Source organism: Sinohyriopsis cumingii, chromosome 3 (genome assembly GCF_028554795.1).
Source record: "Sinohyriopsis cumingii isolate HCF-2022 chromosome 3, ASM2855479v2, whole genome shotgun sequence".
NCBI lineage: Eukaryota > Metazoa > Mollusca > Bivalvia > Unionida > Unionidae > Sinohyriopsis > Sinohyriopsis cumingii.
This window is the reverse complement of record NC_142963.1, coordinates 57,329,384-57,473,562: the sequence shown is the minus strand read 5'-3', so window position 1 is coordinate 57,473,562 and position 144,179 is coordinate 57,329,384. Positions and strand designations below refer to the sequence as shown.

The 144,179-nt window shown below is 34.1% G+C and overlaps 2 protein-coding genes across 2 annotated transcripts; both read right to left on the bottom strand.

The window, feature by feature from the left end:
- Positions 1-33,172: 33,172 nt before the first annotated feature.
- LOC149802906 (cadherin-related family member 2-like) lies at positions 33,173-72,735 on the bottom strand. The gene is made up of 24 exons (XM_089953849.1): positions 72,614-72,735; positions 71,211-71,333; positions 70,033-70,111; positions 63,525-63,679; positions 62,101-62,310; positions 61,363-61,530; positions 60,775-60,936; positions 59,512-59,576; positions 56,197-56,449; positions 55,496-55,735; positions 54,098-54,170; positions 52,922-53,364; positions 50,111-50,253; positions 49,485-49,608; positions 48,662-48,919; positions 48,074-48,162; positions 46,874-46,960; positions 45,432-45,500; positions 45,003-45,069; positions 44,259-44,386; positions 43,259-43,293; positions 42,776-42,842; positions 40,548-40,610; positions 33,173-37,225 (listed from the first exon to the last, which is right to left on the bottom strand). Exons 2-24 carry the CDS (start codon positions 71,289-71,291, stop codon positions 36,925-36,927), a joined length of 3,360 nt encoding a protein of 1,119 aa, XP_089809975.1. The 5' UTR covers positions 71,292-71,333; positions 72,614-72,735; the 3' UTR covers positions 33,173-36,924.
- Positions 72,736-77,609: 4,874 nt separating this feature from the next.
- On the bottom strand, positions 77,610-108,148 carry LOC149802905 (cadherin-related family member 1-like). The gene is made up of 8 exons (XM_089953848.1): positions 107,747-108,148; positions 92,823-92,892; positions 91,662-91,751; positions 90,549-90,718; positions 89,515-89,568; positions 89,063-89,152; positions 78,014-78,106; positions 77,610-77,621 (listed from the first exon to the last, which is right to left on the bottom strand). Exons 2-8 carry the CDS (start codon positions 92,881-92,883, stop codon positions 77,610-77,612), a joined length of 570 nt encoding a protein of 189 aa, XP_089809974.1. The 5' UTR covers positions 92,884-92,892; positions 107,747-108,148.
- Between the last annotated feature and the right edge of the window lie 36,031 nt (positions 108,149-144,179).

Below are 144,179 nucleotides of genomic sequence, written 5' to 3'. Positions count from 1 at the left end.
TCACAGTGCAAACGCAAGCCCTTTCCCTGGATGAAAATTTTGAAAAACATTGTCTACTAAATAGTTTGATGCAATTCAGAATAGTTGTCATCCAAGCCGTTTTTGAGATACTCTAGTTGCCTTGAACCCACGTGTCTACTGCTATGGGAGGCTAGCTCTTCTTCCTAGCCAACTATTGGTATTTCACTATCAACATACTGCAGAGCAACTATGGAAGGCGTACATGCCTGACATCAATTTCAAGAACAATACAAGCCCAAAACACCTAGTTCACAAATATATCCATATCTATAAATACTAAACAATAATAACTGAAAAAGTCACACCATAGCCTTAAGTTAAGAAATTTGCCAGGGGCCAATGTACGAAACTGGACCCTGCCACCTCAGCGAAACGTTGTTACACACTGATACTAATATCTGGCTAAGCAGGGACTGGAGGATGACTGCATTTATATTTATCGCATGCACACCCACAAAAATTGCCAGATTGGCTCCACGTGCTGTCCGAACGAGAGTTAAAATCTTCTTTTGTCCTGCAGACAAGATACAAAAGATAACATGTCCCTGAGTTTAAGTGAGCAGCAGCTTTGACATAGACATGTTAAACGATGCGTCATATCCGCTTTGCACGTGTGTTTGTGCTAGGACCATGGCGAAGGTAAAGTTTGTTATCAAGGACAAGAGCACACCTTCGCAGCAGTGAACGAAAATGGCGGTAAAGTCTAAGGACTTGGCACCCACCTTAGGTCCACCTAGTCATACCAAGCATCCTAGTGTTCTTTGACCATCTGAATGGACATGAAAAGGAAATGTAACAAAACTACTCCATTGAAAACAAGTTTTACTCAGGCAGCGAAACGAGCCCCAATTAACAAGCTATGGACAAACAACTGTACTGAGTTTACTCGCTCCACATTTGAGCTCTAACGCAGGTCCTTGTGCTTTGTTGGATGGACCCCCTCCCCCAAATCACTGAGCCATATAACATCCATGGGCAAAAAAGGATAGGGAAGGCACTGGTGAAAATTGACCCCAAAGACATGGAATGGACGCTCGTGTGGTGACATATGTGCCTTAACATTTTCGGACCACAAGGTTGATAAGCTTGTGCTGATATGTCACAAGACAAACTGGACAGAGTTTAACAAAGGAATTTTATGCACACACAAAGCTATACATTGCGGCCAGTATATTTGATGGGGGATGATCCCGGGGAAAACCACCAAAAGATGTGGTCATTTGTGGTTGGTGGATATCTAATTCAGTTGACTTGTGCCGGCATATCTCTTGGACCACATGTGATATAGGAACAATCGGCAGGAGCAGCGAGGAAACAAACAACCCGGCGCCATGCTAAGTGAAAACTGCCCCTTTAAAGTTTGACGCATCCCGAAACCTTGCAATGACGTTTAGGTAACGTCGCATGACTTGCGGTCCGTCGTATGTATGAACATAAAGCCAATAATAGCTATTGTTGAATTCATGCAACGTTGACAGGGTTGATACAGAGACAATATAGCTCTTGGCGGTAAACCCCTTGATGAAAAATATAATGTCGTATTTTGGGTGCTCGAGGGAGCGTGTGCAAAAGTTAGAAAACGTAATCTCGTTGCAAGTTTGCTTGACGTCTGCTTTTCCACTATTTATGAAATAGTACACAGGCATCGCGACATATACATTCTCAAAAACAAGTTCGGTGTAATAGATGTTGTAGGTAAACAACGTTTGCTGCTGCCGCACGGGATGTGGTGAAAGCAAGGCGAGATCGCAGTGCTTGGTCGACCCTGAGAACATACGATGGCATCGTATCCTGTAGCTGCTTTTGAGCAAGTCTACATGCACGTCACACCCTGATATGTTTGTGCAGTCTGTTGTGCTGCCACGTCGTTGATGCTCTTGAGTAAGTGATCGTGCATCGATCATCGTATGTACTTACATTTTCTTGTTGTTCCTTCACAAAATTGTACATGTTTGTGTGTAGTTATGTGATTGTTGTTAATACAGCACCGTAGCTCCAATAAAGGAGCATGCCTATGTTTGAAAGAGAGACCTTAAGTCTGGATACTGTCCCAAGTGACTCGCAAGACCTACAAAACCTGTGACTCATGTAAATGAAGCTTATGGAAAAGACTTTAACTTCTTTTAACTTTTTTAATTCTGTTTGTAAGTATTATATTTTTTTTTAAAATAATACTCTAAAGGTTGTTTATAAACAATGAAAATATGTCATGACAGAAGAAGTCATCCTAGTCCCAAACTTACCTTCGTTTGGCATGGGTCTTTGCTGTCTATAAATAAAACGTAGGCCTGTGTATTCTTTTCCTGAACACAAGGGCAACCCAGGTTTTGATAGGAGATGCCTATACCGAGCGACAACAATACCGTGTCCTTTATTGACTCCACGGCCATTATATTTAGGGCATTTTACAACTGTTTCTACCTCAGAGGCACCTGGACAAATATCTGATTGGGATGAACTCGTTCTTCATCGATAGCTTGTTGATAAAGAGGATGTAGAAATACTCATTATCACTCGCGAACTTCATGGCATCCCCGAAAAGCATACTATCTCATGAATTTGTCTGTAGTGTTTGGCTTGATGTTCCACACGGGGTCATTCTTGTTCAGCATCATCCTGTGATATATCCACTAATCCCATCTATTGATGCCCGATTATGTTTGCAGGTTCCGAGTGTGTCACAACTAACCCAACTCTGAGGCTATACGGCTGAATGTGTAACTGTCTGCAACATTCGTTCTCTGGATTACTATGCAGTAGTCGTTATACGTTGGATCAAATGTGAGACTGTCGGACAAAACCGGACTGACGGTGTTTTATGTGATCGTTAGTACCTTGAAGGGAAGTATCACGTATAAGCGATTCCCAAATGCCTCAGCAACAGCTACACATAGTCGATATCAGCGGTTCGGTCTATGCAGATACGTACGATGGCAAAATGAATGTTTTCTACACTCAGATATCCTGCGTTAGTCCATTTTCTGTCCGTCAGCACGATACTTATGAAGACTCCTTACAAATCGGTTTGGTTAATATAGGCCAGTTCGTTCCCCTCCAACTTTGAGCTGCTTTACCTGGCGATGGCGCAGAGTTTGGTTGTTCACAATTGTGTAACGACTGTGTGTGTGATTTGGACTTTTAACGTAGCTTTTAACAATTTTTCAGTCATATCGCCACATACATAAGGCACAATGTCATATCCAGTCACATCATCCTGACACCAGGCCGTACAGTCCTAACACTAACCTCTTAATACTGAGCGCAAAGCAAGGCAGTTGTTTGTACCATTTTTGTAAGGCTTTGGTATGACTCCGCCGGGGATCAAACCCACGACCCGCCCCCGCATCCGAGGCGGACGCTTTAACCACTAGGCCACCAGAGCGGTACTGTTCACAATTGAACTGTTGTCGTCAATTGGTGCTGAGCTGATGTCCAAATTAATTATACATGCTAGTATAGCTTTGCAGGGTACTGTAATGTATTTGGTGCCGAATTTTGGAATTCTGACAATGAGCGTCAGGTTTCGGTCTTTAGTTGCTTGGATTACTGATCACAAGGTAGGCACTTCAGAACAATTTAAAGCGGAATATAGCAAAGAGTTAGAAATTAGTCCAGTTTATTTCCGTAGTAAAACAATCATAAGTTTGTTGCAATTGGAATTCATGTGTCGATAATGTTTCCGCCGGGGAATTTGAGTTCCTCAATGAAGCAATCAGTCGCTTAAGATTTATACATTAGGCGTGACTTTTAAATCATTTTTTTTCAGCATCAGCGCCTTACCCTTCATCCACGGCGATCTCTTAAAAGTACAAGTCCGTAGGAGAACCAGCCCAACTCCACCTCCCTCTATAGCAATTCTACTGCCATATAGAGCTGTTTATAGAAGAATTATAATGTCGATGTATATAAGCCGAGAGGGTTAACAAACCTTTTGCTGAAGCGTCATTTGCTTAAAATGAAAGCTTCTTACGAAATGGAAGAAATAAGGCAAATGATATAGAAATGATTATGTGGAGAGAGAGAGAGAGAGAGAGAGAGAGAGAGAGAGAGAGAGAGAGTGAGAGAGAGAGAGAGAGTCTGCACTAAACGAAAAGATATGAACTCTAATCGAAATCACATGACTAAGGAAACTTTTGTTATTGGAAGTAGAGCTTTTTCTTTCACAGAAAAATATTGAAAGGTAATGATTCTGCTGCATTTTAGAGGAAACCTATTTGAACTAATTACCTCTAATGTGAGAAGCAAATTAATATTTAACTTTGGTTTTATTTTAACAATATTGATTATGATGACCCTGAAGACCTATCCGAACAAGACGAAAAATTTTAATAGATAGATGCATAGATGCCAAATAAATTAAAGATCTGAAATCAGTGTGTTCCGATGTGTTGTTCAGGTGAGAGATAAATGTGAACGTAACCAAAACACAATCACTCCTTTTGGAGTTTCAGTCTGTCACCACAACATGAAAACAAAAAATGATAGATCCGAAACATGCAACAAATTATTTGTAAATTTGTGTCAATTATGTCTTTCCTTCTCAATTTATTTGCTTCTAAGGTTCATTGAATTATAATTTAGTTCATAATATTAATTGTACGAGAATCAAGAGGCAAATACTTCACAAATATTTTCTTATAATGGTGAGTTTAGTTATCTTTGAAATGTACGAATGTATGTATATTGTTACGAGTCTATGCTCTTAAAATAAGTATCAGAAAAAAGTGCAAAGCAGTAAGTTTTGTAAAAGTCAATACATAATTTATTTCCTTTGAATACAAAGTGAAAATGAAACAATGAACTTGGTATTGCGAATTAATCCTCAAAAACTCATAGAAGTACCGACACAAGTCCTAATAATTTAAAGTTCTGAATAAACGTTTGTGGAAATCAAAATTAAATCAAATGCTGAAGGCGTTGATGTGCCTTTGGAAGCCTGTATTGTGTTGCTGGACCAACATTGTTTTGTTGAAACACAATAATATAATTCCAGGTTTAAATTTAATATACATCCCAAGGAATGTCTCTGTTCAAGAATATGATATAGTAATGACCACTCTGTGTTTCTAGAGAAAATAATCACTGAATTAAATACTCTGAAGAAATAAATTCCAGTCAAAGTGAACTTCTGGACATAATATTAATACCAAACTGATTCTGCTAGATCTTAAAGCATGAATGAATAATCGTTCTAGCAACAAGATTAGATAGTCTTCCGTTTGAGCTCAGGTCAAAATTAACATTTTATAAAAAGAAATTACCTAACGTCAGCACGACGGGAACTTAACCAAGACTATTATACCTACCATAGAAAGTGATGCTGTAAGTGTCAAACCCTATGGATGCGAAAGAAATTTCACTCCTTATCGTGGAGTCTTTACTGGTTTTCATTCTCAACGTGATACTGTGCAGCTACCGCCCTACGTATGTCATCCATGCCTGAGCAAACTACTTTGGGTATCACCGTCACCTCACTGAATTTAACATGTGAAGGAAGAATATTTGTTTACCGTGCGTTTGTCGGAATACTGCGACTTTGAACGTCGGTTCCAAACGTTCAAAGGAAAGTGGCCAAATTATCTGGAGGACCCATCCCCAAAGAATTAGCCAGAGCCGAATTTATCTACTTTGGAGATACACCACTTCTTCAATATCTGTCCCATGTATCAGGAACAACGATAGGTATTTGGGTTGAAGCAGACCAAAATATGATTACCATCGAATTATCCTGATTCAGCACAAATATAGGAAAGACATACTTAAATATTATAAGTTTCCTTACCGACATTGGGAAAAGGGTAAAAAATTCAATAATCCATGACTCCCACCACTGAATCGTGTGTAAACTATCCTACCTTGTCCCTCATATCATAGACGTATCAAAGGCACACACCAGCTGAATAGGCCTTGATGAAAGGATATCAGGGATATCAACCGATGAAGGAAGCGAATTTTCAGGTCACATAGGGTCTGCTATGGCCGTTGCGCTGTCTCAGAACCAGCATCGGTAGATATAATGCTTCTACCTTTAATACGCTTGCGGACCGGGTGTTGATATCATAAAATCACTGCACATGGTAGAAACCTCATCAAATAACAATTAAGCAATGTAATAAATATCCAGCTATGCGTACCTAAATAACCTTGTAGTATCAATCAATCAAATGTGTGCACAGGTATAGTGACAGAAATGACACTCAAGCAATGCATATGATAACACAATCATAATTAACAACTACTAAATAAGGCAATGTTCTAGATTCCTCATAAAGACAATAAAAGCACATGTCGTTAGGACTACAATGATAATAAGTCCGGTTAGAATAGATTAATCACTAATATATCTTCTTGCAAGAAATATATATCCACAAGTGGTGATAGCTGATAAATTATAACAGTATTTATCTAACATAATTAGACAAAATGTGGCATATTGTAAGCCATCAGGTATCAATTATATAAAAATCCTAAATTAGCTTTATAAGGTGGTCAAATCCCAAGACCGACAGGCCCAGCTGCACAACCCACACACAAACAGTTCTTTTAAACCTTTTATAGGACCCAAAATGTAAAAAAATATAAGGTGGTCTATTGCCCAGGACCATCAGGCCCGGCTGCACAATGCGGCAATCAATTAACAAAGACATTGTAGTTAGGGTCTCAAATAAGAATATAAAAGGCGGAACCGTGGCCATTTGCTCCCTCGGCGCAAAGTGTATCATATACTTTATTATTATATAGCCCCAACTTTTAATGTTCTTAAATAATCACCCCTAACTAAAGCAGTCAAAACTGTGGTTCTAGACTCTGTCATAACAGAACAGAATCCATAATTGAAAATTTTGTCTAGACGACATTTTCGTTTCGGCAAATGGGAATAAATTGTATCTATCCGTCGTACCTTCCTATCCACGACCGGATACTGTAATGATACTGTGTTATGCACACAGAAATGCGTGAGAGAACGAAACTCAAATTCCAAAACTCACGACTAATTAAATATCCTACCGTGTGGGAATAAATCAGCCGCGCATGCCCGATGGGCGAACGCGACAAAAAGTTAAGTAAGTAAGTAAGTAAGTAAGTAAGTAAGTAAATATCGTTATCCATCCTGACTCGTCAACCAGTGAACATGGCTTCCAATACCAGATACCGATTCCAGAAACAAACGCAGAGATAATAGCATCAACAACACCAGCAGGAGAAAGAAAGAGGCCAAAACTGTTTTTGTTTGTATGTTAGTGTTTGTAGGTAAAGAGATAGGGGTGTGTTTATAAACACCTGGTACTCTTGCTTGTATGATGATGTGTGTTTAGTGTATATTTGTATGTTTTAGGGGTGGTAAAGTGTGTTTGTAGGTAAATAAGTTGAAGTGTGTGTTTCTCATAGGTCCGCGCCGTCCACATTTTATTGTGGTGTGGTGTGCATTGCTAGATTTGTGTGAGGGGTGTTTTCCTTCACGTCCGTGCTTTATCAATATAAAGCGGTGCAGTCGTCAGTCTGGCTACCTGTCATTGACTAATAAAGACAATGAAGATGAGAAGAATTGTTGCAAAATTAATAGAGCTCCAAATGTACCTAGATTATACTGGTCGAGCTGGCTATGGAAGCAATCAAGGAAGCAGAAACATAGGAGGAGGAGACAGCAAAAATAAAAACACAGAGGATAATAAATGATAATGCCTCACCTCATTCTAAGACAGAGCTGCGAGGTGAAGCCTCTGGTGAGAGCACCACCAACTCAACTCCAAACACCACAATCAACACCATCACCAAGAGCCACTGTCATCCAGATTAAAAACTAGGAAGAGGAGTTCGAGATACAGCGGCAAGAGTGGGAACCTCAGCGACTACAACAATCACAGAGGCCACAACATCCTCGGATGCGTACTAGAGAAAGGAGTGAACGAGTCTTCATGATTCATCAATATGAAAATTGAGATAGTGAGGCCATCCATTCCCCCGTCTGCGCTCCCATCTGTATCATTAGATTGGGATGATAATTGGAGCCGACGCTGTGTTGCGTTGGTGGTGCCAGATTTGGGAGGTGTTGTCATTGTCCAGGTACGCTGGAGCTAAAAAAAACCTTATTAGGGCTAATCATATCTCTAGAAAAGAGAAATTAATAAATTTGTAAAAAAGTATAGTATTGTTGATAGTATGGTAGTGTGTGTGAGCGTATTTGTCCCGAATAAAAATATATCTCTCTTCTGTGTTGAATATGTGTTTTGTGCGAAATTTAAGTAGTGTGGCTATATACACAAACTCACTTTGCTTGTGTGATAGTGTGTGTATGGTAGGATTGGTGATGGTTTGTGGGTGTTTTAAACAAATATGCTTTCCTTCTCCACTATGTGATGGTATGGAATATAATGTGTTTTGTTGTCATTAGTATGTTAGTGTGTAGAGTTTGTTAAAATATGTAAACACAGTTTCTTTTAGGTTTCTCGTTACTATATCTTTGGGTTATTTGGTATGTGACATGTGTAGGTCCCCAGATATAACATTCATCACAGATTGGGAAGTCTTCCGAAATGGTACTTTCGGTAGTAATCATTTTATAATTTTGTATAACAATTTTCCTAAGATATATTATAGACCACCAACAAAACATCCCCAGATGGAAATTAGAAATATTAGAATGAAGCGTATTTAAACTACTATTAAACCATGCTGAAATAGAAGAATTACGGAACAATCATACAAATCTATAATATGACAACATAATACGGATAATAAGCAATTATGCAGTTAACATTATATCCTAAATAAGCGGGAACGTAAATAAGATTACTAAACCATGGTGAACTGAGCAATACAAGCAGGTCATTAAGGAAAATAAGAAGAAAAAAATCCCCTTAACCAATTCAAACACACAAAACAATCTAGTGAATTTCTAAATTATAAACAGAAAGACAATTGGCAAGAAAAACTATGAAGGACGCCAGGGAAACTTCTTGGCGAAATTACTGCATAACGCTCAATAAAAAGCAATGCAAAACAGGCCTTGGAGAAACTTAAATCAAGCCCCAAGGACGCAACCAAAATTTACAAGAGCTTACATATGAAATGAACAGATACCGCTGGATCATCCTAGGACTCTGTGAGATATGATGGAAGAACATTGGAGAAACAACTACCTTGGAAGGACACAAAATGTACTCCAGTGGCAGAGAAGACAAACATGAGCAGGGAGTTGGGCTCCTTGTACACAAGGACAGTGTGAGTACTGTCATGAGATGTCGGCCAGTATCCAGCCGGCTCATCACCATCCGCCTCAGGGCAACTCCATTCAACATCACCATAATACAGGTATACGCCCCAAAATCAGAACATGATGACGCGGATGTGGAAGACTTCTAAGACCAGCTACACGAAATTGTGGATAAACAACGAGACAAGACATTCTGGCTGTGCAAGGTGATTGGAATGCCAAGATAGGCGAGGACGCTTGCATTAACTGGAAAGGAACACGGGGGGGGGGGGGGGGGGGCTGCTGCTATGCACAGACAAACGAGAGAGGACTAAGGCTTTTGGAATTCGCTACAACAACCTTATGCTGGCAAACACCTTCGGCCAACATAAAATATCCAGAAGATCGACTTGGCACAGCCCAAGTGGAGACCATCACAGTCAGGTCGACTACATCATGGTGATGAGGCGCCTTCAGCCAAGTCTAAACATCGCCAAAACTAGAAGCTTTCCCGGAACGGACATGGGAATTGACCATGATCTGGTGATGATGACCTTCAGGCTATATCTAAAGAAGGTCAAGAAAAAGAGCCACACAAGAATAAAATTTGATCTCGAGAAATTGAAAGATCACGAAGTAGCGAATGATTGGTGGGAAATTTGCACCGCTCACTATCCTCGATGCTGACGATACCGACATGGACACGTTGATCACCACCTTCAATACAGCAACGACCGAAAGAGCCAGCGATATCCTAGGTAGACATCGCCCAGTCAAGAAACACTTCGTCACAGCTGAGGTTCTGAACCTGTGTGACAAGAGGAGGTAACTGAAGAAGAATAAAGAACGATACAAAAGGGGCAGAGCAGTACAAGGCAGTAACAGGGAAGTCAAGAAAAGCTTAAAAAAAAGAAAAAGAGAACTGGATAGAAGAAATGTCCAAAGACATTGAGGGAAACTTGAAAAGGAACAACAACAGGTAAGCATGCCAACTGGTCCATGTTCTAACAAGCACAAAATAACGGCGGGTTACCTCCTTTCAGGACAAAACCGGAAACTGCCTCACAGAAGAAAAATATATTCTGAAAAGATTGACAGAGTATTGCTCAGAACATTACAAACACCGAGCTAAATTAGATCCAGAGTTACTAAACGTCCTTCCAGCAACTAACAACTACAACCACCCTATCATACGCGTAGAAGTAGAAGCCACAGTGAGATCACTGAAAAAGTGTAAGTCAGCAGGAGTGGACAACATCCCAGCAGATCTAATCCAAACTGGGAGAGAAGCCACGATTAGCGCCCTCACAAACATCAGCATCAAGATCTGGCAAACAAGAGTATGGCCATCGCCATGGACCCAATCACTGATCATTACCCTCCCCAAGAAAGGCAACTTGCAGCAGTGTCAAAACCACCGCACAATCAGTCTTATAAGCCATCCAAGCAAAGTCATGTTAAGGATACTGCTGAGCAGACTAAAATCACAGGCTGAAAAGATCACTGCCGAGGAGCAGGCGGGGTTCAGAGCTGGGCGCTGCACTACAGGACAGATCTTCAACCTAAGGATATTGTATAAGAAGTACCTCCAACACCAGCAAGAGCTTTACCACGTCTTCATTGATTGCAAGAAGGCACTTGACAGGGTATGGCATGCAGCCTTGTGGACGACCATGAGACTGTTCAACATCAAAGCCAACCTCATCGCAGTAATAGAGCACCTCTATGATAAGGCCACCAGTGCAGTATACTTGAACGGTAGTGTCACATAATTAGGCCAAAAAACCCAACTTGGCTTTGCCTTAGAACTATTTGACTATTTTTGTTGTACATGCGTACAACGTTATCTAGGGTGAATAAGTGTTTTTCCAGGTAAGAGACTGTACTAACATGTATCTCGCCGGAAATTACTTGCGACTAGGCACATTAAAAACATGATATGCACGGGTATTTTATCCTGACTAATACTCACTCTCCAATGAATTTAAGGAAGATAAATTTCCAATCGACACACTGGTCGGTTTGGATCTCGTCAAGGAGTGTACGCTCTCCATTGTGTTCTCCAGCCATAGGGGTAAGTGTTAAATTTATATTTCATTTGATATACGATGCTTATTCCGTTTGTAATGTCATATCGTGTAATGATGCATTTATTACAACGCAGATTTGTAACGTTGTGAACTTTGAATTACAAGTTGCTGTTAGAGTTTAATGTACTAGCATATATCTAGAGACTTTTCAGAACCCATTATTATGACCAGTTTGGTTTTATTGTAGCTGACTTGAGCTGACTAGAGCTGTTGAGTGCTGTCTGGAGTTTTTAGAGTATTTAGAGCTGCGTGCTGTCGATTATGTGAATCTCTCTTACAGTGCATAATAGTATTTGAAACGTATCTGCAGTCCATGAGGTTTCTAGAATCTGTATTTCATACTGAATTCATATTTTTTGTTTATTTTCAATGTGTGAATGTTTGTGTAGAGTGATTGGATCAATCGTATGTTGAGAGCGTGAGAGAATCATTCTATTTATGCACCATATATTTTTCTTTATTAATTCATTTCATACATTTCCATCTTTCACACATTGTGTTTGTGTTATTCATTTAATCAAAACCCCACTCGGTTTCTGTTCTGCAACAGGCAACATAGCTAACTGGTTCAGAACGACAGTCGGCGTCAGACAAGGCTGTCTGCTCTCTCCTACAATATTCAACATCTTTCTGGAGAGAATCATGGCAGACGCGCTTGGTTAGTATACCGGGACAGTCAGCATCAAGGGCAGAACAATCACCAACTTACGTTTTACTGATGACATTCATGGACTAGCAGGAATTAAGCAAGAATTAGCTAGCTTAGTTGAGAGCCTTGACAAAATCTCTGGAGCCTATGACATGGAAATTAGTGCAGAGAAGACCAACATGATGACTAAAACCATCAAGGCCATCAGCATTGACATCAGGGTCCAAGGTTCAAAGCTAGAAACAGTCCACATCTTCGAATATTTGGGGGCAACTGTAACAGATGAAGGATCGAATCATGAAATACTCTCCAGGATTGCACAGACAACAGCAGCGCTGACACAACTGAAGCCCATCTGGAAGGACAAGAACATCACACTCAGCTCAAAAGTCAGACTGATGCACTCACTGATGTTCTCTATATTTCTCTGTGCCTGCGAATATTGGACCATAACAGCGGGCTTGAAGAAAAGGATACAGGCTAAGGAGATGAGATGTTTCCGAAAGATCATCGGCGTCACATACAAAGACAATATTTCCAATGAAGAAATACTGCAAAGGATAAGACAAGCCATTGGGCCTCACGATGACCTCCTGATCATAGTAAACAAAAACGGAAACTGCAGTAGTATGGACATGTCTCACGATCATCAGGACTTGCCAAGACAATCCTACAAGGCACTGTACAAGGTAGACGAAAGAGAAGTAGGCAAAGAAAACGGTGGGAAGATAACATTCGAGTTTGGACAGGCTTGACACTGAGCGACTCAATGAGAAAGACGGAATATCGAGAGGAATGGAGGAAGCTGGTTGTTAGGTCTTGTGCGGTGCCCCAATTGCCATCCAGGTTACGGGACTGATGATGATGATGATGATGACACTAACAAAGAAAAGGCTAAATAATGTGCTAAGTACTTAGCGAAATTGAGCAGTGACTGTAACCACACTATTAAACTCCTTAACATAAAGAAGAAATTAATATAAAAAATTCTCCTACTTGTTGATTGACCAGGCAAGCAATGGTAACAAGTCAGAAATAAATGAATTTCTTTACCATTAATGAATGGAGAAATTCACTACGGAATAAGAAAACTACATCTCCGGGTGAAGACCAATTGGGCATTCAAGTATATAAAAATCTACCGGAAAGCATACAGAAAAGCATGCACGATCTAATAAGCAAACTAAGGCAAACCGGAAACATATCAAAACAATGGAAACGAGTCATAGTAATAGCCATACGTAAGCTGGAGAAGACCAAACCATCCCTAACTCCTAAAGAACAATCTCATTAACAAATAATATATGTAAAATAATGGAAACTATGGTTAACAATAGACTGAAACATCATCTTAAAAGAACTGAACTTCTAACAAAAAATGAGATTGGAATTAGAAGCCAAATATGTGCTTTTGACCAACCAGTAAGGCTTGAAGATAATGTTAAAATACCATTCAGTGCAATAAGAAAACGAGATATCCACTTAATAGCAATGCTTCTAGATTTGAGAAAAGCTTTAGATTTACCTTGGACCAAAGGCCTAATATCAAAACTAAACCAATATGGTATAGTAGGTAAAACGCATCACTGGATTTCAAATTTCCAGTAGCATATCAGTACTCTGATACTTACTCACTTTAAAATGGAACCCCTCAAGTGAGCGTAATTAGCCCTACACTTTTCAATATCATGGTCAGCCAACGTGGACAATCCATCAACAACCCATAGAATTGATCTATCACAGTTAACTGACGATAGCGGAATTTGGAAATCAAGAACCCTAGAAAGTATAATAAGATCAACGAGCTACAAACGAGCTTAAATGCGATTGGAAAATGGGCTGACAGCTTGGGCTTCAAAATATCAAACAATAAAACCTAGTTCTGTTCTCCATTCAACAAAATAAGAACAACTGTCCCCAAAGGTTTCTCCTACAAAATACTCTTATTATATTTGGTAAAGAAGCACGATTGTTTGGAATATTATTAGACGAGCAACTAATCTGGTGATCCCATATAAACGATATAATTAGAAGATGCAATCAAAACATCAGTTTATAAAAACATATCAGAGGAATAACTTGAGACGCAGACAAAGAAGCATTGTTACTATATAAATCCCTAATTAGATCTAAAATTAACTATGGATGTCAAGTCTATGCATCAGCCAAAGCTCCCTTACTGAGAAAAATTTACCAAATGTAATATCGAGGAATACGGATTTGTACAGGAACCCTGCATAATAACAGAAGAACTGCCTTTATCTCTAAGGAGAGAAGAACAAGTACTCACTTATGCAACCAGAATAATGGTACATAACAAGAAACATCCAACCAAACTTGCAATTAATCAATGCAAGAAACCCTTCAGCAAAACATTGGTTCCTAACCCACCAACGGGAAGTTAGATTTATAACTTCAGCAAAGAATTAGAAATTAAAACATTACAAGCGGAACCAATCAAACTGAAAGACCCCAGGACCATGGAAAAAAAAAATATCTAAGATCAGTCTAATTGCTCTGACCTTCGGATGCAAACAACAATCACCATTGGAAATATGATCTAAAGTGCAAACAGCAATCAAAAGAAATTATACAGGCCATACCGAAATATAAACTGATGCATCAAAATTAATAGAACAGAAAAGAACAGCAGCATCAATCACTATGCCAGAGAAAATCCATGAACATAGAACCAGGCTCCGGGATGGATGCTCTCTCTCTCTCTCTCTCTCTCTCTCTCTCTCTATATATATATATATATATATATATATATATATATATATATATATTCATTTTGTTTTTTAGGATCCTTATACTTATATTGGCCAATCCCCCTAAATTATCAGGATGCCTCAAAGAACAGAAAGTAAATCTAGACAACCAGAAATCAGAAAAATTAACAAACTGAAAAAGAACATGGAACAAATCCTTTTAACAATTTCAACATTAACATTAGTCAAACTCTAGAATTCATCTCCACAAGCCCCATTATCACCCCAAGCCAACTGCAAGAACTGGCTCAAAAATCAATTCAAACACTAGTCCCACAGTGACTGAAACCATAACTAGAACATTTTCAGTACAGGTCTTATGCCTACTTCAACCCCAAACATGGTTTCATCCAACAAATCAAAGGCAAGCAATGAAATCTCAGTCTACCCAAAAATGGACCTCCTTACCTTAGAAGACAGTATATTCTTGCCCCTGGAGAACAATATAAAAAACTGAGAGGAGGAACCGGGAGGAATTTAACTTAGTAGATAAACTCAAAACGATTATAACAACCCCCATAATAGCAAATATGACCAAACCCTGAGCACCAACCGAACAAGGAACAGAGATTTATCGCAGCAATAAGGAAGAGGACATAACCAAACTGGTACAATACAATATAAAGGGAGACGACAATAAAAAATGACTCAAAACAACTTGCAAAACAGGTAGGTATTGACTATTTTATGTATGAAATAATAAGAGACAGACCCAAAACAATCAACATCAATCTGTCTCATGAGATGACAGTACAAGACTGGATACCACGGCACAAAAGGGGCAAGAGCAGGGAGGGCAACACACAATATGGAAAGTGAAAAGTCTGAAAAAGTATCAATAGTAAACAAACCGGACGAATAAAACAATAACAAAAACATTGAAAACGACCAACGACCAAAAATGGAGAAAAAAAAGAAATGGCAAAAAACGAACGCATAAATGATAATAACAAATAAAGTAAACACGAATAAATCATCACACACATAACCGGAAGGAAATTAAGAAACTACTAATAGCAGTAGGATGCCCAGTCAAGTGATAGACAAAATAAAGGATGGAAAACAGGGGGAATATACATAATTCAAGAACAGTTACAGGAAAGACAACGAATACAAAATCCACGCTACCAGGAAAAGGAACGAAAAGACAGGTCCAACAAACAAATAATTGACAGAATAGAAAGCGAACAACAAGAAACAACCCATTATCCATTGTAGTCAAGAATCAGAACAATCTAAACCAAACATGGTAAATGAAACAAACGAGACTGAAGTTGAAGAACTAATTAAACAATTACAGTCTGCTTACTGGAAAAAAAATATCCAGTTGACAGTGAAGAGAGGGATAAAATCCCCAACCAGTCAAAGGAGGGCAGATGCAACAAAAACCACCACAAAAACCAAAGGATAGCAAATCATCGAGACCACAACGAATAATGGAAGCGATAAGAAAGGATCAAGGACAATAACAATACAAAAGAATTAGAAACACCATTTATTCTAACAAACTTCCCAAGCCAGGAAGACAACCAAACAGAATGAAGTCATGAAGAACAATGAAACTTCCGTGATAAACATAAGTAACTGACGATGGTAACACACACACGGGTAAGATTCGTTTTCTCTGTTTTAATAACGATAAAGTTAGTTTACCTTGACTAGTTCAGGCTCATTTATCGAGCACATAGGAACAGCCATTATGGTAAGTGTTTGCTTATATCATGTACAATTACCAGAAGAAATGCAAAGATATATCAGCCATGTAGCTGAAAGCAGCATAAAGGTATGGCAACGTTCTCGCCAATGTGGATGTTTGAAATGCATCAACTATCACCTGCCACATTGCTGGTCTAAAAACAATCCAGGCGATTGAAGGAACGAAAAAGAGATAGCCGTTATTGTTAATCAGTGCATTGTCAGGAAATGCACGTGCAACTTGCTGTCTCAACCTATATATGGCCCATGCACTGTCCTAATAGATTTGTCTGAAGGAGAAGGACAAATTCATCTTCAAATAGAAGTTAAAGGATCTATGAATTGGACAACCCGCCGCCAAGAAGACGGGCTGGATGTAGATTCTCAATTTTAGTCTTGACCCCCAATTCATTTACGTCATTGACTAATGTGTCATACGTAACTCAGTCTTTTTGTGCTCTCGTGAATAAGGTTGCGTTCACCTACGGAACCTCTCGTGCATGATCGAGTAGTTTTAAAATGTAGCCAGTGAAAAATGAAGCTATAAACTCCAGTCAGGGAATATAAGGATTTCGTTCATCAGTGCCAATTCAGAAGATAATGTTCACCACTCTCTGCATAATGGAACAAAACTAGATTGGTTGAAGGTGTCAGTTCAAGACACTCTGAAGAGAGAGCATGGAAAACATGCACTCCCGATTCGTTGGTTGTCTCTGGTTTTTGAGGGTATGTAAAAACGATTTTAATTGATCTGAAGTGTGCACCTAAGAAACAACTGTTAGTTTCGCTTCATCATTAATATCAAATGTAAATGATACATTGTAACAACAATCGAATCAATAACATATTTTAATAGTTATAGATATTGTAATTCATTGATTGCCTTTATTAAAATGAGTATTAATACGTTATTAATGACGATTTGTGATTTGAATAAGATTTCAAAAATTAAACATGATCATCTTTGATATTCATTATGAAATAGGTTTGTAGAATTTAGTGTCAGATCATCAGACTATGTAATAGATTTAATATCGTTCTACGGCTTTTTAGGAGAAGTGCAACATTAATCTGGATGACAATCGTATTTCCTACGGAAATTGCAAGAAAATCGTCCGAAAATGTCCAATGAAAAATGCAAGATAAGGTGTGTGGACATGCATACGAGTTTGAGGGATGGGTTCGTCTTGTATTAATTATGTATCTTTTCTTGTTTGTTTTTGACTAATGTGTCATACGTAACTCAGTCCTTTCGTCCAGTCGTGAATAAGGTTGCGTTCACTTGCGGTACCTCTCGTGCGTGCTCGAGTAGTTTTAAAAGGTAGCTAGTCAAACGAAGATATAAACTTGTCAGGAATATATGTATTGCGTTCAACAGTTCCAATTCAAAAGATAATGTTCACCATTCTCTAGAATTAACATTATATGTACGTAGTTGTCACAAAGAACTGAATAACACCAGCAGCAAACGTGTAGCTGATGAATTAGGGAAACTCAGCAAAGAGAATTCAAACCGAAATTATCTCATAATTTGGTGCAGTACAGCACAAAAATGGCCGAGTACCTACACATTAGGATGAATTGATGTTAACATCGCCATGCATAACTCCCTGACCACTAAAAATAGTTCCAGTACCCACAAGGACATAAAGAGCAACCAAGACATCACGATAAATGTTCAAAAAATGGAGGAAGATAGTAAACCATTGACATAATTCAAACAATATTGAAAATGAAAGGACCCTACATATAACCATTGAAGACATAAGAGAAGACCTTGTATACTTCAGAATCGACATTAAAAGTGCGATTAGACTAATAAATGGACAAGGGTAAGAATCATCCACTGTCCTACTAGGGTTTTTTCACATCACCACCACCATTGGTAAATGCAGGATCATGTAGGAAATCATACCCACTTGAGAGATATGAAAATAAACCCCGATTCTGCGCAAACCGCAAAAGATGCAGAAGTAAAAACAAGCGTAACCAATGCAGAGGCAGCCATAAAAATCAATGTAAAGAGACAGCTCCAGCATGCGATAGCTGCCTGCAAAGGTAGGCACAAACCCCAGGAGTGTAAACGTACAGAGAAGGAGGTATTATCCAACTAATGAATCAAAAGGGAATTACGTACAAAGAGGCTAAATTGTTATTCGGTCAAGCAAACGACTGGAAACGAAAGCATTCTGAACCAATCCAACAAAGAAAGGTCCCTCGTAACACAGTAACTGAACTAAAGCGGACGGACGCTGAAAAACAGGAAATAACCAATCAAAAACCTACAGAAACAATTTTTTCCTCATTTTCTTACACAGTAATCAACAATAATAGCGGTAAAAGTGCTACAAGTATGGTAAATATCAAAAAAGGCAGACCAATCACAAGCAGTGCAAAATGTAACCGCTGACATTTTTTACAACAGCAAGGAGAAAAAGGAAATGCAGTTAATCCCACCCATACAAGACCCTCTAATATAACTCAACACTGCCTAGTTAAATAGAAAACCCTAAATAAACACTGAGCAGCAATTAATTACATTAACTCGGTTAATTATGAGTGTATATCAAATAACTCAAAATGACTTGGTCCCCAGACAAGAATTATTTTTTTTCTCCTCTCCATTTACTTGATACGTATTTAAAAACTGAACAATCATACAATAAGTAATATTTTAAATAAATATTGCTTTACAAGGCGATAAGGATAACTTGATAATATGGCAACGTAACTGTCGATGCTTAAAGAACAATTACAACGACCTCATTATAGCCTTGAATGAAATTAGAAATAAGCCCGACATCAATTGCTTGCAAGAAATTCACTTAAATGAAGATAACTAATACGTACCAAATATACCAGGATATGACAAACAATACCTCAAAACCGTACCAACAATCAAAAATGGGGCGGTTTAGCCATCTATCTCCACAATACTTTTACCAATGTGGTTGAAATCAACACACCAGAGGTTACCACAAATACCAATCGAATTGAAATCCAACAAATGGAACTTAATTAAGCTAAAATTCAATCACTCTATACAACATATACGACTCCGAAGGATCAAACCATAACACCTTGGATAACTATAGAACTATAATAACCGAAAAGGTACAATTTGTAGCGACTTTAATACCCATAATGAAATCTGGGGTGGAGACTCTCAAGACAAAATGGAAAACGTATTGAACAATGGGTCCAAGAAAAGAATATAAGGCCAATTGGGAATCATTTCAAGCTGCATTAACTCGAATACAACTATATGAAGTCAGAAATAATAATCCAGATATATATATATATATATATATATATATATATATATATATATATATATATATATATATATATATATATATATATATATATATATATATATATTAAGATAATATAATTAAGGTATTAAACGATGCTGCCAATAAAAAGATCCCGAAAACTACGAGAAAAGATAAAAACCCAATGCCTTGGTGGACACAGGAATGTAAACTAGCAATTAAAGAAATAAAAAAGAAAGCACTCAACCTATTCAAACACACTAAATTGGGTTCAGATTTCATGCAGTATAAATGTTAAGAAACTAAACCCAAGAAAATAATTCAAGATTGTAACAAAATCTCTTTGCGTAACTTCTGCTCATCTCTAAATTGTAAAGCAAATGTAAAACATATCTGGGATAAGATTAATTAAATTAGGAGGTAGGGGCAAATCTACTAGAACATCCCCAGTAATCCCAGGGGCAGTCACGGACAAAGAAAAAACAAACTCGACTGCACAACATTTCGCAGAGATGAGCAGTAATAAAAACCATTCTCTCAAATTCTTTACACAGTGTGAGTTACTAGAAACTAAACAAACTGAAATATTTACCTGATTAGGCAATCAATAGTGACGGGTCTCCTATTAATGAAGATTTCACTAGATATGAATGGAGAAATGCAGTAAATAGTATAAAACTACATCACCTGGAGAGGACTATGTGGGCTATTAAAACTACCAAAACATACCTGAAAATATGGAATTAATAATGCTTAATTTTATTTAACTAGTATGGCATACACGTAACATCCCACAAAAATGGAAACAAGCAGTAGTGATAGCCATCCCTAAACCAGGAAAAGATCTATCAACTTTCATCTCCTACAGGCCAATCTCCCTCACAAATAACATTTACAAAATTAATGAAATTATGATTAACAAAAGGCTTAAATACCATCTTGAGAAAACTAAAGTAATGACTACTAACCAATGCTGATTCAGAAACAAAAGGTCAACTATTGCCCATTTAATTCGACTAGAAACTAGTGCTAAGTTAGCCTTTGATCCTAAACGCAAAGGTGACATACACCTAATAGCCATCTTTCTTGATTTAGAAAATCATTTTATCTAGCTTGGACTAAAGGATTAATAGATAAACCTAACCAATATGGAATTACAAGACGAGTGCATAGATGGATTAGTAACTTTTTAGCAGGGAGAACAATTAAAAGAAAAATAGGAAAAGAATATTCAGGTACTTACGATCTGAATAATAGAACCACACAAATCGACGTGTTAAGCCCAACGCTTTTTAATATTATGGTTAATGACCTACGAAAATCAATTAATGCTAACAAACTAGACTTGTCACAGTTAACTGACGATAGCGGAATATGGAGACGCGGAAACCCACAAAACTATAATATTGTTAGTGAGATACAAACTAATCTTCTATTACTCACCAATCTTGTAAATAATGTCTTTAGTCATGAACAGGGTTATCCATGTTAAACAAGACTTCATAAGGCGATAAAAATAATATGTTAATATGGCAATGGAATTGTTAAGGCCTGATTAACAACTATACGGACCTAATTATAGTCATTATGGCAGCTAACAAAAAGCCCAACATTATTTGCCTAGAAGAAACTCACTTAGGCGATCAAACTAAAAATACACCAAAATTGCCAGAATGTATCAGACCATACCCTAAGAATCGTACAAACAATAAAAAAGAGGGTGGGTTTGCCATTTATGTCGTACTAGAAGTTGCCTCAAAATCTATTCACATTGAAATACAACACATTCAGCTTAAAATTAATCAGACTCTAATCACCCTATACAATATATATGACCCGGGAGGGTCAAATCCTAACACCTTAAAATATTACAGATTTTAATATACAAGAAGGAGCAATATACCCTATTATGTGGCGATTTCAATGCTCATAACGAAATCTGGGGCAACGAATACCGAGACCAAAGAGATAAATCTATTGAAAAATGGATCAATAAAAGACAAACTAACAATACCCAATATTGGCGCACCTACTAGAATTGATCTAGGAAGTGGTATCTTAAAAGCCATTGAGTTAACTATAATCACCCCCAAATATCAACTGGGAAACGCTATATAATGATACTCTAGGTAGTGACCACGTCCCATAACGATCACTGTCCATATAATAAAAACCACCCAACTTATAGAGGCAAAGCCAACTCAGCTTGAGCAGGCCGAAATTTTGAATATTGTCTTAAGAAATGAGTTAAATGTACTGGTGTTAATGAAACATACTTTGACAGCATCAAGTATATTTTACTAAGCTAACATTGAAATAATGGTACAAATAACAAAATAATAGTAATATGCTGGTTAAACTGGGTTCAGAGTTATATATATATATATATATATATATATATATATATATATATATATATATATATATATATATATATATATATTACATTTTATCAGGGACTTCCCATTTAATTTTCAATGGTCGGAACTGAAATATTTTACCTGAAAATAACAAATTTGCAGCCCTCGAATAGCTAGGAAACGTTTTACTCTGATTCGTGGACAAAAGATTTATTACGTCCATTATATTAGTTTAAAGTAATTGAAATAATTAATTATTTTGAGGTAATATAACTTGGTTTTTCAAAGATAGTACCAAAAAGTGATACTAGATGCAGATAATCCAGGCTTAAAGTAACAAGAGCAGCACACAGCCCATTATATGCCCATCTCGTGCCTTTTCCCTAATAATCACCTTGACCTCAGAACCTGCGAACTGCATGATAAGGTACGGAGCTATCTGATATCTTTCAAACCCATATATTGCTATTGGGTGTGGATCTCAAGTTTTTCTGTTGTATCCTAGGGAAAGTTTACCCACAGACTAGAGAGTGTAACCCAAAAGTACATTGCATATGTTCTAGTACTGGCTTTAAAGAAAACACAAACCATCTTCAGATTTTTACCTCCAAGACCGGTCTTATCCCAAAGTTTTAAGTTGTTTGTTTAATAGTGTCGGAGATAAATTGCATGACTAGCAGAGGGAAAGGCGACTGCATAATCCCACCCCCTTTTCAATAGTTGCATGATGTCATCATTCATATTTCGTTTTGCTTATTTGAATATTATGACTGTCACTGATGATTACAAAAAGATTTCAAATACTATCAATACTTGGAGAAAAATCTTTGGTTTACAAGGTACACATTCATGAAACTGATTTTCATGAAATAAAACAAAAACCAGATATACTTATCTCTGAACGTATCACTTAACTAACTACACGCAATACCCATACTGACAAGATTTGTTAAAAAATAATTCAATATTAATTATACGTTTATTATAATTATAAACAAGAGAAACTCTTCATGAAGCATTTCTCCATCCCACCTTATAATATGATTTTCTAATTGTTCATAATATATAAATTTTATATTCAATTGTCATAACATTAGAAGGAATGGCTGCGAGGCACATACAAATAGTGAATGGAAAAAGGAAACTACAAATAACACTCCATACGTATTGTTATTGTTATTATTATTATTATTATTATTATTATTATTATTTCAAGTTTCATAATTAGAAAAATAAAGCTTTTTCAGTTTGTGGGTTTTGTTTGAAGCTGTCTAGGTATTGGTTATAGCAGAGTTCTTCAGGTGACTAAATACTTAAAGGTTACTAAAGATGGCAGCAAGCACATTTAATTTATACCCTCCGATGATAATTTAGAAATACACTGAAATTATTATTGATATTATTTATATTTATGATACTAGACATTGTATGAATGTGTGCATGTAAGACAATCATTTTCCTCTTTTCAGCAACACAAATGTAAGTTCATATGGTAATCATAAACTAAATCCATTGATTGGATGCACTGCAGGTAAAGTATTGATCTGTAAAATATAAATAGAATCTTCACCATCAGTTAAACGTCTTTCAGTGCAAGCAAAGTTCAAAACGAGTATAAACTGGTTTAGTTGTTGTAGGGTTTAACGCCATTTTTCAGCACACGATAGGCTATACATGGCGACCAGTATTAATAGTGGAGGAAAACCCCGGAAAGAACCACCGACCCATGAGATGTTACTGGCAAGCTTTCTCATATACCCACATTAGCCGAACCCGAGACTCGAACCCACGCAGATAGAGGTGAGATGGTAGTGATCCGCAACGTAGAGCGCTTTAGACCACTCGGCCACTCGGGGCCCCAGTCTAAACTTGCAAAATGCTGTGGATTCTAATACATGATTTACTGTCAGCCATTTCCGCTTGAATACTTCTGTTAAACAGTGCTTTGAAAGGTCCTTTGTGTGATGCGATACCCAAATAAAATGAATATATAGTATAGACTAAAACAAATTCATAAAGTATGATGCCTACTCAATGCATCTGCAGTACTAACAATTTGCACCGAAGAAATGTTGAGTATAACGACTGAATTGGAGTTTACCAGTAACAAGTTCTGAATTAAAAGATATTAATAACATTAGAAACAGTCTCGTATTTTGTAGATAGCATGCACCGCAATCATGAATTTAGTTCAAGGTTAAACTGATGAGTCCCCTTGCGCTTTCCATGTTAGTTTCCGGTAAATGATAGCTATATCCAATATCGATTGCATATCCATTCCTCCATCACTATTTTATATAAAACTATCGCTTTGATATAAATTTGCAGCAAACATCAATTTAAAAACATGTTATAACTAAGAGTTTGTCATTAGCTCTTTAGAGACGTCCTTCTTTCTCTCGTATCAAAATGCTTCATTCAAGTAATTTTCCATATATTCGAAGCATATTGCTCCGTTATACATGTTATACTGTCAGCTATTTATTCTTTCTCCAGCTCCTTCATGATATTAGTCCCTTCGGTAAAGACGGGCTTTCCACAAAATACATTTCTTCTCCTGTTAAGTGGATATTCGTCACGAATATGTCTACGTGGAAGAATCAAAGTTGTTGGAATATACATACCTTATTCAGGTTCGCTATTTATAAACTATTTTCAAAATGTGAATGTTTAACTTCGATTATCTATGTATACCGAACTCTTTGACAGCATTTTATGGGTCATAACGTTTCGTTTCACAAGGACTACACTTCCGAACATTTTTCTGGAAGTTTGAATTTTTTAATATTATGCAGAAGTGCTCCATTAAAAAGAAAATTATTATTTTCCAATAGATCATGTATATATATATATATATATATATATATATATATATATATATATATATATATATATATATCACGCAGTTAACACATGTCATAACCATAAGAAATACCTTTACAAACACTTTAATTTATAGCTAATATTGGGGCCAAAATCTGCCCTTATCGAACCTTCTTGCTTACTTGAAGTACACGTACAATCCAATATCTATTTTATTCTCTAAAATCTGATACAAAATAGAAGAAGAGTCTGTCAAATTATCTATACTAAGAGTATGTGTATGTGTGTCTTTGTATGTGTGTGTGTATGTGTGTGTTTATGATTTAGATTTTTAACGTAGCTTTCACTATTTGTGTTATATCGCTATGATGCATGTTGTGTGGCAGTTTTTGGTGATGTCCAACACTGGGACATCATGCTGCAGACATGTGATGTGTATCACCCAGACACCTTATCCTGACACCACGCCGACCAATCCGAACACTAACCTGTTATTAGTGAGCGCTTAGTGAGGCAGCTATTTGTACCCTTTTTTATACTAATATCATACACAATAGAGAATTTTCAATTCGTACGCTACAGAGATTCGAACACAGGTTTTCGGGTAAATTGCACCCATCTTCTTGCCTGCACACACCAGCCCATAGTCCATCACGACTAAGCACACATCACCTCCATCACTTCGAAGCACACATCACACACACACAAATATATATATATATATATATATATATATATATATATATATATATATATATATATATATATATATATATATATATATATATATATATATATATATACATAGTAATAACCTCTATTTCTGAGTAAATCTCTCTCTCTCTCTCTCTCTCTCTCTCTCTATATATATATATATATATATATATATATATATATATATATATATATATATATATATATATATATATATATATATATATACTATTCATACGAGCTGCACATTTCAGTCTCGATCATATTTTAATAATTGCATTGCTATTGAATTTGTCGCAGGAGTTACCAATATCATTTTCTTTAATTTTATATTTTGTTTTCTATTTCAAATCTGCGTTAGTCTGTTTCTCATTGAATTTTTACGTCAGTGTTTCGGAATGGAAATAACATTACCGATCAATTTCGTGTACGAACGATTTAAACATAATTCATATCGGCATAGGTCAACATACCGTACATTAAATACATGCAAAAAATGACTGGTCTACGTACATGTAATCCGCCATGTTCTGGAAGAGTACATATCTGAGAGAGAGAGAGAGAGAGAGAGAGAGAGAGAGAGAGCAAAGAAATAAACGGGAGGCAACTACATTATGACTTAATATAGTTGAAACGGAAAGGTAAGTACCCTTGAATAAAAAATTGACTGCCAAAGAGATTCGAACAATATGATGTAAACAGACCACCCCGTTCTAGCATATATTTAATGAGATGTACAGAATCACGAATTTTATTTTATACGTAACTCAATCAATTATCACGTCAGCATCAATAAATGTAGCAAAAAGTAAATTATATTACCTTATTAGTTTGTCACAAAGTATTTAAATCGAATTAGGTACTTGTACTTACCTTTAATGAGGCTGCTCTTAATATATATATATATATATATATATATATATATATATATATATATATATATATATATATATATATATATATATATATATATATACCTGGAGAGAGATGATGTAAGTAATATAGGCGGTTTCCAGTTTGTACAGGTTAGAACAAGTCTGTATTACAATTCGTTTCTTCCTTCTATCATTCAAGAATGGAATACATTATCTATTGACACTCATTAAATATACTTCATTATAAATTTTAAAGGCAATTAAAATACTCACGACACTTATGTTCCCTAACACTTTTAGTGGTGTACAAAGAAATGTGAAATTCTTCATAGCCGACTAAGAACAAATTGCAGTTCATTTAAACAACGTTTATTTTCAAATATAATCGGATCACCACTTTTGTAGACGAGGATCTGTATAAAATACACAAGATTACTTCTCATCTTGCGTAGATTACTTCTTATCTTGCGTTTATTACAAATAACAAAACATATAACTGTTTAAATCATTCACTACGTATAACAATTTTCCTTTAAATACGTTAATGTGTATTGCTACAAGGCTTCCATACGAGGTAAACGTTCGTGTTTTGATGCCGTTCATATACAAGTAAAATGTCAACACTATTTACTTAAGCTCGCATGTTACTGTTACGTATGCACTTCATATGGTCATAAAAAGCGGCAAACAGTAATTTCTCCTGAACACTGCACGAAATTTGTCATTTGGTTACCTTTATAATGCAGAATACTTTGCATAAGGCTGGGTTAGACTTTATGCCAGTTCATACAGCTGACAGACGTTATGCCATGGATATAGCTGAAATAGAAAGCATAATATTCGAAAATAATGGTTAGTAAATTCCTAAGCATGAAGGTATCATAAACATGAGACTTATGCCAGTGACGAGTTAAGGTTTTATTGGAAATCATTCCAGACAGGATAAATTAAAAATATCATAATTTCAGTGATGCATAAAGGATCTGAAGGGCAGGGAACACTGTACGTGTCCCCCCCCCCAATATGTGGGACACATATCTTTTTAAAGGGACAAGTAAAGGTAATAGTAAACGTACTGAATTGTCATTCTCCTGGAACACTTACATTATTACAATACAAAATGTATCATGTATCCAAGTAACTCATGAAAACATTAGCATATTAATAGGAAATAAGCTGCAACATGGAATTTTCCATCCTGGCTCTTGCTCTTATTTAGCTTTATCGAACACTCGTTATCTATCAACATTTAGTGTAATAAATACCTACACTGTTCTCTCCAAAGTTAAATATTATTAATTTTTTTTGATACAATTTAAAGTATCATGACTCACACAAAGTTTGATAATCTGCTTGGGACTTTCCTTTTGCAGTCCTTTATATAAATACTGTGACTCTTGAATGTTCAGATCCTCAGTAAACCTTGGTGAGATGCTTATCATCGGACAAAAAAGTGGGTTCAAAATGTATGTAAAAATGGAAGAAAAGTGATAATGTCTTGCGTGACGTTTGGTAAATGTCATGACGTTTTAATTATGCCTCATCCACCGGTTTTAGTTACGCCTCATACACCTAATCACTTCTTATATTTCAATAATTAAACGTTCGATTTTTCGATAAAAATTCGCCGTTGTCCACATTAATTCTGACTTGAAGGTGTCTTCACATTTCAACACAGCTTCATTTATCTATATTAAATTAAGCCCTTTTTTTGACTGTCTTAAGAAGCACCAAAATCTGACAATATAAACCAAATGTTTGAAGTGATTTAATGTCATTGTGCCATTAATGTCATTGTGCCATTGAATGGACCTTAGTTATCTCCAATCGAATAAAAGACTAATATTGGAAGGGGGCCGACCGTCATATATTTTATAATTTTATGGATCGATTTATACGTATTTTACATTTTATGTATAAATTATTTCAATTACTACATTATTAAATTATTATTTTATACATCGATTTTTACGTATGTTACATATAAATTAATATGTTATAAAATTATTAGTAAATATGATAATACATTATTTTATATTGTATACATCAATTTCAGTCCGTCCTTAGAGAACTTGATCCATACCAATAACAGGTACTGTCAATTTCAAAGAGGAAACATACCTTATTACAACATTCTTTTGCAACAAAACTTGCATGGAGTCGTAGTAAACATTCTTCACACCAACTTCGCTAAGATTCTGCACGCATTTGAAATTTAAAAATATTTTTGCCATTGCTTCTTCAAAATCAGGCGCTGAATTCAAACTTCAATTTATTTGTCTTTTGTTACAATATGCCTATTCAGTGACGACCATTTTGTACTAGAAAATGTCGCGTTTAATTTCGGCAGCTAATGATGAAAGAGACGAGACAACTTATCCATTTGAATGGAGCTAAGTCAAGGGGAACAACTCAGTATACACCAAGAAAGATCCAAGAAAGTTTCATACACGTTAGGATATTCGAAATAAAAATAAAGCAATACATACTGAAATATATTATAGGTATTTATTTGAATATATCTGAAGTTATTGATGAAAATTCAAAGGCCTAGAGAAATATACCCCAATAAACTCTTTATCCGAGGCAACATAAGAGTTACGTCCCTTTGCTGTCATTGTGGCATAACAATGCCTTACACTCAATTCAGACGCATCATGAAAATTACAGAGTTATGATAGTGATATTGCTGTTAATCTGGATTAAATTGCAAATACTGTAAAAACGATTATGTCATCTATGGCTGAGGTACAGGCTTGGAGAGAGAGAGATGCTAATGTGTTAACTCATTAATTGCGTATTGCAACCGTATTGAAATAAAAAATAGACCATTGTCCGTCATTGCAGAGTCATGCTTACAACATATGATCAGTAAAGTGTGGTCGTTAGAGACGATCCCATACATACTAAGGCAGGCAAGGACACCAACGTCTGGGCGATGCTAGTATAAAAGAACAAGATAACGGAAATCATTGCTAACCCACGACAACCCTCTGCATCACCGTTGTTGGACCACGTTTTGATTGATTACCCAAACGTACTACAATCAGTTATATTCTGCAACGTCACCGAAATAATATGCTAATGAACAACGCAACAGGAGATATGCTCCCACCAAATGCTTGACGTTTAAATTCCACAATTATTCGTTGGGTTTCTCTTCTACGAATCTGGCGTCGGAAACTAACGTCTCATTATCCTAGGATGCAACGAATTGATTAATGGACTCGGGAAGATGGACGTCTGTTTTTCTGTTGGAACGTTTGATTGCAACTAGAAACATTCCGTATCCAGTGGTGAATCGCTGTAATCCGGGTCAGAAATGTACTGTTTCTTGGCCTACAACACTAGTTCCAGTTACGACCGTCATATAGGAGAAAACAAGCGTCTTATCTGAAACGTTGCTCCTCGTATTATTCTGCTTTATTTGAAACAGCGGCAATGACAGCCTCGACCGACACTGTCTCAGTGATGGGCTATTTTGCTTTTATCTCTGCCAAATCATTCAACGTAAAGTAAACGAATTTTTGTTGAAGGTGATATATGAAACTAAAATTTAGGTACGTGCAACCTTACGTTGACGATTCGCAAGGGCTGACATCCTCGTGTAAGACACTGAAGATGCTTTTGAATTCTTCTCCGATTCCATGCCCAATCAAACGTACATGAATGAACTAGTCTTCTACTTCGAGGAAACTTATGTCAGTGGTCCTCGTCAATGGGCGTGTGACAACCATGACGTTACCCTATTCCCATTGAACCAGTGAAATAAAGGCGATGCTGCAGTAGACAGCTGTGTTTGTATTACCAATAATGTTGAAGGATGAAATCGTGGAATCCAATCATTCTTCCAATATTCTCATCCAAAGTTCTGCAGAAAGACAATCAAACAGCAGGCAATATTCTTGTAGTCTTTCGCGTGGTACTACTGGTTCCAAATGATATCGACTGTTACGTGATAGAGTTACTCGTGTTATCGCATCCATTGCACGAACATACGTATAAAAAGTCCTGCGTTCAGTGATTCATCTGTCATTCCGTAATCCGTAAATGTGGTCTAGCTTGTCTATCGTTATCGTTTAGCAATATAAACAATTTTCCGATTCATATCTAGTCCATTTAACTCACTTAATAACATGCCAAGGATCTGATTAATATCATTATGAACCTATATAAACGTATTAGTTACCTCAGGGTAAACAAGAGTCACGATGAAGAAATGTGGTGATGAACAAACGTCGCGAAGATCAACATCGTGGTGATCAACAGGTAGTGATCAAAGGTCGGATGATGAAATATGTGGCTACCCTCTGATCCATGTTTTGTAGGTTCGTGTAGGAATCTTCGGTGTAAAAGTCAGGAACACACCATCTGTAATGCATTTCTTCTTGTATTCAAATGACTCTAGATAATGAAAGTTGCAATAGATAATGTAACTTGTTTGATTTGAAAAGATAGTTGCAGTAAAGGGAATTAAGTGTGATTTTAAAATGCAACTAATGGGAAAACCAACTTTCATCCAAGATGGAAGACACGTACATTATAATCTAGAACACCTATTTACGGTTTGTGATAGCTCTTAACAGTCCACGTCATGTGACCACGAATGGACCCAGAGTTTGATCAAACGGACCTTATAGTCTTGCAGGCCTATATTTGTACACCAGAACTCTCATACATATTTTCTTGCCAGCGTCACTGATTCTTGAAATTGTACATGAATCCTACAGACTATACTAACATCTTTTACGTTTATTTGTTAGATACTTCACGTGCAGTGCGAAGACTTGAGACACGTTCGATCTCTGGATCAGGATACAAATCTTTTTAATTACCACCTAACTGCCACTGCAACCAGTGGCGTGGATGCGGCCTGGGGCCACTGGGCCATAGCCCACGCATCTTCAAAGACGCTATGAAGGCGTCAAAATCGCGGTTTTGGGGGCACCTAAATGGACGTGGCCCTATCTGCTTTACACCGGCCACCACTTTAATGATCTTCACGAAAATAGTCGATCGACATATGTTAAATAGACCGAAACAAAAGTGAGAGGTTGTAATATCAGTTAGTGAATTCTTGCTGATTAGCAATGTGATGTGTTGGTATCACATTCTGCGAATCTGAGTCAAAATTTGGATTATCCGTTTCCTTCATTTGATGAACAAAATAATAGCACGTAATACACATTGCTATATGAGAAATATCTTTATTAGAAATCCAGCGATAGTGATACATTTCAATTATTAAACAAACATAGCGTCTCTACTGTAATTAGTCATTCTCTTTTTAATTATGTGTACCACGTAACCGAGAAACTTACCGTATAATGTTGACAGGGTTGCTACTTTGTATAATTGATAAGCACTGTAGATATATCCCAAGGAAAGTGCACATACACCGTTACAATAAACCATATTCTTGTAGGTTACTTGGTGTTGTTTCTATTTCAAGTTTTCATCCAGTCCAAATCCACAGTAATGCGAAGTTTGTTCCGTTATACATGAGAGGGGAGGTGGCGGACAGACAGCAGAAAGGATTGCTATGAAACTGGGTGCCATATTAAATTTATTTAGGAAACGGGGATTTTTAATACTTTTTAAGGGTATTTTCATACGTCTCTTATGATTAATGTGAGGAAATTCATCATGGATCTAAAACCAACAGCACACGGTTGCAAGAAATTTCATATATGCGTATCAGTGCGCCATGGGCGGATCACAATTTGATATACCAATAGTATTGATATATAAAATTGCTTTATACCAACACGTTAAAAAAATGCTATTTTCAATATATGTAGTATATATATATATATATATATATATATATATATATATATATATATATATATATATATATATATATATATATATATATATATATATATATATATATAACGTAGTTTAATATCGTATATAAACTTCTTTGATTTTTCGACTTCCTGACTGGAATAGTATCACGCTACTATATCTTTGACCCTTCAAGTATTCTTCAGATTGATCTGTCATCCAGGATGCAAGTGCCAATATGTGTTTTACAGCTAAACCTAGATTATGCGGATGTATATTATCCATATTGTTGGCTCTTAATGACCGGGGAAACTATTTTATTTATGACAATATCAACATAGAAAAGAGGTCCCGAATTATGTGGAAGTAGGACAAGTTTTACTGTTTCTACTTTTAGTTGTAACTGTGATCTGAATATGTTCTTTGGGATGTCTGATTTTCCTGACGAAATCCATGTTCCCGTTGTGTGCGGATAATCGGAGTATCGCTAATTAGAACCTTAAACTGAATTGTGATAGCTTCCAACCCCATTTCAACAGTATAGCCTCTACCATGTTTAGTGTTATTTCTACTAGCGAAACCTTCTCTTGTTCTGTACTTGATAATGAAAACATTGCATGGTTACCACATGAACCATCATTAATAATATATCTGAAATATTGTGTGTCGTTGCTAAATAATATCTCTAAATGCTAGTGACGTTCTACTGTGACAAGAAGAGGTCTTTACAATGTCAATGCATGCGCATTAATCCACTTACATATACCGTTTCCTCTACAAGTTTATGGAGAAGTAATAAAGGTGATATGATAAGTGTGTGTATTATCATGCATAGTAAACACCTTGCTAATACAAACAAAGCTCTCTCTCTTCCGAATTTATTATTTTCATGTTCTGGATCGGCAACAGAGAATAATTTGTTATTTGACATAAAAATATTTATTTTATAAGAAATATAACATAACAGTCCGGATATATATTTAACACAGTAATCATTAGATATGAAAATTGAACATAATTCTCTAGGAAAATCAAAATATCATACAGCAATGGAGATATATTAATATTCAAGAAACAAAGTGTTGCCGAATCATGTATTAATACTCTAAAGCGAATAAGTATCGGTAGCAACCACCTGCCTAAACTGCAAGCATATTTGAAGGTCAACAAAACAATATAACAATACTAAGGAAGGATCATAGGTCATACAATCCCGATGTCAACAATTCAACCACGTCGGTCAATTTTACTTAACACGATCTTTTCTATTTTACTTGCAGCCAATAACAGGTTGTTATCCGTAGCAGAGAGAGAGAGAGAGAGAGAGAGAGAGAGAGAGAGAGAGAGTGCAAATTGCAGTTCGACAATGCAAAGGAAGGATAGATCATAGGTCATACAATCTCGACGGTAATATTTCAACCACGTCAATCCATTTTACTTAGCCCGTTCTTTTCTATTTTACTTGAAACCAATAAAGGTTGCTATCCGTAGCAAAGAGGGAGTGAAAATTGCAGTTTGACAGGGTGTGAACTTAAAAATAGTCTCAAAGGAGCTAGACTACATAATATGAAGAAATACAAAGTTATAGGAAACTTTAGGGAACAATGTGATCCTTGTACAAGTACCATTTTCTAACTTAAAATGTACTGTCAAACATATTAGTATATATATTTGGAAATGCATAATAATAATAATAATAATAATAATGTAGCGTGCATCAGTTTTTGTTTCAGTTTTCCTTTTAAAAACCATTCCTTCTACGGTCATGTCAATTAAATCGAAGATTTAGATAGTGTGTACATTTGGAATATCATATTAGTGGGTAAGGCGGAAAATAATGTTTCATTAGGAGTTTATGTTTACAGTTGTAATGACAGTATAGTTAGTATTGATCATTAAAATAAAATTATTGTAAGTATAGTTCATTTATTTAATTATCAGTTTTAGAGATAAGCTGATTTGTTTTGTGTTTTGACAGATATAATGTTTAAATAAATATATTAGCATGACTGTTATCCCCATCAACTTTTAAAAGTGATGACTATTTCTTCATCTCTGTCTATCTATCTCTCCATTAGTAATGCAATTTATTTATCTGCTACACTATTATAGAACAAAAATGACATTTTGGGACTAGACCCACGGTAGTCTTTAGATATACATAAGCGGTTTTAGAATATTCATTATAACTCTTTGTGTGGGGCAGTTTTATGGGAATAGTTATTGTGTGTTAAAATCAAAGGATTTAGGGTCTTTTAGGTAGCCATTTAAAGTTGGTTTGTATCATGTTTTATATCATACTTGATTCTTTCAAAGTATGTTTCATTAACCCAAATATAAATAACTTCTTTTTATTTAAAAGTAGTCAAGAGTGGTTACCTGTACAACATATTTGGTATTATATATTCATGTCATGGCGGTATATGTAATTTTTTGTGTCCATTGATGTGTGTGAGTTACTTTGTTTACAATGTCTTTACTTAAAGTCTCATAGAGCTTCACTTATTACATGAAACGTCAAGAAAGAGTGAACTTGGAATTAGTATGTGTTTACAGTGCAGAGACACACTGTATTAGTTAACGAGAGAGAGAGAAAGAGAGAGAGAGAGAGGTGATAATCAATCAGTAACACGATGAGGTGAACACCACGTTCCAATTTAAAGAGTAATTATTTTGCTAATCCACTGCTCAAAAACTGCATGTAAAACGTGTAATAGCTTCAGAGCAACAAATTACTATGTATTTAATCTCATTCATCCCAAGGGTGACATTAGTAGATACTATTTTATTATCACATAAATTAATGTGATTGATAAACATCTACGCGCGCCGTTTATTGTTTTAGATTACCAGGATCATTTGTCACATGACTATGCTATGTGTCGACCAGCTCTATTTTAAGACGAACAAATCCCTACGTACTTCGAACTTTGCCCGTCTTTAAACGCAGTTTTTAGCTTTCAAGTTCAAGGCAAATGTTAATTTAAACATTTTTGATATTTTGAATCAAGAAAAAAAAATGAAAGCAAATTTAATTTTTAAAAACAATTTTTGCAGTAGTTTTATTTTAAATATGGATTCATAATATGAAATAATACCGTGCTTTAATTAGGTAAAATTTATCGCTTTGATTTAGTCAACATTAGGTACCTGATTTATTTGAATATAAATGATTCATAAATGTATGAATATTTCCCTTTCAAAAATGTATAGTTTTCTTTATAAAGGAGGATGAATGCGTCTTACTGCAGATTATGGAAATAATAAATGCTAGCAAAACTGTGATATTCTTAACTGATTTATGATAGTTATTAAGTCTTTTCAAGAAAAATCTACGTCCATTACAAATTGAATCAACGTTTGATAAAACAGTAATTATGCTTTTGATTTTGTGTTTATATACTAATATAAACACAATAAAGACAAGAAGGTTTAGAAAAAATAAAGTTTTGTCATAGTTTCTATTATCAGTTACAATATTTGTCATGTTGTAACATGATTGCCATCGTGGCTTAGCAGAAGATTGGCGTTAATTCTAATGTGTAAGCAATTAAACATATTCAGATAGCAAACAATCGTCTTTACAAGTGGTAAGCAAGGTAAATTCATATAATCAATATAACCATGACTCTCCGATTATACGTAATCTAGAAGTTTTATTACTACTATTATATATCTAACTATTAAAACGAAATCTGCATGAGTAGAGGTATCAGTCTGTACAATGTCAAGAACAATACCATTTTAGGGGACACATCTTGGAGCATATACTGTTTTGGTAGGACTCGTTTAATTATACACGCAGTGGGAGAAGCTGTACTCTTTTAATATTACTTATATCATATGCATGCAAAACATCACTTATCATGCAGTGCAGGTCTGTGGAAAGAAACTCGTTTGTCATACGTATGCTTTTGTATATTTGGATTACTGTGAACGTTGCCTGTTTTATTTCACTAGAATAGAAAGCATCGTTGCGTATGTAAGATTTTACCAGGCGTTTACAATTATTCATCATATAGCGCTTACAAGCGGACGAGAATTCTCAATTTTTGTACTTCATTTTTATACCTTCAAGGGCTCTGGTATAAGCAGCAGGAAACTACATTTTTTAACACATGATCCATTCATTATATTACACTACCGAACTATTGAAATATTGATGTGAACCATGTACTTACAAAATATATTCATGTTAAAACCTACTAAAACAGCTCCATAACTAGTGCACAAAAATTTTCTGTTTACATATACTAAGAGCCTTCCTCAAAGGGATCTGCAGTACACAAATTAAACAAGGTCAAAGTAAATCAATTTTTGATAAATGATGAAACATCTATATAAGTAGCAAAATATATATATAAAAACAATTTAACTTCCTTGATTACCCTCTTCAAGGCAACATACATTCTTCATATATATTACAGGTGGCCAGTATAAAAAGATCCTATTAGTAATGAAACTACCTAGTTTGGACCAATATATGTGACCAGTTTATAGAGGATGCCAAGTTAAAGAGAGTACCGTTTTGAAGTTTCTTTGTTCATGTATAATTGACACAACATTTAAACATGTCTTATTATGATTCTACAAAAAGCCATGAAAAGTTCATCGTTGGACATAAGTTATTTTCTGTTTATCTTTCAAGCATATCATTCTTCTCGGAATTTAGATTTCTGAGGTTTCAAGCTTCAAATCACGATGGAATCCGTGATTAACAAACCCAGTGACCATCTGTTCTTTATCATCTTCATTTTTACTGTGGCCAACTCTTGAGTCTCCCAGCTTGTGAATGGATCCATGTTTTTGATTCTCGTGTTCCCGTAAAGCAGCTTCAAGTGGGTCCTCTGTAGGTTTTGATACGCAATAATCCTCCCCATACATATCTAGGGTAACTTCCCTTTCTTCTATTTCGCCTCTTGGAGATAGTTTAGCATCATCAACATCATTCGTATCCAGTGAATTGTGACTGAAAATTAAAATTGGAGTATTAAAAACCAAATATAATCTTGTCGTTCGCCAATATAAAACAGTACAAGTAAGGAACTTCTACAAGTAAAACTAATCATTTTTATGAAAGGTTATTATTGAATAATAAACGCTATTGAGATAAATGTTGGCATAAATAAATCTTCAGAAAAGAAATTATTAGCAATAAATGATCGCTTTGAACCAAATCGATAGGATTACTCTAACTACCGTATGGAAATATATCAGCATGTGCCCTCATACGCCGTTATTTGTTTTCGTGTTACTGTTGAAAGAAATCTTGGCCACCACATTAATATCCGTCAAATTATCTCGAAAACAATTGGCCATTGGCCTTCAAAATTCTAATTAGAATGGCTTGGTTAAAAGGTTTAGGAAAGCCAGCTACTATTCTAGAACCAACAAAGCTAGTTCCAACTGCACGACCGTTTGGACACTACCATGCCTTTGCATTCAATAATGATAGCTTTACAATAGATAAAAAGCAAGCTGCTGATGGTTATATCATCACAACGATAGAAGTGTCGGTAATCATTGTCCATGTTGTAAATACAAGAAAAAAGATATATAAAATAGATAATAAGTTGCTTTTTGCCAGTAAACATCTCTTGACATATATATTGGTATTGAAAGCCAAATATTAAATTTAGTAGGCTTTCCCGATTGAAGACTATCATATACTTTATATAGCTCTATGTCAAAAGAATATGGAATTCCCAGATTGGAAGAAACTTCAATACATTACAACCAGACACTACATTTTCTGGCGATCAATAAACTAATTATGGAGGAAATAATATTCTTAAGAAAACATTTTTCGAGGAAAAATGGTTACGAAAAACTAAGATATAACACATTACTGCCTCATGTACAACGAAGCACGCAAATTTGTACACTTTACATACTGTGTTAATAATGTTACGATTCCTTGGTCTTAAACTAAATAACAAGGAAATGCGAAACCATTAAATTAAGAAAATTGAAAAATAATTTGTTTCTTTTAAATTACAAAGTAAACATTAAAGAGGAACTTACGATATTGCGAACTAAATCCCAAATAATCCAACCGAGTCAAAACATACAGAATGATCCGAGTAAATTCCAATAATCCTGAAATGTGCTGCTATACTAATAGCCTTAATGCATCAGAACGATTTAATCCAGAATATTTTTGAATGCATTCAGATCAATAAATAGTGGTTCCTTCCATACTGAACTTAAAATAGGAATGATTATATATATATATATATATATATATATATATATATATATATATATATATATATATATATATATATAAACTAGTTTTACTTGACGTATGATACAATAAATTGCCCCTAAATGAGGGTCATTTTAAATGACCATCACATATTGAACATGTTCTCTTCTAGAACATTCCGTGTTCGTGAGTAATGTTAGGTCTTGAGATCATATCGAAGTCAACATCTATAGAAATTTTTTAACTTTCATTAGGCCATAATGCTAATCCCAATTACATAGAAAAGGCAATCACCCAATACGAGTTTGTTATACTTGAAATAGTTATATTAGTCGTTTTATCGTCACTTCCTTAACTTTTACATCTGCTAACTGTACTTTGTATTTTGATATTATTAGGATTTCCTTTTGATAGTTTGGTTGCTTGTAGTAGAGTATAAAAATAGCACCACTAAATAATTCAGGGTCCTTAATCTTCGCATCATGTCCTTGTAACTGTAAATCCTAAAGTTATTCCTTAAACGTGCTACTAACTAACGCCTGCCCCGTTGCAATAGTGGGATTATTTGCAGTAGTGTCACTATGACTTTTGTTAATAGATTAACTTACATAATAAAATATTTTTGTAATTGTAAATCGTTTCCATGTTTCCACACGAGCAGTGTACTCGACTTGGCTTAAATCGTGAGCTAAGTTGTTATTATTCACATCCTCTAAGCTGAAAGCAAAACTCAAACTGTCGTCGTTTTGGATTAAAAAAATTATTTTTAGGTGAAAATGGGACTGATGGCAAGGACACAGAAAATGAAGAAGCTGAACGTTCTATATAAAGCTCAATATTTGTTTATATAATCCTTGGATTCATAGATAATTTTCCGTGAAAAACATACTGCGATATGCGATGACAATTAATCCTATATTTTGTTATGCATATGTGTGTGGACCTCCTGATTATTCATAACATTGTTAATGGCAGTATAGATTTTCATGCAATTCGTAGCGACCATTGGACTCTTTTTCATAAACCTTTGAAGACCAGCGGCTCAGTTATTTTCATAACGTTTGACAACCACTTTTGTATAAAGTTTGCGTCAGTGGCTCGGTTTTCTGTTCAAAAATATTTTGACTACCACCCTCTGGCCCGGATTTTATCATCATAATTTTGACAACAATGGCTCAATGGCTGAATGTTTTCTTATTATCTACACTTAGTTCAATTATTGAAGAGACTTTGAAGATCAATGTCTCGTGGTTTTTTTCATAAAATTTGGAGGCCATCGGGTTGGGTTTGGTCCTGAAACTGTGGCAAACACTGGCGCAGAATTTCCTCTTAAAGTTTTGAAGAGAACGCGCCCATGCATTTTTGTTTGCTACGGTTTGAAGGCTGATGATTTAAAGTCCCCAGATGTATTTAATTTTATGGCCAGTGGTATGGTTAACAACCGACCAGGACATTGAAATTTCATAGATTGATTTTTAAGCAGAAAGCTCTGATGATGATATACACGATTCACAATGATCATTGATTTTAGGAACCATAAACGTGCCACAAATGTTCAAAAAATATCTTCACAAGAAAAGCAATGAAGACCAATTCAATGAACACGTTTTTTTTATATAAAATAATTGAAAGAAATGATGAACTATTGTTTTTATATGTAAAGCTAACCTTATAATAACCGATACAATTATTTATCCAGACTTATCTGATGGTGGGTGATATTTTAATTAGATGGATTGCAAATTTAAAATAGAAAACTACCTGATACGATTTTGACCCTTTACCTTAGCTTTATGTCGATCTTTCTTCATATATGGTTAACAGTGAAATAGGCAATCTGTCGTCCAATTATATTGGCTGAATAAGCTTACCATTTGATTGGTTAGTTCAGAGCAAATGGTATGAAATGATTGGAAATATACTGATTTAATCTGTTGGACAAGCATTTAAGAACTACTTCAATCCTTTTGTAACAATCTGTTAAAGATTGTTATTATACTGATTTGTAAAATATATAATGTTTATATCTCCGACCCAAACGGTTTAAGGTGGCAAAGTAAAATTATCAATGATGTATATGTACCTCGTAGCATCGATTTCCTCGTACACTGGTGGTGCACATGCAGTGTTAAGCAGAGGATTTTCCCTGCAATAAATGAAGCAGATAGCTAAAGACTGAATGATCATGACAAGCACTTCATTTAGCGATTATTACCAATAAGTGAATTATTTTTTCAGCATTTATTAACAAAAAGAGGTACTTATTTTCTTACGGATATTCATAATATTATATATACATATGACAATATAGTCCGTCACAAAAGAATTCTCTGTCCAAAGTATGTCTCAAAAAAGAAAAGGGAAACCATACTAGATTTTAAAATGGCGTCAATCCCTGTAACATACTGTAAATTTTTTTTTTTCGTTTCTCACCTGTCTGGTTTGTGTCTATAACATAGCCTCCACGTATGTTATACAGATGGTTTGAGTTCTCCTTATTATACATGATACCTGCTGCGTCAGTTCAATGTAATTGAAGACACATTCTAAACTGAGAATGCAATCAATCATAAATGTGTAAACATTTCAATGAATGACTATTTATTTGTATTCTGAAAGGTCAAATATATTGATTGATGTTTAACATGTATGAAAATCCCATATTTTTGGCTATTATAGATGTATATCACATATTTTCTGAATAATGTTTTTCAGAAGTATTTTCTTTCCCTTTAGCGCAGTCAATGTCGGATAGGTTTTGAAATGGAAGGTGAGGATTTCGAAATTTAAGGAAATGAAATGGCAAAATAGACGGTCGATATGGTCATCAATAGGTCGATAGAAAATAAAAAGTATTAAAAATTATAAAAAATATTGAAAAGAATTACTAACGTCATTACTAACATTTCTGTACACTTAAATGCTGAAGCACAACTAGCTTCATCTTGCAGTTTCAGTCAGTTGTCATTAACATTTTGATAATAAATTCGTTTTAGTAGCAAGATTACCGTGAACTTCACAGTATATGACCGGACCATTTCAAATAGTCCTCTATGTAGGCTATAGTAGGGAATGGTTCACTCTGGAGATTATTGACCAACGGGTGGCAATGAAATGACCTGGTCCTTTAGACAGGGTGAGCAATCTTCAACTAAACTTACTTTGCAGAAAGCACTTTGTTTTCTTTTAGACTTGCCATGACCAAGACTATGACTTCTGACTTGTAAACCTTATAATCTACCATTTGTGTAAGTCATATTTAAGCTTCGATACATGTACACGGCCGAGAACTCAGTCTGGTTTGAAGAAACTATTTTCTTTTTAAACAGCGACCGTAACCATAAATCTTTTGACTCCAAAAGCGACAGATCTCTTCTTAAGAGTAAATACGATCTACTCAAAATTGGTAACTCTATGTGTTTTACAACTGTATCGTGTGGAAATAATTTGTATTTTAAGCGCGGTTCTTTTGAAAATCTGGCCTTTTTGGCCCAATATTAATACATTTATGTCTTACTCCAGATGCAAGCCATCCGCATATTTGGTCCAGGTATATGATGTAGAACTATTGTTATCATGGAAACCATTTTACTTCTTTAAGGTACAATGAGCATAACCTTTTGCCCTTTTAACCCAAAGACTGACAATTGTTCGTGTCTACCCTAACTGAAAACCATTTAGGACGTTTTATTTAGGCATGTTGTGTGAACTACTCTTATTATGTGGCAACAACTGACTTCTTGCAGTCACAGTGACCGTGTTCTTTGATTATTTGTAAAAGAAATGGATACCATCCTTCTGGTTTACAAATACTCCACAAAGGTTGATAAATTGGTAACAAACATATGAATAAATACTTCACCAGATCATGATATGGTCAGCTTTTACATATAAAATATGAAAGGTCTCATCGGCTGTGTGCATTTTTTAGACGTTCACCAATGGATAGAGACATATCTGTGACCACCACATAACAATTTCAGCAACGGTACATCGTCAACTTAGAAATATTTTTATATTATATATCTTCGTAAAGAAATTATTAGTATTATTAGTAAATTTATTTTAATTAATAAAATATTATCCCTTCCCGCGTGTAAAGCCTTAGTATGTATTTTGGTCTAGGCTACATTTCTTTAAGATTAAAATGTAATCTATTGACATTTGCTCGTTCCCATATATGAGACCCTTTATATCCGGGGTAGAGTGGGTGCGATTACCTAATATTTTCATGGTAAACGTGTCACGGTTCATGAAAGATTTTAATATTAGCAAAATTGAATAGCTTCAATGAAATCTGTATATACGTACTTGTATGCATACATGTTACTTCCTGGAGTGATGAATTCATCTTTCTTTTTGATGTTAATCTCTTTCTCTGTTCAATAAAAAGAACACAAATATAAATGATACAATATATGGGTCATGATTTGTTTACTGTTAACATTTCACTAAATAACAAATGGTATTACTGAATAAGGCGATGACGCACATGTTGTACGTAAATCAGTAAACTGTAAGCCATAGAAGTTAGTTCTGACAATATTCTTGCAATTAAGTTTAGAGCATACGTTATGTCATGACAAGTTTTATTTTTATATGTTATTATTTATTAGAAAGTATAAAATTATAAAAGTCGTACGTTCTTTTTCATGAAAATATGTAGTACAAACAATGTATACAAGCCATTCTATGACTTATGGTCTTTTGTTGGTATTTAATTACACGACGACGAGAAAAGTTTCAAATCTGTTAAGAAAATATTTTAAAACATTCATTTTGCTTGGAACTTACCTGGTGGCATTGCAGCCCTGAGTTTTCTTTTATACCTAATAAATAAAAATGTGTATTTGTCAGCACATAAGACATATGTTTGTTCTTATGATAACCCAAGTAAGGTTTAAGTGGGTATTCTGAGTAATGACCTATACATGTTTGTGTTATGCGCATGCCTTCCGAAATTAAGATCGACATGTTATGACGATCTGGTTAACATTTTCATGCAAAATGCTGAATTGGATACATTACTGGTTGCAGCCATTGCACGAATACAACGGGACACAATTGTGATGTATCGTTGAAGCTTCAATAATTCTTCATATACGTAAAATATACAAGGCTTAGGTTTACTGACTGATAGTCTTTTCAGATATAATGTGTTAATTGCGCTCATTTAATGTCAACGTCTTCTCTAAAGGTTTGCGAACATTCTGTCCTTGGAAAACAGTTTAATTAATATATTTTAATTATATGTATATTGCAATTTCATTAATAGAGATCTGGAACGCATGAAATTAGAAGAACACTACCAAAACTATGAATTCTACAAAAGTTTAATAACAATTTAAGAAGACGAGTGCTTTCAAGTATTTTCAAGAAGATACAATACCATGTTGATAAAGATATCGACTGAGAGTAATTGCTTTACTTTCCTCTTCCAAAAGCTCGTGTAAGAGAAAATTGCTTCCGCGACAATTTATATGATATCCATATTAAACTAAATATCTTTAACTTTAAAAACATACAATAATCTTTTGAAAACTAACTGATCACGTGACGTGAAGATCTCTCTCTCTCTCTCTCTCTCTCTCTATATATATATATATATATATATAATTGAAATAGTAAAAAAGATCCACATTACTGAAGTTCTAAAATGCTAATTGTTGTACGTAATTGATAACAAAGAAAAAGAATAAATACACAATACGAATAAACATATTCTTAACATTTATAACTGGAAATATAAAGATCATGTTCACGTTTAAATTCAAGTCCAGGTATACATTATGACCTGTTAGAACTGGAAAAGAACATATATCCAACGATGAGAACCACCAATGTTAAAAGGGCAATCACCGCAGCCATGACATATATCGTTTTAGATGATTCGTCCTCTGCATTCCCAGACTTCAGGCTTGACTGTAGAAAATAAAATAAACAACAATATTTTCCTAGTGATTAGCTTTGTAAGTCTCATTTATCTGATATTATTATTATTATTATTATTATTATTAAAAGACATCGTAAATTTCAAGACTGTCGTATATTATAAATCTGAAATTAGTTGCAATAGATATAGTACTTGTTGTTGTACGATGATAAAGGGTGAGTGCGATTTGGATTTGTAACGTATCTTTAACGATTTTTCAGTCATATCGCAACGATGTCTGCAGAGTGACAGTTTAAAGTGATTTCTAGCACTGGGGCATCATGTCTCAGACACGTAGCATGATGTCCCACCCAGTCACATTATCCTGACACAAGGCCGACAACTCATAACACTACCCTCATAATGAATGATCACCAAACCAGGCAGATGCTAGTCCTGGGGACTGAACCCACGACCTTACGCATCCGAGACGGACGCTCTAATCCCTAGGTCACCGGATCGGTTAAAGAGGGTGAAAAGGAGAAGCAGAATAGATGAGTGATGATACTAAGGTACGGTTCCCCAAACATCTATAATAATTAAGAAGCTTTAATACTTCTAGATCTCATCGTACAGATGAAGCATGCACTAAACTTGTGTACTTACTTCGATACTAACGATGTTGTACCTCATTCTGGCGTAGTACAATTTATCCGCATATTCATCAAGCAATCTGAAAAAAGATTTATTTTTAATAGTTTGCCCTGCAGTAGTTTGTTAGTTAACGTCCTACATAGACGTATATAAATAATAAGTTTGGATTTCATTGATATTTGATTAATTCACTGGATACATCATGGCACAATAGTTCATACTGATGTACAGCCGTTGAGGTCTGAAATAATCAACTCACATGAAATTGTCTTGCAATTTAAATGACGTGATATAACCCAGGCGTAGGAGTTGGACAGGGAACGTACACCCATTTATACTGAACAAACTTATAACACACATGCTTATTTCATACTCTTTACATCATATATTCTTTTTATCTTTCGACCTTAACATCGTACCACTGAATTGCCTGTTTAATACCTTTTTGCTTCCTCGGCTGACAATACTTTATTGTATTTGTGATCCTGGATGTGGAAAAACAGGTCGGTTCTGAAATTTAACATAAATAAGTTTACAGTGAAGTTAATTGATGACTCATTATTAATAACCAATATTTCATGAATTCTTGTATTTTAAATAAATCTGTGTTATCATTTAAAATAGGATTAGTTTAGAATAAACTAAACTAACAGAACACGGTAATACAAAAGAGTGTCAGTTGTATTATATTTCCAGTTGGCTACATGAGAGATGCATGAGCACATCCTTTTCCGGATGTATGTTAATTTGTCTCTGACGTTCTAGACAAGAAAAGGAAATTCATTGTTTGTCCACTTACATATATTGGTGCCACATTTGAACATTACATCATCTGAGTAAATATCTTTAGGTTTGAAATTGAATTCTAGTTTTATTCTTGTAAATAAAGTGATCATTTAGATTCAAACAAGCGCAAAGCTTTATGTTAGACATTAAAATTTGTGACCGGAGAAACACAAATATTTAAATCCAATAAACAAGTATGAGCATCATCTGTGATTGGCTATAACTAAACAAAAATAATAAGTAAGAATTGATACTTTATCTGAGAATGTTAAGATATGCAAGTCTGTTTTAAACTATGTTCAAATAATAAATAAGAAAGCAATGTATCCACTGAGCTTTCTGTCTGCGCCTAACTTAACATAATGTACCAGAACTTAATCTTTATAGAAATCTAAAACAAAGTATCAAATATGCAGTTGCGCTGCGAGTGTTAGACACGCAGAGGCAATGTTCTTTCGGGACGTCTTACCGAACTATAGTTAACAGTTCTTATATCAGTTGTCACACTACTCTTTGTCGAAGTGGTTACTCCTTTCCAAAATACAACAAATTTAAAATCTTCTCTACTGCATAATTTGAGCATAAATGGCATGTCTGTTTTACTTGTTCGGCGGAGGCAGGAAATAAAATGTTACATTATCCACGTTGTGATCGTGTTATATGTAATTCTATATACAACAATACCTTTCATATAGATTAATATGGCTATGTACCTAGCGAGTACTGCATTTAATGTACAGATACAGAAACGCCGAGTAGAAATAGAAAATCGGACTTTTCGATGCTTATCAAAGCATATGTCTCAGAACACACACACACACACACACATATATATATATATATATATATATATATATATATATATATATATATATATATATATATATATATATATATATCACCATCATGTGTGTTGTTACAGTAAAGAATTTCGTATATAAGATAGCTGTGTAGGAATAAATTCAAAACATTTTTTCGTGCATAAGAAAGATGCAAATGAATAAATGTTGATTTAAAACTTTCTGCATTGTAATATTCTATTCATGTGTAAACGAAATATATAGAATAAAAAACAGGAACATAGAGAATAGACTTACTTCAATGTATCCACTGTTCCATCGTCGGTTTTGTGATCCGCAATGCTATCGTACACAAACAGTAAGCCCGTAACATTGCTGCAATCGCTGTAAAATGTATATAGGAGATAGGGTCATTGCAGACCCTCTTTTCAAATGAAAACAGAATAACTAGAAATATCTACAGGACTTACAATAATTGTAGTAATTTTATATTAACAACTAGAAATACGGGAGTTAGAGTCACTGTAGTCACTTTATTGAAAGCAAAGCACAGATGAACTAGAAATTGGTCCTAATGACAAAGGCTAACTTGGTACAATTGAAAAAGACTGGGATACTAATGAAATGCAAGACAAGCAAGTGTCTTAAAACAATCAAGGTTTGTTTGAAAATAATTTGATCTAAATCTAAAATCGCCATCTATATCTCCCTTCATAAACGCTAGACAAAATTTGCTTTTAGTAAGTGAAGTCCTTCAGCATATACATTCTCATACAAACAGACACACACACACACACACACATACATATATATATATATATATATATATATATATATATATATATATATATATATATATATATATATATATATATATATATATAACAAAGAATAAAGAAGAATAAAGTACAATATTTGCACAGGTACAAGAAAACAAATAATCATACTTGATGTATACATATATATTGCGGTACATAACATGAAAAACTACAATATACAAAGAATGTTTTATTTACTTAACAAAGAAGAATTTCAAATGGAATAATAAATATTATATTGGTTTTAAAAGGGTGATCGAACAATACTTTGACTTGCATTATGTTAATTGTACCATTTTATCTAAAAAATATTGAGTAATACTGCCAAGCAAGAAATGTTAAACTCATTCAATTTTTCCTACTCTCATAAACATACATTATATTGTGGCTGTGAACCTGTACATCATTTTAAACATATCTGCAAATGGTACTGCAATGATAATCAGCTTCAGTGTTCCTAGTTTTAGTTATCATCAAATACAAAACAGATAAACGAAACCAGATAATCTTACTTGATAACCAAATCGTGCCTGTTTACATATTGTATGTTTCACCACGATAAAAATATACAAATGAGTATATATCAAGTTTTATATTAAAACCAATCATTCCTTAAAGTTAATTAAGTGCAAATGAAGCGACCAATGCTATCGTACATCTAAATATCAAAATATTTCACCTTAAGATTTCATCTTTGATCATAGCGACATTTGTTCGAATTCCGTAGATCGTCATTTTCAGGACTTGTGAGTCAGCAATCAAAAATATCTATAAAAGAGTAATAGGATGTGTTATATGTAATTAGTTTAGAGTAATCTAAATCAAAATATTTGATCTGGCATTTATAATCATTAATGTGAAAATTCAAAGAAATATCAATTGTATTAAACAACATCATATAGCACAACAAATAGATTGGCAGAAAAATCTGAACATTTTATCTTAATGGGAAAATTTAAAGTAAACAAATAAAAAGACTAATGATGTCTCAGATGTCTAATATGTGTTATTTTGCATGATATAAATAATGATGTATGTATGTGAAAGTAATCACTATTTTCATTTTAAAAAATTACAATGCTTCTTTAAGGTTGATTCGGTGCACCTGTCAACAGAGCCTAAATCTAGGTTAAATTTAGAACTTACAATGATTTTTTCCAAACATATAATAATAAAAGAAACTTAATCACGCTTTTCATTATAGAATCTAGATACGAATGAGACATAGAGAGATAATAAATAAGTCAATATACAGTTTAATGCATACTAAAATATATGCCGTGTCATTTCCCGCATCATCTTTCACAAGAACTGTAACATTGAAGAATCCAGACATGTCCTGAGTGTAATACATATTGTTTACAATTGTTCCATTCCCGGTGACGCATATCGGATCACTGCAACGACGACCCCTCGTTAGGCCATTTAACTTATTTTTCAGCTCAGATGTTATTTCAAATGAAACATTTTGAAAAATCCATTTCTCGATCCCATTCTGTGGAGTATCCTTGTCAGTAACATAACTCTGTTAACATTGAATAGAAGGAATAATGTAAATGACATATTTTAGCAAATATAAAATAAATCAAATATGAATGATAACGTCTAACGAATACTTTTGTTTTCATTCCATAAAAGTCGACAAATAAGAAACTATGATAAGTAATACATCGGTAGACACGAGAAAGGCATTTGTAAAATTTTTATATAGGAAAAATTATTATGTTGCTACATAAATTTCAAAAGATAAATGCCGTTATATCTTGCCACATAAATGCATATTGAATTGCACTTATGTCTCAACGCATACATGTATACTTGATTTCAAATGTATCTCACAAAAAAATGCATGCGTATTTGATTATGCAGCACATGGTAATAATTTGTTCTATGAGAATACTAAGCTACATTTTCGAATTAGAATAAGTGAAAACTTTAAAGATGATGACGGAGTGACTGATCTAAACGGTCATAATGTCCTTGCTTCAGCAGAACTTGCATTTGAGGAAGAAGAAAAAGCTAATAAAGTATAATGTGAGTATACATATGCACGAAATAAATTAAAATTCGTATGGTTTTGCGTTAGATACCTTTACTTCGAATATCTCTTTATCTGGCTCCATGTTTCTCTTCATCCCAACTCTAAAGTCACGCTTAAGTGTAAATTTTGGAGGGCTGTCATCTGAATCTAACACCTTAATGGTGACGGGGTCGCTGTTTCAGAAGTACACATTCAGTTTTATTGTTATATCTAAACATAGCATGATAAATTATGGGTACAATTAAATAAATAAAAATCTTTCATGAGAAAGAAAAGATGTAATAATAATATGTAATAATCTGAAACTTAAATAGCTATTAATTTCACATTTTGGCATCTTAAACAATATCCTTTAAAATGTTCCTCTATTCTATTAAATAATCCAGCACCCGCTGTTATACCAAATTTACTGATTTTGACTGACATATGAATATATTGTTAAAATAATTTTACTGGTATCGAGAATATTTGCAATTTAACATTTTCATAGGACAGGTGGATAATATATACATGGTCATTATTCCTTCAGTTAGATTACAAGTACAAAAATTGAAACAATAAAACATGTTGAACAATTTCATGAAGATGTTTCTGCGTCCCTTATGTTTATCATTATAGCTTTAAATAATGAGCAAAGTTCTTCACCCATACAATTTTCAGAGTGGCGTCTTCTACTAACCTGTTGCAATCTGAGGCACATTTTCCTCTGCTAAGTCATCGGTTACAAAAATAGTCATCTCAAGCTTCGCCACCTTCTCTCGATCGAGGTCAGAGTTGATATATAAAGTTCCATTATTTTCGTCAATTCGTACGTAAGACTGAAAAAGAAATATATATATATATATATATATATATATATATATATCTGCCTACCTTAACGTAAACGAGAAGCACTTTTATGCAAATGTTATATATATATATATATATATATATATATATATATATATATATATATATATATATATATATATATATATATATATATATATGTGGTAATTAAATGTCAGACTCGAAGAATTATGGTTACGTTTATATTTGAATCATTTATACCTCAAATATGTAAAAAATATTAGTTGATAAAATAAATTTGTATTGTATTATGAAGTATAAAACGCATTACATATAGTGTTGGCATAAGAATTTCTTACCCCTAATACGCAACTGTATAAGGTGACGTATTATGAAAACAAAGATCTCGCAAAGGAAGGGTTTTAATGTCGAGACTGTGAAATAGATTATGAAGCGAACAGTAATGAAGTAAGATGTTGAAACGATTAAATATATACTTAAAGTCAATATGGTTATCGACTGATCGGGGAAGAAAACATGAAGTAAATACACCCCACATGAAATAATAACAAATGTAGGACGGACTTCTGAAAATACTACACATTTAATCATATAAGTTAGATTGTATATTCTAAATGTTATATTATACAGGCCGGATTTAGAAATCAAACACTCAAAGTTTCTAATTGTACTCAAAATTATGCACCACAAATCTTCAAAATGAATCTGCAATTGTTTGAAATAGTAATTGCCTCAACTTCCATTTAAATTTAATATTCAATCTCCTAACCAAACATTTTCACTATTTTATGCTTGATATTTTTCCTGAATTTATACATCTAAATAACAATCAAAGGTGTTCTTTGGATTGAAATTTCTATTACAATTGTTTTTTCTCCTCCTGTATGTCTGTCTGTCTCTTTCTCTGTGTCTCTGGTTTACATATTCACTCATTAGATATCTCATTTTCTCAGATGCTGCCTAGACTATATATATATATATATATATATATATATATATATATATATATATATATATATATATATATATATATATATATGTGACAGATCTATGCCTAAAGTGCTTCATATTACTTTCCGTTTGAGAAAGTATCAGGGAAATATTGTTATTTTTGTCTTTTCACATTAAGACATTTAATAACAAGTAAACTACAACTATTCTGCCCTCTTATTCTTGAAGTTATGAAGGTGTTCGGTTCAAAAGGCAAAATATTTTACTTGATTTGACCCTTCAATTAAGTACTTCTACAGGTATCAGACAGCAAACATTTTAATGGTTAAAAATCAAGTTAATGGGGGTTACATATTTGAAGATACACACATTGGCAAGTAAACGTATTTAACAAATTTTCCATTCTTTATATCAAAGACTGTGATGTATGTGTTATTGCTGAAAATAAAAATATTTTGTTCGAATTTGATATACATTTTTTTAACTTTATATTGAGACAATATTAAATTGCGTCTTGTTGAGAATCTATGTCGCTAGATGCAGACGAGGCTGACCCTCTGTCTAACACCAGAAAGCCCAAACAGATGCCTCTGAACACCTGTTTATCAAGGCTGGAAAAAGTGTCTCCAACTCGAATGAATTAAAAAATGTATGGTTTGTATTATATATATATATATATATATATATATATATATATATATATATATATATATATATATATATATACTCTAAAACTGCATACGCCAACATTTATCTCGTTCAGATTATATGTTGTATAGCCATGGCACGTGAGTTAAATTCAGAAAATGTACAATATATGATGATAATAGCCACTCGGGTTGTGTTAGTAAATGAATATGATTAATTATACTATGACAGGTGTATACAACATATTTAGAGTTTACACGTCTATATGTTAATGTGTTCTGCAAGCTATGAATCAAAATATTTATAAAGGTTCTAGTGAGCCTAAAAACTGCTGGTGTCGAGCGCCGGGTTTAAAATCTTTACCTATAAACGTAGTGATATAAAGTTGTGCATATCACATTTAAAATATGATAGCTGAAAGTAAAATTTCAAGTTTCTTTACTCCTTACCCCATAGACATCCCCCATAAATCTTAAACGTTTGCGCGCACATGGGTTTAAGCTTGACAAAGAATCTATCAAACTCGTTATTACATACTAACTAGGTCATAAGAAAACAAGAAAAGGACTTTATATTCTGTTTTAATCTCTTTTCAATCAACGTCTTTCCCTTGAGAAATAATGTTGCTTGGTATTTGGTCACCTTAGCATTGAACATAAACTCATAGCAGATTTTAAAGAATTCCTTCATCCTTCATGACGCAGTAACATTAATGTATTCTGACTATTTGCGTTCTAAGAGTGACCGAGTGGTCTAAAGAGCTCTCCGTTAAGGATCACTGCCATCTCACCTCTGTCTGCGTGAGTTTGAGTCGTCTAGGATTCGGCCAACGTGGGTATGTGAGAAAACTTGCCAGTAGCTTCTCGTGGGTCGGTGGTTCTTCCCGGGGTATTCCCCGGTTCTTCCTCCACCATTAATACTGGTCCCCATGCATAGCCTATCGTGTGCTGAAAAATGGCGTTAAACCCCACAACAACAGCAACTTTCTAAGATGACTGTAAATCATTTGTTACGTTTTCACAAGCCCCTTGTAGAGAGAGAGAGAGAGAGAGAGAGAGAGAGAGAGAGAGAAATTACCTCTGTGACAGACTGGTAAACAGAACTTCCATTTTCATCCCATCCCATGGTATTGTTTATGCTGTAATTCAACCGGTTTTTTTCATCTGGATCAGTGGCAATGCAGCTTGTCAAAATGCTTCCAACTGTCATGTTCTCAGACGTTGAATATGAGTAACTACTTTGATTAAACTTTGGAGGCTTGTTGTTGACGTCTGTAATTGTGACGTTCATTGTGGCAGTGGCGGTGAAGGAGTTTGCCCCCTGATCTATTGCAATGATTCTCAGATTATACAGGTTTAAATTATCTCTATCAAAACGAGCTCCGACTTGGACCGTTACATTTCCCGTTGTACTGTTGATTCGAAAATTATCAAATCCACCTGCTTCTATTGCAAATGATATCTTGTTGTTCCTCTCTGTTTTATCAGCATCTGTAGCATTGACCATTCCAACAAAAGTACCTGCAAAAATTACTTAACTTAATATGTGTCAATCAGCATCGACGGCAAAGTTTAGAGAAATATCTTCTGCAAAATAAAGTATGAAGCATTAGAGGACATATGGAAGTTGCAGCTTTCAATATTAATGCTTTACGATATTTATATATTTTCTTCACGAAAGGATATCCAACTTAGCGAAATCTTTAAATAACATATTGATACCAATGTTTTAGTAAATGTTGACAGATACATCAATTGCATTTTACTCTGAGTATTATAAATATAAATATAAGAATATCCACATTTTATTTATGGATGAAAACAATTAAATCATTTACTTACAATCCTAGAGTCTAGTAATCTAACTGTTTCTATTATTACCGTTAATGTGACTAGAATACATCTGGTCTTAACATCCCTGTCTGCATGAGCGATAGATTAGACAAGTATTGCAAATTGTCTTAACATAGCTAATCTAATCATGATAAATATTATCGTTTTTTGAATGAACATAACCCTTACGTAAATGAAACAAAGAATCAAAATGTTTTCATGACACAACATTTTAAGAGGACGTATTATGAAAAACATCTATTGTGCGTAAATAGATCTTAAAATACATACATACATACATACATACATACATACATACATACATACATACATACATACATACATACATACATACAGGTGCAATTATTGCAATAGAGGAAAAGTGAATGGGGAAATTAAATATAATGAGAAATGTACTAACCAAACGTTGCATTTTCTCTTATAGTTCCAGAGTAATTCTTCGTGCAAAACAATGGTGCATTGTCGTTCATATCCTGATGAGAAAGAAAATGTTCTTTCTTCATGCTCATATAATACTTGTGTAATTCCAAGACTGATATCATAGTCTTTGATTAACATCACAATAAAACAATTTTTAAATTTTACCATCAGGATATCTCAATGAGTGAACAAATATTTACGTATCACGTTGGAAAATAGTTTACATGCAATTACTCTCTACAAATTTGCCAAAGATCTGAATATTTGTTTTATTTTATATTAACAATAGTTACACACTATTGTTGCAAAATATAGATATGATAATCATTCGAATTTATTCACAATTAGAGCGTACTATACGGATATTTTTTATCGACAATTAATTAGCAAATAAGAGAATGTGAAATTCTGTAATAGCTTAGAGGAAGCTGGATATTTGATATTTTATCTAATATGCATACATTGATTCGACTTTATATTTGTGCTATTTATTTCCTTTAAAAGAAACAACTCTTTCTAAAAAAAAAATTAGGTAAAGTGTAAAAGTTATCATATATTTATCTCGACCATTACAATTGAAAACATTTTTGCTACAACATATTTCTTACCTTTAGTACTAGCAGAGTTTTTATTAAATATGCTAAACTGACTAGAAAAATGATTCGAGAGACTGAAAGCGTTCATATTTGATGCATCTGCTGTAATATTTTCGGACATGTCATAAGTTTGGCAACGGCGGTTATTCTACATAGCTGTTTTAGATTAAATAGATTAAATTTACTCTGAAGTAGTTATGTCGTCGTTGTATGCTTGACAATCAGCCATATTAAAGATTTAACTAAAATACACAATTTAGTCAGCTGAAACACAACCTGTGATAGGTTAATGCCTTAAATATATAAATGTATGAAACTGAAACAAATTGAAAATATAATTCTTAACTAACCAGAATTGATGTTCAGATAAAGATAACATTATTAAGGTTTATTTAATAATCCGGACGCTCAACTAACGGTCTGTTGAGAGAGATTGTTATCTTTAACATAAAATAAGATGCACTGAACGTAACAGTAGCCGTCAAACGGTCGTGTCCAATCACATATCCAATGTGACATATATTTTCAGTAAACATAAAATAATTATATATTAAAAGCTTTGATAACAATGGAATTAATCAACTTCTTCAGGAACTTAAGAGGAGCCGAGTAAAATAAAAAAATAATTTGTATTTCTTGATGCTATGATTCGCCACAGTCTTAAAAGTAGTAGTAGTAGTAGTTGTTGTTGTTGGTATTGATCCTGCTCTTAAATATGCTATTCCGAATGATACTGTTGACTGTGGTATCATAAATTGTGATAACGGAGAGACATAGCTTACCTGAACAAATATAGTAACTGTGGCGTTACCAGATTTTACTGGATTTCCTTTGTCAAAAGCAAAGACGGTAAGATTTATCACTCCATCAAAAGTATCATTCAGTGCTTCGTAATCTAACTCAGATTGAAGCCTAATCTCTCCAGTTATATTGTCGATTGTAAAGTTCGAATTCCATGTTGTGTTTCCAATTGTATATGATACTTCTGAATTCTTCGTTCCATTCTCGTCGGCATCAGTTGCCTTAAAAAGGAATCATTAGGATATGTTACCATCTCTGTCTTAAATTATTACATAATATGCACCATAATGTACTGCATGAAGGTTGGACAGATATGGAGACGACTTATGAAAGCATTAACATTTGCAAGGCCTTTGTTGATGTCCGTTAAGTTAACATTCTAAATATATCTATGTGTCAAGGTGAATCTCATTGACTGGTAATGGATACCAGAAAAATTCAATACGATAACTATATGGTGTCATTTACCTTCACCTCTGAATACTTTTGAAGGTGATTTCCATTAATTCTAACAGAACGAACAAATTCTATAATTATTTGTAACAAAACAAAACTCACGTGCGCCAGTTGGTATGAATTAAGATATATATATATGAGCGCATGTACATACGTAAAAGGTGCAGGTATGTAATATACAAAGTGAAATATTTCAAATTGTTCTTTTTGTAGTAGTTACAGTTACCTTCACAGTTAACAGTGTTGTATTCTTGTACTTTGTTGAATTCTCTTCCAGAAAAGCAGTATAGATTTCTTGTTGAAATACTGGCGGATTGTCGTTTATGTCAAGAAGGTGGACGATTATTTGAGCTTGATTCATTCTACCGCCTCCGTCTTTTGCAACAATTGTGAGATAGATGTTCAATATCTGCTCCCTGTCTAGCTGCCCCTTTTGGCAGTTTGTGAGGACTTGGCCTGTTTCATTATTTACTGAAAATCTTTAAATTGAAAATATAAGAATGATGATGAATATATTTCAACATAAATTGTGATAGCACACATTCCACTTAAGTAAAGACTTTAAATAATTAAGTTAATTAATCACTTGCTAAAAGCCAAAAATGATCTTAACCAGGAATCAAACAAGCGCAAATATTAAACACAAGCTCCACCTCTGCTTTTAATTTTATAATCTCTTTATCTAAAACAATTTAATAACAGTGAAGCTTAAAGTATCAATATAGTAGAACGTAAACAACCGCATTAAACACACTTGTTTAGTTGGCTGCATTTATTTATGACTGATACGTATTATCTGCATAATCTTGATCTTCGGCCTTTATTAGTGTATCATTTAGGACGATATAAGTTTAGTCCAACCCCACTGCATATTATAGAACATTCAAATATACTTGATTGTTCAACGATTACCATGTATATCAATGATGCAAAATTAAGCAATGTTATATGATAACGTTTGCAAAATTATGTCAAGACAAATATATGCCGTGCAGAATAACCTTGATTGTCTATAGTGATAATGTAAAATGAAAATAGCTTTCAGCAAAATTGTAGCTAGAATACATACTGTTAAGAAGAATCAGAACTTTCTCCTTCAAAGGTCAATCAAAGCTATTCAGTGCATATTTCGTTTCTAATGTCAGTATGTCTTGGACATAGATAGTTTCCATTAATTCCTAGCTGTATTCAATAGCTACTAAAATCATTATCTAAATGTTTACAAGTTAGTCTTTGTTATGATACAAACAATACACAAATTACCGACAAAAGGGAAAACTACAACAAAATATAACACAGATCTATATAGGATCCCAAAATGTATTATATGGTAATTAGTAATTGTTCAGACAATATAATTTTACCATTAAAAATATATCTTGCACTTAATTACCTACATCAAATAAAAGTTCAAGTGTAAGGGTTCCGTTTAAACTTACTTTAACAGCTTCAAGAGATGAAATGTTCGTTGTTATACCGTGGCACAGATATTAATGTCCACCAATATTTATGTAGAATTGACGTTTATTGACTCGATAACTTAGAGATAAAGTGTGTGGAAAATGTTCGATAAAGTATATAAAGATAAGTGATTTTGTGCGAAAACGTTTAATGAATTGAAACTACTAATACAAAACATATAATCATCAACAGATTTAGATAAAAAATTGATGACATTAATTCGAAAGAATTTCGCAAACACCGTGCATTCAAATACAGAGGCGCGATTTCGGCACATTTCTGTTATACTTTGTAATCCACATCGAGAAAATAAATTCATCACAGCCCTACCTTAATCAAAGCATCAGAAACAACCCTTCAGAAATAAATGGGCAGCTCTTTGAAATTGTCACTGGGGATGAACGGTCCTATGAATAAACCCATTATATGCAAACGTAATATTTCACCAAGGTCTACTTAAAATTTTGATGCAGTCGTTTCCGTATGATATGTAAATAATGCCATCTATTTATATAGCAAATGTTGAATAAAGATGTGTTTCCGTTGCAGCTATTGTACCCTATAAAAATACAACTTATGTTTCCTGTTTTTCTGCGTCACTGTCTTTTTCGTCATCCTCCAAACTTCATCTGTCTTTAATTATCTATCTATCAATTTATGTCGGTAATGGAAAGAATATGATGTCAAAATCCTATTTTAACCTGAACAAGGACTTTGTAATGATCTAATCTCTTGTGATATAGTTTGAAAAAAGTACAATGAGTAACAGAGTCTGCTTTTAATTGGTCTTCTAAACACAGTATAACAAGTGAATCTATATTACTTTTATTGAAAAATTTTAAACAGGTAAACAATAGCTTTCTATGACTTCATCCCAATGTGATAGTACATGCTGCATAGAATAAGTCATATGTAATTTAAAGGACTGTACTATTTAGACCTAAAATGCATAATTTGTAATTTAAAATCGGCTAATGGTTTAGTATGGGATGACGCCACACATAATACAATCCCAGCCTTAGTCAAAGTAGGTGATTGTGAACTATGTAACTCTACATTCTGGTTGAGGAAAACTAACAAAACGAATTTGTAATGTACACAGATTGTGAATTCGACAGTCCATGAATTTGTGTCCTCCGCACCCCATCCCCCATAAAAAACTTGTTGTTGTTGTTGTTGTTGTAGGGTTTTACGCCATTTTTCAGCACACGATAGGCTATACATGGCGGCCAGTATTAATGGTGGAGGAAGAACCCGGGAAAACCCCGGAAAGAACCTCCGACCCACTAGAAGCTACTAGCATCCCATAAGAAAGAAGAAATAAGTAAGAAAATAATGGTCTGTTACATATTAGGCACAAAAAACATAACATACGTGGGCGAAGGGTTTGGATTGTTATAGTCTCGTGCCAGCTGAGTTTGTTTTAAAGCATTCTGTACTTTAGTTTTGCAAATTTAAATTTTAACTTTACCTTCAGGTTAAAACTCAGATTCACGGAAATACATTTTTTTAGGACTTGTGGCTTTTATGCAAAAATCTCAAAAGAAAATCAGGTAGAAAATATTCCTTAGCATGGGTATTAATCCAGAAAGTATCAATAGCTCCAAATAATTAATGAATCTGTAGTTGGATTAAGGTCACTGGCTACAGTAGGCTTCGTTTTCTCCTATTTAGACCTTAAACATATCACTACCATCATATGTGATAAATCGGAATTTATTGACCCACTTAATAGCTATTGAAATACATTGTTCTGGAAAATTTGATTATTATGAATATGCATTTGTTGCAGCAAAGTAATTATATGAATATGTATGTTTATTGTATTTCGAATAATTCGAAAAATGTGGTTATTATTAAATGTTTTGAGAGAACAAAGTGTAAAGTGCACAAAATAGAAACACTTCACTTCTTCAGTGAGAGACATGAGTTATTACTGTCAACAGAAATGACTCTTTTAGCCCTCAAGGTTCAATAATTGCTTCATTTAGATGAGGATTGCACGTGACGTTCATTTTAATACTTGATGAATTTAGGATTATCTCGAAGAATCAAGCCCAGTAAAATAACATAAACTTACAAATTACTGCCTCCGGAAAGACTATACGTGACCTTGCCATATGACTCAGTGTCATTATCTGTAGCCTGCAAAATGAAAATTTTATTGTAATTTCGATGACATAAAATAAGAAAACCCTTTGCAATCGAGGAAGGTACATATGCGTTTACTTTTGCAAATATGCTCACTGTTGCAATTGGCATAATAACACAAATACGAATCATAGGCGGATGAAAAACAAGACAAAAAGAATACTCAAATATTATTATATCGCGTATCAAGCAATAGTGTATTATAATGAAAATTATCTCATATATTTAGTTATACAAAGTATCTCTATTCATATTGCAAAGACTGTAACGTTCATAGTTCACACTAGAACACATACAATTTTACATTGAATAATCTTCCGTCTATTTGAATATTTGTAAGATCGACAGTGTTGTCTTGCAAATTTATATTTATTTTACTGTAGCGAAAACGTACGAACGGAATTTCCAAATCATCAGCTTCATCATAACTCTACCTTAAAAATGTTACTGAAAGCATGATTCCTCATTGCTTAGCTGCGTATGGCATAATTATGTGTCCAGAATTGTAGTTCGACCAACATGATCAGATGACAACATGCATATTATGTTTCGTTTCTTCACAATTTTCAACGTGCATTTTCTCAACGATTTCACTAATGTTTTTTAAATGATTTAATGTCTATTTTATGAAATATTTTCAGTTATGCATTTACAAAATATAATTAAATATTTAATTCGCAAATTTGGGGAGGCGTTGGCAGTTATGATAATATTATAATGAAATAATTAATTGTGCTTTTCAACAATAACGTTTGCCGACTTTACAGTTAAAGAAGAGAACTTGTCATAAACTAATATAGATTGTATTTAGTCACAGTTCAAGTGTGGGTCCACAAACGGTAACCGTTTACCTTGCCCACCTTTACTAATTTTAATATTATTTAAAGCAAAGAAAATGTGTACAGTAGATAGTGGAATTAACAACTGGTTTATATACAGGATCTGCCAATTCATTAGGAAGGAAGAAAAACGTATAAACCTTAACGTACCTATGTTTTATTTTGAGTTGTAATCTACACAGATATTTTGTTTTTGATTGTCAGCAAAAGGTCCAAACTGATTTCTGATGTGGTCTTTAATGGTGAAATTAAAAAACTACAATACTACAGAAGTGAGTTAAATAAGACCGACTGAGTATTATTTTCAAACAGATGGATTTTAAAATTATGATGAAATAAATGTTTCAACCTACCGTAATATTAATTACTTCTGTCCCATTTTCAGAGCTTTCATTAATCCATTTTTCGTATGTCTCATTTTCAAACGCTGGTGAGAACTCGTTTACATTTTCAATATTAACGACGACTGTTGCTGTGTCTGTGTGGGATGAATTATTCTCTTCCGTGGCAATAACCTAAATTTGATTTATTAAAAACCTCGTAAAAGCTTTTGGTTATTTATCTTTCTGCCGTGATTAAAGAAATAAATTATTATCATACACGTCTTCACAAACACATGGCAATATTATTCATCTCACACCAGCTAGCTCCAATAAATATATAAACTGTTACCAACTGTGCAAAATACAATTCGGGTGACATATGCATCTATCTACATGCATTTGTTTCTCAATCAACAGTATTTTATTAGAATTTTGGTTGTAACTTGGCCTAACGTATTAAGGCAATATATTTACATAAGGTACCGTCCTTTATCCTATACTGATTTTTTAAAGTTGAAATGCAAAATGTAGTGATACTTTTGGAACAAAAGAAAACTGATAAAGAACTTATTCATACATGTTATTGGTAGTGATAGCAGAAAATATGGACTAACTTACTGTTATTGTCATGTTCTGCCGTTCTTCATAGTCCAGTAGTGAGCTGTTATTAACTCTAATAGTTAAAGTTCCCTTACTTAATATCTGTATTGAGGGGACTACTGAAAAGGTCTCACAATCATACGCATCCTCGCATTTGAGTGTCACTTTAAACATACTGTTGGTACCCTGAAACCAGAACGAGATTGAAATTGGTAGTTTGTCAGTTCCAAAAGCCAATCTGTTAATTTATCCCGAAAGGAAAAGCACCCTCACTTGAGATATTATCTAAATTTATCATTGAATTAATATCGATTTTTCTTCTCTGATATCTATTAAAAAATTAAAAATTTCCTTATGCATCTAAATCGACTGGTTGTAAATATTTTGAATGAAGATTAAAGCTCTAAACTTGATTTCGTTAAACTCAACTACTTAAGGAACTCAATGATCGACCAAACATGTCTGGTATATATATATATATATATATATATATATATATATATATATATATATATATATATATATGTGTGTGTGTGTGTGTGTGTCTGTGTGTCTGTACAAAGAGAATGTGTACAGAGAGAAAATGGAAAATGACTCATTATTAATAAGACTCCGACTCTACGTTGAAATAAAATTAAAAGTCAGTCTTGAGGTTAAATTTTCAAAACAGGTTTGACTTCGTAATACTTTATTTCTAGATTACATATTCTACTAGTAGCAAGTTTCGAAAAAACGTTTTATGGCAATAATTCTTACCTGATCTTTGTCTGAAATTTCAATACCTGTTGCACCTCCATAGAGTAATATTGGGGTATTGGCATTCGCATTTTCCTGAATTGTTGCAGTATATGATGTGTTGGCAAAGCTAGGGGCATGATTATTTTCATCCTGTATTGTCACGGTAACGTTTGTCTTTGATTTTGTATCTCCACGCTGAGCCACATTATTTTTTTGTATTTCCTCGGCCTTTAAATAAAATGCATGTCACTATTTCGTTGCATACGATAAGTAAATTAAATGAACGGTAAAAGTATAAAAGCAATTTTCAAAAGTGATTCGGTTACATAAATGCCATTAATAAACTAAGGTCGTAGACACAATGTTTTGCACACGGTGGACTGGGGAGAGAGGAGAAACCGGTTTGGGGTGGGGTGGGGTGGGGTGGAGAGGACCAACAATCATTTACTCATGACCACTCCTTGATGGAAAACGCTTGTATACAAAAGCGAATAATATTGTAATACACATTGGATATCTGCTTTGTTTACATTGCATCTCTATTTATGGCTGACAAACTGTAGAGGATATTTCTTTTATTTATGGGGAGATGATATTCTGATGCTATTTCCTAACCCGACTAATTAACCAGTTTCAAGCAGCATACGTCATATTGTACAGTATTCAAGAGACTATGAGGTAGCAAGGCTTAGTTTTGTGCAATGGAACCCAGGTACTTAATATACTATATTCTCTAGATATGGTGACGTATTCACGTTTAGTAATCTTAGATATGAGCAATTCTTTTGTGTCATGAATTTTTATCATTTTGTTGAAGTTCGTCGCCTGAGGTACCAATCTTGGGTCTGAAAAACGCTTCCTCATGGGTTATACAGATGTTAATAAATACAAATTATGGAAGTGTGAAATAAGAGTTTCATTAATATGTGGGCATTATATAATTGTAGGAAAAGTACTTGTGGCATTTGAACGTGTAATGCCTCTTCATTGGAAAAGAACGAACGAACGTTGTCTTCAGGCACTTTGAAATAGGGTTAATATTGACCTCAAGTCAGGAGTTGTATGATTTTCTCGGTAGAGACACCACTTGCATTTTATAAAAAATACACTTTAACCTGGTGCTGACCACTACTTTTTACCCATGGATGTAGTGAAGTTACTCCATGAATGCAATATTTTCAAATGTTGTCAAAGATAACAACGACGACCCCATGTCATAACACGCACTTTATATATATATATATATATATATATATATATATATATATATATATATATATATATATATATATATATATATATATATATATATATATTCTTAAATGTAGAAATGTGAAGTTTTCTGCATTGGTAACTCTGAATGAACTCAAAATCGCGTTTGATACATTTACTCAATGAAAGTTTGCATGTATAGTTACCATAGGTCAGTAAATTATAATTACCTCAACTTCTACATTGCAAGTTCCATAAATGTCTAGTACATCCTCCATTTCCCAATCAAGAGTTCCGTTAACTGTGATATCACCTGTTGACGAATTTATTGTAAACAATTTTCTGCAGAAGTTACACCCTCTGTCGTCCTCAGAACATTGAATTGCTACAAATGAAACCTTAAATCATTTACCTGTGACCTGAAAATTAATCTTGCCTATAATTTAGCATTAATATAGTAAGTCACTATAATTTCCTTCCGCATCAGATGTTTAGATACAGAAAGCTATTAAAAAACTAAATAATAATTTGCCTATAATAATTATTTGATCACATTAAATTAGGATATCTTTGTTTGATACAGCTGTCCCGGAAAGGGGGGAAATGTATTTCAGTCTTTCTATTATATAAACAAAAAGAATCAACTTTTACGACTTAACTCCCTATTCAACCCGCTTGATGGCTACCGGTATACTAGTCTCAACCAGGTTTTACTTGAGCAATAACTTATAAAATCCCTGCATTGCGAGGAATGGTGGGAGGAGTTATTCACAATGTGATCAGGTAAGTGTTATAGGAGAAACAAAATTTACTAAAATATTTGCTTTCTCCTGTAAAAATAAATGATCACATTGCATTAATAAAACATGAAAGATGATGAGGAAATGCTAAGCACCCTACCAGAACCTATGCGAACCAGAATAATCACGACTGTTCTACTGAAATGATAAATTTCTCCAAAGTTAGCTTAGTACAACAAGAGACAGTATGGTTATACACATGCGTCGGAGATCCCCGTGGGATTCTGCACTTGATTATTGTCTCAAAATCAAAGGTTACCCAGGCGAATATAGCGAACGTGGCACATCCATGTCTAGGTCGAGGTTGTGCTTTCATGACTGTGGTAGTCACTGTCTGCAAATATACAACTAAGCGAACGAGATTCAGTTCTCTTCCCATCGATGCCATTGATGAAAATGGAAGCTAATGAATACAGACTGACATACTGCTTCTGCTATTCCCTAATTAAAACGTTACGTTACAGGCCAGGCCCAATGACTTAGCTCATATTTAATGAGCTAAAATGTTCATTAGTGTACATCATCATGTGAGCGTTAAGAGTTAAGAATACATCCATTAAGCCAAGCGACCAGCGCTTGCAGGGTTATGCCCTGCACCCGTGTCTTTAGCGGTTGGAGTACTCTTTACATTGCAGGTAACATCTGAGGTAACATTAGCAGCTTAACTTCTCTTACTAATTGATTCAGGAGGACGAACGATTCGTTAGTATTGCTTGACTAGTGAGAGCAAGCTGTTCTTAGTAGGAACCATGCTGTGTCATTAGAATGACTGAACAATCAGAATTAACCTGCATGCAGTTATATGTCGAGCTCACTCAATCTGCATGATGCAGTTAGAGCTATTATAATTTGCAAGTCATGTATGATATATGTTTCAGCGAGGGAGAAGACAAAGTCTCAAACTTAGACGTGTTTAGCCATGACAAATCATGTGCGAGATTCTATTGGGGAAATGTGTGAATGAGCGTGATATGGATATGTCAAAATGGGCCGCAGGTTGAATATTAACGTCCTGTAACCCAAACTGTCTCTTCCGTGAAATTTGAATTTTTCTGAGATATGGTACAGTATCCTCTGATTGTTACAGGGGCTAACATTTTGTGTCAAGAGAAAATGAAATAAGTTCGCCATCTGGCAACGGGTGCTGAGAGTTGTGAGGCATCATGCGTGACACAAGTAACTGGCAACACACCAGTATCCCTTGCATCTCCTCAAATGACGGAGCTTCTGCTGTTGAAGTCCTCTCCACGTTTAAAGCTCAAAAATCCTTTTAGATCAGGTTATACCTAAATGGTGCTAGGAGTGAAGTAGGATTTTCCTGGACATGGATGCAATAGAGGCGATATCGATTTCTTGAGTACAGTGGAGGTCGCTATGCCTTGTCTGGGTATATATGTTGTTAAATCATTGGTCCAGAATGCTTCGATTTGTGGGGCAATCGGATATATTGTAGTTTGTGCAAACACTAGAACGGCATAACTCACTTTTGGATAAATTAATTGTCAAACGTGCATATGTGAGGCTGGCAAAGAATTTCCGAATTGTTGCCAGATGTATTTTTCCAGTTGTCGTTGTAGATGATGACATCATCATCGATGTAAACATCACAATTGTCTAGGCCAGAGGAAATCATATTCATGAGACGTTGAAAAGTACTTATATTGATAAAGTCCATCTGGAGTCATAAATGTCGAAATTTCCTTTGCTCTTTCCCATAATTGAATTTGCAGAAATCCTTTCAGAAGGTCAAATTTGGTGACATACTTGGCGTTTCTGATCTTACCAATACAGTAGTCGATTATTGGTAATGGAAATGAATTTATTTTCGTCGCACGTTTCACCTTCCTGTAAATAATGCCGATACGGAATGTTTTACCTGGTTTTGGAACAATAATAAATGGTGAACTCGATGGTGAACTACAGTTACTTTTAATGGGCTCAATAAAATCATTCTAGAGCAAATACTGAATTTGTTTCCATGTATTCCTGTTTGCTTCACAGGTTCGGAATTTATAATTTCAACGTCATAGACAATGTTGTTGATTCTTGTAGGAACATCTGGATATAAGTGCTTATATTCAACTAATAAATGTTTAAGTTTATTTCTTTCTTGCTGTTGCAAATGTGAAAGTTTCTGGTCCAGATCTTTCATAAGTTCTGAATTCCAAGGATTTTCCACTCCATTATCAGTAGAATCCGATGATAATCTTTCACTTAAGTCTTCACTGAGTTGAACAGTTGCATGTAAATTAATTGCATGTTAAACCTGGTTATCTCGATCAATGTACCCCTTTAGCATGTTTATGTGGCAAAGTTGTTTTTGTTTTCGTCTCCCAGGAGTATTTATGATCTCAAAATCATTTACTTTCCTGTCAACTGTGTATAGACCATAATACATGGCCTGAAGAGGATTTTATGGTATAGGCAGCAGAGCCCGGACTCTATTATCACGTTGGAAACTCCTTTCCTTTGAGTTTTTATCACATCTTGACTTTATTCGTGATTGAGTAGAGTGCAGATTTGCTTTTGCGACCTCTGAAGCCTTTGACAACTTATAGTTAGAATTGGAAACATAATCAAGATTAATTTCAGTATCTTCATTAGAAAAAAGTTTCTCTTTCAACAACTGCAATGGTCCACGCACAGCATGTCCAAAAAACATTTCAAAGGGACTGAATCCTAGAGATTCTTGAACTGATTCCTTAACAGCAAACAAGCGTAAATGAATACCTTCATCCCAGTCTTTACACGTATCAAAACAATATGATAAAATCATATATTTCAAAGTCTTATTACATCTTTCTCAGAGCCAGAATATCTAAATCGTTTGATGCTTAATTCATATATAATTTGCTGAAAACATCCAGACATGACATTTTACCCTTGATCATACGGGACAGATTTGGGAAGGCCAAATGCAGTAAAAACACTTTATCAAGGCTTTTACTATTTCTTTAGATTTAATATTTCTCAAAGGATTGCCCTCTGGAAACCTTGTTGACGCACACATAATTGTCAACAGGTATTGGTTACCTGACTTGGTCTTACGTAAGGAACCAACATAATCTAATCATAATTCCACTAAATGGTTCGTCAAAGGCAGGAATCGGTTGTAGATGAGCCTTAGGTATCTTCTGACTGGGTGTTCATAACATTGGACAGGATCTACAGTATTTAAAAACATCACTTTTATTTGGTGGCCAGTAGAAGTGAATCAAGATCTTGTGATGAGTCTTATTAATCCCTAAATGACCAGTCAAAGGAGCTTCATGGACAAGACTAAGTATTTCCTGTCTGTAAGATTTTGGAACTACAATTTGATAGCATGGAAAACTCGTAGTCAGCAGGTACCTCGGGAGGTCTCCATTTTCTTATAAGAATTCCATTTTTAATAAAATAACAGACAGGTATTTCAGTTGTTTCACTTTAACTGATGACCCTTTGAAACGAACAGGATGTCTCATGATCTTTATCCTGTTCAACGAGAAGTGATTGTCGTTTGTCACACTGATTAGAATAAAGAGAATGAGTAGTGACAAGAGGATCACTGTCATCAATACCTTCTGATTGATCCAAGAAAGGGGCAAAACTGACCTCATCAAAAGTCTGAACAATAGATGTGTCAGCTAAAGGAATATTTTCCTTATCAGCATCATTCTCAAGAGCTGTATTTGTCATAGCTCTGGTAACTACACAGGCTGAGAATAAATCAGAGACTTCTTGCTCAATTTGATAGATTTTCTGATCCAAACAAGGCTTGTTAGTTAAAAGTGGATTACCCACAACCTTGTCTCAAGTTAGGTAATTACCTAGTTATAAATTAATACCATCAACGGGTAAAATAGACCCTGTGCCAACAGTCACGGGTCCTGAGACCAAGTCTGATGACATATTTATACAATCGAGAAGAACATTAACAAAGCCGCGCTCTAATTCCTTAATAAGAACACTCTCGTTGGAAGAAGACTTATCAGAAAAAGGCAAAGTACCTGACAAAACAAGACTCTGTGAAGCTCCTGTGTCCCTTAAAATTTGAATAGGGATAGGATAGTCCGAAACACCCACGAGTGATATAGAACCCTTCAATGTAAATGGTTCATAATCCTTTACAATAAAATTAGACTGGTTGTGTTTAGTACCAACATGATCGTGGCCTTGACGGTTTATAAATAAGAGCATTTGGAATAGGTCAGTCTTGATTTGGATGCCTATTTTCAAATTTGTAGCAAGCAGAAATAACATGTCCTTTCTTCTTGCAACAGGTACACGTAGGACGAAGAAAGGATCTTGTGTCAAGCTTATCTGAAGCTTGATTTTTAGTAGTTTGAGAGTAGAAGGGCTTGACTACTTTCAAGCTCACATACGTTTCTGCCAGAAGACTGTTGATTGGAAGTCGTATATGCAAAAGAAATTTTATGAGCTAAAGAAATCATATTCGTCAGCATTTTCCAATGTTTCGATTTTATGCTCGTCAAGATAAATCCTAATCTCACTAATGACACATTCTTAAACTCTTCAACCAATATGAGTTGTCAGAGACGCTCTTTGTAGAGCCACAAACAATAATATTCAGGTGTTTGAATTTCCCAACTAAATTTAGAGAATAGTCTTTGACCAAGAATTCTGTATAAGCACTAAAATATTTCCAAGAAAAAGAATTAATCTTTTAAAATCAAAATAATTCGAATAAAAATTAAAATATAACTCCAAACTGGTCATAAACAAACACTTTTCCAGTGTCCAAGGTAAAAGTCCAAACATAAATATCTATGTAAACATAACTAATAAATCTAACTACTGCGCAATTTCGGAAATCCCAGAACTGCAAAATAGTGCTGTTTACAATCTAAAATCACGTACACCCAGTATGACCATGATAAAAACCAGTCATTTTACTCCAAGAATAAAATAAAAATAGTAAGTTGTTTACTTGTCTCAGTGATTCCTGAATCACGGTCGGGAACTAAGTCAAAAATAGAAACAGTGTTTCTAATATTAGGTAATTATAAAAAGAGTCAAACTGTCAAATTTCTGGAAAATATCAAATTCCTAGCAAACAAAATCATATTACAGGTGTAATACTTCATAATTAGAAAGCCCAAGGTCTTCACCAGTGAATTTGAAGTTTACCGATTGAAATCACATGTGACAATAACAAAAGGCACGAAAATATATAGGAATTAACTGGAGTTTACAAAATATGTTTTATGCACGAAAAGAAACCAGCATTTAAACTTACTGCATCATTGAAAAAGAATTGTGAGAGATTCAATTTAAGTTATAAACTTATATAATTAAACTCTACTGTCTTGAAGATATTTTTTAGCAAACTGCAGTGAAAGTAGGGTTTAAAGCGATACACATGTAACATTCTATCTAGTAGAACGGGGAGTTAATATTTTAGAGTAGCTTCCCTTTGTCTACATAATAGTTCTGTCTTACCGGGACAGCTGCATTAGGAGGTAGAAAGGAAAGTTATCATAATGTAATGTGATTGGGGTATGTTTTCGCCGGATAAGCTAGTTAAGGCTTTAAGAATCTTAGTTAATCTAAAATACATGTTCAAGTCAACTGCTACCTTCCAGAATACTCATGTTTATAGAATACTCATGTTTATATTTGCTCAAATACTGTTATACCATTTTGATACCTATACAATTGATTGATACTTATCTCGCAAGGAAGATTCTCGTTTATATAGAAACTTGCAAAATAAATATACAGTTACAATCTGCATCGTTTGTACAAAATACTTCAATATACTATCAATTCACACAGATTATCTTTAAAATAGTAAAAGTTTGAAAATGTCACATTAACTTATAAGATAGCATTTTATTCTGACAAGTTTATATTATAGAAGAAATACATGAAAAGCCACTAAAAGGGATGTCTCCCTGCTGAAAAATGTATGTCATCTTACAAACTAAATACTTACTTTTGTTCAAGGAATAGTTGATTTTATTTGGAATCCCTAAGTCCCCATCGAAAGCCTCAACTCGCAGTATCTGTATATTCTGAAAGCGAAAACAAAGGAGCGCTTTATATCTTTTTCCTTAATAATGGAATACTCGGAGTGTATATAGTATATATTTCAAGGAACAGAGAAAAATACAAAGATAGTATATGCAGGAACTTGCCTAACAAAGCAAACATTCAATTTTGTAAGTTTGAAAATCTCTTATGATTTGATAAAACAGTAGCTTCGTGGCAGCTCCGTAAGCATATTTGGTGGAATTTATAAGAAGAAAACGTCTACAATGATTCGATGACTCTTACAGATGTTTTCGAAAAGAATATTTGCAGATAGGCTTACAATGTAAACATAGTCATTCTTTACAGATTTATATGTATGAAAGCAATATTTATGAAATATTTGCTGCAAGCGTTATCATACATGTATAAAAGAGCAACCTTTCTCTTAAAAAGCAACATGAAATGCAGTTCATATATCAAATCATATACTATATAATATTTAACATTGAGAAACATTTTTTAATAATTGCAAATAATTATATATTTGATCTTTATTATAATGCTGTTTTAGATGTATGATATAATCTAACCAATTTCTTAATAGCGATGTGTAATTCAAGTCACCAGACTCTAGAACTAAAGGCTTATTTTACCCATAGCAATATTTTGTATTCTACCTATATAGTTATTAGAATTATTATTGTAATATTTATAGCACCCGACTTATATTCTTCCTGTGTTTTCTGTCCTATGTAGATGTACAATAAACTGTCAACCACCTTTTGTAAATTATTATTTTTCTGCAGTACCTCTGATTGCAGTATATTTGAGGATAAATCAGTTCAAACGTGCTGATGTCGAGTATTTTAAAATACATTCTCCCACAATGGTGTACACGTCTATTCCAGCAATGCAAGAAATTATGGGGAAAATATCTTGTATGATGCGATACTCTAAAACTCGGAATTCAATAGGTACTCTTTAGATAGAACTAAGTATAAAAACTCCCTCAAGCAGAGACTACTACCTAGGAATTCAAAGGCTACATGTCAAAAACAGAAACTACTAACTCAGATTATTGAGTGCGTATTTTAAATTCGCAATGTGGCCAAAAATTTAAAAAATGCATTCATCGTTTACATTGTAATTCCCCTCAGGAATTATCCTCATGTAAGGTAATCCTATAAAGAAAGGGGGTTTGTCCTGTACGTCCTTGACCATAATGGACAGACTAGCCGGTACCGCAGTAAGGTTGCAGGTATCCTGAAATAAAAGATAGATATCAGATTGCTGTTTGTTGTTATGTTAAAGTTCACACACAGTTACACACACACTGACACACACACACACGCGCGCGCACACACACACACACACACGCACACACACACACACACACATATATATATATATATATATATATATATATATATATATATATATATATATATATATATATATATAGAGAGAGAGAGAGAGAGAGAGAGAGAGAGAGAGAGAGAGTGAGATTTCATTACATTTATAAGTAATAATTTTATAATTGTTGAGGGTACTACGTTTGCTACATTGGATAGATTAAGTAAATAAGATTATACATTCAGTTTTAAAGACCATTGCATAATCATTTTCCTGAACCACTGGTAAACATTTTAATTATTTATTCACATTAGTATTATCTTGTTTTTTTTTTTGTTGTTTTGAAGAATGCATTTGTTTCCTTTATTATAGTTTTCTTACACCCAGCTCAAAGTAAAGCCTGTAGCAAACCATTGAAAACGTTTGTCTCATTGTATATCCTCCTTTGCATATTACACAGAATTGGCAAAACGTATTGCAAATATAAATTGTGTTTAAACATATGCGTGGTTTGTTCCTTTCATTTCAAAGGAAAAACATTTGTCTTTATTGTTACCTTTGTAGAGATTTAAACTGTTTGGAATGAATTTGTAGGATTTCAAGATTTTCTTTATTATATGTTAAATGTTAGTTCTGGACATGACATTATATAATTCTGAGTATAGATAATGAATACATTATGAGAACAAAAAGAGCCTTTCGTTTTTCCCTTATGCTGAAATAAAGATAATTCAAAACCTGTTAGAAATGATTCGATAAGTTTCCAAAGTACATACTGTTCATTTTAGCTCTTTGTAAAAGAAATACTAGTAAGTTGTTACATTGTATGCGCTGCTGAGTGTCACTTGTACTTTCATACACAGTAGATATCAATGCAACTATTTACATGTTATATCGCACCTTTAACATGGTTACTTAAGCGATGATGAATAAGCTCGCCCAAAAATAAATGTTTTTGCTTTAACACTAATTTAGTAACAATGAGATCCTAACCTCTTGTAGATTATAATAGATTATCAAGTGACATAAGCTACCTGATTTATGTTACATAACGATCATGGTTTGTGTAAAGTCAAGCATATTTGATAAAACGAAACGTCTACAATCTGAGACATATTGAAAACAATATGACATGAGTGTGTTTTGTGTAGAAAGAGGTAAACAGATTAATAAAACGAAAGTTTACATACCTTCGCTAGAAGAGTAAACTGATAAAAGCTGTTATTCTCGTAATCTAAATCCCTCAAAAGATACAGTGTTCCGTTTATAGGATCAATTTGAAACGTTTCATTGTATATAGCACTCCAATACTCAGACTGAAATATAACATATGTCATATAGAAATTATGAGATACATGCAGGGTCGAAAACAAAAATGAAGCAACTAAAACCACTTCAACAACCTAAAACAATAACTATTCACCATGCAGTTCGTAGATTTAGTAGATTTATAAACAACGTTATTTAGCAACGGATTCCTTTGTTCCAACGATTGTAACCTTGTGATTAGTTACAATGTTTTTACAAGTTTCAAAATGCATTTACTCTTATATATGTCTTATCTTTTTGACATATGAAGTAAAACCAAAATAATCCTATCTTTTCTGATAATTGAATTCAGCAACAGCTATCACTAAGTATTCGTCGCTGCAAGGAACTATCTTAAATTCATTTAGTAAATAATGTGTGGGTGTGTGATTTGGATTTTTAACGTACCTTTAACAATTTTTCAGTCATATCGCTACGATGCCTGCAGTGTGACAGTTTATAGTGATGTCTAGCACTGGGGCATCATGACGTAGACATGTAGCATGATGTCCCACCCAGTCACATTATTCTGACACCAGGCCGACCAGTCCTAACACTAACCTCTTAATGCTTAACACCAAGCGAGGCAGTTGTTAGTACCATTTTCGTAAGTGTTTCATATGATTCGGCCGGGGATCGAACCCACAATCTGCCGCATCCGAGGCGGACGCTCTAACCACTAGCCCACCGGAGCGGTTTTAGTCAATAATAATAATAATAATAATAATAATAATAATAATTTTAAAAAATTGCAATACATTTATTTCCAATGTCATTTTGTAACCTAAACCATGAGTGTCTAATCATTCTCAGCAGCAAGAACAGCGAAAATCATAAGAGGGGTTTTGTGCAATGTTGCTTATTTATCTATTCAAGTAAATATAACAATATCAAATACTGTGTTCATTGATTACTATCTAACAGCTCTTTCTTTGCAGGAAAAATAATATATTCAAGGAAGCACTTAATCAAAGTTCAAAAAGATTTTCGGGCTCTTCAATCAACAAACACTTTCTGATCTTGGCACAAGGAAGGTAACTCCAAACAGGTAGAGTGTTTTTATGCGGTATGTGGTAAATTGTCTGATGTATATGTGTCACTGAAGTTGTGACTTATTTCGATGTAAACAAGTCACTAATACACATTATTTATCGAGAGCCCTTACCATATGTATGCAACAGCTTTTCATTGAGTTTAATCAGTTTCTTACTCTAAACTCATACATACATACATACATACATACATACACACACACACACACATACATACATACACACACACACACACACACACACACACACGCACACACGCACATATATATATATATATATATATATATATATATATATATATATATATATATATATATATATATATATATATATATAGAGAGAGAGAGAGAGAGAGAGAGAGAGAGAGAGAGAGAGGCAATTTGTTTTTGATATGTTTATATATGACAACCTAAACTCGCACTTTCAACAAATTTGTTAAGATGATAAATTCCATTATTAGCGAAAGTATGAAATGTAATATAGAGCACAGATGACTTACTTAAAATATTTGGGGCATGTTATTTATACTATTATGTTATGTTCCACATGTCCTGCACGATGACGAATATTATGATAAGATTCTCTTCCTTCAAGTTTGTGCAATTTAACATCATAATTAGTCATGAGAAAAACACAATATGTTTGAAATTCTAGTGTCGTACATTTTAGCAACAATGTGACCCCAGGATTTGTGTTCGGCAGGAAATAATATCATTTAGAAAACAATTAGCACAATGAGTGATAAATAAAACCATGAGTGTTGGAGATAGTTCTTACCTCTGTTTTTGGCTGCGAAAGTAAAATAATAAATGAATTAATACAAAATAAAAAAAAAAGTATTACCTCATCTAGCATATCGATTTAAAGAATTTACTTTACATCCATATATATATATACATACATCGATACATGGATACATACAGTCAAACATACAGACAGGCATTGTCACGGAATTGGGTAGGAGTAATATCAATATGTATATGTTGTCAAAAATGTACTCGGGTTTCGTTGCCGCGTACAGCGTCACCCGAGGGTGGTATATTTTTTTTCGTCTTAGTTATTTCGAAATCCTGAGCGAAATTCAGACCATGCTGCACGAACAAATGGCTTGCAGCGGGGAAACTAAGTACCTAGCTGCGCATATCTGTCACAGCTAGTGTACATATAGTGCAAATTCTCGATAAACAAATCACATTAAGCCAAGTCTTGTCAGGACGCTCACCCCTTTACAGGAGCAAATCTCCAGCTGTAGAGGTAATGAAATTCTTTATTATTATTCGTCTATATGACAGAATTGTTTTTATGCTTTAGATGTTTTAGAACCTTAATGTTTCAAAAAGACTTCTATCTGCAAACATATTCATTGAATGCAGTAGCTAACGAGCAGGAAACATATATTTATTCTAAATTCTACGGAGAGTCAATACCTAGGTTATACAACGCTATATTATAACTACTATGGTCTGGTTCGAGATAGCTATTTGTTGCAACCGAACAGACAACTTGTATTTAATTATACAATGTTTGCATTAAACAATTAATGTATTGGGTAATGAATTCATGTGCGCGCATGCGCTACATATGACTGAAGAAGTACTTAACCGTGTCATGTATACTACACTGTTTAGTTATCATTTTAGCTGCGTAAATGCCATGCCGTGTACATCGTTTGATGTGGAGTCGCCAGCTGTAGAGCTGCTTTATACATGCCTGCCATGCCTTGTAGATCGTTTGATGTGGAGTCACAGAACTCTGTGGGGGTTACTGTGACGTATACGCTGTGTTTTGGTGACGTTGGATCGGAAGAGGGAACTGGTTTTCTCGGTGCGAGGGACCAGGGCTTAGCGACCAACGGGTCTGTGATGTGTGGGGATCCTTCAGCAGACCGAGAGGAGCGGACCATGCGTGGGTGCTTCTCTGACCATTTACTAGAGCACGTGGAACCCGAGTTAACATCTTGGTCGTCGAATGGGCGCCAAGATAGTTGTACTGTTCCATGTTATTTCCACAACTGCATTTATGTCATTCATCCCTATTGCTATGTCATTATCTGAACGATCGATAGGATCATGTCATTCATTCCTATTGTTTTATCGTTATATGAACGATCGATAGGTTCATAATGTCATTCATCCCTATTGCTATGTCGTTATATGAACGATCGATAGGTTCATCATTCCATTCATTACTATCGTTATATGAACGATCGATAGGTTAATGTCATTCATCCCTATTGCTATGTCGTTATATGAACGATCGATAGGTTCATCAATCCATTCATTACTATCGTCGTGTGAACGATCGATAGGTTTATCATTCCATTCATTACTATCGTTATATGAACGATCGATATGTTCATGTCATTCATCCCTATTAAATTGTTATATGAAAGATCGATACGTTAATAATTACACATATTGTTATATCGTTATGTGAACGATCGATAGGCGAGTAATTATACGGATTGCTATATCGTTATATGAACGATCGATAGACGAATAATTACATATTGCTATATCGTTATGTGAACGATCGATAGGCGAATAATTACACGTAGTGCTATATCGTTATGTGAACGATTGATATGAATAACGTTGTTCATTCCTATTGCAATGCCGTTGTGTGAACGATCGATAGGTTTATAATGTTGTTCATTCGTATTGCAATGCCACTGCGTGAACGATTGATAGGTTTCATCATTTCATTTCTATTTCAATATAGTTTTACGATCGATAGGTTCGTAATTTGCACTGCTTTTCAATACCGTTTTATGAACGATAGGTTATTAATTTACACTGCTTTTCTAAATCGTTATTTGAACGATACATGATTACATTCTTTTCTAAATCGTTATTTCAACGATTCATAATTACATTCTTTTCTAAATCGTTATTTGAACGATTCATAATTACATTCTTTTGTAAATCGTTATTTGAACGATACCTTCAAGACCTTTTATACTGAGGTGTAGGTCACTTTTATTTTGTTGATCGGTGATAGGAATTCACGTTTGTTTTGAAATTCCATTTGTTAAATTAATGTGCAGTTTTGTTTTCTTCGTTGAGTTAATTGTTGATAGTTCCATGTTAGGAACTTTATATTTTCCTTATCTTTTGATTATAATGGTGTCAGATTTGTTATATTTAAATTGCGTTTATAAATAAACATCTTGTAAACGCAGTTGCTTTTGGTGTCTTCCCTAATCCGGTCCCAACCCGGCTTCATCCTGTGACAGGCATATATATATAGAGAGACCACATCGTACCATATTATTGTCAAAATTGTGTCCTTACTATACACTGTTTGGAATAATGCTTAATAACAAATCTCACTGGCTATTACGGCTTGGACTTGATAAATTAGTTCCTGTTTTCTAAGTGTCGATGTCTTGGATGAAATATTATGCCTTTCATACTTGAAATAACTTTAGTAACACGATGATTCGTTTAAAAAAGAATTCATATGACATCCATGGGTTTATGAACAATTTTATTCAATGCTACATTGCTTTTAATTTTCAGTATTATTAACATCAACAAGTACATCAAAATTGCTATACATTCATAACGTACAGCTTGAACGAATTAACTGAAAGATTTCTATACAACTTGGAGCATCTGAGTTGTTTATGGATCACATATTTCCCACCAGATGAATATAGGTATAACTTTTTGACATGTTTTGTTGGCGGTAAACGATATCAACGTTATACTTATATATGTCAGGTGCCAGTGTGGGTAGAAAGGAGTAATTACAAGTTTAGTGATTCAAAGAGATGTGTGACTAAATGAAGTGTGCGTCAGCATCGTTTGACGTTGAACACAACCTAAACAGTACACTATGAAGAACAATATATACAACTACTAGCTAAACATCAAAGGATATCAATATTGATATATTTGTAAGTTTGCATGACGTTATGGAGAATATTGCAAATTTCTAAAAGATATTGTAATACGTAAAGGCATAGAATCACTGTATCTTAGTAAAACATATCTTATCCTTTTTTTGCGATCTCATCGTCCTTTTCGCTAAAAATGAATAAAACCATGATACACACTCCTAACTACTATGCTCTGCGTCACAACGATATGCTGTTGTTTAACAATATCTTTGGATAATCCGTTAAATATGAGGGATAACAGATGTGTTTTAGAAATGTCTTAATTATAAGATCATGAAATAAATTAGGGTTAATTGGATATAAGTTCCACGAAGCATAAATCTTACCTCCATTCTATATGTAAACAGAGCGTTGATACCATTGTCTCTGTCAATAGCACTTATCTCACTGTAAACTATTTTTTTTCCATCTGTGTTAGTCTGGAAAACAAATGTATAATTTTATACTTTGATAACTGTTTTCACCAACAGTTAAGGTATTCAAACACAATTGGTATTAAATAATAGCGACGCTTATATGGATGTGAATCAAGTCTGGTGAGCGGGTCTATTTATTTTAAGTCCAGCTTTCGTTTATGTGTGCAAATACATTTGTAAATAAATATAAATGAACTGAAACAAAGCGGGATAAAACAAAACGTGACTGAAATATAGAAAACACGTGATCACTTGCATGCTCTTCTTGAATGAAATTTTACTGCTTGTGTCTAAAAATATCTTTCATCATGAGCAAACTTCACATTGTCGTTTTCTTAATGGTAGTTCAGGTAATCAATTATATTTATGAGTGATAATAAAGCAGGTTGACTTTAGGGTCATATGTAAGGCTACCACAACATATTTTAGATCATGTTTCCCCCCCCCTCTCTCTCTCTATCTATCTTTCTTTCATTCTGTTGTTCTATTTGCAAAGCTGGCTAGTTTAATCAAATGTACCAAATCTGGTCCAAAAAGGAGAGGTCATAAGTCATATTTTCAGTTGTAGATATATGGAGCTTATAAATCGGCGAGACAACTAAAGTATTTTACCGATAGCAAAGATAGCCTTTGGAATGTGCTGCATTACTCTTTTGCGGACAAATCGTAATGACATATTTATAATGGAATGAGGGATAGATAAGACAAACAAACTAAGCAATCGAATTATATCGTTTAGTTGATGCGCATGTGTGCTAAATTCGACAAAAATTGACAACGACAAAAAGGTTTATTTTCACTACATTACCCCTCCACCACACAACATAAATAAATAAATAGGAAAATAGAAAAATAAATAGAAACATAAATAAATAGATAAATATATTAACCATGAAGCCAATAATACTGCCAAATTCTTTATAAATATTTTAATATAAGGAACAATGACATTGATCTACAAAAACTAACATAAGTTTAAGTAAAGTTGATATTCAGCCTCATCATTGCGGGATATACATGAATGGAAAGGAAAATCTCTTATTGAAAATGGTCCTGACGAATATAATCCTTGACATAAGGATTTTGTAAAGACTGCATTATGTAAGATATGCTTACATGAGTAAATAGTTACGGCGCTGAAACAATTTAATAGCGTAGAAAAGTTCTTACTGAAAAATTAAATTAAATATTAAGGTTTGATGAAAAGGCAGGCGTACGATCTTTTCTATAAGATAGCAACGGCCGCATAGAAGAATAAATATCTTTATTAAATCAATGTGTTGATCTTATGTTAGCTTTATTTTAGGTGGTAATGTACAAAATTAAAGATCTGTTACACAACCTGTTTCAGCTGTACACTCGCGCACTCATCCTGCATTGTGTCCCATGTTTAAGCAAGGTTTCGACGATAAAGCGTCAATACTGTCAATTTGCAGCCGTACGTGTGATGGTGTTCCAGGTCTGTTTCGCCACAATTCTATTCAGTATTTCTTGGTGCTGATTCTTCGTTCGTCTCAGGTCTGGGATGCAGCGGAGGGCTGTTTTATTCGGTGCCCCCAGTGACATTTGTTGACTCTGTTCTTCGATGAAGATCTTCATTACTAATCCTGTTTGCCCAGTAGATTCCAAGAATCTTCCCATGTCACTTGTTTCGAAAGGTTGCAGGCTATATGCTATCCGTGATGTTAGTGTCCTGCATTAGGAACCGTATATTAGCACCCTAATAACATTGCTTCGGAAAATTCTCAGCTTGCTCTTGCGTAATAGTTGTTTGGACTTCCATTTGTAGTTTAGCATACCGAAGGATAGATTTGCTTTCATAATTTTCGTTGCCGCTACTTTCTCTTGCTCTCCAACTGTGATAATTTTCTACCAAGACGTGAGAATGTATGTACCTCCTCAACTGAGTTTTTTTTCTCTGTGATACGATCGTTGGTTTTTTTGGTTTTTCTCATACATTTGGTTTTCTTGCAGTTTATCTTCAGTCCTACCTTCATGCTTGTCTTTCTGGACCTACCGGTTGTTTCTCTTGCAGATATCACAAAAACCTTAGTATTTTCGAGAAGGAGTCAAAGCGAAGGTTGCCAAAAGCCTTTTCATAGTCTATTTATCTTTCTATTGATCTAATTTAAATGGCATTGACCCATTCCATTGTCTTCTCCGGTATGTGTTAGAGGGCGAAAATCTGGAAAATCAAAGGCTTTTACTTTCCTTATATAAGCCTGTTCTTCCTTATAATCATAACTCCTCTCTGATTCTACGTTTCAACTTTTAGAGGGTTCCTTCGAGCCTCCATATCTTTTGGAATATTTCTCCGTGGAATTTTGGTTTTTCTGTATCTTCCGACTTAAGCATTTATGGGCGAATGCCATCCTCACCTGGAGATTTTCCATTTTTTATAGTCATTGATGGCTTCTCTGATGTCGATCTCCAATAGGTCCTCCTCAATAATGTCAAAGTCCTGGTCCGTGTATTGCACCATGTCTCCAACAGGTGGATCTAGTATATTCATTACCTTTTAAACTTTACAAGGCACAACTTATTGATGGGAAGTTGGATTTTGGGTAAATACCGATATGATTTTGATGGAAACACATACATAACGTTTGAGAAATATGACAGGTTCCAAAATTAGGTAAACAACGTTATTTTTCTGTGGATATATTTTGTTAACCAATGATAAGGCGATAAAAATATGTTGGTTTATTGGTTACAGCAACAATTTGCAGAAGTCGTCATTTATGTATACTCTAGAAATATATACTACTGTCAGAACTCACGTGGTAAGAAATGTGATTCCAGAAGCTCATAAACAGATAACAAGATTGATTACGATGTAAATTATATAACATACGAGAACAAGATTAAAATGCTTATATACAGTAAGAAAAGAAATTGTGAAATTTGCGTTTGAAAAAAATATTAACTAGATAGTTAAGTTATCTTTATATCTTTGTTTTCATTCTTTGTCCTGCTGTATTTACACGTTGTATCATGACTTCAAACACAAACCGACTAATATGCCACTAATAAAAATAATATAATCAGTTAATATCGAAAAATATTGTCTTGCTGAGTTGTAAAAAGAGATTTCACCAACAATGATATTACGGCATGCTTCTGTTACCTTTTCAGTTAATTCTAACAAATAGTTGGTAATCGTTTTCATTTAATGCTTACTTTGTTAAAAACGTGCTTTGTCGTAATTTGTCGAGCAATTTACGACACCTCATTTATAAGAAAACAAGACATACCTTTTAAAGGATTGTACCTTATAGACGATAAAACGTAACGGTTGTGAAAGTAAATATATCGTGCATAATAATATCCCATGAAACGAAGAACAGAAACTGCAGTGAAAAACAATATACAATCGTAACATACAATGAAATAACTGGAAAAGGTTTAACTGACAAGGTCTTAAAAACAAATCAACAGAAAGCAAAAGCGTGCATACGAAATGTTTGCATATATTAGATAAACTAAACTATCAGAAAGATAGATTTAATAGATTTAGTAGTGATGCGTCTGATTATGTAACATCTTTCGACTGATAATGTATACAAATTACATATATAATTTAGAGACAATCACTTGACAAATAACTGAAGATGATATTTAACTGTGTGTCTAAGATTTAGGCTTGTTTGGCCTATTTCTGTCTTTGATGATAGTTGAGTAACATAGATTTTAACAGAAAACACATGAAAATGACGAGCGAAATGATGCAACTGCATAAGTCTTATGAAAAAATCTCAAATCCGTGAGAGTAAAGGCATCAAAATCGCATAGGATCTAATACACGTATCACAGATGTGTTGTGTTCGTTGCATCTATCCCTTTAGCAAATATCTCACCAACTACTGGTTTTAAAGAAGTGTATATCCATTACCTACTTTAATATTTTAGCGAGTAATGTAAGTACATTCTAGAAAACACGTTATAAAGCACACTAACGCATGTAATGCAAACTAATATTTATAGTGACGTTAGCAGCTGTAAAATCATAAGCTTTTTCATTGTATTGTTGTTTTTGTTTGTGATGACATTTTATAACATAAGACGTTTATCAATTGGCATTATGCATTAATGGTTGAAAAAAAATGTGTTTGGGGGGTTTTGAATAAAAGAGGTAAAATAATAAAGTACAAGAGGCAACATCATCTATATCGAGTTTTCTCTCTCGTGAGATTTAGCAATTCCCTGTAGAATTCAAATATTATAACTCTGTTTATCATTAATATAGTGTCCTATTGTATATTTTATATTGCTAGTAAACTTCTGCTTTTATCAAGTGAATGAAATTAAGAGTAGCGTTGCGGTGGTATATTTGTTTTGTGCACTTCTTATTCCTAAGTGTTTTCCTCTTTTACTCTTCAATTGATCATTTAAATTTGTGTGCATTATATCCAAGAAGGTCTGCATTATCTATCAGCTTCATTAAAATCATGTATGCTTTATCGACATCACACCTTGAGGATGGTTTGGTCTCCATTTACTTTAGCCCGTTTTATTCACTGAATTGTAATTTGTGTACTCTTACCTTTCAACATGCACTTAATATGTGTATACGTGTATGCGATGACTTTTAATATCTTAAAGCTAACTAGAAAATTATGTTCAAGCTAACTAGAGGTAGATTCGACTTACTCACTAAAATTGTTGATGCAAAAGATAGAATGTCGCAATAATAAAACTGACACATTTTCTAGGGTAACAGAGCAACCATAACAGGTAATTTCACAAAAGATCTACATTGAGCTGAATTTGTAAACCAAGATCAAGAAGAGAAACGTGGCTTGACAACTTAGATTATTCCATATGAACGAATGAACTAAAACATTGTGTTCTATTGATAGGCAGTGCATTTCTTTGCTAATGTGCGAGATTAATGTATTCAGAGATAACTGATTAAAATCTGGAGTTGTATCAAAAGCAAACTGAGAGAGGAGAGCATGGGGAATAAGTTCTAGAGAGATCGTTCAAACATTTATGGAAAATACACATACATATATATTTCCATAATGACTCTAAATATTTCGTTTAATACATTACACGTGCGAAACGTCATAACTGATACTAATTACCATGCGACATTCATGTTGTCGGTTATATTATGCAGTTATGAACATGTTTGAAATGCCCATAAATGCTCGGATAAAATGGTATCTTGAAGACTTCATATCGTTACTTATTATAATTTCATTGCTTCCTGTTTACCAGAGATATTACGAGACCAAAGGATTAAGCATATAAATATATGTCTAGTTTAAAAATTTAATTTAAAGAAAGCGAAGGGAAAAGTAACAACAGTAATCATGGATGAAAAGTGTACATGACTTCTGTTCTTGGCTTTACAGACTATTTCAAAGTATACTTTAGTTATTTTGTACATCTAAATTGGAGAAAATACTAAGTGCACAACCAATACATTAATAATAACAGGAATAGAGAATGAGAAGAAATTAGGGTCGCAAAAGACCAATGAAATAAAATATAAATTGAAATCACATTTAACGTTGTTTCGGAAGAAATTATAACAATGGATACAGTGGTCTTAACAGGGTAAAACTTTGCAGGATAAAATCTTCTGGTAAGAAATATGGGTATAGCAATTCGATTTTAGCGGTTTTTTTTAACTTGAAGTTGATTGCTCAAACTGTAAACAAACATCTCTTATACAACACAGTTTTACACAATGTCAAGATCGTAGCCTCTGGAAAAGTGTTTTCTGTCACAGTTTGTTCCACACAGCATCGTGAATTATAACATAATGTAGCTAAAAGCATTTCATTCGGTTTACACAAAATATTTAAAGGACATTAGACACTACTAGGTATATTAAATGACGCTGGCCTAAACAATTAATGCAAAACTTCACCATGCTATACAGAACAACCTATACTGTAGTTTCTAGCATAATGCCAAGCTGGATAGTCGTTAAGGTTCTGTATGAGTGAATTTTATTTTGTTATATATCTGTTCCTGTTTGATTATATAACAACTCCGTCGGGCAGAGCAGAAAAAAGCAAGGATTTATTTTTTATAAAATTATTTCCTAGCACATGAACACCATTCGTTTGGTGAAACGACTGCTAGGCGAAACATAACGTTAGCAAAATAGTTGTATTTCATTGTCCCATTGGCCAGACACAACACATTTCTGTATTAGAAACTGACATGGAGAAAACTATCAAGTCTCTAGAAAATAACAATAACAATACTTTAACACAATATGAACGATTAAGGAAGAAAATTAACGGCGTGAAAACAAGACAGAATGATACAGAGATTACATTGTTTGTTCATCATTCATTAGCTGGTGTGATAAAGTCAGAAGATAAAGTGGCCGAGTGGTCTAAAGCGCTCCCTGTTAAGGATCACTACTATCTCACCTCTGTCTGCGTGGGTTCTAGTCTTTCGGCCTTTGTGGGTATGTAATAAAGCTTGCCAGTAGCTTCTCGTGTTTCGGTGGTTCTTTCCGGGGTTTTCCCGGGTTCTTCCTCCACCGTTAATACTGGCCGCCACGTATAGCCTATCTTGTGCTGACAAATGGCGATAAACCCCACAGCAGCAACAAGAACAACAGAAGATAAAGTGGGCATTTGCACAAATACGTTTTCGCAGTTACCAGAAACGGATGATTCAAGAGGAATAGCAAAATGACAGATTATAACAAAAGCGTTTGTGATTTTTAAGAACAGCCCATTTTGTAGCTAATGATATTTTAGGTGACAATACTAAAGCAGTGCGAGATCAAGCCTTACTAACTATCTGAACGTAATTAACTACGAAATCTAATATTATATGAATTGCCAAAGTTCTGTCTCTGCCAGAGATAAAAATAATTTCATGAAAATGTTTCGGACTTGTCGAACTGCCACTCGTTTGTCAGTGATTGTATAGATGACTATTGAAGTATTATCATCTATAATAGGGAAAGATCCATCTGTACGGATTTGTTCAGATACGGGTGTGTTAGGCATCCTCTTACTAATATAGAAAACCCAAAATTACGTGTATCCACATCATCGTCTCTTAGAACAGAACCGGACAAACTACTCTGATAAGTTAGCGATTGATATCCTTATCATGCGATCTAAATCGCATGGTGTGAATATCCTGTTAATTTATTTGTACGTGTATGTACATTGATTAAATATCTTTTTCCTAAGTCTTACAGTCTAGTTTTAAAGGTTTAATAGAAAAACAACAGTCATGTCTTGTCTTTATTATTCTCTTGATTATCTAATTATACAATGTTTACAGTTAGTGAACTGTTAGATTAGTTCGTCGTTTATCAATGGGATCATCTCTTTATAGTGTCATGTATTACTCTGATTAACCTTTAGAATCAATGATCTAACCCAATACTGATCTTAAATGTTATACCACCGAAGGCTCCATTTAGTAACGTGTACTTACTTCAAAATCTCTGCACGTCAACATGCATGCAAGTGAACATAACTCAGTCCATTTTCTAATAACATTTATAAAATTAATGACAACAGTTATCAGATTAATTAAAACTTTGTTTAAGGCTGCGTAGAAAACATAGTATTGTATGTTTTGGGGAGCATATGTTGAATTAAAAGGAGAACATTAGTTATTATTATACGGAAGGTAGCCCAGTGTACATCATACAAGGTCCTGTCCTACCTTTGGGACCTAGGCGGAAGGGTCACCTTTGTCACCAAAGGGACAACGTCATGCCTGGTTATTTTAGTGTATGTGTGTCACTTCGTCTATTGGGATCTACCGTATTGAACTTTTGCATTTATTCCAGCGGTGACCAAAATAATGCACCTGCGTTTGTGTTCTTATTTCAAAATTAAAAATGAGTGTGGGTTTGGCTAGGTCTGCTGTTAATGTCCAAGGCTAAATCAAAAGGCATCTGTTGCAGGCATAGATATACGAAGAAGCACAAAAACTGGCAAAATTACTATCTGTCTTTTGTTACCAGATATATCCTACTTATTGGAATCTGGGAGCGATGCTGCCTCGTCTGACATTAGTTGAGTGTTTAGTGTCTGATCCCAATATTTGTTAGTTTCACTTGGATAACCATGATTAATTGATGGTATTTTATTATTGAATATACATGCGGTAGGGAAGATTGAATACGAATTCGGTAGGAAAGATTGAATAAACACGCAGTAGGAAAGATACATTATAACTGGAGGTTTTAAACATTTATTGTTTTGACTTCATAAGATCTGTCCTGTCGAGTGGGGTGTTGATTTTCGATAAAACAAGCAAGGATGCATTAGGGTGTGCGATTGTAGCTCAGAAAACTGTGATATGGTGTTGGTGTTTAAAAAATAAATTGGCTGTAAACATAGGTGTATGGCTGTTATTTACACTTTTTTGCTTCAGGAGAGGTAGAATAGCTATTGATTTTGCAAAAGCTGTTTGTTAGTGTCTTGGTGTGGCTTAGGAAATACAGGGTCTATGCCACTTATTCAAATATTTGAAATTAATATGAACAAATATATATCTTGTTTTTCTATTGTGAACTTGATTAAGTATTGCATTTTGAAATGTCAGTTGAATCGTTCGATATGAAGTCGTGAGCAATTTGAAATATTTTTCAGAGCATTTGCCATCACCTGAACTATATGTTCACACTACAACTGATAGAAAGTATTGAAGTCTACTTGGTAATAAAGCCAATATTGTCATTTATCGACTATGATTGCTAATTTTTCTAAAGATTATTTCAAAAGAAAGATATAATGCCTGTCCATCTGTTTGATATTTCAGTTTGATTACACATATCGTTGCTCAGAATAAAATCAGAATTAGCTTCGCACACCAAAATTGATCTGGCCTTTCACCATGCTTGAGAACAGGCTAGAATATACTCGAATAGATTAACATATACAACATTTGTACATTTACCTTAAGTCCAGATATTCACAAACATGCACACAACTGTAACATCTAATCCCCATCAACATGAACAAGATGACGTTTCTATTGTGAGCCACGTGTAAGTCATATGATCATATAGTTTCAATATGGCGATACCTGTATTACTTTATGTGTTTTCCGTTAACAGAAAATTCGAGAGGTTGCGAATGTTCACTTAATGGGAAACAGTTGAGATGCGAACGGGACAAATATCTGGCACAAATAATTCTATCTACTCGTTCTGGAACGGAAATGATTGTACTATACCTTCTGACTTGTTATGAAATAATTCCTACCAAATGATGTACTGATAAAGCGCACAGTTTAGTCGAGACACCCACACAATATACCAAGTCAAAGTTACCATTGTTCAACTCCACAGCGAAGACTTTGTTCTACTGTGGTGATGAAGAATGGATAACTCTGTCTTGGTATATTGTGTGCGTGTTTTGCAATATTGGCATACACTTTGCGGATGAAATATGATGTGTTTTTCTACTGAGCAAATTGAATTAATCTCAGTAGTGTAAACCATTTTAAGCACAATACTACAACATGACGACCGTCAGTTTTCAAAATAGCTTCAAACTTTGACAATTAGACTCTTGACCTTGTGACGAAGAATAAATTAGTTATCAAGATTTTGGGGTACGATCTTTTAACTGAAGCTTACACAGGTATTCTCTGGAGACAAATAGATCATGTAATTAAAAAACATAACTCCACGCTCTTTTAATTCACCTATCCCTTTGGCTTTTTTATAATTTATTGTACTGTGTCATCTATTAGGATTCTTTGAATGCAATTCCCAAGATTTGCTTTGGATTTTGAGTCTATGTATTGTTGCTTCCTTTGCAAGATAATAGTAAATCATATATTTAAATGGATACTGTAGTCGACTTTCGTTCCGGTCAACCATTGTGTCCCTTAATGGAGCATTTGATAATAGTTTTGTACATTAAATACAACTTTAATCTCAAAATATTTAAGTCATCGGGGTGTCGCTTTTCGTTTAAAAATTTGAAACATAAATTTAGTCTTTCAATGGGAATCTTTTCATGCAGATTAGTCTAATTATCTAATGCTAACACCATATATATACGCATGATAGACAAAATCATGGAAAATAAAATAGCTTGTGTTTGTTTTTGCTGACCTTAGCGGCAATGAAAACACGTGATCATACCGCATGAATGAGAGGTAAGTGTTTTTCTGGAAGATATACCGTGATAGCAGACTCAGACTGACCTTAGCGTGTAGCGAATGCGATATCCTTATATTTCGACGCTCTATTAACCTTGTTACCATGGATCCATGGAGACAAAGGGCACGTATCGTGATAATTTCACAAAGTAAAATAAAAAACCGAGCTGAGAGGTCAAGATTCATGTGATATGTGATAAATATTTACTGTTGATTTTATGGGCTGGGAAAGGGTGGAATTAAAACTAAAGGCTTTTCAACTAATCTGATTTATACTGAAGTCAACAGGTTTATATGAGTGACATTTATTTCACACGTCGAAACAAAAGTTAACATTGGATTAATAGAAAGGACAATTTACGTATGCACACATTTGTGTAACTATAAACACATCCATTAAGATATACTAAGGATGTTGACTCATTGTCCTAATGATTTTGGTGAATAATAATAATAATAATAATAATAATAAAAATAATTTTCATTCATTAAATAAATCATTATTATTTTGAACATTACATCTAAATGGTTACAGCATATGGCCTTGCTGGGTATAATTTATTGTTTGGAAGGTTTCTCAAATACATCGAGTTTTGGAACATCCATAAACATCAACAGTTATCCTAACGTACGTTCTTGTGACACGAGTTATTTAAATACCCCAATGGATCAGCTTTTATAAATGAAACTGCAATCGTTAGCAACAAAATACAAGCAGTTTTTATATCAGTTCTACAACAAAATACAACACATCACTCGTGTGCTGAAAGAAACATGTTTTCATTAGTTTGCTTGTTTCGACTACATGAACTGAAAATTAGAGAGCAGACAAAAATGTTTTACCTCGTCTATTTCCAGAGTGTATGACGGTCTGCCAAACTGCGGTGGTTCATCGCATGTGTCAAGAATGTAAAGCCGAACAGTTTTAGTGATCTGCAATAATAATAATAGTAGTAATAATAATAATATCATCATCTTCTTTTTCGTCTTCTTCTTCTCACTGGTAGTTGTGAGGCTTTATCATGAATAAGGTTTGTTGGATTTGAGGAAATTTTGACATTTGACATATTCATCTTACCTTGGATGAAGTGTGTTACATAAATAATTGTCGATTGAAATTGCACAGTATCTTTACATGAATGTGTCAAAATTGTAAACCACCTACATTTCAGCTTTTCATTAGCGTGACTTAGAATACTTGTAAAGACAACTCAAACACGAAAAACAAAAGTTGGGAGAGGGAAAGGTATTCAGATAATAGTACAAAGTGATATTGGTATTGCTCAAACACATACCGTGTCTCCTTTGCTGTTGCTGAGAGAAAATATCAACTCCATTCCACCCACATACTGTAAGTAAAGATTTAAACATCTCATTGAATGTAAATTAGGAGAAAATATGTAACAGTTATGTTCAAAGATATTTCATCAGCGTTATGAGAATTACATTGCAATACGTTTCCAAAGTGAATAAAACATGCAATTCATCTATCATTATATTGTGTTATATTGCTCTTTCAACTTTATTTCTGACCGTGCATGATTTGGTTTTGAATGTATTTGCCACGAATACCTCTGTCAACTATACATTATAAACTTTGAATGGCTAACACATAGACTATAACAGGATTGTATCTTTGTAATTAGCTCTACATGATCACATAAGTCGTATATTAGGCCCCAAAGAAAAACCAGAATGAACACTGGACAATTGCAGCAGCTACGCTTTATTCAGGATCTATGGTAAAGTCTGACTTAATGTTTCTGTGAAATATTGCCCAGCTGATGAAAGTTTGGAATCAGCATAAATATTTATCACCTGAACATCATACAAATTAGGAGAAAATAATTGCCTCAACATTATTATTTTATGACTGTGTCTGGTCGCGACAGAAAAAAAAAACCTTCGAATTACTAATTACCCACAAATGTTTTCCAAGAGATATCTATCCATATTTATATAAAAAAATTCATTTATCAATTTGCCACATTTGTGTTTGGCGGCATTTGCATTACTGCAATTCATTATCCATTAAACAAAACCTGTTCGTATTAATGACATATAAGATCTGCTATTTACAGCTAACATTCATGAAAACATAGCTTGCTAAAACAACACAAGAACCAAACGCAACCATTAAATCACAACATAATCAAATAATTAATGTATTATAACTGAATTTAGAAACGTTTTTTAAGTAAGTCTTAACATTAAGAAATTAAATGTGTTAGTGATTATGATATACTTCACATATTATTCATAATCTAATGTTTTGTGGCCGGGAAATAAATTGATTGATAACTAATCTTTATAAGTTGCAAACTCTTACCGATTCTCTGTCCAGTTCTTTGTTCAAAGTTATGTTTGCCATTATTGGGCTAGTGTCGCTATCCTGTGTAATATTGAAGTACATCTTTGTAATTGGATCAGTCGTGAAAATAGTCATTTTGGTCTGATCACTGTCACTGTCGGTTGCTTTCAATGTAAAGAGATATGTGCCTGGTAAAAAGTAAGAATAACATTTTAATCTATTAATTTCAAGCTAGAAAATATCAAAACATTTATTCATGAATACGGTCGTAAGATGCAGCATCTTTAACCTAAAACATCTATATACAAATGCAGCAACAATCCCAGTTCCTGACTCGTACCTCGCCACTTCGGAACAAACAAAATACATTAGGTCTTAACTTATGTGACCGACCTCAGGATATTTAATTCCAACTACATTAAAATCTAATATTTTAATTTTGTAGTCCTATGCATCGAAAGTGAGAGTTATGTGATGATATTCTAAGCTAATAAACATAAATATGTATCAGTCATGTTATCCTGGGATTCCTGTACAATGAACACACACACACAAACACAGACACACACACACACACACACACACACACACACACACACATATATATATATGTATGCGATAATTATGCGTATTCTCATTTGTAACTAACACATTCGACATCACTTTATGAACTCTTTAATTTTGATTCGTAATCGATATTCCCGTAGACCAACCTACGTGTTTTGCTTCCACGAAAAAGGTTTGAGACAAAAATATATTTGATACGTGCAATGCACATATAAAGAGCGAAATTATTCCATCATTTTCACTAAAGAAACCATCTAAATAGTACATGTTCATATCCTACCATTCCTGACATTACCATTGCTTCGAAAATAAATATATGCAGATACAAATGACTTTAAGAAGGCATAATATGTCAAACTTGGTAAGAAAACCTATACTGTGCACTTTGCTACTTGACACTGATGTAGGTTAGATTACTTTCCTTCTCATGCATGCTAAATTAAGATCATATTTTAGTAGAAATGATGAATTAAACCTGCCAAAGAAAACTATTCGAATAGGGTAGACTCAAGAAAACTATGTATTAACGTATGAAACGTTCATGTGACAACTGGTTGGTTTTACCTATTGGCGTGCTTTCGTTTTCAGGAAACTGGACAAATCTTGGTTCACTCTCAAACTGTAAACTTGCCACACAACTAGTGAAGAGCAAACCTGCAAAACATTGAATGTGAGAAAACGTAAATGTTACTAAATCATCCTACAGATAATTTAAAACAATGGCCTATCTTAGCCTATCTATAATAATAGTAGTATCGACAGTTATAGGAGTAGGAGGAGGATAGTCTGTCTTAATACCGTAAAGCATTTTTCAGTCGTCGGTTATCCAAGCTTCCTTTATCATCCGAATGGCCTCTAATATTAACTACATGTCTATGTTTCTAAATCTAAATTTGAATCGATTGTCTCCGTTTCCAAATATTTAAGAAAAAATATAGTCAAATTAGTCCCGCTAATTAACAGACTGATATTTTATCAGCTATTACAATGTCATGGCGTGATCGAAAATTATCTGGTTAGAAAATATGCAATTTTGGATTGTCATTACTAGGGGCCCGGGGTGGACGAGTAGTCTGAGGCGGTCGTTTTTATACATAAATCACACATATCACCTCAGTCCTCGTGAATGCGAGTCTCGCCTCTGAAGATGCGGGTATGTGAGAAACCCTGCCAGTAGCTTCTGGTGGGTCGGTGGATTCCCGGAGTCTTCCATGGTTCTTTCTAAACCAGATTTACTGGTCGCCATGTATAGTCTATTATGTTCTAAAACCCAGAGGTTATCATTTCTTAACGGAGAAACAATAATGACGAATGGTCGAGGCTGAAGCCTGGGTATAAATCATTCTTTATATATATCTATTGGTTCATTGTTTTATAAAATGGTAAGTGGTAGGTAATGATGACTAATTATCGAGGCTATGTGTATTCACTCATACTTTTGTAACTTTTATTGTAAGGTAACGCATTGTTCTGGAGTTAAAATATTATACGGAATACGAAGCGACATAATTTAAAATTAAAAGATTCTCTTGCATGTTATCTTAAAAAACCTACATTGATGACATTGAAGGCAATACATTAAACTTATTCTTCAATGGCATTTTCATTTTTTGTCAATTAGGTAAAGACAATAACGTATTTTCAGAATGATATATCGAAAAAATCAACGTTTTCTTATTGTATATTTATAATTCCGAACAAAAGAAGAAAATGGTTCCTACTAACCTGTATGTCCAATGGCAATCATGTATACCAAAAATAAACTTCTCCGTTCATCCGTGTCCATTTTTCCACTCTGGAACGAAGAATCATGACTCAGAATATAAATTAAGATATATATATATATATATATATATATATATATATATATATATATATATATATATATATATATATATATATATATATATATATATAATCATAGATAGATAACTTCATATAGAACATTACCATACAGGATTCTATTCATTTTCAGATCAAAGAGGAAAACAATTAGAAGTCCAAAATAACACTTCATGAACTACAGTATCAGAATATTCAGTTTGCATGGAACATATTTTACATAAACTTTCGAATGGTACACAGGAAACCTTTTTCCTTTTCAATTCAAAAATGTCCTTAATCAACGATATATAATGGAACAACATAACTGGTAAAAAAGTGCCAGTAAGTCCTATACACCAAATCAGACTTCACAAATATTTGAAAACCAAAGATAGGAAAGTAAACTTAAATAGATTGCTAAGAATAGTTTGGATAAGATATTACATTTAAAAGAAGACGTAAAGAAGGATATACTATAATAACACGTTAGCAACTGACGGGAACGAGAAAATGAACAGTTAACTGTTTTTAACCAATGATATGTAAGACGTCTAAGCTATCTAAACAAACATGTTCATGGCTGTTATATTGATTATCCGAGTTTTATTTTTTTTAAGCGATCGAATTCTGATATCTAAATGCTGCAAACATGTTTGTATAAAAATCAGAACTCAAAGAGAACATTGCACTCGATAGTCTTTTTTTCTAGCAATGTTATTACGTTTTATAATAAAACTCAGGAATACGTTACACTGTGAGTTTTAGGCGTTAAAAGTCCACTTGAAAGATACGGGTATTTATTGTACATCTACTAAGTGCCCCTTCAGGGCATCAATAACAGTGCCTAAATTGGAATCCCGCAACTGGCTTGAGAATATTCCATGCTAACTTGTAACATTTTATGGTAACATGCAAAACACTTGTCATGGAAATCACTTGAAATAAAATCTATTGAATACTAAATTGAATATTGACGTCAACTAATGTTTGAAAACGATTTTGTAATACAAATGTAAACACTATATCTGTAGATATATACCTTGATTTAGGGTTCACTTGACTTCGATACTTATCATCTGAGAGAGAGAGAGAGAGAGAGAGAGAGAGAGAGAGAGAGAATTCTAGCGGTCACAGCGAATCTAATGTAAGTGGATAATATACTATCCAAAGCTCCTTCTTAAAATAAAGACGATCTACCAACTAGCATTCGTCAGCATAACATCATTTTATCAGATTCGTTATGGCATTTTCTTATTAAAGTATATATATATATATATATATATATATATATATATATATATATATATATATATATATATATCAAGACTTGAATATTTGAGATAAAATATCATTTATGATTTAATTGTCAAAATTCTACTGACCATTTTCTTATTATAATTATTGCATGCTCACTACACATACTGAACAAATTTTATTATCAACGGTTTGGTAATTGTGCACAAAACAAACCTGAGAAATAAGTCAATGCAACCTGTACACAAAATTGTTTTTTTTTATAAATCAAGCAGGAAAATAATAGATAGACAGAGAGGTGAATGGGTGGATGGATGGAATTATATTGCAGTAGTTTCACTCCACATAGTGCAGAATATGCTTCCGAGGGTTTCTAATTTCAGAGTACATTTAGATTTAATTGAATTGTTTATTTATTTTAGACAACTAATTATGTTTCAATAAACGTCCTCAGACAAGAGTCTATACAGCTAAATCTCAGCATTATGTTAATTTCAAATAGATATCCGTGTATTCAAGAGGATACTCAAATATTGCATAGCATTAGGCTGAAATGACGATAATTGTCCAGCTATGTTACCATATTAAGACAGCTATTTCAAAAGGAAATGGCGAGAGAGAGAGAGAGAGAGAGAGAGAGAGAGAGAGAGTTGCAGATCTTAGACAATTATTCTGAATCTAAGGAAACTTTCATCAAAATATTTTTAGAAATCTATATAGTTACAATAAGCTGTAAATCATTTCTCATCGAGGCCATTAATTAATTGAAATCTTGCAAGTGGCAACTTTGAAATTGATGGCCACCTTTGTTTCAGGGATAATATCCATGCATACAAGAAAGGCATTAAGAACTTTACCTAAGTATAACCTTAGTATAATCGAAGTGACTTTCTAATACATCAAAGAAACGTCATTCCGAAGGATGTAAATATTATATCGGTATGTGTGTGTGTGAATCCTGAAACTGTACAAAGTCCCAACATCTAAAAATACACTGGTCAACAGTGAAATCATTACTGACTTGAAAAGGCCCTAATCTGTAGTATTTTGGTGTGCCGAACACGAATATAACCGTGAAAAATTTGTATTGGCTCTCGTTTTGAAGATATTCATATACCTCATTTTCTATGTTTCACTGTGTAAATTTCTCCAGTAGGACTGCAGCAACATCCGGAATAATGATGTAACATTGCATAATACCATCATGCTCACATCATCCACAGTTGATTGCATCATTTTCTGATGCAATGCAATACTAATGCCATGCGGCTGCTGAAGTAAGTTGACGTCAGCAGTGTACTATACATGTGTAGGCCTATTATACTAATGCCAGGCGGCTGCTGAAGCTGACGTAAGCAGTGTACTATATAAAGCCCAATCAGATAGGTTCAGCATTTAAAATATTTTAGACGTTGTGCGAGACAGTTCAAGCTACTGTTACATAAAACTTATTATTTTATCCATTTACGTACAATAAAGAACAGTAATGCCTCGAAAGTGTGTTAATACCGCGGACAATTTTTGCTATATTTGTGGGGAAGTGACATTTGCCAACCAGAAGAAAAGTATCAATTCTCAAGTGAAGAAGGCATATCATCTTTACTTCGGATGTAAGGTTGGTGACCAAGACAAGCCTTGGGCTCCGCATATATGCTGTGCTACATGTACAACACAGCTTTCACAGTGGTTGAATTGCAAAAGGTCATCAATGCCGTTTGCAGTCCCAATGGTGTGGAGAGAGCCAAGCAACCACCTAAATGACTGTTACTTCTGCTTGGTTCCTCCTCTTTCCGGCGGAATAACGAAGCGAAAGAAGTCGAGAATAGTCTACCCAAACATTCCGTCTGCATTGAGACCAGTTCCACATGGTGAGGGACTTCCTATTCCAGAACCTCCAGCAGAATATTCTCTTGATTCATCTGACGAAGACAAAGGTGAGTCGACCTGTTCTTCTCCTGGTCCATCAGCATGCAGTGATCCAGATTTTCACTGTGGTGCGTCATCAACCCCACACAGAATAACACAGGAAGAACTAAATGACCTGATTCGTGATTTGGACTTATCAAAGAACAAGGCAGAATTGCTAGGATCAAGACTCCAACAATGGAATCTTCTAGAAGAAGATGTCACAATTACTGCATATCGAAAGCGCCACCAGCAATTGGAGCCTTTCTTCAGAAAGGAAAGTAATCTGATATTCTGTTCCGATATTGAGGGCCTCATGAATGCTTTAAAAATCACTCATGACCCACAAGAATGGAGACTATTTGTGGACTCTTCGAAACTGAGTCTCAAGGCTGTGCTTTTGCACAATGGAAACATTCTTCCATCTATTCCAGTAGCGTATGCTGTCCACATGAAAGAGACATACGATAACTTAAGGCAGCTACTGAATTCCATTGAGTATAACAAGTACAGCTGGCACCTCTGTGGTGATTTGAAGGTAGTTGCCCTTTTAATGGGACTGCAGCAAGGATATACAAAATACATGTGTTTCTTATGTGAGTGGGATAGCCGAGCAAGGGAAATGCACTACATGAGGAAGGAATGGACTCACAGGCAGAATGTAGCCATTGGAGAGAAGAATATCCAACACCCAGCTCTGGTTGAGGCTCAGAAAATCTTGCTACCACCCCTTCACATCAAACTAGGTTTGATGAAGAACTTCGTGAAAGCCATTGACCGGACTTTGCCAGCATTCCGATACCTGCATGAAAAATTCCCTCGACTCAGCGAAGCAAAGATTAAAGAGGGAGTTTTTGTGGGTCCTCAGATTCGAGAGCTTTTCAAAGATGACCGGTTCAACAACTTGCTGGAAGGTGACGCGAAACAAGCATGGAATGCTTTTCGCCTAGTTTCTACAAACTTCCTCGGAAATGTTAGGGCAGAAAACTATAAGGAACTAGTAGAAGACATGTTGATGAAGTATAAGAAACTTGTCTGCAATATGTCTCTAAAGATTCACTTCCTTCATTCCCATTTGGATTTCTTTCCTAGCAACTGTGGTATTGTTAGTGATGAACACGGCGAACGTTTTCATCAAGATATCGCAACAATGGAACAAAGATACCAGGGAAAATGGTCCACTACAATGCTGGCTGACTACTGCTGGACACTCCTCAGAGATGCTCCCGAACAGCTGTACAAGAGACAGGCGAAGAAATCTAAGATGTAGTCAATGACTTGATTTTTTATAGGTAGGCTATTACAGTTGACCTTTTACTATTGGAATGCATTTCGTTATGTAAACATTAATTTCTTGCAGATTACAAAAAAACTAGAGCCAATTTTGCAATTTGACTGTCATATTCGTGTTCAGCACATAAAAATTGATAAGAATTGACTAATTTTATTTCAGTAACATGACTTTTGTAAAAATTTGTTGTCCAGTGATATCAGAGGAGTAACGTTACGTATTGCTAATGAGAAAAAAGTTCTCAGAAACTGGAAATTATGTGCAATTTATTTCAATATAAAACCATTTCTTTAAGATCTAGATATGAATAGATTAGATAGATCGATACTGCAAAACTCTATATATTCACTAATGTTTGAGAAGGTTTTGATTTTCATATGATCGAGACAATAACGTTCTTTGATAAATGTACGTGATATGTAGTAGTCAGTTCTTAATCTAGCTGATATACGAAAGCCCTTCATCGTGGTCGTATTACATTTAAGCAGCTAATTACACATTGTCTTGGAATTCACGCTGAAATTGCGAAAACTGACTATATACGATTCGAAATTAAAATCAACCATTGAAAACAGAATAACACAATAAAATGTTCAATATCAGATAGCAATTGATAAACATTTTGAAGACTTTCAGCATTGTGATTTCATCTGTATATATCTAAATTGTTCAAACAAGTCTGTCGCATTGGTTCCTTACGTGATATATTCAAGAACACCAAATCAAAACAATACTGGAATCAATAATGCTACGACTTTATGGTCACAAACTATGTAACATAAAGAAACAAACCCATCAATTCTTTTAATAATAATAATAATAATAATAATAATAATAATGATAATAATAATAATAATGAGGACTTTGTATAACGCCAAATCTTTAGAAGCTCTAAGCGCTTTACTACATTAGACAACAACTGTAAGATAAAAAAAGCATATAATGATATGATTACGAAAACAAACACCATGAAATTAGAAAACATAAAAAACATCCTGAGAATATTTAAGGTAAGAAACATTATTAGATCTTTACGTTTGGTCTTGCAGTCGAAATAAGTGAGTTTTAAGAGCACTCTTGAATGGGATCACTGTGTCTTTGTGTCTAAGTTTAGTGGGCAATTCATTCCACGTTGCTGCGCCCTGGTATGCAAAAGAACGCTGTCCATCTGACTTTGTTTTCATAGTGGGAATAATGAGTATACGATTGTCAGAAGAGGAGCGTAAGTATCTTGTTGGTGTGTACACATGGGTGAGGTCGGATAGGTATGTTGAACTAGAGTCCGTCAGTGAAACGTATCACAGAGAACAAATTTTGTGTTTGATTCTGGATCGAATGAATAGCCAGTGTAGGTTACAGACCAGCGGGGAGGTGTGCTCTGATCGTGGTACTGTAAGTATGATCCGAGCAGCTGTGTTTTGAGATTTTTGAAGTTTTTGGAGTAGATATTTAGATGAACCAGACATAATTGAGTTACAATAGTCCAGTCTTGAAAGTAGTAATGAACATACAAGTGTTTTAGCGGCATCAACTGAAAGATATTTGCGAATGGAGCTGATGCGTGTCAGCTAAAGATATACAACCTTGCATATGTTCATGACATATTGGTGCAATGTGAGAGAACTGTTCAGAGTAACACCTAGGTTTCGTACTGATTGTGTGAATTTAATGTTGGTGTTGCAGATATTTATTGTTTGAGGTAAAGGATGTGAATGAGAAAACTTTGTGTTGGGATCAGAATAGCCTCAGTTTCATCATCATTCATCTGCAACTTGTTACATGTCATCCATGATTTCACATCAGAAATGCACCTCTCTACACCTTAAATGGTAGCATCAAATTCAGTTGGGTGGCTAGATTTGTATATTTGGGTGTCATCAGCGTACAATTGGTGAGACGCTGGATGATAATATATGACACTTGAGAGCGGCTGAGTGTACAGAGTGAAGAGAACAGGTCAAAGAACAGACACATGTGGAACACCACAACGTAGATCAACTGGACTGGAGTGTATTCCATTTGCAGACAATTTGTGTCCTGTTGACCAAGTAGGACTTTAACCACAGTATGGCTATATCATGAATGCCAAATACATGCTGGAGACGGTGAAGTATTATATCATGGTCTATTATGTCAAATGCTGCAGACAAATCAAGGAGGGCGAGGACTGTAATCTTTCCGCTATCCAAAGCAGAGAGAACGTCATTAACTACGTTTAGAAGAGTAGTTTCAGTACTGTGGTAAGGGTGATATGCAGCCTGTACATTGCTTAACAGACTTTGAATTTAGATGAGATAAAAGCTGGGATAGAACAACATTTTCAAAGAATTGTTTTATATGAATGGTAGGTTAGAAACTGGGCAGTAGTTCTTTAAATCGTTATGGTCTAGTGTTGGTTTCTTCAGCAGAGGCTTTACAATGGCCGTTTTTAAAAATGATCGGATTTCCCCTATGAGAGGTGGGGGTATTAATAACATAAGTTAGTGAACACAATACTGGATCTAAGCACTCAAGCAGCAGTGATGCTGGAATTGGATCAAGTTCACATGACTTTGGTGCATTCTTTATCAGGATTGTACGTACGAAATCCATGGAGACAGGTTCAAATGCTGCTAATGGTTGCCGCTCCAATTCTGTATCCCAACTGTATGGCGACGACCATTCAATTGAAATTGTGGTGTCAAGCTTATCTCTAATGGTATGTACTTTGTCACGGAAGAAATTTGCAAACATGTCCGGAAGGTCGACTGGAGAGAAGGTAGATGGAAGTGGTGTAGATTTGTTCCTTGACATTAGCTTGTTAGTAATCTCGAAGAGCTCTTTGCAGCTGAAATTTTCCATGATCTTAGTAGTGTAGTGGGCTGATTTCGCTGCATGGACTATATTTGTGACATTCTTCTTAGCTGCTTCATAGATTTGCTTATGAATAGTGAGTCTGGTTGAAATCCAAAGCCTCTCAGCTTTACGGCGGTCTCTTTTAGCAGTGTGAAGCTGGTCCCTAACACTGCTATACCATAGAGAACACTTTTGAATTGATACTCTGCACTTGGTAGCTGGTGCATGTTTGTCGGGCAATGAACGCAGTTGTTCTGCTGTAGGAGGTAAGCAAGTTGTTAGGTTTGCTTGGATGTCATGCATTAGTTTGGTTCTATTTATCATACGGAGGTTTCTCTTAGTAGCAGATAAAGGTGGAAGGTTAGGGACTGATACGTCAAGATGACATATAATGCAAAAGTGATCTGATGTAATTTCATGGGATAACAGGGAGGACCGTAGAATGTTATCATCAGGTTTATGAAGAATCCAGTCTAAAATGTGACTATGTTTATGGGTGAGATGGTTAACTGACTGTTTGAGGTTGAAAACATTAATGGAATCTATGAGTTTTGATGTGTTTGGGTTTCCGGGACAGTCAAAGTGAAAGTTGAAATCTCCAAAAATAATCAGGTTGTCACCTATCGAATTTCCATACTCCGGGTGATTCGGAAACTGCTCCAAAAAGAGAGATTCAGTCAGCTTGTTTTTTCTACTAGGAGGAGGGCGGTATAGGCAGAACAAAATGGACTGACCTTTGCTCTAGTGTGAGTGTGGTTTGGACTAGTTCAAACGATGTGTGGTCGAAATTGAATGTTGTGGTGTGGTTAATATTTTTGATCATGGAGTTCTTTGTGATGACAGCAATTCCACCTCCGCGAGAGTTACGGGGGAACGACATGATGGAGTAACCAGTGGGTGTTAGATCCACATACTTGGGCTCATCGCCTGATGTTTTAGCCATGTTTCTGTCTGGAAAAATACGTCAATATTCTGGTCATTCATAAAATTAACTATTTCGGTGCGCTGTTCCGGTGGTCCTACTGATTGGGCATTGAATAATGTAATACGCAGAGGAATCTCTTGGATAGTTGACACAAAGGTTGCCGAATTAATAGGGATTTGAATTAGGTTATCTAAATTAACGGTCGAATTTTTAAATTGTTGAGCCGGAAAGGGCATAAGTGAGATAATTGGAATTCTTCTTCCTGTTGTACGCTGGCCAGCTTTCAAAGATAGTTTCTTTTTCGCTTCTATTTACATTTTAGGTAATGATGAATGTAGCCCCAGTTCGTTTAGTCTAGAGCACAATGTAGTGTGGAGAGCCAAGGAGTGGTCATTTATAGCAATTAATGCGAGTCAATCATAGCATAATCGGGTTGACTGGCGAGTATCACGTGAGGGCGATTTGTTCAAAAATAAAGGAAGTTGTAGCAGTGGAGCAATACAACTGAGAAAAAGTCTAATTGTTCTCTTTTCCAAAACAAGGAGATGAAGAAACACATAAGAACTGAACAGCCAATACATAATGAACAGAATAACGTAGACGAAGACAGGCAACAAGCACAAATATTATGAAAACGGCACATACAAAAGCCACCGGAACAGCTGCTTCAAGCCGGTTAAGCGATAGCGACCTTGTTATACCTTTACAAGTAATAAATTAACATGTGAGAGGAACTGACAGTGTTTTGAAGTGAATCCAAAATATTCCTGACAAAGTTCTATGAAAGCCCAAAATAATTAAAAGTTCCGTACAAACTTCAAAACCGGAAACATCCTGATCCGCCACGAACCGTGATGTTGTCGAGATTGCGGCCTCCAGAACTCCTTCTAATAATTTAGAACAGTTCCAGAAAAAATATTATAGTCCAAATAATAAGCTCGTTATGTTTCCACTTAACAGTCCTAACAAAGGTTTATTCTGCTCGAATAACATACATGTATAAGTAAAACATAAAACACGTCTGGAGACATGCAACATGAACACAGGAAATGAGAATGACTCTAAAAATTTGGAATGAATCAGATTGCTATATTTTCTTCTTAAATACACGGTCTATTACGACAAAAGTTCACAATATAGTTCATGTGACAGATGTTATTACTCAATGTTTCTCGAAAACACTTATTCATGTGACTATGTCCAACCAAAGGGAAGTTACTGATTTCTTCTAGAACCAGCCAAACTCCTTCAGTTAATGGAAAATGAATCCAAAGACGCCATTAGATATTATTATTAAAATTATTAGTAGTAATTCTCAACATATACGTATGCATCTATTTATAAATCTTATACAATTTACGGTTTCAAAAGACACAGGTCAAGCTTGCAATGTATAACTAAAGATATTCTGTGCAATTTGTAACTATGAATAAAAGCTACAAAAGGTATATAAAATTATGTACCAGGAGTTTTAAAAGATATAGATATGCACTGAAATAAAAAAGTATAATGCGCAGCCATCATTACTTGGTGTGTGCATGTGTTGGAGGGGGATATTTATCAGAAATCAAAGTCAAACTTCATCACGAATACTAAGTTTATTGGGTCTTTTTCCGAACCGATACAAACCGTGGTATGAAATATTTTATTTTTAGTGAGCAAAAGTTTATATTTCCGAAGACTATTTTATAACAGAATTATTTTACTCCACATTCTCAACTACCTCAATATAGGAGTCAAAATATTAAAAAAAACTGGTATCTAGACTGTAAGGATATTTTTAAACTAAACGAGTTTATATAATCGTGAATACTTCAATTTCAATTACCAGTCACATAGTATAATCTTAATCATATTCGTAAGCAAAAGGTCAATACATTATAGGAAAATGCCTTGACATATTGAGAAATGGAAGGTGGTTCGCTTAATAGACTTAATGGTACTTTGAGTCAGTCAATTATGTCGGAGGTTGCCAGACAAATTTCAGCCTACTCTGAAAACACTTTTCATTTGTGGGTTGTATTTGTTCTTACTTGTGCAGTTTCAGGTTATTCAGTTCAACTGTGTTGACATACAACTTCTTATGCAAGACCTAGAAATGCTTTGGTGTCATACTGTTGATAAATTTGGTGTAGACGATTACATTTATTTACGTTTATTATCTTATTTAGATTTATCAATGTTTTTGATGATTTGTAATTTGACTCTTATTGTCAATATTTCTGCTATGGATTTTACCACCATAACTCTCGATTCTGCTTTGAAAATATACTTAAGAAAAACACCTGAATATATTCACTAGGGAAACTTTAATATGTTTATATTATTCATATCTCACTCAGTATTTTGTTTAGGGCGTACTTATGAAAGGAGTTCTACTTTTATCTCCATGGTCGTTCTTTACGATAAGAGAATTTATTCCATAGTGTATGAGAGCCCTTTATACCTGGAACAAGACGATGGTTTTACGATTATGAAACACTATAAATGTACCATGACAAACAAGTGTGCTAAATATGTCATCAATTGATCAAGATCAAAAATAATAATCATGGTTCATTTTAAAATGACGATTAATCATTGACTTACAAAGAAATGAGAGAGAGAGGAAGCAATATAAATGACTAAAGTCGGTACTCCAAATATAATTATATTGCATAACTATATCGATGCATAGGAAGAAGGAATAAATGTCTAAAATCAGTGTGTGTGTGTGGCGGGGGGTGGGGTGGGGTGGGGTGGGCACGATAACGAAACATACTAAAATTTCCAAAAGAAACAGAACGATTCCACGTAAAATTGAGACGAAACAATAAAAGAAAATTAACCATTATAGCCAACATAAAAAAACATGCAGTCTATATAAAGTTGTTGAAGAAAGAGTTTTGTAAGTAACTGTCAATAATGCAAGATATATACATTATATTTTAAATAATGAATCATCTTTTGAGAGGGAAATTAACAAAGCACAGAAAGACTTCAAAAAGTATATTCTCAAGAAAGAAAAACCAACATAATATCTTCTCCAGAAGAAGAAAGAGAATTAAGGACGTACATAAATGATATTCATGTAGAAAAAATATATGTCTGTTAAATTAGACATATAAAAAATAATAACAATAAAAACAAAAAAATGAATAGAACAAAGCTAAATCTAAGAGATAATTTGAGTACAATAGGATGTGATAGAATTAGTGGTAATGGTGGAGACAAGGTAATACAGAAAGAGGATTATTGTCAAATTTAGAAGAGGGATTAATACAAATTACCAACTATTTATTTGAGTTACCAAATTAAGCAACATCATTGATTGGTAGTTTTGATAGTATAAGAACTTGACGTTTGATATTATCAGGAAAGGTATTTGTTATTGGCTGATAATACAATTGTACTAATTTCTATTTCAATTAGTTTGTTCTTTTTATAATTTTACTAAAAAATATATATTTTACAGGAAAATAAAAACAAGAGAAGCAGCCAACAATGTGGTATCATGTTGCATCCAGTCACATTATCCATACACCAGGCCGGCAAGTCCTAAGACTAACCTCTTAATGCTGAGCGCCTAGCGAGTCAGCTGTTAGTATCATTTTTGTAAGTCTTTGGTATGACTCGACCGGGGTTCGAAACCGCGATCTACCGCATCCGAGATGGACGCTCTAACCACTAGTCCAAGGTATTATCAAGGTATTCCAATTTATATTAGATTATAATAGCTCTATATTATTGTTTCTTGGCTGAAAAGTTTATTCATCAGTTAATGGTACTGAGCATCTTGACAACATCTTCCGTATCTGATCGTGGAGGGGAAACCTATATATTTAATATACTAATTCTTGTATACTTCGATCTGATACATAGCAATAAGATGCTCCATATCCCAATGTTGATACCCATGCTGACCAACTAAATTGAATTTAACAAAATTACGTGTCATACTTTGCTCAGTATATGAATATTAAACCATCAATGCCAAATATTAAATTGTAATTGTAAAAATGATCCCCGGATCTCGATTGTACATAAAAAAAATTGTCTTCCATGTTTAGCACCTTTATCTTATATTTCTGTGATTCCTTTCTAAGCAGCGATATAACAGTCGGTTGAGTAACAAGAATAATGTGTAATCCATGTTACTGAATTAAATTTATAATCCATTATTTAATTACGTAATTAAAAAATATCATTGTTATTCGCACGAGTTAACTAGCAATCTATTGCGTCCAACCATAGTGCTGAAGTTTATTACTTATAAGTCCAATGCTTCTGCTTGTTTTTAAAGGTTAGCACCTTTAAATTTAAAAACATAAATGTATGGGGTACATGTCGATTGCTGCCTCTCTCAAGTGGTTCGACAAACATGAATACTATAGCCTATCTTTCAGCATTTACTCTTTATGTAATATGTTACGTATACAGTTTGGAGCTTACTGTGTATTAGATGAACTAAGTTCTCATAACTGAAAATAGAGAATTAGCGAGCTAACACTTCACTTAATGACATAAAAATTCTTGGAATAAATTTTAACGTCTAATTCATAGATTTTACTATTTACATTTTTAAATTTAATGATTCTTGTATCAAAAAAGCCATAGTGGCCTATGGTCTTTCTGTAAGAAATCGTGCCAGGTAGGGGCATGGTCTATGATTGATTAGTTAAATTGTGTACAGTAGCGTCTTTCTTTTATATGAAATTATTTAATCATGTGATGGGTTGGGTTTTGAACAAAAGCGTTTGATCCTTGAAATATTCAATATGTACTACTTATCCTCGAGGTAATAAATAAAACAGTAGACTTTTATAGTGCCTTTTCAAATGGTGTACAACCACCAGTGATTATGTATATAAAGTTGGTATAAAGCGATTTGATACACCAGTACTATTGGTCTATCAAAGTTTTTGATCCACCCGTGGCGCATTAATACGCTTATATACATATTTTCCAACATCATGTTATATTTCAACAATAGGCTATCGCTTCTGTATTCTCTAAATCTGCAATGAATTTTTCATTGGGTAATCATTAACGTTGTATTAAAATAACAGTAACAATATTCGTACTCCTCGTCTTCTAGATTAGTTAAATATGCTGCAGAATTTCATCGAAATCCCCCTCTCTCATAAATAAGGGCGATAATACGGGGAAGTATGTGGAGTGAGAGAAACAAAGATAACTGAACTTGCACCAAGTAACCTTCAAGAACCTGGGACTTCGTAGCGGTTAGGTGTACATGTTCCATAAGATTTTAATAGCGTTCAAAATACCAGTGATATAAAGTTGCAATAAGCTATCAAGATTTGTACGGTACACTTACTTGGAAGGAGGAATACACATACTGTACTCTCTTTAGTGCTTGGTTTATTTTTATTTCTTCCTTCGTGTTTTACAAAAAGTATTATTTAATATTAAAATGTCAGAAGGTCAATCTACCCTCGCTCAGTCTTTCTCTGTCACTGAGTGGGCTGGTAAGGCAACAGTCTAATTGACCAATATAGAAACATAGGGATGGGCAACGAATGAATGCCTTTATGGTAAGTTTCTCCAACCCACCACCATCTGTCTCTCTCTCTCTCTCTCTCTGGATGTTAGTTTAAAGATACCATCGATCAATTATTGTTTTCTGTAGTAAACACTGGATGATATACTCTTGCTATAGTTGAGAGAAGAAGTCTCAAGAAATATATAGCTTCAAAGTTTGCTAAAGATCAAAGCAGGGCGGATTTAGATATGATGAGGCCATAATCTACTTAAAGCTGTAGTGGCCCTATTTGGACAGTGTGAACAGAGAATACGGCTGTAGAAGAAAATTCTGAAATATGGAGGGGCCCCTATCTGCCTTATCTAGCTTACGCTTAAATGGGATCCTGAAAAGCTTCAATAAACCCAAACTTTGCGAAAATCAACTTTTATAAATCTTTTCGTTCATAACTATAAACCCTTTTATCAATCCATGTAGTGAACTATCAACTTATAATTTCAAGCTGATAATATATAGATAGATAGAAGGATATATATATATATATATATATATATATATATATATATATATATATATATATATATATATATACAAATTACGGACTTAAATACTTCTAACAGAAATCATTGTGCATGAAGAGCTGTAACATGCTAGTATGCTAGAGATGTCATTTACATATATCAGAATTTGAATTCAAACAAAAGCAATGACCAGGCCAGTTTCGACTGAAAACTCTCTCTCTCTCTCTCTCTCTCGATCGTTCGATCGATAAGTCTTCTTTATGTAGAGCAAAATAGTATCAGTGGATGTTTCTTGCTTAAAAAGACGATCAAACATGTTAAATATACCTACGTATAATGCAGTTAATGAAGCTTGTAGTTGCCTATAGACGATTTGAGGATATTAATTAACATTAAGTTATCTGTACTTAAGATATATATAATGTTGCTAGTAGTTTGTCAATTTATCAACGTCCCAACTCCACTCTCTCTCTCTCTCTCTCTCTCTCTCTCTCACTGGGTGTAAACTTATACATAAACTTCATTAAGCAGATAACCAACTACCTTGAATATTTTCAGCTTTTATAGCAACTTGTTGTAAAAGTCCATATTAATCTGTACTTCATTGCTTACCTTGATTATTGGAAACAATAGCTTCAAACGTCTTTGTAGATGTACGTTCGTCTCTCCGTCACAGGAATTATTCACACAAAATCATTAGAAGACATGGCGTTATACTGTGCTATTCTGAACATTGCCAGCAACGTTCCTATAATATGGCTGCACCTCACAGCAACGAATCTCACTGATTTAAAATATATCGTCCGTATTCCTTTATACGTTTAGGCCAACGCTTTCAAGGAAGTGCCATTCTCGTGGTTCAAATATTTATTGTTTGGTAATGACTAAAGTGTTCATACAGATAGGTGAATTAGATCCAATAATGTTGACCATTACCCGCCACCTCATGCAACACATGACTTGTTCTATGTCGTACACAGATGTGTCCATCCAATATGCTAGTATGTATGGTGCTATACGACAAGCTATTTTCTTATCGCGGTCGCTTGTTCAACTTTTGTTATCGCTCGTTTGTAAATACTCGAGACTGTTTGTCCAAGAGCACATTCAACGTGTTTGACTGCACTTCATTCCCTGTGGTAAATATTACTTTGACGGTTGAATAGAACACGCCTTTTCAATGTATTAATGTTATTGTACACGCTCTTGTTCATAATCATTAATTAGCGACTAGAATAAAATGGCTATTCCATCCTTCTGTCGCATGAAAGGTCTCGCTCTAAACTGTAGTTTTCTTCTAGTTCGTCTATGCATTAACATGTGCATTCATTTCCTCGCCCTAGCTAATTGGTACCTGTACACCTTGAGCCCTTTCCTTCCATCCAGGGCTGCGGCTGGGCGAGTGATCTAAGGCTCTCGCCTTAAGAGACCACTCAAAAATAACCTCTGTCTGCGTGGATCGGGTCTTCGTTCGACCAAGCTGGGTAGGTAAGAAAGTTTGCCAGTGACTTCATTTGGGTGGCTGGTTCTTCCTAATTCTTTTTAAAGAATTTTTGCTAGCAAATATGCTTACCTTGATCTAAAGTCCATCACTCGGGTGGTGCAGGTGGTACGGACCGCACCGGATGACACCATCATAGGGGATGGCAACACAATGACTGTCTATAAAAAGTTTGAATTTTTGTGCAGGAAGAAGGTCCATGGGGGATGACACCATGCGTTACCGTACTGAATGACACCGACCCTAGTGACTCCACTGGTCTATCATACAGTAAAATCGACCTTAGATCGTAAAGTTAAAAATCGCAATCTTTCTATCCACTTTTAAGGACGAGCTCCTAATCCAGATCTGTGGAGCTCTGATGCACAAGCGATAGGCGATGGTTGCCATTACCTGACGTGGATTCCTTTCCTGCATGGGACGAATGATAAACCTTTGAATATCTATCTATCTTTCTATCAATGTATGTATGTATGTATGTATGTATGTATGTATGTATGTATGTATGTATGTATGTATATATATATATATATATATATATATATATATATATATATATATATATATATATATATATATATATATATATATATATATATACAGAGACAGAAAGACAGACAAAGACAGAGAATGGCACAGGCATGGCACCAGAATAGGAATTTACAATCCACTGAGCTTACAATTTGTAATGTTTAATTACCCGTCAAATCTTCTTCTCCGTTCGTACCGTCCCATTTAGTATTGTAAATTAATGCAGCAATAAAAAGATGTAAAAGTGTGTCGTGATTTCCATATGTCAGTACAAATATAATTTCCTACACAAAGTGTTTCGTGCGTGCTTTAGATCTAACGCTTCTATGTCCGTGTCGTAATGTTACCAAAAATCAATAATTAAAATTATTATATGCTCATTTTTTCAGTTAAATTTACATTGTCAGAATCGTTCAATATTACCCGATACTGAGCTCACGTGCAAATACACATATTCCATTCACGTGTATAACGGAACTACTTTCTATTGTAAACAAACAATCGACGCAGACGCCAGCACTTTCGATTTGTAAACAAATCATGTACAGTCGCGTAAGAGGCGCTTTACGTTGTGGTTGTTTAGATTTCTTTCTGAATGAACTAAAACATATGTTTCGTGGACTGCCACATACCAGCTGTTTTGGCACAATTCTCGTTAACTTTGTTGATACAATGTTTCGGATTTAGGCTAGCTACAAAATACACCAGACGTAAGAAAGGGTCTTTACAAATAACATACAAATGACAAGTCATATACTGTCTTCTTTAGCTGGTGATAAGAATGGCAAAAAAATATTCTTACAGTTTTACATCCTGAAATTCCTCAAAATGTACTTTCATAGTTCTGCAAATCCGAATTACATGAGCCTTGTCATAGGTTCTCAATCTCGATTATATATTTCGAAATTGTACTGTAATTTCGATGATAAGTACAAATACATTATCCTTACTGTACTCAAAATGAAATAAACATCACATTCCGAAGCGTCTTTCTGACAATTGCAATTGAAAGACTTCATATTTTCCCCACATTATGATTTCAAACATTCAATGACAGTAACAGAAACACGTTTGCAGATGTCAACACGCTTCTCCCTCGCTCTTCAATCCCATGTATTTCATGTGGAATTATCACATATAAATCAAGTCCATGATCACAAAGGTTCGTAGAATCGAAAAAATACCAGAATCTATTCATTCCAGATCAAATGGAAATTTGTTGCAATGTGCATTCATTCACAATAGGACTCCAAATTTCAATTTTAGTAGACACGCCATTTTCTTTCGAAAGTTATGTAGAGCGCGAGACTAAGTTCAAATTTATCTGGGCGGAGTTATAATAATAATAATAATAATAATAATAATGAGGACTTTGTATAGCGAGATGAGATACAAACTGGGACAGAACAACTTTTTCTAAGATTTTTTATATGAATGAGAGATTAGAAACTGGGCGGTAGTTCTTTAAATCGTTATGGTCTAGTGATGGTTTCGTCGGCAGAGGCTTTAGAATGGTAGTTTTGAAAAATGACGAGAAATCCCCCGATGAGAGAGAGGTATTAATAACATCAGTTATGAAAAATGATGGGAATTCCCCGGATGAGAGAGAGAGAGATACCAATAACATCAGTTAGTGAAGGCAATACTAGATCTAAGCACTCAAGCAGCATTGATGTTGGAATTGGATCAAGTTCACATGACTTTGGTGCACTCTTCATCAGGATTATGCCTACGAAATCCATAGAGACGGGTTCAAATACAGCTAATGGTTACCGATCAAAGTCTGTATCCCATCTGTATGGTGACGACGAGTCAATTAAAATTGTGGTGTCGAGCTTATCTCTAATGGTTTGTACTTTGTCACGGAAGAAATTTGCAAAAAGGTCGATTGGAGAGAAGGTAGATGGAAGTGGTGTACATTTGTTCCTTAACATTAGCTTGTTAGTAATCTCGAAGACCTCTTTGAAGCTGGAACTTTCCATCATCATTGTACTGTTGAGAGCTGAATTCGCTGCATGGACTATATGTGTGATATTCTTCTTAGCGGTTTCATAGGTTTACTTATGAATAGTGAATCTGGTGGAAAAGCCAAAGCGTATCAGCTTTACATCGGTCTCTTTTATCAGTGCAAAGTTAGTCCCTGACACTGCTATGCCATGGAGAACACTTTTGAATTGATACTCTGCGCTTGGTAGCTGGGGCATGTTTGTCGAGCAATGAACGCAGCAGTAATAGAGTTGTTTTACTGTAGGAGGTAAGAAAGTTGTTATGTGCGCAGTAATAATGATGTTTTTTGTGTAATCATGAATATCTCTTGTGTATTTAGTTTTAAATGCAGCATACATTTAGTTAGTTTGTTTCGTGTAGTGTATTTTGTTAATATAATTAAGCATTATGTAGAATATAAAAAATAGCATATAATAAAAAGGTTACTGCATTTGTTTTGGAGAATATGAACTCGTTTTGACGGGTGGATATACTGCACTCCCAAGGTCGTGCAGTATTTCCATTCATATTTTCCTATTCAAATGTAGTAACTTATAATTATTTTAGACACTGTCACGTTTAACACATTGTATAATGATTGATATATATTTTTGACGAGAAACTTCTGTTTATATGAAATCAATATGCAATGCATTTTGTTCGTGAGATATCAGTATCAAAGCAACACTTTTAGGTTGAGTTAAAACCACAACTCAGACAGATCCTGGCCATGTTTTTAATTCTCAGTATATACAAAATCCTAATTTATTTCGATATTGTGTTTAATAGTTTTGTCAAATGCTTACACAAAAAAGGAAATAATAATCTTCATTTGTAGCCATCACTAATAAGGTCAAACTGTAATTTCTGTGTGGGCTCCCTGTTACCAAACACACATACTGGTTCTTTATCCTGTTGGCAACACAGTGTAATTATCTAGTTAAAACAGATGACGCATAATTTTAATTTTTTATTTTATTACCTGCCGCAAAATGGTACCAATAGGAAATATGAGCGATGAGTGGCCATTGAAAGGATTTGTTTTCCTTCTTCAATCCATGAAACAGGAAACGGCTCAGGTAGTTCACACTTTATAGCGGTAAAGTCAACGTTGATGCACAAGATCGAGGATGTGAGGTAACTGGGAGAAATTTGAAAAAATGGCTAAATGATGCGTATATTCCCTTTAAGTATAGTTTATTCCCTTTTGCACCTGTTTTCATTTGCTTTAAAAAGTCTCGCTAATGTTTATCTTTAGCATTGACTTGTCTGTAAAACTCTTGTCAAAATCACTCCAAGTAGGAAATTTAAAAAAAAAACTCTCTTAAACAGTCCTTTCACGAAAAAGACGTCTGTACCTTTTGTACAATATTATTAGCTAGACACTAAATAAAGAATCAGTCGTATTTATATTGAGTGCGTGTTTGACGATAAAACTTCATTTCTACAGAATCTTATATATTAAATACGTTTCATTATATTATACAAATCCATTTTGATGTGTTACGCATTATTTACCACAGTCAAATACAGCCCAGCAATTAATAGCAGAAGTTCAATAATGAATTCATAAATCTTCTTAACAACTGTATGAAAATGACCGCTGAAAAGAATAATAATGTATGGAAATTGTTGTGATTCCATTACTAATCTTTCTGTGTCACCCTTGGTCCAGGGTCGTGTTTCGCCCACCCTCCCACTACGATGATGGGGTGGGTGGGAGGCGGCTATATTGCTCCGACAGTGATCCTTGAGCGGGACTTTATATCGATGCATCTGCTTCTGACTGTCATGGTTTTGAAGTGAACTACGTTTTGCTTATTGGAGTTGATTACTTCGTCATCCAAAATACGATACTGTCGATATTGCAATAACCAACAATTACATGTACTGTGAGAATATAAATGTGCATACGAGTCTTCAGTAGTCGCGTGCACAGTCCTAATTGGTCATCCGCAATGCGGGTTTACCATAGATACGTATCATCGACTGGTGTGATTGGTACTGCCAACGTTGTACCTGACCGAGCAAGAATACTCCTGACATATATATTTAAACTAAATATCTCGAAAAACGTTCATCGCATCGAGTAGACTTTTATATACGTTGAATAAATCATCATACTGAACAATTCAGAGGTATTTGATCTGGGTGACCCAGTGTTATGTATATTTGATTTTACTATATCTGATTTAATACAAATTTATTTCAATTTAATTGTTTGTCAGTTTTAAATTTTTTATTTTTATTATATGATATTGTCAAGTAAATTTCTCCACTAGAGGTAATATTTTATTTAGAAAGTAGTTTGACCTTGACTGTTAGTTGATAAACATCTGGTGTTGATCTAAATCCTGACCTTGTTTCAGAATTTGTATCAACCTCCATAAATAAGTTCTATTGTATTTTAAAATGGTTGGTTGTTTCAAAGGTCATAATTGAACCTTGTCTTTAAGATATAAACGATTTCGCCTATTTTTTATTTGTTAGAGTGAAAATGGTTGATTTTCGTCAGGATCACACAGGGTAAACGTGATCTGTAACAAGTATTTTCTTCTATAAACATCCAGAAGATTATCAGGTCACCCTTGCTTACGTTTTAAAAAGCCATGTAACCCATGTTTTGGAGAATTAGTCTCAGTAGAAGTTAGGCTATTTAACTGTTAGTTGTATGTTGTGCTGTTTGGAGTTATTTAAAATTACTTGGTTTGGAGCTATTTCAAATTACTTGGATTCAAAAGGATTAATTATGTTATTTTTCTGGAAAATACGTTTGCTCATGTATTATTGTGGAACAAGGACAGTGTTAAAAATGTTTATTCAGTTATCAGAAACCGAAGTGATAATTCTTATTTATACAAGGAACTGTAGACTTCAGCACTACATACTGTGGCATACGTCATCGTCTTCCATCTTGTATTCTTGATCGGGATTAGAACGTGAAATCAGTAGAACATTTTGTTATTAGGACTACATAAATGTTATTCTCGGATTATTTTTGGATCATTTTTTGATTTGATTCTATAAAACCGTAAGTTCATATTTTTTTCTTCTCCATTTTTTACAGAACTTTTCCAGGGAAATAAATTATTGTATTTTGAAAAGCTTGTTGTTTTCACTCTTTCTTGTCTTACTGTTTTTTCTAGCCTGAACCAGTGACATAAGACCCAGGTCTTTCTATTAGGATTGTTTGAGGTTTGTTTTTAGGCACGTTAACACACAAATGTTATATCGTGCGATTCAGTGTGACTAAATATGCTGGCCTGACATGCATACATATACACACACAGACATACATCCTATTGTGGCTAAACCAGTTTAGTTTGAGTAGAATTCCAACCTGCATAAGGAAGGCACGAATGCTTTCATTTTGAAAAATATCACATGTTAGCTCTAATATCTCTGTCACTCATAAAGCTGTTTTGAGAGAAAATGGTCACATAGTAATGCAGCACTCTAAGGCTTTCATCAAGAACTTCTGGTGTCTGATCGTGTATTCTGTTCTGTCCAGTATAAATTGTTATGTGTATTTAATTTATATTATTCGCCGGCTTTTCATATTGATTATATGTTATGTACATTTGTATGTTTAGTTGATCGTGTCCAAAATCATGTTATATGTGTACCTTACCAGTAACATTTATTTGGTAAGCAACATAATACATAGTTAAATGTTTTTATATGATTGTGGATTAAAGATTCAGATCATTATTAGTTGTAAACATTTTTACTTGAGTTAAAGATTCCGTTTTGATTCTGACTTTAGAAACGTGTCGAATGGAAGTTTTCATTAAGTTTATAAAATATTTTCATAAAATAGTTATTGCGATCCATACAAAGTAGAGCGGCATGGAATTGTGGATACTTAAGAATTATTCATTCGTACCTTAACATGCGAAGCATATTCATTATAATTGTTATGTTTAGTTTTAATTTGGGTGGAATCATTTAGTCAAATTACTCAACAATTACAGAGTGCTCAGCAATAATCTTGGACAGAAACATTAATTTGGAATTATAGTGAATTCACACAAGGTCATTTTGTAGTATATTATCGCGATACATCAAAATACTGTAGCACATCACTGCATTCAAGGCTACTGGCATATTAGCACATTAGAGACTGCAGGCACAACAACGCATTCAATGTAGGAATTTATTTGTAATACCTCTTAAATTTAGTTGGAACTTCATACATTTAGACTTGCAATAGAACTTTTAGGATTATTTGGAATTCAATTCAGAATACTGTAAGTTATGTTTAAATTGTCTCTTTGCATTAAAAATTATCTGTTGAATTTTACAAAACTTATTGGTTTATGCTATTTTCTATTACTTAGTTTACAATCAGTAACAGTTTATAAATAACTTTGGATAACTATTAGGATTATTATCTTAAGCTGAGTTAATCACATTTGAATTTCTTCACATAGCTAGATCTTATGTACGTGCTGCTTGTAACATTCTTTTTTGTAACATACCTTCTAAATATTCTAGAGCAATGCACTTTTGACCCTCATCCTGGCTTACCATTTATCTCTTAGTGTTTTGTTTTTATATAAATTTTGTTTACTAGAAAAGTAGTCATTCTTGCGATAACATTTGGGCAGAAATAACTTATATTGTTGAATTCAGATAAAATAAATTTTCGGAATCTGAACAAAACATTTATGTGATTTCGTATTGTTTACATATCCACGGTTTAGTTAGACATTCGCTTCATTGTTTGTAATGTGTACTTTTAAACATATGAATTAGTTATTTGGGTCTTTATTAAAGATAGTATGCAATCGTTTGAAAAATCCATGTGATGTACATAACCAGGGTTTTGCTTATTCATATCCAGTAATCTTTTTTCATCGGTCTGTCTGCATTGCTTAGATGGTGAATTACACTCTAGCTTTGACTTTCTGACAAATATTGTATTGGGTAAAGCAATGGATTTAAACTGCAGTCTTGGGTAAATGCAGTTGTTCTTACTTCCCTAATGGAGCATAATGAATTTTGGAGGGATGTGTGTGTGTGTGTGTGTGTGTGTGTGTGTGTTACAAGGAATTTAGGTATGTTAACTAACATCAATGAGAAACACTATATTCCTCCTTGACTGAGGAAAAACACCTATGGTTAAATATGATTTATGTTCTTGAAATCTGCTTGTAAGTGTCATACATGAATAATAGGGTTTCACTGATAAAAGTAAAGAAAACTTCAGGCACATACACTACCTGTATACATACTTACTGCGTTAAAATATCGAACAAAAACCAAAGTAAGCATAGGAAGTCCGTTTGTGTTTGTTGCATCTTGATTAAAATAAAATAAAATAATTTGACCTATGACTAAGCAAACTTTATTTAACTATGGATATTATCGATCAATCATTGTGTTATATATTAACCACGTGTTGATTCTCTATTTCTATGGCTGAAAGAAGACTATACATTTGTAGCCTCAACGTTTGCTAGAAATCTCCGAAACCTAAGTAATTGCTTTATTGCGTGTATAAAGAAAATTAATTATAGGAATACTTCAACCAACCAAAACCAGTGAGTATATCTCTCGGAAAATTAAATCTCCCACCCCCAATCGCTCTCTCTCTCTCTCTCTCTCTTAGTAAGTATTCTTTATGCCGAGCAAGACGGTAACGATATTATCACTCATTTTGTAACTTTGAAGATGGTGTTATGTCTCAAATATACATAATGTATATGCACACTATTTTATACGATGTTGTAGCCTTTAGTTGCCTATACACGATATGAGGATATTAATTTCCATTAAGTTACTTGTAACTTAACCATATAGAATGCAGATAGTAGTCTTTCAGTATATCAATATTCACTCCCAAATTCTCTCTCTCTCTCTCTCTCTCTCTCTCTTGTATGGTGTAGACATTATGAGAAACATGTAGAAGCAGTTAACCACCTGTCTTAAATATCTTCAGTTGTTATAACGAGTTTTGAACAAAATCCATGGAATCTTTATTTATTTGCTTATTAGCAGCAATACTTTGTAATTGTTTTTGTACATATATGTTTTCATTCCAAATTATTGTACTTATCTCAACATTGCTATTCACCTTCTTATAATACAAAACTGCACCTCGCACTTACCGATCTCACTGACTTATAAAATATATGACCGTTGTTCACATGTACGTGTAGGCCGGTAATTTCAGGGAAGTATGTTATTGGGCATATATTTATTCGTTGAAACTATATTATATTATATTATATTATATTATATATATATATATATATATATATATATATATATATATATATATATATATATATATATATATATATATATATTATTCATTTATGCAAATTGTGAAGCAGACCAAATCATGTTGACATTCACTTGCCAACGGATCCTACATCAGGCATGTTCAAAGGTATCCGCAGATGCTACCGTCCAATATGCAAGTGTGTATGGTGGAAGATAATAAACTATTTTCTTATCGCGATGGCTTGTTCAACTTGTACAATCGTTCATTTGTAAATACTCAAGACCGCTTGTTCAAGAGAACATACAGCTAGTGGTGAATCGTGCTGTGAGAGTTACACGCAAACAAGTCTTGTCAAAGTATTAATGTTCCTGTATACATACTCTACGTGTACATGTTATAGTTACTGGCAGAATATTGCCCTTCAGACCTTCCTTCGCATGAAACTTAACAAAGAATAACGTGGCGTATGTCCAGTGGATCTGTGCGCTTGTTCCTGTGCAGCCTTTCCTTTGATTCAATGATCTAATAATGACCTTGTCTTTACAGATGACTCACAAATCACGTCTGTCCACGTGTGTTCCTAGCTCACTCGACCAATATGGTTACGTGAAAGTGCTTGCCTATAGCTTCCCCTGGGTCGGGGGTTATTCATGTCATGTACTAAAATTGACACTATCTGTTAAACTTTGTAAAGAAACCACTGTAAGGCTTATCTCCAATTCTGCTTGAATATCTTGAATATGTGCTTAGAGACACAGTGTCTGGAAAGACTAGTGGTTTTTGTAACATTTAATGACCATCTTGTGTATGGCACTTACTCATTGCAGTTCAGTGTTCATATTGGGGCACGTCCCCATCAACTTCAAAAGTCTGGATTATTATTATTATTTTAAGGGCTGAAATTATGTTAGAAGGACTTTGACTGATAACAAGATTAAGTCGGGAAACATACATATCTAAATCGTTTGATTTTCAAGCATGTCTCTCCAGCGGAAAGTACATAGTAGTCTTTATTGAGTTCTTATTTGGCCCACAAACTTGTTCTGTGTACTTAGAAAACTTTAAGTAAATTGATTACAGCTTGTCTTGATACTGATCAATCGTCTGGCAACGTATGGCATGATGGCTAATTTATTATATAATTTCAAATTGGCCTCAATCCCAGGATGTATAATGTGATTGTTAATCCATACACAGCTATGTACAGCATAGTTATCCTTACCACAAGATTGTATGTGCTATATTTCATTGATTTACTCCAGTTCAGAATACCTGTCTGACCTCAACCATGTGCTCACCGTTTCATTACAGGCCTCTTCTGACTCTTGTTTTCTCATTATGCCCCGTACGTAAACAAAGTTCTACGGACAACGCTATTTTGCGTCAAACAACCTGGAACTAATTGCCTCTTGAACTTAGACACAATGAGACTCAGATCTCATTCAAGAGTGCCCTAAACAGTCACTGGCTTATACTGGACTGGCATAACATCACTATGACTAAACAGGGCTTCCTAGCATATATATATATATATATATATATATATATATATATATATATATATATATATATATATATATATATATATATATATATATATATATATGTAACGTTATCTCCTAGGGTATTTTTGATAATATTGTAGGAGGACTTAAACAATTTTTAATCAGCATAATGGAAATTAAAATTAAAAAGTTCACGAATACACTCACATCGATATATTCCATACACGCTTGTACGATAAAATAAGAGTAATAATACAACAACGGTATTAACAACTCCTGATACATAGATCAACAACTTCCCTGACATGAGTACACATTTTCAATTCTCGATATAGTAACTACTGTCATCTCTGACAACTTGTTCCATAAGGCCCAATTTGATGTGCAGTGGGGGCATCAGCACCTTTTTCTATGCATTATGTTCACTGCGACAAGGTGCATATGAATGCAATAGTACCTAGGAATACACATAATGTTAGAACTATATGGTCTTACATTAAGTAATAGAACATAGTGAAAGCTCGACCAATAATGTATTTCCCTGGAATACAAACTTAAAAAATAGCCATAATCAACACTAAGGTGAGAGAAATCCTACATAGTCCTAAAAATTATATGACAGGTACAAAAGTATGGAGCATTTTAAATGAGTTCCAGAGGTGTAACGATCAAAGTCCAGTCTATTGTGATGATATGTCAATAGTCTGGAATAGTTTGATGTGCTAATAGTCTTGTTGTATAGCAAAAACCTATTCCAAAATGTCTTTCAATGAATTCACAGTAATCCTAAAACAGCTGTTTTAATTTACACAAGTTCCATAGCAGTGAAAGCGCGGATATTTGATAACAGTCGAGTTCAACGAACATATTTGGGTGCAGTGTAAGTGAAATAACGAACCAACATTAGGTAATTTAAGCATCTTGAGATATTTACATTTATCCTATGGCATTGTGATGCTTTACTTACCATGGCTGGATTAAGATCCTTGTGGGCCATAGACACTTCTTTAATAAAATGACTGACATTGCCGTGACTGCCTCTTTGCGTAGACGCTTTTCAGTAACACGGTGTTCTTAGACCCTAGGCACATTGCATACTGTGCTCATCTGATAATGACTGTAACACTGTTTACCCCAACCCCCACCCCGTTTGTCGGTTTGCTAGTTTTACCACCGTAGGATAAAACTGGCATGCTGACTGACCGATCAACATAGACGCTCAGATGAGGGGGCAAGGTGCTTAATACAACATTATTTTATCGTCCATTTATATGTTGATATGTTGGTCGATTAGTCTTCAGAGAGAGAGAGAGAGAGAGAGAGAGAGAGAGAAACAGGGAGAAAGAGAGAGAGAAATTCTGGGTAAAATGAAGCAAAATGCTGCATCATTCAACTTGGACTGATGGAATACGAGTGGAGAGAAATATTCACATAAATTTTAATATTTAAAAAAAATGATCCGTTTTAGAACGTACTTATTGCATAAAAGCAGAAAGCAAAGTAAAACATAAAACAGATTACAGTATGTGCATACCATGGAATGTACATATCTATATATTCGAATCCATAGGTTATAACAACTGTGTATCATTGGTATCGTTTAACACAGTAGAAAACATTTTATTAAATGACTCAGGTCCTACTAGATAAAGTCGATATCGAGATCAAATTATATTTTGTCTCTGACTCCTTACATTTCCATATAGTATTGTCCCTTACGACATGAGAGAGAGAGAGAGAGAGAGAGAGAGAGAGAGAGAGAGAGAGAGAGAGAGAGAGAGGGAGAGAGAGAGAGGGGGGAGGGGGAAGGGAGAGAGATTAAGGTAAGCAGATGGATTTTAGGAAAACAAACATGTCATTCATTGCAAACGTTAATTTTCTTCCGACTTTCTCACTATATTCTAATTATTGTTCTGACTATTATTTTAACCCAAGTAATATAAAAGACCAAAACCCAACAAGTTTTGAAAATTCAACAAACAATTAATTTCTCTTGACTACAAAATCAGTAATATTAAATCTCAAATATTCATTTCATAACAGTTTTATCACAAGTCCAAGTGTATGATGTTCCTATTGAATTCCAGTGGTATTCAAAATAAATTTTAATATTGAATGTGTTGATGTGCCTGTAGTCTCGATTCATCTAATGTACCAATGTTCGTGCAATGTGGCGATCCGATAACTGTATTTTGATGTATCAAATCATATAATCCAAAAGACATTGTCTGAATTCCGTATAATTCCAAATTGATGTTTTAGGCCAAGAATATTATTAAGCACGTTGTAATTCATGTGAATAATAATTTGAATGAATAAAACTACCGAAACTAAAAGCTCAACACAACAATAAGACTGCTTCTGCCTCGGATATCAGGACAAGAATGAACGATTCTTAAGTAAAACAAGTTTATATGCCCTTATATTTGACCTAGGTCACAAATATCCTTTTCTAGATATAATCTGTCAACTTGATGAAATATTTCTTTCCAGGAACATTCTAAGATCAGAATCAAGACTGTACCTTTATTTCAAACTGAAGCAAACACGATCTGAATATTTAATACATAATCCTAGAAATATGAGATATGTATTATGAAGTTAACAAAGTAAATGTCACTGATCAGGTAGAATATTAACTTGATTTTGTACTAAGATCAATTACAAAATACCGATATGCATAACGTGTTATCATTGAGAAAAGCCAGCAAACAATAAAAATTAAATATAAATACAATTTTATTATTGATACATATATACAAAGGCATAGGGCGATGATCAAAATTTAAGATTCCTTAATACAAATATCTCAGTTGCATGTTAAGTTGTCTACTTCAATTGTTTTTGCTGCTCTGAAAATGTGTGTATGTGTGTGTGTGTGTGTGTGTGTGTGTGTGTGTGTGTATGAAGGACTCACGGTACTAATTCCACTCCAATGGTAAACATATGGAAACACTGTCATATTCAAAATTCAATAACTTAAAATTTATGGGTGCTGATAATGACACCTATAATTTTTCGTGCACATCTAACCTTGGTGCAAGCTTATGTGTGGAGAACACTATATGACCCGCGGCAATTTGTTTACATACATGTGCATGAAACACGTGTTATTGATTCTGCACCAAATGAATCAGGTGCTACTTTCAGTATTGAGTACTCCTGAGTCAAGCCTGTAAAAATGCTAAAATTGCATCAGTAGAAATTTGTCAATATTTTTTTTACATTACATATAGGACAAGCTCTCAAAAGATATTTTTCCTAAAATTTTAATTTTCATTATTAACCAATTATGGACCACCAAACCTGTAAATACTCTATCATTTCTTCACCCATTTCTAGACTGGTTCACAGTTCTTCCGTATAATTAGTACCGTGTGTCCTGAAAGTGTGTGTGTGTGTGTTAGGTATTTCAGGAGTAATGCGACATAAAAAATTCATCATAATTTACACATGCTGTTGAAAATACCTACGCAAATTTGACGGAAATCTCGTTCATCTATGTGTACCCGACTAATTCGTTCAAAAGAATAAAATGCCATAATAAACACTTTATGCCACTATTGAGAGCTGACTTTTGGGAGAAAAATATGACCCCCCCCCCCACCGCGCCCGTATAAAGTTCGACATAAATGTTCGAGAAGTGGATCACTGTTGAATCGATTAGTAAGCTTAGCTGACAAATATCACACGGACGGTTGTAAATCATTATATTGTTACATATATATTGCAGTGTATCAGTCGGAGAAAAATAATATTGCTAAAGTGGATCGCTTCCAAGCTTCGTTACTCGTTACAATACAATGATTCCACTTCACTCATGAAATGTTTCAGTATATCTACAAAGATGAATGTATATATGTTCTATATATGCTTATAAAATATAAAACGATAAAAATATAATTTTATCCAATCATTAATGATATTTCGATAATCATAGGAGTTTGAGTCTTCCACGAACAGACTCTATCTCTCTCTCTCTCTCTCTCGTTGGAAGAGCGTATTCACAGTTTTTACGGATAAGAAATAAGTATGGATAGGAAATATGGGCGATAATCAGCCATTATAAGGAATGTCATATTTTAGCTGTTTCGGAGTTAATAAAAACGTTGGGTAAATGAGATGCATATCCGAACATCTTAAGCAAACCGATAACTGGTTTGAGTTTAGGGAGTGACTGAATGGGTGGAATGAGTGAGCGATGTATACGGAGATTAACACAGACAAATTCAAAATGGGGCTAAGACAATATCAGTAAAGTGTCTTACCCTGTGACACCCCATCAGTCGCCGAATCTGCTCTGAATAGATTTCGAACCAACACAAGAGCGACAATAATCATGGCACTATAGGTCAAGTTTATAGTTAATGACCCTGTGAGTGCATTTATTTTGAAGCCTATTATATTGACAGCGGCTCAAAGATCCCAAAGATAAAATTTCACTGGAATCAATTCAATAGCTTACTTTTTCATCTAAAGGTGATTAAGCTCCCTAAAATGTCAGCAGGTGTGTTGTGTAAAATAAAGAAATGATTGGTAAGATCTAATAAAAATGTACCCTGGAATTTATATGGGTTATATGATACATTGGTGTATATTTATGTCCAACGTGCTGAGAAGAACACGTTTGTTCAACACTTTATCTCCTCTGCTGATTAACGACTTGACTTTTTAAAAGTTTATTTATCGATTTATTTATGTATTTCTGTATGTACATATTTATTTATTTATGTTTGAGGAATTTTTTGGTTGACCATATTTTCACTGAGTACAAAAACTACTTCTTTTCGGTATTTTGCCAAAAATAAGCTTTTTCATTTATTCCTATTTCATCTTGGGATACCATGGAATCTTACTTCACTTAACCTGAATTCTTCTTTTTCCATTACTTTTGCTTCTATTATAGAATTTCGTACCGCTATTTCTCTTGGTTGTATTATATATTACTACAAGTAAATTAAATCTATTTGAATTAAAGCACTTGGATAATATTTGTCTACGAATGTTTAATAAAAGAAAAAAAATGATCCTCTATACATATTTCAATGTCGTTGTCTTTATAGCCCAAATCATTGTAGAAACTGCACAGCTCAAAAACTGAATATTTAAAAAATTATAATTGTGCTGCAGTGCATTAATGTATAGTACCGATATAATGAGTACTAGATTACTAGTGCAGCCATTGTCACAGGTCTTTGCTGATAGTGCAAAGCCCATTTATAAAGAAGTATGTTTTTGTTTTCAGGCTTGTTACCACTTGAATGTGCGTTCAAGGAATCGCCCTCAAAACCTAGGGAATACTTTCCGATATCATTTTCTAAATCCACTCATCCAACTAACCAAGAAACCATCCACCCATCCCCAAAGCAAACAAGCTGCATATTTCATACACCATCCTTCCATTCATTTCCATATCTCATACAAGGACACAACATATTAAACACGTATTAGGCACTACAAGACTAAATAGAAATTTAAAAATGAGAGGAATGCAACTGAACGTGGGTAGCCAGCACAAACCGAATGAGAGAAAAGCATGAACTCTTACAAACTAACACAAATCCTTCCAGACCAACATACTTTATTGTAAACGAACACTCATCCTTACAGACAAACACTCATGCTTATGAACATTGACTTTCGACTGGAAATGCCGAAGTCGAACATTCCTACCATATTGTTATAGAAAATGTTGACAGTTGTTTATGGAACAGAGTTGTATCGATCCTTTGAAGTAACCTCTACTATCACCAAAACTTGTGTATTGGCATATCAAATTTATGTCAGAAAATAAGTCAGCAAGTGTGCCACAGCAAAGGTATCAATATTTAAGAGGTATATATTCAGCAAAAGATGTGCTTTGATTAAACTACCAATGCATGACGAAAAAGAAGCGGATACAACATTGGCAGAAGCGGCAGATAGAAGAATTGTCCTTGGTCGATTGATTATTGCTGTTTGAAAGAGCCATAGATTATACATTAATTTTATTGGTATAGTAACCGAGAAATGAAAATCGTTTATCGATTTTGCGTTGCAAGACATGTACGAGAAAAACTCATTACCTTCCTTAGAATATATAGAATCAAAGAGATACCATATGATGGAAGTGTCGCATTACGAACCGACCCATTTCAAAACTGACCCAGAATGTTGACGACTACGGCAAGATGCAAATCGAATCTTTGGAGTCTCGCGACAGTTTGGTTTGGATGACGTACTAATGCACACGCATATTGTACAATGCAGAGTCTGAAGGAGATCAAATCAAAATATTCAAGTGATGGTGCCAACCAGTGGAGCTAATTTAAGTGAGCTTGATCGAGCGCAGATATGGAACACTCTTTTGCCAAAGTTTTATTGAATTGTTAGTGGCGAAACCATTACCACCAAAGTAAACAATTTTGTGACTGATTCTTTCAGTAGTTAGACGATAAAGGAAAAATTATCAAATTATCGATGTCGTACAAGACGATCTGCTCAGTATGAGTTAAGAACAGACGCTCAGCGAGTTTGCCAACGAGATCATCGCTGATCACGTAAAAGTTGAAGCCAGCTGGAAGTTGTGCTTGGTTTTGTAACCTGTAACTCCAAGGTGACGGTGCGCTTAACCTTTACACAAACAACTATCAATAAATACAATACATTAAAATATAAATAATGGCTAAATAAAACGAAAGGTGGAAGAAAATTATGAAGACATTATGTCATTGTTTGAGATTTTTGTAATGCCTTGGGTCAGTTACAATGATTTATTGCTTCAATTCGATTTCAAGAAGGTGTGCAAGTGGCAAATTTCATGAGCAAATTAAAATTTAAAGTCTGATAAATGTAAAAATAATATTTGTCACCTTTATTTCATTAAGATATTGCTACGAATTAATGTTTTCCTAGTTTTTCTTTCTAATACGCTTCCAGGGGTCGAATACTTAAATAAGTTTATAGCAAAACAATGCATAGCAAGTGATACAGTGTGTGTTTCGGTATTGTTTGCTTTCAATTCCGTAAGAATATCATTTTTTATTTTTAGAAAGTTAATTATTGCAATATTTAGATCACCGATCAACAGGAACTGTATTGCAAATTTAGGATTATTTCTTCTTTTTTGTAGTTGTTCTCTGTGGTGAGGAAACACTTCTTAAATTAAATAATTAGGTTTCATTGAAACAACTATAACTACTACATAGACGAATCAATGTCTTCGAAGTTCCTCTAGCTTCCAGCTAGAATCTGCATGTGAACTAAACATTGACTTAGTATCAGAGACTCATCCAGGAGACATCTGCATAACTATGAAAACACCATGCTTCCGGCAATAGATATGTGTTGTATTAATATGTTAGGAAAATCATATTACACTTACAAATAATATGGCTCAGGCACATAATTCAATCGACATATATTGTAAAGTCAAAACAAAAAGAGTTATCGTCAGGTAATTATTCAGCAAGTCAGTAAACCTTCTTTATTTTGTTACATGATTTCGAGGAATTTATTTCAATTTCTCTCAATTATCAATAATGACATCACGTTCATGAATTCTTGAGATCCGCTCGGTTCATATCATTAAAATCCTGCAAATAAAGATATATAAAATCAGCATTGTTGAAGACATTCCCATTCGATGATATTCAGTTAAGGTTTTGAACTCTGCTTCCTACAGCAGATATTTCACACCAATCTCTAAAAAGGAGATGCTTTTGTTCAAAAGATAAGAAACCTTACACGGCGATATGATAATTTTGCTTCGATATCTAAAAACTTCTGTGGTAAATTTACGTGACTTTGGTGAGGTATTCCTAAACATGTTTTATCCACATTTATTACAATAATCGTGTGCGAAGCTCACATCGGGCAAAGTAATTTCTCCCGACTTTCAAGAATTTTTCTGGATGGCGAGTGTTGATGAAAATAATTGCATATTTCCTAGAATTCGCTTTGCTTTCTTGACCATCCTGATATTGTCTTTGTTGATGGATTGAGCTTAATGTTCACAAATCAGTGAACATGGCTAATGCAAAAGGGAAAGAGTGGTATAGACAATTTGTACCTATATATATCAAGGATTCCTAGCAACGATAAACAAGGCAATATGAATATTTATATGTGGACCAATTGTGCAAAAGAGTAATATCTGTATAAATGTATCTATTGATATCTGTATCCTTGTCTTTCTAAATTGTTTGTTTGTTTACACACATACGTAGGTACTTCTTCCAAAAGTAAATAATGTACATTTTCCGGCATTATTTCTCTCTTGTTTTTACGAGTGCTAGCAAGCAAATAACGTTTCATGTTTTCCAACATGTTTCCAGTTCCTTCACAACTGATAAGTTTTTAACCCTTACATGTGTGTATTTCTTGGAGCATTTCTTTTGCATTAGATTATCTATTGAATATAATTGCCTCATTTTATTTTTATTTTTGTTGTTGAACAGCATTAATGATAACGCAATAATTATAAGTTCTTATAATTGGAAGCATTATTTGTTCAAATGCATACAATTCTTTGAGAAATTGGCGCTTATTTAAAATATTGATATTTTGCCGCGTTTTACTAAGATTCCTTACGTATCAAATATGTCTCACTCGTTACCAGAATTAGCAAAGAATTTGGAAAATAACGCGTGATCTGCTATTAGTTGCTGAGTCATGAGTCCAGGTTGAGCAGTTACAAACATTTATACACGATAGCAAGCACTGAAGTTATGTTATATTGCTGATGAAACTTGCGTTGCTGATTTTGCTCGATGTTTCTCATTCGTGCAAGAGTTATCTTGAAATGATCACACAAACCTGAATGTCCAATAAGCTAAAGTTGCTCATTTAAAGCTGCAATGACCCCGTTAGGTGGCAAAATGTGGTATATTCGAAATCAACTGAATAATACAGAATCTTGAAAAATATTGGTCTTAAACATTGTTGTGTGCCATTCAAACTAGATAACGTTGACCTTTCATCCCATTTACCGGCAACCTCCGTGGATCAGCTGATTTCTGCCGAAAACTGGAAGTTGAACACAAGTTTTGATGATGTCGCCACTGTAAACATAAGAAGCAAACACCACGCTATGTCGGTTACAGTAGGTGATCCTTAGGTGATATGATACCGTACTCAGCCAAGCATTTACGAGTATTTTAAAAGGTGTAACTGTAGTACGCTCATTTTATAAGTTCGTGAGATATGCTTAAAACTTAATATCGAAATCCTCAACAGCTGGGTTTTTCTCAGCCCGTGTTCGCTCTTCAAGTATGCCACGCCCCAGCTGATCACCAATATTCGCCCGAGTCTTACTTTATCTAATGCACACTTTTTCTTCTCAGATTCACTTAAAAAATCAGGCCCCCTCTCTTCATTCCCTCATGAATCAATTTATTTGTCCACCAGGAGCGAATGTTGTTATTAGATTAATCAGAAACGGAATTTGTCTATTGTATCACATCTCCAGTTTTCGAGCACTCCCAAAAGGGATCTGAAATAATAGCGACTTCGGCGAATGAGTTAAGAGGTGGCATCTCTTAATTCTACGCAGAATATTTGAACGTCGTTTGAACAGAAAATCTTGATTATCTCAAAGAACAGTTAATGTCAGATGGGTGTTTTTATTTAAAAAAAGATGTCGTTCTTTCCAAACTTTAGTTAGATTTAAAGAATAACGAAATTTATGAAAAATGGTGGCATTGTGACTTTAATACTTTAAACGACATATGGAGGATATCCAAGTTCAGATAATGTGTTCACTATAATTATCTTAGAAATAATAATTTAGCGGTATTTCCAGTAAGATTATTGAACAAAACTTGTTCATCGAACAAACAGGTCAATTTTTTTTCTTTCTGATTTATTAAAACATTGTTTCCATCCTTTTTATATTCCAGTGAGCGTAATATGTTTTGGGAATTAAGGGAGAAATTAAGTAATGAAGCATGGGTAGAAACTTGAAAACGTACCCTTGTTAAATGTGGGTTTCAGTTGATTTGAAAATTGTATCCTTAATTTATTGGCACCATGTTTTATTCAGATGAGATAATTATGGAATGAAAATCTATTTAAAGTAATAAATGTTATGCTGTAAAATATATTGCAAAACACTATACGAACATTGATTTAACGCTAGTTCGCAGCACTTGGGTTATGTATAAAGCTTAACTGAAATCAATATTTTATCAATAATTTTATTTTTACAGAAGGTGGTTATCAGCACTAATTCGTTTTATTGGGGACTGTCTGGAGAGAAATATCAACAAGACTCGTCAAGTGTACCATTACAATCAGTGCGCTGGTGAAATCGATATCAAACTTACCATACGAAACGAAGGAAATCTGGATCACAAATAATGAACTCCAGGTGATTTTAAGATGCAAAATATTGTTCATGTGACTTTATCATTACTTTGCGTTTCGGGAAGTTCATGCTCCTCACGATACATCATTAGTTAAATTGAATACATTATTATTATTATTATTATTATTATTATTATTATTAATGTTAGTAGTAGTAGTAGTAGTAGTAGTAGTAGTACTAGTAGTTAGTACTACTAATAATAGTAGTAGTATTAGTAGTTGTAGTTGTTGTATAATTATTATCCATAAACCATGCTATTGATGTTTCATTATATATAATATGTAATGTGTTCTTTTTAAATTTGACCAATTGTTTTCATATTTAGAGAACGTTGTTTCCATGCATGTATGTACTAAAATTACTAACTAGATATACATGCTATCATTCTTGACACAATGGTATGGCCATTTTTCCAAAACAGAATAAAGTTTTTAACTTTCAATTACCATATTTCTCCTGACATATAATAATTGGCAATACTTAAAGCGGAAAATATTTTTCTGTTTGCAGTAATAATATTTTAGACTTTTCAGATATGAAACAGAGAGTTTATGATTGTTGTCAGTCCTGTGGTTTGAACACGTAAGAAGGAAAATAATCACAGTAAAGAAGGAAACAATATACAAGATAAAGATGATCGTAATAGACTTTCTGTGATTCACTTTTTTTCTTTTTTGCTAAAAATTTTAAATTTGAATACTTTTGAAAAAATATTAAATTTTGGGTTTTAAACGAAAAGAAAGTAATGAATTTAGTTTCAAACTTTCTGTAAAATGTATTCTTTGGTCTGCAGCATTATCCAAGAAGAACGCATTTCTGCTATCGATACTACTAATAATATGCGGGCATATACAAATACTACGTCATATAATTTGCACCGTTCTGAATGAACAATGGTCAAAGAAAAACAAGAAAACAAACTTGCGCGAGCAAATGGATCAATGTTGTAGACGACTGGGGTCGAAAATAACGTAAAGCGGCCACTTGTACGTGTGTACTAGTTTCAATAACCAGGAGTTAACGTGTTCATACACATTGGGTTGAACACCTAAAATTTAATCGCAATAGAGATTATAACAACAAACAATACATATTATTACCAAAATCGAAATGCAACATTTGCTCAGGGGTTAGGATATATATCAATGATTTTCTTTACTGCATCTACTCTGTTCATTGTGACCATTGATTAGGGCGTACCAAACTGTTTGATAGGTATAACTTAAAGCACGAAAACTGTAGATGTTTTATTGGAGCGAGATTATTTTCCTATACTATGCATCGATGATGCATACACAGTAATATCTTTGTCTTGTGTAGACAACTACACAGTAAATATTTCACTTAAAGGTAAGTCGCACCCTAACATCATATTTTCCCGCTTGATAGTAAATGAAGGGAATACAAATCAGTGCTACCCTATATTCTTGTAAATTCCACAGACCCAGATTTGTCGCCACATAATGCACCTTCGATCTGGGTCTATGTAGACTGTTATGAGCAATCAGTAGAAAAAGAGCATACACCCTCAAGTGTAGGAACATTATGCTACGGCAGATCAGGATCCTTATTGTTTGCAGTTTGATTCGGCTTGTAGGCTAATATATACGATAATTAAAAGAACGTGAAATCATTTTCATGTTCTTTTGTTTGGTTGTTGTTTTTGTGTTTGCTTTTTATTATTTGTTCCTTTCTACTAATCAAATTCTCTTAAACATACGCAGCTAGCTCAGACGTCAAATAGCTATTTGAACGTCACTTATATTCAAATGAGTAATATATATATATATATATATATATATATATATATATATATATATATATATATATATATATATATATATATATATATATATATATATATATATATATATATATGTATATATATATATGTATATATATATATATATATATATATATATATATATATATATATATATATATATATATATCTCTGTGTGTGTGTGTGTTTGTGTATATATATATATATATATATATATATATATATATATATATATATATATATATATATATATATACATATATATATAATGATAGGTAGATAGATGGATGGTTTGCATAGGGAGGTAGATAGATAGTTTAGATAGATAAATGTATAGATTCTGAAGAAGAAAAAAAACCACAAAAATTAAAATATGGATCAGACGATATGTTTAACAGTATGATGCACATAATTTGCCAAAAAGAGTACTTTTCATTTACACAGTAATGTATCTATAACAACGATTCTCTAATGAATTCCTTTACATTTATGACATAGATCTGGCTCATTCTCCGTTTGTATCCTAAGAAAAATGCAATAAAATATTTCCCCGTTGTACTACTTTTTCACTGAATTGAGGGACAGATGTATATATAAACAGAAAAATTTTGAGAATAAATATATGCAATTGTTCATAGGAACACACGGACATTTCATCATGTCATACTTCTTTCGATAACATTGCAAGCAGAAAAACTGCCAGATCAGCACTTTTGCCAATTTTCATCAGAATGTGTTAAAATCTCTAATGGTTTTCATTATATTATTAGAAATAAAATAGCAAACTTTATTTTTAACTCACTGTCATTGTTTTATTATCGCTCCCTTACTCACCAGTACCAATCAGAGTCTTATCCCCCCCGGCAACAGTATCATTAATTAAAATAGTTATCTCCAGTTTTGCCACCGTCTCTCGATCAAGTAGAGTCACACGACATACAATGCTCCATTGTCTTCGCGACTGATATATATATATATATATATATATATATATATATATATATATATATATATATATATATATATATATATATATATATATAGTCTCACTCATTAAAGACTGGTGAATAGTGATTGCAAACATAACCTTTCTTATCGTTGCATCTGACGGAATACAAGTTATAAAATATGAACACAATCGATCAGAAAATAAGGTATATGATGCAAGGGACGACACACAATTATATATATATATATATATATATATATATATATATATATATATATATATATATATATATATATATATATATATATATATGTCTATATATATATATGTATATATATATATATGTATATATATATATATGTATATGTATATATATATATATATATATATATATATATATATATATATATATATATATATATATATATATATATATATATATATAATGTAATCTTGATAAATATATATTTTCGTATGTTACTGTTTATCTTAATAGTTTTAAATCTCTGTGTGCAATATGACCGCTCCGGTGGCCTATGGTGTTAGAGCGGGAGTTCGTGGGTTCGATCCCCGGCCGAGTCATACCAAAGACTTTAGAAAATGGTACTAACAGCTGCCTTGCTTGTCGCTCAGCATTATGAGGTTAGTGTTAGGACTGGTCGGCCTGGTGTCATGATAATGTGACAGGCTGAGACATCAAGCTACATGTCTGCGGCATGATGCCACAGTGCTAGACATCAATATAAACTGCCCCTCTGTTACAGCTAAATTAAAAAATCCAAATCACACACACACACACACACACACACACACACACACACACAGTATGCATATATGTTTTGGTCTATATTGATAATATTAAGCGCTGTTTGGACAGTACAGGACGTGTATTGCTCACAACAATGATCGAATCCTTTATAAACAAAACTAAAACACTTTTCAAATTGCAATATACTATCAAGATAGCTTCCGTTATATTCACAGAAACTCACTCTCTTTCTGTGAGATGTGTTGTAAATTTATTCACGATTAATACAATTTGGATATAATAAGAATGGCAAAAAATATACCTACAGTTTTACATCCTAAATCTTCTCAAAAATGTACTTTCAAGAGCTTCCGATATCACTTGAGTTTTTCCATTTAATCAAATCAGGCCTCTGCTGTAGGCTAAAATCTCTTAACCCAAAGTAGCAAAGGCACATACTGAGAATCTTTGACCAGTATCTGGCCAAAAAAATTAAAAAGCTTTATTGTATGTTGGAGGAGCTAGGCAGATTTTAAATAAGCCAGATTTTTGCTAAGGATTCCTGTTGCCATGCTCAGTGAGGCTGGTAGAAACCAAATTTTGGATAAATGTACTCTTAGCCAAAATTTGGCTAGTGTCTGCAATGCCTTTTAGTATAACTCACGTGTGTGGTTGTACAAAACCAAAATCTAGGTAACTATGATTAGCCCAAATTTGGTTATCTGCAACATTCTGCAACATTGTCCCTTTCCATAATGCACATGGATGACTTTTAGACAGAAACCAAATCTTGGATAAATCTATGCTTGGCCAAAATTTGGCTACTCTCTGTAATGACTCTTAGTATAACTCACATGTGTGCTTGTACAAAACCAAAATCTATGTAACTATGATTATCCCAAATTTGGCTATCTGCAACATTGTCCCTTTCAATAATGTACATGTATGACTTTTAGACAAAAACCAAATCATGGATAAATCTATGCTTGGCCAAAATTTGGCTAGTGTCAGCAACAGCTTTTAGTAAAAGTTGCATCTGTGGCTGTTAGAATTGAAAAGTTTAAAAGCTGTATAATTCGCCAAATGTAGCTATCCACTTGAGTGTCTCATACCATAATGTACATGTATGACCTATAGGTAGAAACCAATTTTTCGAGAAATATATGTTTAATAACCACAAAAACTATTGTCATAAACTGAAAGTGTGGATCAAAGAAATAAAATACATTTTTGAATAAGTGGATGATTAGCCATTGTTTGGAAGGATTGAAATAAAAGATTGGAATGATAAAAAATAATGTTACTGTATTTCTTAACAAGTGTTTATACAGTAGACTCCTGCTGTAGGGCACCCTTTTAATTACAAGTCGAATTTGGTAATAAGTAGTCAAACTCCGGTTTAGTGGCCACCTGCTTATACAAAAGTCATCCTTTCCCCTTTCAATTTTCTATCAAGTTTGCCTGCAGATGTTTTTGCTTTCATGGATCCTTGTGTAATGTGACCATGATTATCTAAGCATGATTCTTTTCCCATCCCTGAACTCTTCATCCACACTTAATAATACTTGATTGTAATCTCAACTGCCTGACTGATTTTAGCAACTGCCTTTAATTACATTTATTGCATATACAGTTCAATTTATTGTAATCTTGCAATGTGCTACGTCTTACTAATCTGTTATCTATCCATCTACCTATTCATCTACTTATATGTACTTGGCCAACTATTATTTCTTTTCTTTCTCTCTATCTGCTGCCTTCCTCTCTCATTTACTTTCTCTCTCTCATTTTGTTGTATCATGCCTTTCTCTTAAATCCTTGCACATTACACTCATTTGTATATAAGGCCACTTATAAAGAACACATATGTGATCATTATGTTAGACTACTCATTGTTGTATGCCATTTTAAAATGTATATAATATATTACAGAACTTAAGTGTAACATTAAAATTTAATGAATGACAAAATACCAAACCATCCAAGTGATTTTATAAGATTTTTTTAATATACATAAATTCATCAGGTTAATTATTTATGTTACCTCCACCCACCACCATCCCATTCTAATGTGTGCCAACCCTACCATTCATAAATGTGTAATCAGAATACTGTCTAGTGAATACACATTTTCTGAGCTGTAATCCATAGGAAATGAGTAGATTCAAAACAATAATACCACATTGCTATCAAATATCCACATTTGTAACAATACTAACATATGGGCTTTAAATATCATTATTTTAACTGTAAATTTAGAACTTTCTGAAATTGTTTTATTTCAGGAATGCTTTGTTAAGTTTTGCTATAAAATGACGTGATGACACAACTTGTGCACATTTAAAATTCAGTGCACTTGACCAGTATGTTCCTGTATATAAATCTTTGTAAGGAATGACTAAATTGGCTTTAACCTTCAGTAAGCCATAAACCTTTGCAGCACAGAAATAAAGTACAGTACAGCTAACATGTATAATCTATTCAACCAACAAGTTGTCTATGCAATAAGAATGTAAATGAATGAAGGAAAAAACGTTCAACTGATATGTCTTTATTTGAATATTTCATAAAAAGGGATAGGCGGCACATATTGGATGATAGTATATATGTCAGAAAGAGTTATAAGAAGGAAGCATATTATTAAGTATGTAATCCATTTTATTTTTAAACCTGACATAACATAAGAAATGTGACTCCAGCTTTAAATATAACAGGAAACACAAACATAATGATATTTTTGTTTCAAGTTCAAATGTACATGTTCATAATTATGTAAAAACTTTGCTTCTAAATTGTGATATTTTGTAACATATTTAAATCTTAACACAGTTTTATCAGGATATATTCCATATGTTATCAGCATAAAAAAATTCCATTTTAAAGATTGTCTGAGGTTCAACTTTTGTGATTTAAAGTCCACTGGTTAAATATTTAAATTTTTACACACTCTAAAGACATATCTTTTATTATAATTAAAAAATAATTGATGTGACCTAGTGACTATATAGAGATGCTATTTTACCCATTAATAACGATTCAGTTCTAGAATAATATGTTTCTTCGATAGTAATCACCCAATCATAATACTTAGGAGAACTATTACTACCAGTCAAATCCAGTACTCCCAAATTAAAACTCTTTACCTAAAAGGAGAGAGGATGCAGTAAGGAGGCAGGTCTTACCTAAGAGATCCAACCAATGAAGATCTTGAGAGTGGTTCAATAATTCATACCTGTGTTTAACTTTTAATGTATATTGAAACTGCTTCCTTTATTTGTTCATGTTCCTTTTCCATAACACATATTTGGTTGTTCGCTACCTCTAGTTCAAACTTGTTGATTAAATAAATTTTGTTGATTTTCTGGATATCTTTCATATTTAATGTTGCTTCTAAACCATCAGCAAATTGAAATTCAAAATTTCCATTGTCAAGTTTCCCAAATGGTTTTTTGCAATGTCCTTTCTTTACCCTCCAGTAGTCCCATGTAGATTGCACCAGCATTTTACTCCACCAGCCCAATAGCTTTTGAAGAGATTACCTACAAAGAAAATAATAACTGACAAATCATTTTCTTCTTTATCGTTGGGACTGGAAAATAAATTATTTACTAAACAATTAACCTTTTATACGTTATGCCTTGTGGATTAACGTTACTTTAAAGGTACAACTGTTTTCTTAAAAGAAAGTCTATTGACTTTTATGTCCAAATTTCTTAAATATGATGATGGTACCTGAAATGAATAGTCTTGTGCTGATGACATTGAAGGAATCAATAGAGAGCATAGGATCACATCATACCATCAGTATTATTCAAGTTTTGTCATACCCTACGCACTAAATCATCTATTATTATTGGTATTGTGTATTGATAAACTGTATTCGACATACAACTAGTGATAGAAGAAAAACTGTCTTATTTTCATTTGCAATCACAGAATGATAAGAAAGCACATAAATCACAATTAATAAGCACACAAGCTTATGAAAACAATTGTTTCGCCAAACGACATTACATTTTTTAAATAAAGTCAGTCACTTTTAAATCACATTGGTAGCTCCACCAGAAAACCCAAGGCAACCAATATGACGTGTTAAGGCTGCACATACAATATGAATATATTTTGACATCTTTGCAGTAAAGCTCTGGACCCATAAACCATGCCTAACAATTATAAACATGTGAAAATATCATGTCAAAGAAAGCATGACAGAAAGTTTTAGCTTGAATGACACATGCTCTGTTTTGTTTTTTAACATTTTCAAATGTTAGAGGAATAAAAATTTATTTTGAGAAATATTATATATAACTGTTTTTTCTCATCACAATATTTACTCAGTTTAGACTATAACAAAGTACAACACAAAAGCTAGAACTTAAAGTTAATAAAATGAGTTATATCCTCATCTATCCCAAGGAAAGTGTAAATAATAATAAAATAATACAGTCATCCAGACATGTAAAGGTAAATTCAGTCATAAATAAATTTCCCTTACAAAAACAAAATCAAAACAGAATAGCCGGTACACTGCTTCTCTGCATAATGAGTTTATCTCTCTTAAGCGGGATCTTACAAGACACAGGGCATTTTTGTTTCCTTGTAATTGTGGATGCAGCAAATTACCTATTAGACTATTGTGGTGGGGATCAGATGGTTAGTACACTGGCCTCTGGTACCAGAGGATGCAGGCATGAACTGCCATGAGCATTGTTTCTGAACAGCTCTTCTGGCATCACAGGAAGAGACCATGATAACGGTGTACAGTCAGTTTATTTGAGATGTCAAATGGTGGTCTTCAGTTAAGGAAGTGTTAAATCCATTGAAAGTCAAAAGTTCCCCAAGCCTTCCATTGGTATTTGAAAATGGGAGCTACTTCTATGGCTGACCATGGAAAATCCCAGTGCTTTTTTATGACATTACTGAAACCTCCTGACCCCTACGTTTCAGGACTATGACCAGTGAGTTCTAACTTGTAATGTGTTAAATACTAAAATATGTCATTGTAATTGAAATATTTGTATATTATAACTTTGATCCCCTCCTAAGGTAGATCCCCAAGAATTGGACAGTCTCAAAGACCATCATGGTTATTCAACATGTGGGTAGTAGTCACTCAGTGCATACACTGGCACATTAATTTCATTTATGTTTTCAAGTTTATTAGTACAGACATTATCAATGATACTTGCACTTTTATCTGTTACCCTAGTTGGTGTGTTAATTAATTGATTAAAGTTGTAAGTGTCAAAGTTACTTATCCAGTTTCAAAGGTAATCAAGATCACACAATATTTGGAGGGTGTGTGTGACTATCATTATAGGTGTCACAAACTAAGACTGTTATAACCTGATTCTTTGGGAACTGTACCTTAAGTCACAGTCAGCACGTTAATGGCAACTTAATTCTGAAGTAAACAGTGGTGCAATTAATATCAGAGATTGGCTACTCACCCTGAATGATATTGCATGCTGAATTTTTCTGGCTTACAAATTTATATATTATCATAAAAATGTATGATATATGAGATTTGGTCAAAAACTCAGTATGATTTGAAAATGTTTTCAGCAGATATTAAAACTGCTGCATATGTAACTTGTCAATAAATCACATCATATAATTCTGTCATTCTTGCATGTAAGGATACACATTGCCATTTTGAATATTTTCTGCCAAGGTAAAATGTAATCCCTATTCCAGTTTATCTGCATTTTTAACTGCAATATATATCCATAGAAAAACATTTTGTTCTACAATAGTCATCACCTTTACACAATATTTTGCCATCTCCCTAACTAGAATCTGGAGAAGAAAAAAAAACACTAGTTGGTAAGATTGTCTGGTCAAATATAAAAATATACTTACATTTTACTTTTACATAGGTATCAATATCTATGCCATCAAGATTTATGCAAATCTTTCCTTGTCCACTGAGTCAAAGACCATCTGTTGAGGAGAGAAATTCCTTACCCTGCAACAATTTTAAATGTTTCTGTATCTATTAATAACAGCTTTAGCAATGTTCCTTTCTCTTTACAGCACAATTATTATTATTATTGTTATTATTATTATTATTATTATTACTATTATTAATATTATTATTGTTAAGAAATGTAGAAAAAACAAACTTAATACATAACCCTGTCATTTCCATGGAAGAAACCTTCTAATTTTACTAACATAGTGTGGATCTAGTGTCAGTTAGAAATGTATTTATGGGGCTGTACTTTCTTAGTTCTGTAAATCGGAATTGCATAAGCCATGTCATGGGTTCTCAAGCTTGATTACGCATTTCAAAATTGTACTGTTATTTCGACTATATTCGAAGTGCAATTACATCCTCCTTACTACACTCAAACTGAAATAAACATTATATTCCATAGCGTCATTTTGATAATTGCATTGAAAGTTTTAATATTTTCCCCACATTATGATTTCAAACATTCAGTGGCAGAACAGAAACACACTTGCATATGCCAACCGTACGCTACTCCGTCGCCGCTGAAATCCGATATACTTCATGTAGAATTGGCACATAAATCCAGCCCATAATCACGAAATTTCGTAGAAACGACAAATAATGTCCAAATCTATTCATTCCGGATGAATGGAAAAGTTGTTGCAATATGCATTCGTTCACAATATGACTACAAATTTCAATTTTAAGTAGACCAAAACGCCATTTTCTTTTGAAAGTTATGTTTAGCGTGCGACTAAGTTCAAATTTATCTGGGTGGAGTTATTTGCGCATGTATACTGTTGTTGTTGTGTAATGATGAATCTGCGCTTGTGTATTTAGTTCAGAATAAGGCATACATTCAGTTACTTTCTTTTGTGTAGTGTATATTTATATACAGAATTATGCCTTAGGTAGAAGAAAAAAAATGAGCATATAATAAAAAGGTTACTGCATTTGTATCGGAAAATATGAACTCGTTTTGTCGGATGGATATAATGCAATCCCAAGGTCGTGCAATATTTCCATCCTAAACACTCGTTCATATTTTCCCATACAAATGCAGTAACCTAAATAACTTATGAATGATTAACTACGACTCTCCTGGTCGGTTGATTTGAAGCTCGGATAGTGTTTGTGTGTGTATGTGTGTTTGTTTTTGTGTGTATGTTTGCACGTATACGTTTGTGTGCGTGTCTTTGTTTTTACCTTAACAAAAAACACTAGTCCCGAAACGAAAATGGTGTGTTTGTGTGTGTCTGCGTGTTTGTTTTTGTGTGTGTGCGTATGTGTGCGCGCGTACGTTTGTGCGTGTATGTGTGTTTGTTTATCACTGAACAAAACACTTGCCCTTAAAACGAGAAATAGTGTGTGTGCACGTACATTTGGTACTACTGTGATGGCTTCTAAATTTTATTATTTTAGGTTAGCATTATTATCTCTTTGGATTATTTGGTCGGTGATGTGGGTAGTTGTTAAGAAGGGATGGTTTCCTTCACGTCCGTGCATGAAGTTTATAAAGTTTTGCGGTCCTCATTCGTGCCACAAATGGGATCCAGATTGCCTGATTACTGTTACATTTTTACTTCAGTTTTCTGGGCCATTTTGGAAACTCCAAATGGATTAAAATTAACAACAAATATAAATAAATGATAATAAGTTACTAGCGTAGCGTTATTTCATCCATTCAAACAATGCCTGTCATACGACGGACCCCATCTCCCTCGTGATACCGACAACTGCCCCTTAATGTCAATCAGGCTTACTTAATATTTAGCAAGAAAAGAAATTACCATCAGACTAAATACAAAAACCTAGCCACCAAAAAAAATCATAACAGCAAATGCATGAAATAATTCAAATAAAAGAGATTGACTCTAGAAAAAAACCCAATTAATAATATATTAGCCATGTTCGGGGATGGGGGGCATTGTAGGGAGCTGGATGTGGCGCAACTATCGGTGACTGGCGAAAACAAATGTCACCTAGAAATGGTTTCGCCGGTACGCGTCCTTGGACCGACCACCGAGCGTGTTCGCCGGTGAGCGTTTTTTGACCAACCACCGGGGGGGGGGGACACACTTCGCCCTCATATACCCAAAGCAAAAACCTCAAATTAGAAATAAAACCACATAATAATAATTTATTTTAATACTTTGTCTTTACTATTTTATTAAAAACCCCACAAAAATTGACACCTATGCTATAAGTCTTTGGAGACAATCAAAGCGGCACGGAGAAGAAGTATTGGGGTTATTGGAAAAGCCGGATGTCGTCCACGCCGGGACAAAATGCTTGTCATACGGCGGATCCTATCTCCCTCGTGACAGCGACAACTGCGCCCCCATGTCAATCAATCTTACTTTACAAGAGCAAGAAAACAAATCATCACCATCCAAAAACAAAAACCTAGCCACCTAAAAAAGAATCAGAACAGCACATATATAAAATAATTCAAATAAAAACAAATCAAATCTATAAAAAAGCCAATTCGTAACAAATAATAACCATATTGGGAGGAGGTTTGTAGGGAACGGGATGTGGCGCCACTATCGGCTACTGGCGAAAACATTCATGTCACATAAAACATGGTTTCCTTTTCACCCAACACCAATTGGGTTCACCGTTGAGCGTTCTTGGACCCACCACCGGATGGGGGGGGGGGGGGACACTCTGCGCCCTCTCTCTGACTATCAAATAAAAAACCACAAATTAGAAATAAAACCACATATTAATAATTTATTTTATTCCTTTTTCTTTCCTATTTTATTTTGTAAAAATAATTTAATTTAAATAAATAATTGAATTAAAAAATTATTGTTATATCTCTTCCTTTATCTCGTTCCATCATCTAATAGATTATTCCTTGAAAATGTTAATATACTAACAATCTCCATCCTAACATCATACTACGACCCGAGGTGACAGCTATAATACATTGATAGCATCAGTACAAGAAGACCCATAATAATAATTTATAAGGTAATCAAAACACAAATGATCATGAGGCCCCGCCACACAACGTGGCAATATAAATATACAATAATAGAAAAAAGACCCGAAATTATTTCCTATAAGTTGGTCAAAACACCAATGACCATCAGGTCCAGCTGTACAAAGAGGAAAATTAAAATATAGCACTAAGGAACACGAAGGACCCAAAATGTAATAACATACTAGTTGGTCCAACGCCTTGGACCATCAGGGGCAGCCACACAAGGTGGCAAACCTAGATCTAGAATATAGCTGTCATCAAAGGTATACCCATCTATTCTAACTAAAACAAAACAGCACAGCGTGTCTTTTAAAATTGTACAAGACGACAAATTTTAATCCATTTCATCGAGTCTCTGAGCACTTTCGTGTGAACAAGCGCCAACCTACCCTCCATGCTCCCTTGCCTTGGACGGACATCACAATTTTTCGGCTGGCAATGCACGCATAAAGCTAATCACTACTGAAGTGTCAGTCTACAGCAGTATACAGTAATGGAACTATCAGAAACAGATGAAGCATCATGAGAAATAACCCAAAACACACACGAAACAATGAACACAGTCAAATAAGATGAAACCATACAGTGAACTTGTAGCAGGCAAGGGAGAAAAAAAAACCCAATGAAAGGAAAACAAGTCATTAAGAAGACATTAAGCCCAACCACAATAACAATAGGCCCACTCACACAAACAACAAATGCAAACAATGGGGAATCGAAACACAAAGGATTTTGAACATTCAACCACCAGTTATAAACAGGCCCAGCACCCGATTCTGAAAAACAATTGAAACAGCTCTTAAAATTGAAATGACATACCTTAAAAGCCACCACTACCACCTGATTTAACTCACGCTCTTCATCAGTAGTAAAAACACAAAATTCCTACAAATTAATAACAGAAGCTAGGCAACAACAGTAACTCAACAACACAGAGGTAACTTCCAAATAATCAGACCAAAGACTAAATACATCATAACCAGGTGTTGTACAGCAAGTCAACTAGCAAAATACACGGAAATCAGCAATATGGTGAGTTAACCGTACATGTTTAAGGCAACAGGTTGTGAACAAAACACACAATAATACACCAAAAAAAAAAACCCCACAAATTTAAAACAACCAAAAGGGGACACAAACAAAACAGCCACATCAGTAAAGGGAAATGAAATTAAAACACGAAACTCCAAGAAATGGATTCAAAGCCATATTAAAATTAACTGGAGCACACCGGGGGAAGGACATAATACATGTAGAAAATGAACTAATTTACTATGGAATCAAGTACAGAAGAGGTATACAACTCAGAAACAACCAGGGACAGAAAACATTCACTGTACTACTGGAATTCGGACCCCCCCCCACCTATTGTCAGATTGGTCCTGATGGTAAATTCATCAAACTATAAAAATATATCTCCAAATCCCGATTCTGTGGTCATTACAAAAGATGGGGCCTTTTTACCACACGCTATCACTACCATGCTAGATGCCACAAATGCGGAGGAAAACACAAAAGATGAATGTAAAACTAAAACACCAAAGTGCGCTAATTGTCGAGGAAAAAATCCACTAAACCTCAGGAATGTAAAATTACCATCACACAGAGCACAAAATAATGCACATCGTGAAGAAATGTCATACAACCAGGCTAACAAATGACATTAACCTACAACCCAACGCAACCAATAGCTATAAATAAAGAACAAACATATTAACTCCCTTAGTAAAACAACCATCCACAGTACACATAAGCAAGGCACCCAGTGATACACTCAATGGTCCCCAAATGCCTCCACAAAATAGTCACGCAAACCAAAAACCGTATAATGAATGCAAACACAAAATATTTCAACAGAAACAACCTGGAGAAATATCGAAGCAACTTAAACGACAGTTAGCAATAAACAAAACACGAATGAGAGTTTCAGTATTGAGGATAGGGAAACAAACACAGCTAATGACAACCTTGATCCCACTGCAATAATCAATTACGTTATCAAAGTAATGGAAGGCATCCAACAAATCACCCATAACAACCAAACCAAAAAAAAAACAGGACTTCGTTCTACTGCTATCACAACTACTATGGAAAATTTTTCCCAGGCAGTAATTCTTTAAATTAATTTAACCTAACTCGTAAATGTCAGCACCTATAAATGGATACAACTAATGAAATATTATATGTTAACGAACTCCTCATATGCCAGAGACTAATAAAAAATCAAGGCGAATTAACATTAGCTATTAACAACGCAAGCAAAAAACGAAGTATACTATGCATACAGGAAACACACTTAAGCGAAACAAACATATCCATCCCCAAAATAAATGGCTATGACACAAAATTTATTAAACATAGAGTAATGGGAAACAAGGAGGGGGTTAGCAAGATACATTCATAACACTATTACAGAAGCAAACGAAACTGACGCAAAAGTAAACCTAAATGAAAACTCCATATAATATTACATAGTCACCATTAAAGTAGAAAGCAAACAACTAAACAAATACAATA

Bases quoted from the DNA above. Each gene is read 5' to 3' on its own strand.
- LOC149802905 (XM_089953848.1), bottom strand. From the start codon at position 92,883: ATGGACACGGATGAACGGAGAAGTTTATTTTTGGTATACATGATTGCC. The intron at 90,719-91,661 runs GTAAAACCAACC...ACTTTTTACCAG, and splicing joins AAACGAAAGCACGCCAATAG to GCACATATCTCTTTACATTG. The intron at 89,153-89,514 runs GTATGTGTTTGA...TTATTATTGCAG, and splicing joins GCAACAGCAAAGGAGACACG to ATCACTAAAACTGTTCGGCT.
- LOC149802906 (XM_089953849.1), bottom strand. From the start codon at position 71,291: ATGGTCAAGGACGTACAGGACAAACCCCCTTTCTTTATAGGATTACCT. The intron at 42,843-43,258 runs GTAAGTTCCAAG...TTTATTGAACAG, and splicing joins CAGGGCTGCAATGCCACCAG to AGAAAGAGATTAACATCAAA. The intron at 37,226-40,547 runs GTACATATACAT...TTTAATTTTCAG, and splicing joins GAGGAAATCGATGCTACGAG to TCACAATTCACTGGATACGA.